We start from the raw sequence: 144,179 nt of genomic DNA, 5'->3' as shown, positions 1-144,179 counted from the left end.
ATAGACGACCTTGTCGGAGGCCTGAACAGGAAACGGGTGACTGCAGCCGTTTTTCTGGATGTGGCCAAGGCCTTTGACAAAGTTTGGCATAGCGGGCTGCTTTATAAGCTAGCGCGATCGACGATCCCGTACCGCTATGTCAGACTGATGCGGTCATATCTGCTAGACCGACATTTTGTCGTGCGCGTAGGGGAAACGATTTCCTCTACCAGAGAAATAGCCGCTGGGGTTCCCCAAGGAGCAGTACTTTCCCCGTTCTTGTACACCTTGTACGTGAACGATATGCCGCTGTCGGAAGGGGTCAAAACGGCCCTTTACGCAGACGACACGGCATATTTCTACGAATCCGCAAATGTGGATTACGCGGTCCGGAGGCTCCAAAGGCAGCTGGACTTAGTGGAACCGTGGCTCGACATGTGGAGAATCAGGGTCAACGGTGAAAAATCGGTGGCCGTGATGTTCACATGCAAGACACGAAAACCGACCAGAGAGCTGGAAATCTCAGGGGAGAAAATCCCTTTTGAGAAAACAGTTAAGTACCTGGGGGTGGTGTTGGACAGGCGGCTTACCTTCGGCGAACATGTAAATTATGCGACCCGGAGGGCTAAGGCCGCCAGAGCCTCGCTATACCCAGTGCTGAACAGTGCCAGCCCGTACCCACTGGCAACTAAGCTCCTCATTTTTCGGCTATACGTACTGCCGATTCTAACATATGCTTACCCGGCATGGGGGGCAGTGTTGAGCTCCTCGCTTCAAAAGAAGATCGAGGCCGTCCAAAACATCGCGTTGCGGACGATCTTTGGAGCTCCGTGGTTCGTCAGGAACGCCACTCTCCGATCTGATGCGAGATTTCAATCCGTGTCCGAGGTGGGGGTGGCGCAGGCGCGCAGACTGTTCGGGAGAGCGGCTGTGTCCGAACACAGTCATCTTCGGGACATCTGCCGAGAGGACCCAACTCCGACAGTTGTAAGGAAGCGGCCTCACGCCGTACTGGACGAACCACCGTGATGGTGCGGTGCGGTAGCCGAAAATCGACAAACCAGGCTTAGGGGCCTCCATATCGCATGAGCCATAAACGGAATAGTGCGTCAGACGCGTTTCCGGGGTCGCGAGTGAAAAGTTTTCGCGAGTTATATAGTTTGAAGACGTCAAACACGGTAAGTCGCGCATAAAACAAAAACGCGGTCTAAATTTAAAAAAAAACTTACAGTAAGACAAATTATCCCAGCAATTGCGACTCCTCCGGAAAAGGGGACGCATTGCTCCCTCCTTATAGCTAGTGCCCCGTTGTGGCGTATTCCTGCTAGCCTATTAAAGAGTTAGCACCGAAAGGACTTCAGTGGACGGTCTGAAGGGGAATTACGTCGGGAGGACAGGCTTTATAAGCCTAGCCTTCCGCGGTCGGCCCATGAAATGGGTTCGATAACGCTGGTTTAACAACGGATTGGAATGCAATTAAATCCGTCTTAAATTCACTAAAATAATAATAGACAAAACTTGAAAAATTAGATCCGAGATTAAAAAAATAACCCTTTTAAAAACAAGCCCGATTAGAATGATCCAGCAGCAAGGGACTCTGTCCAGGTTCTGCGATAAAGTAGGGAGTAATAGACTCCTGCCAACTTTGCATTCCATTCCATTCCATGAAAAATGGATAAAACTGAAGTTAAGCTGTTAAAAAGTGCTTTGTAAAACATCACTGTTTGGGTTAAACCTTAAAATGAATTAATCCCAACAGACATAAAATAAGATTTAAATTTTACTTTAAACAATTTTTCACATTTTTTCCAGTAAAAAATGTGTTGCTATGCACACACATCCCAGCTTGTTGCTGCAAAACCCCATGATATATTAATTTCTAAATGCTTCCACATATGCTGTATTCAACAGCTCTGGCTCCCAGTGATTACGTCCTCTTCCCAAGCCTGAAGAAATGACTCGGTCGAAGAAGAATCACTTCAAATGATGAGGCAAAAATTGAGACAACCGCTTATTTTACAGAATTGGACAAATTGCACTATACTGATGATATTAAAAAATCAGGAAGCTGTTGATCTAAATCAATCGATTACAAGTAATGTAGTACCAACTTAGTTGAAAAATAAAATAGAAATTTCTGAAAAATCTGTGTTTTCTTTATTAGAACTTTGTGTCAAAAAAGAAATAAAAACTTAAAAATCAGAAAATATAAACCCTAACAACCACAAAACTTGAATAACACATACGTCACTGCCAATAGGATTTCAATTCCAGGGTTTATGATTTCTAAGTTTCTGTTTCTTCTTGTTTTTGTTTTTTGATGTTATTGTAATTGTAAAATTATGTACAGACTGATGATATGAGGATCCTGCGAAAATCAACTTTTGGTACTGGTTTTTAGGTTTTTCTGTTACTGTGTTTGGTAGTTAATTTGTTGTTTGAGGTTAATTAGCACAGTGGTCAGAATGTTGACGAATTATTTGAATTTTCAGAAGATTTTATATATTATATATATTTTGCTGAAATTAATCATTCCAAGATTCATATTAATCCTCTGTACTGTTAAATTATATTTAAATTCTATTAAATAAACCAGCTAGTACAGAATATTGAGATAAGACATATCTTACTTTAATTTTTCATGAAAGTATGTGGGAACCCACATCCTCAGTCATGACTGAAATAATTCTGTTATTGCATAATAAAAACTTAAAATAAAAATACTACAATAATGAAATTTGCAATTAATTTTCACAAGTGGTGCTATCAGTTTGATAGTTGATCAAATTGAAATTTTGTTTGTATTTATATACATATTTTTCTAATACATTTAATTTTACGTCATCTTTACTAATTTCTAATATTTCTAAATTTGTGTTAATATCAGGTATAGAACGTTTATGGTTTATTAGATGGTCTACCATATTAGATAAGCATAATTTATTATTTCTGTAACATTCAAGAAATCTAGTTTTAAAGGATCAATTTGTTTTTCCTATATAAACACCACCACAATCATTACATTTAATTTTATAAATTCCTAACAGATTATTAGGTGTGTATGCTGATTTAAATAATTCTTTATTGTAAGTTTTAATAATGTTTTTAATGATATTAATAGTATGTAAATACTTTATGTATATTTCAATTAGGTTATCCTTTTAATTACTAGCAAATTGAAATATAACTAAAATTGAAGTATACCTAATAATATAACAATTCATAAAAATCTGACATGGACACTACATGACTTCCTTGTACGCCTATTAAATTATAAATACACATTTTTGCTGTATTTCATTTAAACTAATTTCATTTGAGAGTAAGATAAGATCCTTCAATTCTTTAATAAAATGGACAGTTACACCACAATTACTGAAATATTAGTTTAGTAACATCAAATATTTATACAATTATTAATTCAACAACCTTAGATGAAATATTAAGATAAAGTCTCTTTATTACTCATATTACTATATCAGTATTATTCCTATAGTCATGAGTTGTTGATTAACAAAAGTTAAAATACCAACATACAACATATTAACATTCTCTTTTTTGTTAACATTTTCTTCACATATGATAACATGAAGAAATATATCTAAAAAAGAACGACAAGAAGATGAACATGAAAAGGAAGAAAATGTTAAGAACATGGGAAGAATAAAAAAAATTAAGAGAAGATGATAAATATAGAAGAAAAAAACAATTAAGAGAAGATGATAAATATAAAGAAGAAAATATTAAGATTAAGGAAAGAATAAAAAGATTAAGAGAGGATGAATATAAAGAGAAATTTTGAAAACTACAGAACATGTACACAAATTACAATCAGAAGAATTACATTAAACCAAAGAGCGATTCAATGATTGGCAACAAAAAACAAACAAAATGATGACAACTCTGACTTAGAGAGAATATTATCTGACAATATCAGAGGGGTAATGAACTAAAAGATACGGATTTTTTGCAATTTATTAAAGATCGGGCATGTATGCCTCAATGTTTATGTTGTTCTTGTGAGGGTCTATTTTTCAGTCACTCTGTAGTTACCTTTAACGTAGATAAAATTAAACAGAAATTCCAGAAAAATTAAATAAAATTAAACTAGAAAATCCAAAAATAATACGATTCTAAATTATAATTTTCAATTAATATTAAATAATCAGATGTTTCACCAAATCTATTACATATACACATATGTAATAATGACTATTAAATTACCTATATACATTTTTAAAAGTACATAAAATTTTATTTCACTAATAACTTCTGATCTTTTTTCATATTTTTTTTTATTATTATTATTTATAGCAAAACTTTTTTTACAATCACGGGTTAATAATTATTAATAAATCAATATATTTAAATGAAAAAAAAAATTTTTTGTGAGCAACTTGTACTGGGAACACAGGAAAGTACAAAATTGTTCAAAAAATAATGCATAGTTTTTTAAGAATTTAATACAAAAACAATAGAACAATATTTTAATTAAATTCTTTCAAAATTTAAAGTAAAGTACAATAATGAAGTACAGCATTTTTTAAAAAGGTATGCAAAAATTATGACTTCCAAAAGTTTTATATGTATAATTGTATTTAAGTCTGTAGTTTTCTTTAGATTGTTGTTAAATTTCTTTAAAAAAATAAATTAAAATTGCAAAAACAATACTTCAGTGTTTTTGAAATTTTCTATAATTTGCCATTTTCCGTAATTCGTCACCACCCAATACTGGGCATAATAAATAATATAAGCTTGGGATGCCCATCATTGTATTACATAGCAAATTATCAATGAAACGATTATAAAATATAATGTAATATAATGAATGAAGGGCACGCCCCCCCCCCCACACTTTTATTTTTCATGATATAAAATGTAAAGGAATTTTGTTAATAAATTCATTCAATATGCATTATTATAATTAAATGATCTGAGAGATGTAATAAATAAATATTCAAATAAAAGTACATATATTACCATGAATAAAAGACAGATTTATGGATCATGATTATCAATATAAAATGTTATTTAAATTTAATCAAAGAGTTTATTACAAACATTTATTCCTGATCTAATATGGAAGTGAAATTATTTTTCTTTTTTCAGTGCATCTTTAATATATGAAATTTTTTTTTAAATAATTTATTTTCAATAATTTCCAAATAGTGAAATTTCGGTATTTATTATTTTTTTAAGAACTTTTTCATTAGTTAAATAAAAGAATATTTAATTTTTTTTTTTATACTTTTTAGATTCAATTAAACTAAAAAAAATTACAACCACAATTAAACAAGTGTTATTACTATGAAACTTCGCGGACACAATTTCAAGAAAATATGTTAATTTTGTTAATTTATCACTTTTAAACATATTGTATAAATGGTGTAACTCCACACAACTGTATTCAATCATATAACGATGGCTTTCTTCTGAAATATAATGATTTAACAAAATGAATAACCGATTCACACACATTTGTGCGTAGATCTAAGAGCAGTGATTCACTGACACTAGTTGACAGCTGTTCATACATAACCCATCTTCACATTACAGGATACTCATTTTCTTGCGTATCAGAAAGCTCTGCTGACTGGCAATCATGTAAAAGTCTTTCATATGCATGCGTAAATGTTTGTATTTCCATTATTGTAAACAACAAAATTTTACATAAAAATATATTTTTTATGGAATTTATAATCACAATGCATTGTCGTCGACAAAAAGAATGTGTGCAAAATTTTAGCCTTCTACCTCATCTTGAAGTACATTAAATATTCCTGACAAAATTCTGACAATCCTGCCATGTGACAAAGTGCACAGAGCAAGTTAAATAAAAGTATATAAAAAAAACATTAAGTTTTTCCAAATTATTACAATTCTAAAAAAATACAAGGTGTCCGGGCTGAAGGTATCCAATGTAACGGCTTATATAAAGAGAACCAGTTTATATAATTTAATAATTTTTTTTTTGCAAAAAAGTCAACAAGTTTTAATGTATGTTAGTCAAGTTCAATTTGTGCACCTTTTGTAGCTAAACAGTAATCTAACTCTTGCCAGATGTTTAGACGCATCTACGTTATTAGACCAACAGCTTCAACAATTCACCATTTTAAATCGTCCAAATCTCGAACTTTTATTAATTACACACAACTCCCATAAATCTCCACCTGAAAACTTCAATGGTGTGATATCTGGAGATCTAGGTGGCCATGCAGTTGGATCTCATCATCCAACACCATACGCAGGCAAAGTGATTTTCAAGAACATGGTAATATTACATGAAAATGTGGTGAAGCACTATCTTGTTGGAAACTAAAGCCTGCAGGAATTTGAGGAACAGCAAAGTTCTCAAGCATGTCAAGAGAAAAAAAAAACCATGACACAATTTTTTGCAATCCTAACCAGTTATTGACTTTCAGGGTCCCTTTCATTTCTGATTATTGTATAGGAGTTTTCAGTAATCCAAATTCAACAATTGTCTCCATTAACTTTTTCACACATATGAAAGGTTGCTTCATCACCAAATAACAATGTATCAAAATAATTGGGATTGTTTTCAACAAAGTACACTAACCCTGCTGCAAACTGATATTGTAAGCAGTCATCATTGGGTTAAATGTGATAAAGGCGTTTTAACTTGTATGCTGTATTGTAAACTGAAACACTTATGAAAAATGTCGTGAACAGTGGAAGGAATTTGCCATTCATAACTAGCCTGCCTAATTGACTTTTCAGGACTGGTAGTGCATCACATACACGATCCACAGTCTCATCACAAACTGAAACTTCTGGGTGATTTTCAGTTTGTGAAAACAAGCTTCTAGACTGAGAAACCAAGCCATATCCAACTGAGAATTAGGTTTGGATGTAGGAGAACCAATATTCCTTTCAATTCATACATGCCCTTGAATATGCGTAACAGATTGAAACTTCACCAGATTGAAACCAAAACATGCACTGAACCTTCTCTTATGGGTCAACATCTCTACTGACTACAACTGCATCGTGAGCCGGCTAGCCTGTGCATGCATACTCTGCTTTTAAGAGTATACAGAACAAATTTTGCAGAAAATCCCTGTCTATAGAGCCTACGTTTAATAGATTATGACAACTGGTTTTCTAAATACTTTACTTTACTTTTGATAGGCCAATACTTTTGGATATCTTTAGCCAGGAAACCCTGTACAATAAAATTAATTTTTAAATTGTAGTTTTCCATCAACCACTATATGAATTTTTGGACTTATATATTGTTGAGAGTTTTTAACTACCATTTGATGTTTACTATAAACAAATTTCTCCGGTGTAAAATTTTAGAAAAATTAATAATTTGCGTCTACATAAAATTAAATCCACAACTGGCAAAACCACAAACGAATTACAAGAGTAAGTTATCACTGTATATAATGAACAATGTCTTTTTAGAGACCAATCACATCTTTTAGTGTAACTTAACTGAATTTATGAGTTAGGTGTAGAAAAGAAATACATGAAGATGACACTAAAAAGATGTCAAGCATGAGACACTAGACCGGCATAGCCGTTATTAATAGTAATCAACTAGTGTTAGGCGAACCAGGCATAATACAATTCTAACTGAAGTAACACACAAACATCAAATCCGTAAAAAAGGAATTAAAATTACCATAAGAAAGATTTAAACACATACCTGTTGATAATATGCTTCATATACTGAATACTGGCTCCCAGCCACCTAAAACAAAGAAATAGAAAAAAAAATTTTAATGTAAAATGTTAATGAGAAAACAAAGAGTTATTTAAAATTAGGTGTTTTTTTTTAAAAACTATGTAATTTATTTTAAATTTTTGTGCACCTATTACAGAGGGTTCCATTCAAAACACAACTCACCAATCAACCTTCTATAATATTTGAATTGACTGCCCAACTCCCCTACGTTTTACAAGAATGGATGCATCTAACAAATGAACATCGCACTGACGCAGCAGACTGCTGCTGATAGCCATAACAAACTGATCATAACACTCAGTGCATTGTTAGAGAGAAGATGGTGTTTTCACATTACAAATGTGTTTTATTCTCAAGTTGTACTTTAGCAAACGATCACTGGTTGCAGTGCAAGAATATTTTTGCCTTAAGTACTGTGATAAACCAGCATCTAACAAGACATCAGTTTTGAGATTAGTGGCTAAATTTGGAGAGGCGGTTCTGTTAATAACAAGGAACAAAAAAGATCAATGACAGTATTGAATGCAGGCACAGTCACTGAAATCAAAGACCAATTAACTGCCTCGCCAAAAAAAATCAAGACGCTTATCAGCTGAGATTAATTTACAAAAATCAATCGTTCTTCAGATGAAAAAAAAAATAAGCTTACAACCATATCGAATTCAAACAGTTCCATCAGCTTCTTAACTACAATAATGTCATTGTCGTCCGTTCGTGTATGAGGATATTCATGTTACAGACTCAATTTTTCTCACAGACAAGGTGTGGTTTCATTTGGACAGCTACATAAACAGCCATAATAGTAGGATTTGTAGCCATAACAGGTAGAATATTGAAAATCCCTACATGGATTTGATGCAAGTATGGAGTGTGATATCACAAAAAAATTATTCGTCCTCTTTTCTTTGAGTACACCATTTCTGCAGTACGATATCAGAATATCTTATTGCAATTCATTGCACTCTTGGAAGAGGAAGATCGATACTAGTGGTTCCAATATGACAGTGCAACATTACATATGCACATTCAACTTCTGATTTTGTTAATGAATTCTTTGGTGAACATGTTATTGGGCATTGCTTACAGCCACCAAGATCTCCAAATTTGACTGAACCAAATTTTTTTGGGGTTACCTCAAAGAAAAGAGCATACAGTAACAAACTATGAATACTTGAAAAATTGAAATCAATATCAAACAAGTTGTTTTAAATATTAACTAACTAACCTGAAACAGTTGCAAGAAACACAGTGCAAAGGGTGGAAGCATGTTTTCATGAAGATGGGATGATGGCCACTTTCAGCATTTAAGAATTTAAAGAGCATTTAACAGTTTATTAGAATTTAAAGTATTGGAAAGTTTGGAAATAAAATTTTTAATTTAGTTACTTTTAAATGCCTTTTTTATTTAAATATACCTACTGACATAGATGGATTGCATTTTACATGCGACACTGTATAAGCAACTTTTTCAAAAAATCTCAATTGACATGAGGAAACAGCAAAATACCTCTTTGCACACTATTATAAAGATATTAATGCCTTTAGTCAATGAAACTGATTATTTTTAACAGAATAAGTGCCTTCACAGATGTTTATCCTCATCCTTTCTTGGTAGTTCCTTATTTTTAATGTCTTATTAGCTATTTAATAAACTAAATCTTCTTCCTGCTCAATTTAATTTGTTTTCTTCGCTCTATTTCCCCCTCTTAATTATTTTTGGCTAGCAGTTATATTTCACTAACTTTTATCTTTCCAATTATATTTTCTTTCTGGTGTAATTTTAATAAGGTAGGTTTGAGACTGACATATAAAGTAGTGAGAACGAAAGTACAGATGTAGGATTATTTACAGCCACATTCATCAGTCACTGGGATAGATCAGTAAGAGTATGAATCATAGTGTTGCTTGTGTGTAGTTTTTTGTAAAAAGTAAATAAATTGCGATACAAAGACAATTTAGACAGGATTTTAATAACCATAGTGCAAAGAGCCGCAATTCAATTCTTCTATAGAAAAATAGATGTCGTTCTTCTACAAGTTTTGGATGAAAAACCTCCCAGAAGACCATAGAGTGCACAAACTCCTCAAAACACAGTTCATGTGCATCAATCAGTACATCAGAATCCTAGACGCTCCATTAGAAAATAAGTTCAGTCCATTACATTATCAGAACCTACTGTTTGGCATATGCAGCAAGATTTAAAACTTCACTCATACAAAAATAGCAACCACACAAGAATTGAGTAACCACGATATGAATAATTACTTAGATTTTTGTATAAAGTGTTTCGGATTGAAAAACATGATTCCAGATAATTCTATATTTTTCATGAGAAATGAAGCTCATTTTTATGTTAATGGGGATATGAATAAAAAAAATTATCCACACTGGGTTACAAACAACTCCTCTAGCAAATCCATCAAAACTGCCCTCATCCAAGGTCAAAGTATATGTGTTATTTAGAATAAGCATTTAGATTAGCATTTGTGATAAGCATTTTGAATTAAGGTTCATATTTTTTTGGAGATAATAGTGGATCAGTAATAACTGTTCAACGGACTATTACTGTGAAATGTTCAGTTATTTACAATAAAAATTTGAGGAAAAGGTGAACTATCAATAGCTACAGTTCCAACAAGATGGTGCCATGAGCAATACTGGTCAACAGAACTTGTTTATTCTATGTAACCTGTTTCTGGTCATCTTATCTCCTGTTTTGCCAACATGTTATGACCACCTTGTTCCCGGATTTCTCAACCAATGACTTTTCTATGGTGAATAAAAAAAAAAATTAAAGTTTTTTTCACTAGACCTCACATGAAAAATGAACTGAAAGAGAAAATCTTCCATGAAATTAACTGTATCACACTAGATATTCTTCATGTTTTAACAATTCTGGATTGATGTGGAAGGAGGACATCTGCAGCAAACAACTTTTAAATCATAGGTAACTACATCAATCAAATTCACTCTTTTAAATCAAGTACATATTTAATATTAATACCTTTTTTTAAATAAACAAATCAATTTCTTGGGGTATTTTTTCTGGCCCCTACCAGGTGCACCCCAGATGGCAGATAATGGAAGGGGAATGCAGGGTAGGTGGGAAATAAAATATCACCTGTGGACCATAACAGAACCTAAAATAAAGTCGCATCTGTTTCTGAATCGAACAGAGGATGGTCTCCCATGTTAGGAGCGGCTGTACTTCATACTCTAGGACTAACAACCTTAGTTTTATCTCTAAAAAGAATTCATTTCTTTTCTAGAATCTAATTTAATATCTTGAGCACGATGAAAAACTTCTTTGAATAGGAATAACTCCTAGGAATAACTCTGTAGAGGAATCCTCCACCACAAGAAGTGATGCAGTTCAATTGGACCTAGAATTCTGGAGCCAAATCAACATGCAACAGAGAAAACTCAGTCTCTTGGAAACCCTTCTAAGATCATAACAAAAAAAGGAAATTACTTTGGAATCATAAACATAAACACACTTTTGAAAGTCAGAGAATTAAAACAGCTTACAGATATCTTAAATCAACAAAATATAAAAATTTTACCATTACAAGAAAGTAGATTTACAAACGAAAACATTTATAAACAGTTAACTATAAAATTTTTTTGAGAAAAACATGGTAACAAGGTTATGAATGAAAAACTGACCTATTTTGGGAACAGCTTTTGTTGTAAATAAGAATATTTTTAACTCGATAATCGATTTTCACCCACCATCTGAAAGGTTGTCTTTTTTAACTTTAAAATGTGTAAATAAATATTATACCTTAATTAAATGACCATGCTCCAATTAAAAATGGTAATAAAAAAGACAAAGAAATTTTGGGGAGCAAATGAAAAAGCAAGTTCCAGAAATTCCATACAAAAATGTTAAAATCTTACTGGGGGATTTTAATGCTGAAGTAGGTAAAGAAAAGGCTTATAAAAAAGTAGTTCGAGATTATCCTGCACAAATAGAATAAATAAAAATGGGGAAAGGCTAATTATTTATTTAAAGCTTGCAATTTAAAACTAATGTCTAATTACTTTATAAAAACTTCCCAGGAAACAAGTCATGGAAGTCCCCTAATCAACTCTTAGATAAATATCAAATAGATCACATAGCAATTTCAGAAGCAAATGTGAAAGAAATTGTAAATGTAAAGGTTAGAAAAGGTTGTAATTTAGAAACAGATCGTTGTCTATCCAAAACTCAAATAAAACCTCAAAATAAGAAGAAAATGTTTAAAAACAAGATTCTTAAAATTGACACAGAAAAATTAAAATCAAACAAAAAAATTCTTCAAAATAAATTATCCAGTTTAAAGTTAGAAAATCAGGATGCTTTCGAAGAAAATGTTCCAAAAATTGCTAAGGAAGTAGGCTAAAAAGGAATACTTAACATGCATGGTGAAATGGAGAATGTTATTAAGTGATACACATACATTTATTTTATTTTAATTAAAATCAATTAATCAGTTAACTTTTACATTACTATCCAGGTAAAATTCCCCCGGATAATAATTTTTATTGACAAAACTGAAAATTATAACTGCATAGAAAAAGTGGTATTCCACAAAAAAGAAAGTAAATTATGACATGTTTAAGAACGCTAAGAAAAAACAACTAAGTTTTAGCAACTAAGTTGCTAAAGGATCATGGAAGAAGATTGAACTAAATGAAATAAAGAGAATTTTTATAAAGAAAAGTACAAGAAATTTTTATAGAACTTTTAAAAATAACCTAAAGAATTATCAGCCTCCAAGTTTACAAAAGAACAGACAAATGGACTAGCGGTGAACAACAGCAAAGACTGTGAAATCTTAGCTAATCATTTTAAAAACTACTCAACTGTGAAGAACCAAAAGAAAAATTTACAAAAAGTGGGCCCATCAAAAAAATTCTCTGATTCAATCCCAAACTGGAAAATTCCAGGGAGGTTTCAGAAAGGGATGGTCTTGTTCAGAGCATTTTTAGTTTAAAAACATTTTTATTTTTTATTATTGAAGATAATTGCAAAAGGGGTAAAAAAAAAGTATCACTTTTGTAGATTTTAAGAAGGCTTATGATTCAATAAACAGAAGAGCTTTCTTCAACATATTGAGGAATTTGACAGTAAAACATTGAAGGATTAAGACATTAAAACATTGAATTTAGTAAAAGAAACCCTTACAACAGACACTTTCTCAAAAATAGAATTGCAAAGTATCTAAGCTCTGAACTTTTTAAAATCCAAACAGGTGTGAGGCTAGGTGATGGATGGTCTATCAGACTTACTGTTTGATATAGTTCTGAAAATAACAATTACAAAATGGAACAAATGGAAATATTAAAGTTAGAAAATGTGAAAGTGGGAAGTAAGGGTAAGAATTTCAAAATCCTGTTTAGCCTTTGCAGATGAACTGGCAATTTTGTCCCCGGATATTAAAACTGCAGAAATTCAAGTTAATCTTATAAAAATTTTAGCTGAAAAAACACAGGTTTACATTTTTTTACAAAAAACTAAATTTATTACAAATATTAAAAATGTTCCAAAGACTTTAAAAACTTGAATATAAAAATTAATAAACTGAATAAATTTAAATATCTAGGTGAAATAATTAAACCCAATGTTTTAGATAAAGAATCAAATAAATTTAAGAGCTAGTAAAATGGATCTTGCCTATCATTTAACAAAGCATTCATACAATAAAAAATTAATTTTCAGAAAAACAAAATTTAGGCATTGCAATAGTTATTTGACCACATTTTGTATGCGAGTGTTTATGAATGAATAAGGTAGGTGAAATTGAAGGGCTAAAGAAGAAAGAGGGAAATATTTTTAAAAAATGTTAGGGTCGGTTATAACTGCATAAAAAAGTGAAAGATTAGAAAAAAATTGCTAGAATAAATAATTAGAATTGAAAATAAAACTGACTAAAAGAATTTTTTATTTTGTTTATAATCAAAAAACTAAAAACATCTAGTTTAAACAATTTTTAAACGTTATCAAGAGAACTATATATCGGAAGAAATAATCTTAAATAGAAATAAATTTAGAAAAAAAATTATTTTATAAAACAAGGGTTTCCAGGAAAAATAAAAAAAAAGAAATATGACAACAGAGAAGGAGTGAAGAGAGAAAATGAAACATGAAAAACCAATAAAGAAATATTAGAAAAGAAACAAAGTAAAAAAAGAAATGATTAAAATATTTATTGAGGTTCTGGCAACCAATTTAAGAAGAAAGAAAGACATCTAATTTTGTAATGTATCATTATTCTAACTGATCCTGTGTAGAGATTTGTTTATAATTTGATAAGATTGTATTATATTTTCATACAAAAATGAAGCAAATTTTCATTATTTGAATCTGTATCATTACTACACATTATATATGAACTCATTTAACCAAATTTTCAGAATCATGGATCATTTTTCAATAAAAAATTATTTTTTTTATTCCTTACTCAGGATAAAGATAAGAAACATTAGGTAAAATATTACTTAATAAATAAGTAAATAAATTGCACTTTTTTGAACGCATAAGTTTTTTTTAAATACAGTGATTATTTAAAAAAAACATCAACAGACAAGACAAATAATGCTGGAAAAAATGCATCTTAGAATTTTTATTCTTATTAATTTCAAACAGGAAATGGGAATCAATTTTTTTCTGAGAAACTGACTTATAATTCACTGGCCAAGAATGAAATTTAGTGAAAAATTTCAAGTAATGAAAATTAAACAAGGGAAATTGAATTTTTATACTGCTTTCATAAAAAACTTTCTTAAAATCAGTTGTTTCTCTAATTTAATTAATTAATTTAATCAATGGGGACATAAGTTTAGTAAAAAATTTCATGGACATCAAGTTAAAGCAAACAAAATTTGTCACATATTTAAAATTTGAATTGGGGGGGGGGCGTGGGGGTGATTTCCCTAACAGGTAACAGAAACATATTGGTGGCTCTGGAACCCCAGGTAACTCACCTTATACAAAATTTTATTCAATGGAAGCGAGACATTTCCATAAAAAATAAACTAAATTTGGCAGTAAATAGATGACAGTGGACATTGTAGTAAGAAATTTTTTTAATTATTGCAAAACCATCCCATCACTACCACAGCATCAAACAAATTACAGAGAAAAAAATTCCTAGGGTTCATTCCAAAATATGTAAAAGATATAGTTATTAAATAAGTAGCTTATTTAAACACATAATAATTAAAACTGTCTAAAATTTTAAACAGTTCTATATAAACATAAAACTAATCTTTAATTAAAATATATCAATCATATGAAACATACAAAAGTTTCATTATGAGATTACAAAACACAGCTTGAAATTAATACTTCAGTTGATAAATATCTGTATTCACCAGAACAATTTAAATAAAATGAGAATATAATCAAGGAAATATTGTTTTAGGTTTCAGCTCTTGAATAATTAAAAAATAATAACAGATAACCAGTCTCAATGAAATGTCAGCTTACAATACAATGAACAAATAATTAAGCTAACAAATAGTGTCTTCAAAGAATGGATGTAATTTATGGATTAAAACAAATGAATACTGTATAATAATTTATTAATGACAAGGAAATTTAAAAAGAATTTAATTATATGGATTCAAAATATTTCTGATAAAAAATTACATCATCTACAATTTTAAATAGTTGTATATTTTGATTAAAAATATGCATTATTTTTAAATTTCCCAGGCTGTATAAGTCCAATTGTCACAAGTCTTTTTTTGTTGTGTTGGTACACTTGCCCCTAACATATGTTTACATTGGTTTGATGCTTAGTTTTGGCTGTCAAAAAGGTTATGCGTACTTTGGTATGGTAGGCAATTTTTAACTTGTGAAAAAATGCAACAAAAAATTTGCATTAAATGTTTCTTTAAGAATGGAATAAAGAGCAGCACTGCATTGGAAATGTTGAATGTTGCTTTTGATGATTCTTCTATGAAAAAAAAACATACAAGTGTAAAAATGTTTCCAAGAAGGCTGTGAAGACATTGAAGATGATGAACACCTGGACGTCCCAGCACATCAACATCTAATTACATCGAAAAAGTGACGAAAATGATTATCGACAATCACAAACTATTATCACAGAGTAAGGATTACTACCTGTAAGTTCTACACCATCTCTCTCTTTTCCTGTTTAGCCTCTGGTAACTACCGTTTAGATAATACTTCAGAGGATGATATGTATGAGTGTAAATGAAGTGTAGTCTTGTACATTCTCAGTTCGACTATTCCTGAGATGTGTGGTTAATTGAAACCCAACCACCAAAGAACACCGGTATCCATGATCTAGTATTCAAATCCGTGTAAAACTAACTGGCTTTACTAGGACTTGAACACTGGAACTCTCGGCTTCCAAATCAGCTGATTTGGGAAGATGCGTTGTTCATCACTAGACCAACCCGGTGGATAAGTTCTATACCATCTGCATGAACCAATCTGAAGAAAATGCCTGGCTTTGTGGGGAAAAACTTTACAGCAATTGCACCACGATAATGCACCTACTCACACTTCACTGCTTGTTCGTGAATTTCTGGCCAAAAACAACACCATTATAATACCTCAGCCTCCATATTCCCTGGACATGGCCCGCTGACTTATTCTCCTGGCCCCCCAGCACCTACAACTTTTGCATAAAAACTTTTCATAGATAAATTATTGTCTCTTATGCAAAATCTTCATAAGAAGGGATTTATTAAAGGAAAAGCCACCTTCAACTCTGGCATTTCCATGTGAAAAAATAGGCCTAGTTTTACTATTTCCCACAGGTCCACATATTTGGGATTTTTTGCTAAAATAGAAGAAAAATATTTATCCAACTACCTCTATCTCTCAATTCTTTATTGTCTTCATCTTCAACATCTGGTGAAAATAGTTTGAATTCTACTCAGAGCTCCTTTAACATCCATGCATAACAAAGAATATTATTTCTTAGCTTTTTCAACTACAATTTCAGTAAATTTATTAGCTTCATATAATGTAGCCAATAAACAGTTCATTTTGTGAACCAATTTCAGGCGCACAACAGGATCCAATGTGATAGACCCCTCACTACTTTATATTTTAAAGGACTTTAAAAAAAGTCAACAAGCTTTGAGATGAGTTTAAAGTTTGGACTCTATGGAATCTCAATTCATCACCTTCTGATGTTTTTATTTCTTTCAGATATTTAGTAGTTTGAAAGTATCGATTTTCTTTAATTGACATAAATTTTCTAAGTCAGTAAGATCAACTTCAAAGAAATGTTTGCAGTAGCTGTGTTATTTGATTTAATTGTAAGGCTAAGAATCATTTTTAGAAGATCATTAAGTTGTGAAAATAAATAAGGAATAAGAAGATCTGGGCTCTGAAACTGCCTTCCTTAGGGTTCACAATCAGATGTAATCAATTTGTAAAATGCCAATATACAATTTAGGAATTTGTCTCTACAATGCTCAACAACAATGGTGTTTGGCTTAGATTGAAGTTTTTTTGATTTTTCAATAAATTTCTTTACGTCATCCAAAATTAGCAAGCCTCGTTCAAAGTTTCACATAACCATCTGGTCGTGCAGAATTTAAAGGAAATTTATTTTTTCCTGTGACTGAAGTAAATTCAGCACAAACTGGGCTATCCTTAACAATTAGTAAAGATTTAAAGTATTAGTAAAGATTAGTAAAGTATTAATATTCCATTTGACAAATTGTCTTAATTCCTGTTTTCATGGCCTCATTTACAACACGTAAACTTAAAACACCATTTCAAATTAAAACATTTTCACCAAATGCTTTCCTTTTCTTTGCCTTTCCTCAAAGGCATTCCTCTATCACCTGATAACTGAACATTTTTAAAAATCTTAAATTAAATTCACATTTGGTCCATCCATAGATATTTGTAATATTTAGTTTTTATCTAGAGGGAAGATACCTTCTATGAAACCACTGGGAAGATATTGAGCAGTGGACTTTCTCAATAATATACAGTTATAACACCTTGTTTGTACTTAATGTTTCTGTATCAAAAAATCACACAAATAAGTCCATTCGACCCCTCTGTAAATTTTATTTAATGCTTCATCAAAAACAAAGCATAATTAAACACATAATTAAAAGAGCACAGCTGATTTTAAAGAATGCCACAAAGTATGGTGCAAAGTCATGATTGATTGCATAAGAGCATTTAGTCCAAGCTGGAATTTTGACACTACAAAACTATCAGGAAACATAATTTTAAAAGTTGCATAAATATTTTCACATTAACTTAAAAATAACTTAACTGAACATAACTTATTAACTGAGAAATCACATAATCTCTGCTTTAGAAACATTGCCTGTATAACAGAAAGAAGTAATTGTATTGTCATTTTGCATAAATGAAGTCGAGGATTCAAATGTATCATTTGTTGCCGAAATGATCAGAAGACCAGGCAAAGAACACACAGATGTATCACAACCACCATTCTCGCAACTATTGATCTACGTTTTAGTCTGCTGAGTTGGAGTAACACTGGGAAATAAAAATGTTTTCAGCCCATATTGGTCAGTCCAAAATGTATTTTTACACACATCACAAAACGCACGATACACATCTCTACCTTTCTCAACCAACTGAATTCTGGGTATAAGTGGTTAGATAACTACTGGTCATTAAAGAGCATTTTTAGATGCCATTTAAAAGCAATTAATTTCCTAAAATATAAAAAAATTCATAGTGGTTTGAGAGAAATTCCAAGAAAACAGTTACTAACCTTAAAAGTTTTCAAAGGTAACTTTTTGTTCAATTTCACCAGTGAAAAAACTAACTATAATTTGGAATATTCCTCCCTCAACATAAAAAAAAATAATTAGGGAATGTAAGTATAAAACACGACATGTTAATGGCTGCTTAATACATATAGTTGCAATGTGCTGGGCGAAGGGGTTGTCACTTCCTGGTGCCAAAAAAGTATATCAAATATATTTTGGCATTACTTAAAAAAATAATTTATAAATAAAATTACTAAACTTAATTACGTAACAAAAACGCAATTCTGTCTGATTCAGAATCTAACCTTTACATTTTGTGATCACCATACTTTAGATGATTTATCAAATTAATAAAATAAATATTGTTAGGATATACTGATCTGTTAAATTTTTTTGTTATTTTTTCTTCACTAATCCCCTTATCATTAAATAGCAATAGCAATACATCCCACAGCACAACATTCATCCAGGCTATATGACTAAAAGCAATGTTCACTATTTCAAATAAAGGAAAAAATGTATAAATCACTTATTTTTATGATGTCAGAAGTAAAACTAATAAATATTATTTGTTCTTCAACCAAATTTGAAAAACTAGTTTGAGTCAAACTCAGTTTGACTCAAATTTAAATTATTTTTTTTATATACATTCAATCCTTGAGCTGCATTTAGATGTGCATTAATTAATGTTTATCATTTTATTTAATTATAGACCAGCTATTTAGTAGATAATTTGGTGCATCTTTTTTTTTTAGTAATTTTTTAACTGATCACCTACACATTATATTTTTAATAGAAATTTTGTTTCATCATGTCTATGTAGATAGAGCCTCAAACTACATTGATCTTTATTTCTTTCGAATAGCCTCAGTGGATGACACTACCTTTTTTTTTTTTGTAAACAGATGACATCACTGCCTGAAATTCCAAAGAAACTGATGAATACAACCAGTTATTAGTGATCAATTTCATAAACAAAAATCCAATAGAAGAAAGCTCTTGTACAGATGATTTAAATTACATTCATGTGCATTTTAAACATAATATTCGACTCTCTTCATTGAATGTTACCAATTTGGTAAGTTCATTTAAATATTTTCTTTCTGTAACAATTAAAAAAACTTATGTCCGCAGTAACACATGTACAACCATGTGATCAATGAAAATTGAACAAATCCCCTTTTTATTCCTACGTGCTATGATTTTGAGGTCCTTATGTTTCGCTATCACTCTATAACTAAGTTGCATCTAGCTACCTATATTTAATATCTGACACAAGGGGTGACTGAAATATAATGCTCAGTTGCTCGTAACTCACAAATGAAAAGAAATAAATGAAACAAATATGGCATAAATGCACATTTTGTTTTCTACAGAAACTTATATTACTTTTCCACATAGTCATAGTTTACAACTACACACTGATCCCAACAGTGAACCAGTTTTCTCATTCCGTCAATGAAGAAGCTGGTGTGTTTCCTTGAGCCACAATCTCAAAGAATCCTTCAGTTCATCATCCGTTGAAATGATATGCTTAGTTCCACTTTTAATTGTAGAAACGAGTGAAAATTGCAGGATCCTAAATCTGGTAAGTATGGAGGGTGTGGGTGTGGCACACAATGTGTGGCCAAGTATTACAGTGTAGCAAAATTATTGGCTATGTGTACTGTCGAACAAGACACATATCTCCTGAAGTTTTTTGATGTCTCTTATATATCGCACAGAATTTACAGCTGAACTGGCTTCCAGATTAGCTGTTCCACTCAAAAACCAAGAAAATTAATTAAAACTTAAGATAAATTAATAATATTTTCCCTCACATTATAGAGAGCCTTACAGAGAAAATCAGCAAAGCAGTCTCTTTAGACAACTTCTCTGCAGCCCTTATCAGAAACAAGAAGCAAAGTTTTCTTGTTGTGTTTCTTATAAAACCAGACTGTTTTCATACAGGCAGTATTTTCTATATGATTATCCACATTTTAAGTGATAATAAACTTCAGAAAAGTATAATAAAATAACCTTTAAAAAAAAAAAATAATAAAACAAATTAACAAGAAAAGAAGTTGAAAAATAATATTTTTTCAATTCTTTACATCAGACCTTCTGGGCTTTGTAAGTTAGTTATAATTGTTACTTATTTGGCACAAATTTCAAAACAGATAAAAATTTGAATAAAGATTATTATAGTACTTATTATTTTTTACGGATTTTATTTTAATTTAGATTCTTTTTTTATCTTTATTTAAATAAATTTAAGAAATGTGAATTAATATAAACATAAAAAATTAACAAATAATTTATTAAATAAAAAATAATAAAAAAACTATATTTATAACATTTATAATATATTATATATAAGCTAAATAATTAATTAAAAAAAGGTTAATAAAACAAAGAGTGTATTAAAAAAATTATTCACAATAATAATAAAAAATCTAGTGGATTGAAAACTAATCAAAAATATAAGAAGAAAAATAATCTGCTTCAATTATATTAAACAGAAGAAAATTTCCATAACAAATTGGTAATATAATCAGTACATAGTGGGAGATGCAATAATTTTGTCTTGCATATTTTTTTTTAATTTTGTCTTGCATTACCCATCTACCAAGTCTGTAAATAAAGTAGTGAGATTGGTACAGAAAAACTTTTTATTTACGATCCAATTTTGCATCACCTTTGAAATCATTCCATGGGAAGCCACGTGACACTTCAAACGGTTTTCCCACTCTTCATAGCATTGTTGAAACTCAGAAACCAGAATATCCTTCACATGGTCAGTTACATTTTTTAAAATGTTTTCTACTGTTCCAAAATGGTGTCCTTTGGGGTGATTTTTAAAGTAGGGAACAGGAAAAAGTCGCAGGGACTCAAGTCATATGAATAAAGTGGTTAAGGAACTACAGGAATGTTTTTCTTTGCCAAAAACAAATTAATTGAAAATGCAGAGTGACAAGGTGCATTGTCATGATGCAGCATCCAGTTGTCTTTGATGGATGATCTGACACGGAAAACTCTTTTCCAGTCTTTCAAGAATTTATCAGTAAACATATTGATTTACAGTCTGTTCTGCAAGTGAAAACTCCTTATGGACAATGCCATTACTATAAAAAAAAATGAAATTTGCATGGTTTTGATTTCTGATTTGTTCATTTTTGCTTTTTTGAGACATGATGAGTTTTTTAAATGAGCCACTCCTTGTTCTGACGTTTTGTTTCAATTTGCCTGAAAAGTTCATGGCACACTTCCAACATGTTGTTTTTCTGTTCAACAGTGAGGTTTTTTGGGATCAATTTTGCACAAACATTTTTCAAAATTTGATGGACTGTGATATGGTTCAAACTCAATTGTTCTGCAATCATTCTGACAGTTATCAAGTCTCTGAATCGCTCAACATTGTCGTCACTTTTTAACGTTAACAGTCTTTCAGAGCATGGATCATCCGCAACTGATTCCTGGCCATCTGAAAATGCTTTAAACCACCTAAAAAGTTGGGCTCATGAGACAGTGTCTTCTCCATATGCCCTTTTCAATTTTGAAAAAGTTTCAGTAGCATTCTCACAGAGTTTAACACGAAACTTGATGCACAGCTTTGCTCATAGTTAGTATCACTCATTTTTATAACGCATAACAAAAACTCGATTTACAAAAGGTTTGATTAAGTGTCACATGGCAACAATAGACCAAAACTATAAATCAGCTGTTCATATAACCATAGTAACTTTACAGTGTTGCCACTTTGGCTGCCAAAAAAAAATAGTCTCATTTTTTATTTACAGACCTCATATGTCAGTAGGTATATATTTAAATAAAAAAGGTATTTATAAGTTATTAAATATTTTGTTTTCAAATGTTCCAATATCTTAAATTCCAGAATAAATGCTGTGGAAATGGCCGCCATATTTATGAAAACACGCTTCCACCCTAATCACTGTGTTTCTTGCAACTGTTTTCAGAGTTTGTGGGTTGATATTTAAGACAGCTTGTTTGATATTGACCTTCAGTGGTTCAAGTATTTGTGGTTTGTTGCTGCAGACGTTTTTTCTTTGAGGTAAGCTCAAAGAAAAAAATCTGATAGTCAAATCTGGAGATCTTGGTGGCCATAAGCCACAACCAATAATGCGATCACCAAAGAATTCCTTAACCAAAATTAGAAGTTGAATGTACATAGTGTGATGTACTATCATGTTGGAACCAGCAGTATCAATCTTCCTCTTCCAAGAGTGAAATGAATGACAATAAAATATTCAGATATCATCTGCAGCAATAGTGTCGTCAAAGAAAAGAGGAAAATAATTTTTTTGTATCACACACCATATCCCCACCTTCTGCGGGTCCAATTGTTTTTCATGATATGCATGGGGATTTTCAACACTCCAAATCCCCAAATCCTATTGTTATGGCTGTTTACATAGTCATCCAAATGAAATCATACCTTGTCTGTGAAAAAAATTGAATCCATAACATGAATACCTTCACACACAAATCGAAGACAATGACATTATTGTAGTTGTTTTTCTTCTCCAAATTTAGTCACTACCTCAAAACTGATGTCTTGTTAGGTGCTGGTTTATCACAGTACTTACGGTAAAAAGAGTTTTGCACTGCAACCAGTGATCGTCTGCTAAAGTACGACTCAAAAAGCATAAAAACAAGTTTGTCTTGTGAAAACACCATCTTCTCTCCAACAATACACTGAGCATTATGATCACTTTGTTATGGTTATCAGGAGCAGTCTATAGCGTCAGCACGATGTTCACTTGTTAGACAAGTCCATTCCAATAAAATGTAGGGGAGTTGGGCAGTCAATTCAAATATTATAGAAGGCTAATTGGTGCATTACGTTTTAAATGTGACACCCTGTAGAAACTCCATTTTATATCAATGAATTAATCCAAAACATAACTACAGTAGCAAACCAACTAATTAACAATTATTATCATTATTGAGACTGTTATCATTATATATTTATATATTTCCAGTTATTATGTAAACATTAGTCCAAGGTAAGAGGCATTTGAAAATAAAGAAAAAAAATTCAACACACCAGAGCAAGACTACAATAAATAGCATACATTAGAAAAGAATCCCAAACTTAATTAACATGAGAAGCAAAATCAAAAATGTATAGTGAAAAACAAATCAATCTGCTCAATCATCAACCTTTTCACAAAGAAATATTGAAAAGAAAATTCAGGGAGCATTACCACATAAAATTCAATTCTTTCCATCCTCAGAATAAAAACAATACCCAGAATTTTAATAAAAGGAAAAATTACTCTACAATTAAAAAAAAAATAGCGTAAAAGAGATAAGATCAGTAATAAGTCACTTTAGCTATTGATCACCCTTTGTCATCCCTACATATATATGTATGTACATAGGACAGAAAAATTAATTAAGAGTTTACTACAGATGGCTAAAGGTCTGAAGTAATGATACATTTACAAAACATACAACCAAATTAAGGAGTTTTATGACAAAAACCTTTTCCATGATATTTATAAACATTAGTAAGGAGTTTTATGACAAAAACCTATTCCATGATATTTATAAACACTAGTGACAACTAAATTAACACGTAAAAAAAATAAGTTGTCGGTTTTCATCACTAAATTCACAAATTTCAATCGGTTATTTTGGCACCATTTTATGACACTCTTCATTCACATAAATTCCTATGGAACATTGTTCTTCCATTGTTTTATATGAAATTACTTGAAAATAATGTAAATTTAAATGATTTAATTATTTGTAAATATATTATTAAGTAAAATTTATTTAACAAACACTTCCAAATACAGGGCAAAATTTGAGACACTCTGTAAAGATGTAAACAGGTCACTGACTAATGTCAGACTGACCAGTCTGTAACTGCAAAGCTAAATGTTGCAACATGAATTTTCCTGATGACTGGAAATGACTTCAAGCACCTGTTACAACATGAATACTGCAGTTGAATTGCTCAAACAAGTCTATTTCAACTACAATAATAAGTATAAAAATATTGAAGTGCCAAGAAGACAAGAAACCCCCTTGGAGCACTTATTTAGCGAGTCAAAACGGTATCGCTTTTAACAGGTTTTTCATGATTTTTGACAGATAACTTTTTTATTAGTACAATGCAAAACTTGTTATTAGTACCATAACAAATATGACCGCCACAAGTAAAGTGCTTAAATAATTTTTTTTTAAAATAGTTTTAAGGTCCTGAGACATTAGGAAACAAGAGGGTAAGTTAATTTTTTTTTTAATTAGTCAAGCAACCACCCTTGGATCACTTCAACTGGACTAACTGAAAATAGAATAACAAACTTAACTATAAAACCAAAAAAATTAAATAAGAAGATAAATAAATCATTCATTCATAAATACATATGTATTTGTTAATCCATTATCTTACTGCAGCATACAGTTTTCAAGTCTATTTATTTCATGTATATTAATTACCTCAATCTCCTCACTCTTGCTCATTCCTCTTTTACTCTTTTTATACCATTCTGTGTTATCTCCTTTCAGTTTCTTTAACATGAAAGCGAATTAAAAGAAAACAAACAAAAATAAAAATATGGTACGTCATTTTGCAACAAACATTTCCATTATATTTTGAAGTAATAGAATAAATCTGAAAAGCTTCAGAATGAAAAGGTTGATGAATTCTCCATGTTTGAATCTCACATATATATTAATCCATCACTCTAGCAAAACACTAATCAACTGTTGTTCCACGAAACAACTTACTTGCCTGATCCGATATAGTAGGTTTATTTTTTCAAATTAAAATGAACTTTAAAAAAGTTCAAGAAAATAATATAGAAAAGAAATTTAGCAACAGAAATGCAAAAATCCTAAAGAAAGAGCGCTGCATAAGTGTTCCAAAGAATGAACAAAACATTGCTAGCATTTTACATTAGATGAAATAGGTAAAAAGCTTCTGTGGTAAGTTCAACATTTTTTCTTTAAAAGTCATTTATTAAAAGGAAAAATTTACGGTTGACAATTAAATAAATGATTTAATTTTTTTTTTTTTTTTATTTATGTGCATGATGTTAATAATGAATGGTGTGCACATTAAATCAATTTGAATATAATATATAAATCTGTTCCATTGGCTGCTAATTCTTAATTTAACCACAACATATAATTTTGGAGCAAGTTTACTTTTTCTCATTAATAATTAATTCTGTGTTAGAATAGGTTTTCTTTTATGGGCACATTTGCCTTTCACTTGAGGGAAAAAACCAGTTTCTTAAAATTATTTTTAAATAGCATTCATTGTCCCTAGTCCAACACCTCACTAGAAGCTATAATGGCATGTCATATTGGTAAGCTCAGAGAGAGAAACAATTTTCAAAAGTTCTTGGAGCTATGTCCATCGTTATATATTCAAAACACACAGAACAAAATATACGAAAATATGATTTTGTAATAAAAAATGAAATAAACTTTCACAAAACTCTATTTATACCATGAAAATTGCTAAATAACCAAAAAACAATATCCTCACATTACACAAAACAAGTTAAAGAATGAATGTGGTGAAGCAGTGTACCCAAAACATAGAAATAAACAAAATAATTCACTGTGTTTGGATTAATTTAAACATTCCTGAGTGCTCCTTATTTCATGGTAGGAAGGTATTTTTAAAATATATCAACTACTCAAGTGTCATGGAATACTAGGCTGCTGTATGGAATGCTTATTGTAGTAATTCTATATATTAAATTGAAAGAATCCAAAATAAATTTCTAGGAAACACTTTTCACAGGAGGATTTTCCAAATACTGATAAAAGATATCTTTATCTCATATCCAAAAAAATTACAATGAAATTGTAAACCGCACGGTAAGAGTCTTGCAAACATAATTTCTTCCGCTCAAAAAACAAAAATTTCTATAATATAAATAAAATTGTTTTTAACAAAATGATTCTGATATCAGAAAAGGTAAGACACTACATCTCTATTATCAAAATCTGTCATTAATTTAGAATTTTGTTTTAAAAAAAAATACCTGTTAAATATATGTAGTAGACAGTCGATATACAATAACAGATAATAAACAATGTTTAAGCATTTCATATAAGAAAAAAATAGAAACATTTGTTACAAAACTCTAACCAGTCTGATTTCATTTATTAAACAATGAATAATCATAAGAACTGTATAATTTCTATAAATGTTATATGTATTACATACAAATGAAATTGGGTTGTTAAGAGTTTTGTAACAAATCTTTCTATTTTTTGCTTATTATATGGAACACTTAAATATTGTTTATTATCTATTGTTGTATATCTACTGTCTGCTACATAAATTTAACAGGTATTTTTTTAAACATAATTCTAAATTAATAACAGATTTTGATAGTAGAAATGTAGTCTTCTTACCTTTATTGATATTAGTATCATATTTAGTTAAACAGTTTTATTTATATTACAGAAATTTTTGTTTTTGGAGAGGGAAGAAATTATATCTGTGAGACTCTTACGATTTAGAATTCATTGCAATTTTTTTTAATATCACTGCATTTTGTTAGATTCTTTTATTTTTTTAAAGGATTACTGACTGTTATCTTAAGGATTTATTATTAAAATTTATCGCCTTTCTAAAATAAATATACATTTTTTATTTCTCGGCCAATTTTTTTTGTTGATAGTGATATCATTCACTTCATACCATATTTTTCCCTTTTTAAGAATACTATAACGACCTTCACGAATAAAAAATCCATGATGTAATATTGCACTTATTACTTTGTAAGTGTAACCCTCAAATTTTATTGTATCCATCAAAACACTTTTTACATTCTTATTAAATGAACGTTTTTTTTATTTCTCCATCAATTAGTTCAAATAGTTCTAATTGTAGAATAAAAATTTTACCAATCAAATTTATTTCTTTTTTATGTAACAAATCTTTGTTACCATATCTGCAACACTTTCCTACTGTACATGTTTGTGTGTTTTATTAGCAGGTATAATCTCTTGTAAACTAACAATTTTATTTTTTTTAATGAAGTGATAAGAATTAAAAAAATTGTTTCATCTACAGTACTTATAGTTATATAAGAGCATTTGCTAATAAAACAAGCTGTAGTATATTTTCTTTTCAATTTTATTATTTCAAGTACATTATCAAGTTTTTGTATGCTTCCTAGCAATCAAGTACAGCTACCTAGCGGCGGAATTCATAAATCCACCTTTTTGAGGAAAAGTGACATATCCCACGGTTGATCAAATGGAACAAAAAACCATTGTCTAATGAAATTTGAGGTATTTTTTGAAAATATTCTTTATTACAAATCTAAGTGAACTGAAATATAATGTTTTCAAGCTTATTTTTCCCCCCATTTTCATTTCACTTTTAGGTTAGGTCATGTTTAAAACTGTCTAAACATAGTTCATTGACTTCGCTATGCCTTCCAAATTCTGCGGACTCTTACCGGCAAAGTTCTAATGAACTTCATGATTACTTCTTTCAACATTAGATGTGATGTAATATTTTTGTACACAGATTTCTTTGTATACTTAAGAATTCATTAGAATAAATGTACTTTCACTTCAGGGAAATCTGTTTTTATGTTCCTATGATACTAGTTTTTAGTTCCTAGAAATACTTTTTTTAAATTATTATTTATATTTTTTTTTGTCAATTACTTTTTTTCTTAACCATATTATTGACCTTCTTTATAAGTTGTAATGATGTAATTATCTACATAAATAAAAATGTAAATGTTGATTTGTTCAAAATCTTAAATCTCTGAAAGTTCTTCACAAACTGCTTTGAAATTTTGACACAACGTTGCATTCGAATATATGCATGTTTTTATATACCTTCTATTTATATAGCTAAGATGTCACATTTGTGGCAGGTAAAAACATTTTTTTTTTTAAACAGCGTTATCTGTTGGACATAAATGCAACACACACTGTACTAAATAATTACAACTCCATTTCTATGTTTCTGATACGTCTGTCCACTACAAACTAAAAAACTACTAGACCGAATTACACATGGGGAAAAAGAGAAAAATCAAAAAGGTAAAAGGGAAGAAACTAAAAAGGAAAGAAGGAGAAAAATGTAAAAAAGAAAAAAGAGGAAAACAGGGAAAAGTAAATGCAAAAAGGAGAGGAGAAAAAAGAGAAGGAGAAAGGGAAATAAGGGAAAGAAGGAAATAGGAAAGGGGACAAGGGAATATAGTAAAATGAAAGTGTGAACAGAAGTGAAAGGGGGGACAGTGAAAGTGGGAGAGAAAAAGGGAAGAGGGAAAGGTTAAATTTTGTGAAGTTTCGTAATGTTCAATTTGATAATTTTTTATCAAACTTTCAAACATGTTCATTTAATCTATATATATATATATTTATTTATATAACCTCAAATCTAGCAATAGCGAAGCACTGCCTGGTCTGCTAGTTTTTTTATAATGATGTAATCATCCCCTTCATCTAGTCTCCAAATTTATGTATGAATCAAACCTTCCTTTTCTCCTTTTGTCAAACAATGGCTAATTACTTTGACTAAAATAGGGGTTAGCAGTCTACAATCACCTTAACAAAATACAGATTCAATAAAAAAGACAACTGTTCAAAATTTAAAAAAAGGTTTTGACTACTAATAGCCCCACGTCTGATACTGGTACTATCTTAAGAGAACATAAACATCAATTTTGATATTGGTATATCAATAACTCATGATTAAATGTTTTATACTACATAAGCCTTAATCTCAATGAATAATAAAAAAATAGATCAAAATTATTGACAATAATAAAGTAATCATTCAAAATACAATTCTCTGATGATAAAACTTGGCTAATATTATTTATTTAAAAAACATTTTGAACAATAAAAAGATAAATGGACACAATAAAATAATAAAATTACAAAAAAAAGAAAAAACAATCTAGCAGGAAACGGGAAGCACAGTTGATTAAAATACTGAAATATGATGCGTGTGAATATATAGAACTATATACAGTATACCACAAACAAATATATACATAAAATATTCACACTACATAATCCAATTAAGATATAGCCTCCTCTAATTATAGAAAAATTTATTTCATTTGAAGATAACATTGCAATTATGTAAAAAAAAAATAACTCAACTGCGGTAGTTAATAACAATGACAGCTACAAAAACGTAATATAATTAATGACAACAGCCTATAATGATTCAATCACATTTATATTATGTAGACAAAATTATATGTTCAATTTTTTCATTAATGGTTCATTTATAAATAATTAGTCTATTTAATTTTTTAAATAAAGAATGATTAAATTATGCTTTTCTCGTCTAATGATTCAGCTATTTGTGGACAATCACTTCCATTATACTAACACAAAACTTACACAAGAATTTATTAAAGTTTACATTTAAGCAAACAATAGTAATATTTTAATAAGAAACACTTATTTAAATATATGCATCAATAAAAAAATAAATATTAAAATAACGTTACATTACTATAAATCATAAAATAATTTAACTATATTTAATGCTTTAAAACTTATGTTCACACGTGTGTGTGTGTGTGTGTGCGCGCGCACACACACACACACACACACATAGAAACTTAAACGTTTTTGGTCAACAGGTTTTGAGACTAGGCAAAAAGTGTTTAGAAACAATATTGAAAAAAATTAATAAATAAAATTAATATTGAAACAAAATTAATAATTTTTACTTTTAATAAGCAATCTCTTTAAATACTTGTTAACTGATACTGTTCTGAAACTTCCATAGCAGTAAAACGTTGATTACATTTTTAAAACATACCAGGCAATAAATGCAATATATTATTTTGTAGATGTCTTCTCTCCTTTTTACACAAAACTTTATTCACCTTTTTAGAATAAACCAAATTAAATCAAAATATTACATTATTTATTCCTAAGTAAAAAATTCTAATTTTCAGTTATTTTATTAATACCTATTTATTTATACATAATACAAACATGCATCTATTCATACATAATTAATTACATACATATATTTTTTTGCAATCAATCTGTGTCATTTTCATGATTAAAATCATGGACAACACTTTATAAGTTGTACATACATGTACAGGAACCAAACAGCAACAGTAGCAATTGAAGAACATAAGAAAGAAGCCATAATAAGAAAGGGAGTCCGACAAGGATGTTCCCTATCTCCGTTACTTTTTAATCTTTACATGGAACTAGCAGTTAATGATGTTAAAGAACAATTTAGATTCGGAGTAACAGTACAAGGTGAAAAGATAAAGATGCTACGATTTGCTGATGATATAGTAATTCTAGCCGAGAATAAAAAGGATTTAGAAGAAACAATGAACGGCATAGATGAAGTCCTACGCAAGAACTATCGCATGAAAATAAACAAGAACAAAACAAAAGTAATGAAATGTAGAAGAAATAACAAAGATGGACCACTGAATGTGAAAATAGGAGGAGAAAAGATTATGGAGGTAGAAGAATTTTGTTATTTGGGAAGTAGAATTACTAAAGATGGACGAAGCAGGAGCGATATAAAATGCCGAATAGCACAAGCTAAACGAGCCTTCAGTAAGAAATATAAGTTGTTTACATCAAAAATTAATTTAAATGTCAGGAAAAGATTTTTGAAAGTGTATGTTTTGAGTGTCGCTTTATATGGAAGTGAAACTTGGACAATCGGAGTATCTGAGAAGAAAAGGTTAGAAGCTTTTGAAATGTGGTGCTATAGGAGAATTTTAAAAATCAGATGGGTGGATAAAGTGACAAATGAAGAGGTATTGCGGCAAATAGATGAAGAAAGAAGCATTTGGAAAAATATACTTAAAAGAAGAGACAGACTTATAGGCCACATACTAAGGCATCCTGGAATAGTCGCTTTAATTTTGGAAGGACAGGTAGAAGGGAAAAATTGTGTAGGCAGGCCACGTTTGGAATATGTAAAACAAATTGTTAGGGATGTAGGATGTAGAGGGTATACTGAAATGAAACGACTAGCACTAGATAGGGAATCTTGGAGCTGCATCAAACCAGTCAAATGACTGAAGACAAAAAAAAAAAAACATACATCGGTCCGAGCTGTCATACAGTTGGTTACTTTTTTTTTCACTTAGAATAATATCAGTATTTTTTTAATCTTTTCCATCTTTGCAGCTTTGATAATGAAATCAGTTATAAAATATTAATACTTTTAACAAAACAATTTATCATTTTCCCTTCTTGATTTGTATAATTTATTTCTTTATTCTGCTAAAACAAGTTTTCATTAAATTTAACCTAAAAGAACATATATTAAAATTGATTTTGATAAAGGAAAGATATTCATTCATATTTCTGCTAATACTGATCTGTGTGGTTTTTTACTACTGATAACTTAGAATTCACTAAAAGAAAAGAAACACCAACTGAGAAAAGAACAATCTAAAATGTACTCTAACATTTAGAATAGAGTTAACAGTGTTACAATAATTATTAATATTTAGTTTAAAATTCTAATGAATGTTGTAGTAAAAAATGTTACTACATTTTATGTATTAAAGGGGAGATTAAGACATTTTGGTACACAATCGACATTCAAATTAAAAAAGAATGGACGGTATTAACTAACTAATGGAAACTAAACTATATTAATGGTATAACTATATAACTAATGAACGGTAATAAAACTACTGGTTAGCTCAAATATTTTATGGTATAAACATTAATGGTCTTTAAATGAGCTTGCACAGACAAAAACTGACAGTAGTATAATAAGATCATAACTTTTAGAAAGTTGTAACAGTTAAATAAATATTTATTAGCCTTAGTTCTCTGACGTACTACTATGTTTTCAGTAAAATGATTAAAAAGTGTCACTAACCAAAATTTTTCTCTCATCTTTTATCCCTTTTATAGTTTTCAGTTGGAACATAATGATGCATTATTCTGCTATTTTAAATAATAGCTTTGGGAGTGCATTATCAGTTGTTATATCTATACTTTGTTTTTTACCCTTCTGCTGGCATCTGGTTGTATCTACTACACACCTGGTTAATTGTTACATCAGTTGCTCAAATATTTTGTTGGTGAAGGTTGTACTTCAAGAATATTTACTATGTTATTTTGGTTGTACTGCTGTGCTGTTTATTCATAATAATAAAAAACTGAAAAAGTTTTTGCTCATTTTTTATTATCGAAATTTTACAAATTTTGTTTCAGATTAAATTCAGACCCAATTTTTAAATACTCCCATAAAAAAAAAAATGCAGTCTTGCCAGTAAATTTTAACTGATAAAATTTCAGCAGTTATCTGTGTTCATAATTTTAATGCTATTAAAGACATTTAAAAAATTATTTCTATTTATTTATTTTTTTAATCCACTGACAACTTGATGAGAACAATAAAAATGACTTGTTCACTTGCTTATCGCAGAATCTAACAAATCCACAATCGCAGGAAATGGGTGATTTTGCAAGTTCAACTCAATTTAGATCCTTAGTAACAGATATGAAACTTCAAAAAATTTAATCCCTAAAGATAATAATTTTTAAGTGTGAAGATTACTGACTTAATAACTGTCTTTAACTACTTTGTTGTTTTTATCAAACATGTTATTTGAAATTCATTATCTGTAAGAATGATGTCTTGAAACATAAAGTGCAATCTTAATATGAGAAAATTAAAGTTATCCACAAGTTAGAGAAATGTATTATAAAAACAGTTAACTTGTTTTGTTAAGAAGTAAACAAAATTTCAATTTAACTACTAGTTCAATACTATGTATTAAATGAAAACCAGCAAAAAATATTGAAAGTTTCTAACAATGTTTGCAGTTTCAAGAAGATAAAATAAATTGGAATTTTAATCAATTCATAAAGCTGTTCTTTTGGGACAAAAAGGTAATATCTTTCCAATAAATGAACAGTCACAGAGAAGAAAATCTAAATTCTTTCTCACAGGTTGAATTTAAAAATTGTAAAAATTCTAATGGTCCCTTGAAAAATTACTAACAACCTAAATTTTAAATTGTTACCTTTAACTACCAGGTGTGTAAATATTAAACCAGAATTTTTGTATAGAAAATACAAATTTATTGTACGAAAATGATGAAAAATATTTTATTTGAAATATTGTCCATCACTAGCTATACATTTTTCCCATTTCTCTGGCAATTTATGAATGCCACACCAAAAAAACTGTTGCTCTTTGAGGCGAACCAGTCATCGAGCCATTTTCGTATATTTTGATAAGAAGTGAAACACTGCTCAGCAAGTGCGTGTCCCATTGATGCAAACAAATAGCAGTCGGATGGCGCCAAGTCTGGTGAGTAAGCTGCATATGAAAGTATTTCCCAACTGAACGCCTCAATCGTTTTCTTGACCGGTTTTGCTGTGTGATGGTGCATTAACATGAAGAAAAATCAATTTGTGTTGCCTTTTTTGATATTCTGCTCATTTTTCACGCAATGCTTGATTCAAATCAAAACATTTGTCGTTGGTAGCATTCAGTATTAGCAGTTTCGTCAGCAGGATCATTAGCAGGATTATTAGCAGGATCCTTCTGATCCCACCAAACACAGAGCATTGTCTTATTTCCATAGCGAATTTGTCTTGATATCGATGTCAATGGTTCACCTGGAGTTACCCATGATCTTATATCCACTTTTCATCACCTGTCATAATTCGATGGAGAAATGACTTTCTTTTGTACCTGGCGAGCAGCATTTTGCAAGTGGTTTTTCGGTTTTCTTGCTGTCTTCCATTCAGTTCACGTGGAACCCATTTTCCCATCTTCTGGATCTTTCCCATGGTTCTCAAACGTATGGAGACAACTTCTCGTGTTACATTTAATTGATCCACAAGTTGTTGCATTTGAGCATCATCCTCACCCAACAACGCTTCCAATTCGCTGTCTTCAAACTTTTTCGAAGGTCTTCCACGTTCTTAGTTTCTTACATCAAAATCACCATTTTTTAATTTTTTAAACCACTTAAACCACTGTGACTTACCAAGAGCATGCTCACCATAAGCTTTAACAAGCATTCGATGAGATTCTGTAACAGTTTTCTTTAAATGGTAGTAGAAAATTAATGCTGTCTGCAAATCATAGTTTGTAGGTACATAACTCAACATATTCAAAGTTAATTGAAACTATGCTGTTGTACGAAACTTGTATTGTTGTGAGTTGAAACTCTTTGTCAGCTCTCAAAGAAAGAAAATGGCGCCAATGATGCGGTTTGGTGGTAACTACATTGAGACAGCTCAGGTCATCTATGGGCAAATTCCGGTTTCATATTTTCACACCTGGTAAATGCAGTGTTTCAAAAATGTAAAATAAAATTTTATTTATTGAGCTTTCTCTGCGACTTAAGTTTTTATACTGACAAAAACTGAAGTCCTCTCACATGGAGATTTAACTGAATATATCTATTAAAACAATTCTCTTATTAGATTAATAAAAATTTCCAATTTTTTTTTTAATTTCATTCAGCACCTTTGTCAATGATGGTATAATTGTAGCTAACTCCTTTCAACATACTATACTCCCCAAATATTATGTCATTCACAGAGTAATGTGTATATTACACAATATTCAAAATTAATACTAACTAAAAAATAAAAATTCATGCTAATTGCAGAATTTCAAAACATTTTTTATTGATAAATTTACCTCTAATATTAAAACCCTGATTAATTATAAGCGATTCCAAGCCAATTTTAACAAATGAGAGGCATCAACAAATACAAAAATTCTCACTTATTCTCATCAGGATGAAAAAAAAACAATCTTTTTCAAAAGTAATATTTAACAAAGACTGTAATTTCACATTTCCAGAACCCATGCCACTATTGATGAAACCCACATTATAATTTATCAACAATTTCAATCAAAATTAGGCTACTTCTGCTTGTTAAAGAGTCCTTGAATCATAACATTTTGACAAGATTTATGAAGAGGACCTACTTTTTATTGTTCTTTATTGTCTATATTTATTTTATTAGAAATTCAAATCTTATCAAAGGTTAAAACACTCAAGACATCCAAATTATTTAACTGTGATGGTTTAATTTTCATTAAAAGTAAAATATTTTAAAATGATAAAATGTAAATAAGATGCTTAAGTGCAAAGGGCTGACAAGGCTGGTAATGGGTAACTGTTACTTCTTACATTAGCTCTTGGATAATACTTCTTAAAGAGATTACTACTGTAACTATATCTTCTGATGAAAAATGAATATTTTTCTTGGGATTCATTAACAATTTTAATCGGCCTTGAGTAAAAATTCACTTTATTTTTTGTTAAGACTGGCTGAAATCTCCTCACTTTTTAGGGATTTTTCTTTTAATAAAAAGTTCATACTTATTTTTTTAATTCTTCAAACTGTATATTCAAATCATGATTTTCATTTGTGTATTTTTAACCTCTATTTTAACTTGATGATTTCAATTCGGTTCGTTTCATCAGAATTGTTGTTTAATTCAACTAAATGATTGACTTCAAGCTGAGGAATGATTGGCCAACTCTTTCTTATTTCATCAGCATTTTATAGGCCTATAATATTCTAAAATGATAAGAACTTCAATGCGATGATTTCTTTGTAGTATCTGTTCTGTTTTTTCAGTCTGAAGACAGGCTGTTTTACAACAGCTGAGAAGGCAAAACATTTGGCAGTATTACACTCTTTTAAGTTTATTTCAGAAGCTCATGTTGAAACTGAAAAAACTCAATAGTCAAAATGAATGGATTATATTGTACGAGTTTTTAAATTAAACTTGTCACTTTGCCAGCAAGTAATATTCCATTTTTTTACAAAATTTTCCTCTTTTAGAAAGCTAGAGTGGCTTTATAGAAAGACCTTTGATATTTTAGAGTAGTTTTTACAACCAGAAACAGCACAATGTATATTTTAATTTTTAAATGGGCTTAATTTTACAAACACTCTAAAAATTAAGAACCCTTAATTAAAATTTAACCACTCATTTCATCACAAAACATTTCAAAATTTATCAAAAAAATATTCCCAGCACTTTTAAATAAATGTAAGCTGCAACTACACAGGGTTATCCTATCCTTTAGTGTAGCAACACACAAACTTCTGCTTTGCTTCATGTAGCTTCAACTTTGAGTGGCTTCATGTACATAAACAGCCCAATTTACAACTTATGTCTGACACATCACAATCCTTCCAACATATAAAAATGTAAAAACTAATGCAATAGTAATTGTCATGAGAAACTGACAGTTAAGATTTAGGTCAATGATATTAGTTATCAACACATACAATGTCAATGTTGTGTAGATACAATTATCAGGAAAGGATACAATTATCATATACCGTGTCTTTAAATTTGATGGTTATACAATAGTAAGAATATCTAACAGTTTGAAAATTATATTAAAGATGTAAAGTACGGTAAATATTAATAATCGGCACACCATTAAAGCATTTTGGCCTTTTATATGGTAATTTTTTATGCAACAAGTTATGATAGGTTACACTTGATTATTTTTCTAAATATTCCAGACAACTTGTTCAAATTCACTACACTTTTTCTTCCATATGTTTCAAAAATCCACCATAAAAATAGGTTTATATAAAAAGTTTGACTAGTGAGGTTAAAGCATTCACAAAAAAATAACTTCTGTAAGTTCCTAACTACATTGACTTCAGAAAAATGAAAAAAAAATCATTTATGATTGTTAGTTTTATACATCTTAAGATATCAAGTACAAATACATGTATGTTGTACGTCTAGGGACTAGTTTGTAGAAGAAAAAGAAAATACAATTTCATGTAAAAACAATAACATGGCAAATTGAAACTTAAATCTATTAATCTCAAATGCAGCAGAAATGCTTGCTTGATGTGTTAAACATGTAAATAGTACAATAAACAACAACATGACATAATACAACATACAGAATCTCTCATAAAATTTGTACAAAAGGTCAATTATTTAAAAACTGATTATATTACTTCCATTTTCATATTAAACTGATATTTTTTATAAAGCTACATCAAAATAAGATTTCAGTAACAGTACTGTTACTATTACAATAACATTTCTTAATGACTTATTAAAATGTTGTTCCAAAGAAAATTCCTTTAGCTTAAAAATAATTTCAAAACATGTCCTTATAAAACTGGACATAAATATTAATTTAATAATATTTTTAGTTATGCTGAAAAAATAATTTTCTATAAAACACGTAATATTGTATACTGTTGGAAAACTACCAAATGAGTATTAGCATGCTTAAAATTAAATGACAAGCAAGTTTTATTAAATAAATATCCAATTCTCATATAATACTCTGAAACTTCACCAAGTAATAAATATAACCATAACAAAACTGACTACTCCATACCAGACTTAAATGCAACTATTTTATCATTCATAATATAATAAATAATTCAAAGTAAAAAAAAAAAAAAAAAACAATATAAAAAACCCAAATTCAATAAAATCATACTGAACAAATATTGTTATGGTAAACAGAAAACAGGAAATGTGATGCTATTTTTAACTTTAAAAAATCTTAAAATTGAATAGTTTTAACTTAAAAACCTCCTGAAGAGCTTCTTTAGTAGCCTACAAGATGAAATTCTTAAAATACACATTTACAGTAAAACAGGAATTTTAAAATTAAGTTTTCACCAAAAGTACCAAAAACTTAAACCTCATTAAAAAAATATGTTATTAAAAAATAATTAGATACGCTTAACAAATGGCTTTATATACTTATTACTAGTTATCTATATATTTATTACTACTTTAATTCAAAATGTGATAATATAGTCTTTCACATAGTAAATGCACTCTGCAAATAAAAATTAAATTACCAAACAAGCATTTACAGTACGACCAACTTATATAAAAAAAACAATAACAATAACTTGTATGCATTACACAACAAAAACCAACCCTTTTTCAATGCTCCACTAACATTAAAATCAGTAGCTAAACACAATCTTAAATCAATTATTGTTTCTTCTGAAGTAATTTTTATTTATTTTTTTTAATATGCATCTAACTGGAAAATGTAAAGCCCATGACTGGTATAAAAAGATAAAAAAACATATAATGTTGTCACAAGTGTGTAACATTATATAATGATGTAATATGGGGATGTAAAGTTATGTCACAACTTTTAGTTTCAATTTGTACACAATCCTTCATACATTATGAAATTAAAAAAAAAGCTAATTTTCCAATGTTTTTGCAACCTGGTGACTTTCTCTAATAAATACACACAAAATTGGAAGTAGCTGATGAAATTAACTTGATAAAAACTTAACTAATATACCATTAAATATATTAGTCTTCAACAGCCACACAACTATATTATAGTCTAATAAAAAAATTCAAAAAATTATGTAAATAGAGATGTGGGAAAATTGATTGGAAATTTGGTACTTAACTGTACCAAAATGTAAATTAAAATATTTTAAGTCTTCTCAAAATTGGAATTTTTATTAAGGAAAAAACCAAATATCCGGGAAAAAGCAAATAAAGAAACCAGACAGAATTACAAAATAAAATAGGGTAAGCTGTAATAAATACACAACACTGAAACACAAGAGAGTAACCTTATTTAACCTCACCAGTAGTAGCAGATACCAGACAGCAACAAATAAGCACTAGATTACTTAAAACAACAAAATTTGTTAAAACTTAAGACAGTGTAAACTGTTGAAAAATATTTGGTGCTTATTTAAACAACTGTGCTACAAGTCATCAAATTTTTTAAGCTAAGAAAACCAACCTAACATCTACACCATTTCAATCTATATTCATTTAATTTAAGCCACAAATTATGTCATCCACACAAATTACTCCAAAACTTTTGGCACATTTGTAATGATTTTAATGTGAACTTATACAGTCATAGCACAAAAGTTAATATACCACCCCAATACATTAAAAATAATATGTAAAACTAAATGTAAATTTATACCAAGCCCACCAACATGACTAAATATAAATTATACTTTGTCCCCAATGAAGTAATACCTTTTTTCTGTTAAACCTCTGGAACCACCTTTTGGTATTACTTCAGAGGATGAATGAGTATATGTATGAATATAAATTAAGGGTAGTCTTCTAGTGTCAGGTCAACCATTCCTGAGATATGTGGTTAACTGAAACTCAACCACCAAAAAACAACAGTATCCACAATCTAGTATTCATATAAAATTAACTGCCTTTACTAGAATTAATAAAATAATACCTACATTTTTGTAACTTTCAAAATCAGACCATGAGTTATGTATGTGCCCATGATACCAACGTTTTCGTATTTAGTCATACTAATGTTAGAATCATTCTGCATGCATTACCCAAAAGATTTAAATATAAATGTTATATCACCAACTAAACAATCCTAAATATAAAATAGCACACTTTCAAAATAAACCTTTTTCGTAAATATACGGCCCTACAACTCCATACACTGATAAAAGTATGGTTTAATGAAAATAAGATTAAGCAATGAAACAGTAAAACCATGTAGGTTGTTCATAAAATGTCATTTATTAATTACAACGCTGACGAAATTGTTTAATATAACTTTGTAAAATTCTATTACACAGTTACAAGTAACATTTTAAAGTCAAACCTAATAAATTTTATGGCAAATATCAAATATCGATATGTCTATCACGACAGATGCGAAATCACACGATAGAGCATTGTATCGGTCCGTATAATATTACTAACCTTTTAACAGATGATAAGACTACTTAATTTTCATACATAAAATGAAAAAAATAACGAACTTGAAAGAAGGTAAGGCCTAAACTTCACCGACCAATGACCTTTCAAAAAATTATTACACTTCAACAACCAGGTACAGGAAATTGAATATACAACTTAAGGATATTTTGACACCTTCCTTGTACGTAAAAAAATAAAATAATGATAATAAAAAATGTTCATCAAGAAATGTTTTTCATGTTACCTGTGTCGGCGATGGCAGAGCGGCCATGTTCCCTTCAGTACTATTTAGATAAAACTATTGGTTCATAGTTCCAAGCAACCATAACAGAAGCGCCAATCAGAATTTTGATCAATAAAACTTCATGTTCAAATTGTTCGTTCTCTGAACATCCAAAAGGTGACAGCACGCAACAAATATTCCTAAATCATGAGATTAAAAAATTGAAAATAATTTATGATACCGTCGCCTATACTTCAGCATTTAGGCATCATTATTTAATATCCAAGTAATAAATTATTATAATTATTTCGATCCACAATGAAATTAATAATAATTCAGTCATTCAAACACTTATATAAATAATGAATAATAAATAATTAATGTTTATTTTTCAGGGCCATGAAAATACTCATGAGATTCTTGTGAGTTGCAGTTTCATTACTAGCATTTTTTTGCATCTGGTATTCACCATTCAGTTAAAACGATTCACAAAACTCGTACATTCTCTGATTAATTGCCAAGCCACACCCCGGTGCGCGAGTACGAATTCGCAAAATAATAAACTTTTCCTATATAATTATTGTGAAGCACTGTTGATTCTAATGCTAAACTAATTCTAAGTATAGGTGTAACTTATTTTATTTTTATAATGTCAACGCATGATAATTATTTATTTTTTTCTTTTTTCAGGAAGCTTACATTTTTTATACATCTTACTTTTATTACAAATTAATGAAAAATATTGCCACTAATTCCAATAATATTCTATTTTTGACGTGAAACGGTCTTTCGAAACAGACGGGTACCAAAACAGAAATTTTTAGCTTTACAAAAAGGTCTGTCATCCTGCCTTAATAACTACCTAACTATTAGTCTAAGAGACGTAAATGTAGTGTCATTTTATAACTTACATGGTCAGCTCGCCGATATGACTTTGAGTTTGCGTCACTGGCAAGTGAGTTGGTGGGTATGGGGCACGCGCAATTCAGCCAAAACTGCGCTCTCATTCATTTTTATTCAGTGTAATTCACGGCTTCAACCTGATAGCGCGGTTATTCGTGTGTTTGTTTTATAGTTTGTCGAGATTGATCGATTTAAGTAATAATAAGTGTATTTTGGCCAATATTTATGAGTAAAAAATTAAAGTAAATATGGAAAAAAAGTATAAAAATTCAATATGTCAGCCTCAGCCCGCGCAAAAGCCAGCCGGAAATATAAATTACGCATATTGTTGGAAAGCGGAGATTATGGGCCACACACAGGTACCCCAATGTTCGGTGTCGAGCCAACGAGACTGTTTCGGAAGCGTCGCAAAGCTGGCACGGCACGAGCACCTCTACTGCTGCTGGACCCAAACTAATGGACATAACGAGTGAAAATAACACCCATACATTTGTCGAAGACATCCCTGGGCTAATGAATATTAATATCAGTCGAATTGATATGATGCAGAACCATTGACTTGCAGCGGGCAAACAGTTCAAAGCGGTATTTGAAAACAATCCGTTTGGTCTATCTTGCAGCGTTTTGTGATCGACTTTGGTTCGTCAGAGATTTAAAGCAGATGAAGGCTCGCAACATTCCTCTTCTTCAAACTAAATTCCCCGGAAAAAATGTAGCGGCATTTCGTTTATGTAATACCTGTAGCAAGTCGATAGATGCCAATAAAATCTAGAAGCTGTCGCGCTCAAACAGATTTCGATATCTCGCGAAGCTTGACGGCCTGCCATCGCTTGACCCGATCAGTGTTCGGTTGATTTCGCCGCGGTTACCCTTTATGCAAATTCATCATCTACGCTACGAAGGTAATTAGTGTCTTTTTTTTTGTTAAAATTAAATTTAGAACATAGTCAATGTCTCGTTTTTATGTCAATCCAATACACTAAAAATGACTCGCTGACATACAGACCGACCAATTTATCTGTAGAGTTGGCCAAATGAAGGAAGTAAAATTTTCCATTGGGGACTTTCAGTTTTGTTCAAAAATTACGATGGTGGCTGTCCCATTTAACTCTACAGACAAGGTGGTCAGTCTGTAACTCAGAGAAAGGGGAACTTCATCCAAGATCTGTAACGTTTCACGTTAAACCAACGACCGTGCACCCCAACACAGCTCCACTCTATTTTTTATTTGGTACTGGCTAGCAAATGTTATAAAATTCACCTAAAACAAAACTATACTACTTTCAAACTGCTCAATCAAAGATAAATAACGTAGCCTTAAAATCCTATGACATGTACATACAGCAAAATATAAAAAAAAAGTCTAGTTAATGCTGCTTATGAATTAAGTTATGATCTGCAGCTAGTTTTTTAAATTATTTTTATTCATAGATACGCAGCATCATAAAAGAGATTTACATTTCTCCCAGAGGAATGGATTTTCCCTTATACATTCTATCAATTTCTCCATAAGTTGTTTAACCAATAAAGATAAAAGTTATATATGCATTAACTAAAACAACAAAAACAACTTTGCTACAGTTTTTTCACCTGCCTTTTTATAAAATGTTGCTCAAGTTCTCTGCCAAATGTCATATGATAAAATAGAAGTTTTCACATATCATCAGCTTTCTTGAGTCAGAAGCTGTCAGTAGTTTTATCACCTTATTAGTGTGCTAAGTGAATTGTATAGTAAATTGTTATATTTGTGCATTAATTAGAATCCAACAATGGTGCCCTGGAAACAATATCAAGGAGACATTAATCTTAAATATAACTTGTCCAATAGATCTCAAATTTTATATGGAAAGGCATGTGTTGATGGTATGTACAACTTCAGACTAATGCAACTGTAAAATTGAAAACTAGAAAGCATTTTAAAAAAAACATTTTCAAAAAAATTAAGTAAGCTCTAAAATTAGATAACCATTTTGATTTAAACAGTCATCATCAATAGATAATGTGGATTTAGTATATAAAAAATTAATCAGTTAATGTGAATGAATAATTAATCAATAAATGTGCAAAACTTATGAAATATTAAAAAATAAATATTTCTATCTATATAGAATAACGTGGGATTTACATTTTTGATCAATAGTTTTTTAATTTTATTCTGGTATAAATACTTGTTTTATAAGCATTGTTTGTTAAAAAAAATAAATACTAACTCCTTAGTGTCTAACTGCCTTTACTAGGATTTGAGCCTTAGAACTTTTGACTTTGAAATCAGTCAATTTGCAATGATGAGTTTAACCTCTAGATCAATCTGGAGGGTTACACCTTTTTACCTGCTTTATTTTAACTCAGAATGATTTTTTACTTGCTTTATTTTAACTATATTTTTTTTCATGTTTGTCCTCAAATCTTGCATTCTTAATTTAACATACTTCCTGACATTGCCAATTGATGAAATTTTGCAGTTACGAAGGTCGGGTGACAATACAATATTCCACCACTACTTTTGTAAACATCCCCTCATATGAGGGTAAATTAAGAGTGCGGGTGTAAAAAATTGCAAAACCTTCAAAACGGCTTTTCGAGGTTTTAAATCCAAATTAACCTACTAATTAAACTCATGCAATATATGATAACTTGATTAATGTATGACTAAAAAGTATAAAGCACGTTTTTAAAAATCTTTGTAATACTATTCACAGTACTAGGACTCCCTTCATCAGTACATATATTCAGTTTTTTAAGCAAATCCTAGCACTTTAAAAAAGCCTCAGAAAGCAATTTTATTATTAAAATGCATGTAGCAGTCACAAATATAGTATTTGTCTTATAAAATCCAACAAATTCCTAAAAAAGATATAAACATCCTACTTTTTCCATAACTTAAAATCATCTCATCAAACATGAACTATTTGTCAATATCTCTTAATGTCACCTATCTCCTTATGTACAACAAGCATCATCTACACCTGACTATTTCTCATTACAATAATTATTTAATTGTTTCAATGCCCTCCTGATACAATCATTATATTTATCTCATTACACATTTCTACATCTAGAATATTCAATTTTTTCTTTCAATAAATTTTTTTAATCTCAAATTTGCTTTATCTATCCTTCCTAGCTAATCTCATAGAGTATAGCAAGAAATATTGAAAAATTTAAGCACGTCAGTGGATATCCCTTCTGCACCTACAATATATTCTAAGATAATAATAATTTTTCTTTTTTTTTTGTATCAAGTATGTTATAACCTGTAAATTAGCATTATTTATTTGCTTCATTTGTGAACTTATTTCTTAACGTTAAATTTATATTTTTAAACTTAATGGTGTCATACCATTCAGTTACTGTAGATGTACAATGACTTCAAAAATAGATCTAATTCTTAAATTCTCTGTCTCAGTAGCTGAACACATTTCACATAACTGTGACATGATTTAAGAAACCTTTATTCTACAACTTATATATTTACATTACTTATTGCATAAAATAGTAATGCTACCACATTTTAATTATTATTCTGAGCTCACAAATATAAAAAAGAAGGAAATTTTGATTAACTAAAGGTGACAATCTTGTTGCAGTATAAGGGAATATAACTAATTTCATCATTCATTCTGAGTTAAGGAAAAACATCGAATACTTCCAGCATTCATTCATTCAAAAAGTACCAAGGGGTTCTTCAAATGTACCTTCATGGATAATAAGTTTATATACATTTATTTTTCTTTCCCATAATACAGCAGAAATAAAAGCAGAAACATAAACCATCTACAGATCAAATTTTTATGGTTAGAAAGATGTGGAATAATTACTTATTTTTATCTTTTTCATATCAGTAAATAGATAAAACATCTGTTTCCTTCCAATTATGGTAACCTTCCAACTATAGTGATACCAATCCTACCATCGGCAATAATGAGGGAAATAAAATTATATCAAAACAGACTTCTTTCATAAATCAAATTTATTTCTACTCTTGGTCAATATTTTCTCATGTTCTATTGATGACATACAATATCAATGATTATGTCCTAAAATGCTATAAGAAAAGTTTAATATTTCTCAATGCTGATCTCTGACCATGATGTAGTCAACTTCTTTAAAAAATAAAAACAAAAAAAAACTGAAAAAGGCTTGGTGTAAATAAGTAAAACACATGTTTACTAGAAAATATAGATAAATAAAATCACAAAATTTTTAGAACTTTTGCACTTGATTACGTTTATACACTGCTTCAAATCAACAAGTGAAAATTACATCAACTCATTCAAAAGATTATTTACTCTACTTTAATTTTGAATTCCATATGGCAGGTGTTATCATATTAATAATAAAGCAGCAAAATTCTCCACATGAGCAAAATAATGTTAATGCTCCCTTAAAAAATTTGAAATAATAGACTTAATGAACAGAAATATCTAAAGTATTCTTAAGATTTGTATACATTTGAACATTCTGAGTGATAATGATTTTCCAAGATGGTACATGATACATTCCACTGCAGTTATGATTTATCAACCATTAGACCACACAACTTTAAAAATTATATTAAATTTCCATGGTTGGACAAAACCTGTATACCTCTCTTACAAACTTTGCACTCAAGATTGGGTATTTCTATATGGACCTTCCTTTTGTGTTCACTCATTCTAACATAGTAGTGGCTTCAACAATCTTCTTCAGGAAAATATAACAATGGAATTGGAATGACAGACAAAACCTACCTCTTATGGCCAGTTTCTCATCAACTAAGATGCTTACCTTCACATCTTGCTCCTTTGCTATTGTGGTATACTAACAGGAGCATGTAATAAGCACTCTGCAATGTGCTCCCCACAAATTTAGACCTACATCCCCAATGAAATCCAATATCTGGCTGCATATAGGACCAAGCTATCACAGACATTTCTTGTACACCGTTTACTGATTATGCAAAGATAAGTTCTGTTCTTTATCAGCGCTCCTCTTCAACTGGTATATCACAATGGTTCTATTCATTGCAACCTGCCTAGCATATTACTAACTCGCTAGGTTGGTCTAGTGATAAAATTGTTGTTGATCAGCTAATTCTGAAGTCGAGAGTTCTCGGATTCAAATCTTAATGAAGGTAGATGACTTTACTTGGATACTGGTGTTCTTGATAATGTGTTGGCCTGAGTCTATACACGACTACACCTCATGAACAAGGATGTGGCTCTCTATGGGTCCCAAATCCAGAAAGCTACATGGAAGATCTGGGAATTTCCAAATATTCATTTGGGAATAAAAATAATAAGCATAATTACTAGACAGAAATTTATAAAATAACTGTGTGGTGGGTTGTTAATTACAGCTTCCCTGTATTTAATGATGGAATTTCGATTAAACTTTAATTTTACTTTCCCAACTATAGTGATAAATGCTACTATAGTAATAATGGGAAAATATATAGATGGATAAATCATTTTTTTAAATTTGTTTGTTTTTATGATGAGTGTCTAAAGGAGACACTTAAAAATTATTATACAATTTGTCACAGACTCTGACTATGGCTTGGAACACTTCAGAAACCTTAAGAGTGAGAAAAATTCAATTTTAATGCAAGTAAAGAAACACTCAACGCTATCAAATATCAACAAAAGATATTTGTAGTCAATAACTTCTACCTTGGACAAGGCATAAATAATCCAGTTCATACTCCTCCTTGATAAAATCATACTAGTCTTCATTTTGTATAATCTCCTTATCAATATGTTCCTAGAGCGTTTCAATCGACTTCTTTTTAAAAAAAACTGGAAAGAGGCTGTTTGGCCATAATTGCTGACCTGTCTCACTTTTGTAAGTATGTTGGGTAGACATCATAAGATGTTAGATATCTTCCAGCAATCTGGAAAACTGTCCCGTATTGAATCATTGCTGATACAGTAAATCAAGTGATGCCTAAGTTTCACAACAAGTCTACGATAAGCTGGTCAATCCTTCTTGGAAACCACCTAGACTAGTTCATTAAGTCTACTTGCCTCTCTATCATGTAAAGAATGCCTCATGTTGAATCAACATAGTTTGCCCACTGTAATGACTCAATCCAAGAGATAATTGATATTTCTAAATAAAAATTCTTATCACCCAACATCCAATGCTGGACAAGACGAATTTGATTCTTAGTTGTTATAATAATACTGTGCTGCCTATAGCTCTCTTGTGTTTGTCTGTTGGGTCTTTCTAACTCTTTTTCATTGTAGTTTAATAAATTCCTATCAGGCACTGCTAACTCAGAAGGTATTCTATCCTGGCTTCATCATTACAAAACAAATCTGGTACAACTTCCTACTGGTAACCATTGTTGACAGCACATAAAAATAAGAGAACAAAGCAATTTTCACTTCCACAATTTTTTTAAAAGATGAGCCTGCATGGCAGTTTCAGACTGTGTTTGGGGTAGGTACTTCAATATCAGAGGTCTAAACAGTCCTTCAGAGAATCAAGAGGCAAACAAAACTGAAGGCGAGAGAAATTTAAGCTGCCATACTCTGCTAAATAGGACCCCTGCATTTGGTAATTTCCAAATATTATGAATGTGATAGTACATTTTACTATGCAGTTCTACAAAGTGATAAGCATTCTGCAACATTTAGCATTATTAAAATGCTCATTAGTTCATTTTTAAAATGCTCACTATCTTAATTAAAGTAAATGAAGTACATATGCGCAATCGATTTGAAAAAATTCTTATACATGTACTGATTACTTTAAAACAATCTTATCCAGTTTTAACAAATATACATGAAAAATAAAGATAATAAAAAAATTGTAATTTTTCAATACTTAACAAAATATAGTAAGTAAAATGTTAAAACTAATAGTATCCTTCAGAAAAAGTGCTTCACTGGAATTGTAAAGATTGTAACACAACACAGTTAGAGGTTTGCTAACAGAGTAGTGGATCTGGAATACATTTCTATCCACATTGTTCATTTTAAATTTCACTTTTTGTTTTTACAACCCATAGGTAACTTTTATATTGCTAATAAATAAAAAAATTACAGTTATATCAATAAAAAGTAAATTTAATTTACATAGGGAAAATTGGTAATAAATATAAAGAATTCTATCATTAAAAATACACAGGAGATTCATTCAATTAACAAACTTACAATAGCACATAGTAGTGGAATAGAAAGAATTTCAATATTTCTGTCATTTAATTAAAAGTAGAAATGAAGATTACTTAAAATTTCATTTTTAAAAGCAAAACCTACAAGAAAAATGTAGTAGTGACATGTTCCATGATATTTAAGAATAAAGTTCACACAATGTAGTTGTCTGGTACAACTGGATATACTAAACGTTTAGACAGAAATAAACTACTTAGATTAATAGGATAAAAAATATTTTAAAATTGTAATAGTACATGCACTGTGTTTCGCTACATTGTGGAATCACAAAATTTCTTTGACTTAAAACATCAAAACAAAAGATTACATGATTTTGATGTTCACAAGATAAAGGATTTTCTTATAAACAACACTACAGCACAATGGAAATTCATTTTGATTGGCTCAAGACAAGCACTTGTCAAAGTATTGTTGTTGTTTTTAAATGCGAGTTAAAAATAAATTTGAGTCATTTTCCTCAACAGATTCAATATTGTTATCATCTAACGATTGATTAATTTATCCAGATTTAATCAATTTTCTTTCAAGTAAAGACTGCTCATATACTGCTGTCAAAACAATTACAACACTGGTGTTTGCATAATTTTCTGCACTTCAGAGAGTACAACATGTTTAAACAGTGATACTTACTTGAAAATTATAACAGGGTTTTGATAACCACAACAAATATAATGCAATACTTTCTAACTTTAGATGACATTAAACATAAATAATAAATAATTTCTGTTATGATTGAGTATCTTTTGCATACATTATTAATTTATTGTTTGTTTTCTTCAACCTGTTTTTCAGTTACTGCCAGGTCTGGGTGTGTGTATAGGAGGCAAATACAATTATTATTACTGGCTTGTCAAAGTTGCAGATGTAATGCAATGTAAATGTTCTGGTAAACATGTAGTCTGAAACAGACTCAAGTCGACCACTCCTCATACATGTGGTTAATTGAAACATTGGTGTAATATTAATAACTGTTTGGCCACATTTAAGGTTAATACTGACACAACTAGTGTCAATATTGTTAATGTTTACAAGTAAAACCCAGAGCGATTTCATGTAATTATTTTAGTTACAAATTAACAAATGTTTTCCAGAAAAAAATATATAAAATTTAAGATTTAGTAAACAATCCACTAATAAATCCTTTGTTTATAAAACAAATTTTTAATCATACATTATAATCTTTTAAATTATTTTAGATAACTTTTACTAAATTCTGTGTAATGGACCAGAGATTTATGAGGTAGGTTTATTATAAAAAACACTGGGTAGTGGTGTAGTGTTCTTGAAACAATCAGTGATCACATTTATGAAAATGCTTGATTGTATGGGTACATGTTTGTAGACGTACATAAAAGGGTATTATTTCTTTAATAAAAAAAAAAAATTGCTCTACAAATAGCATTTTTGCCCTTCATCCATCCATAAGGTTGTGCCTGAAAAAACAATATAATTTATTTAAAAAAGGAAATGAGAAGCTCTGTATGAATATCTTTTTAAGATTTTATGTCTGACGTATTTTTAAAAATATACTATGCATCTCAATTAAGCTTTCTGGGAAGGGGCATATGAAACTAATTAATCTGCTGTCAACAGTGCAGAAAAATGTGATTAGGGTAATGACTAGGAAATCCATAATCTTACAATCTCTAAATATGTTTTGAGAAGATATTTATATATTTTCAGAGTTTTTCATTTTTTTTCAATTTATGAAAGGGTAATTTTGATCTAGCAGTTAAAATTAAAGTTAAACCTAAGAAACTTTGGGAAAACTGTCTTACCCCTCCCAAATAAGGAGTATTTTAAACATTCATTCAAGTACACTGGTTTTGTGAAGTGATCATACAAAATAAATCTTAAGTTATGAAAAGAAAGGATCTATTTGAAAAAAATATTTTCAATTAATGAACTGGTGAATTGCAAAATATTTTTGTAAGGTTTATTTTTTTATATAATATATTTGCCCGAATCATTGAATTGTAATGATACTTTTTTATAAAGATATCTGTTACAATTATAATCATTATTATAAGAGTATATAAGTTGGATAGCGAAAGAGGACTTCCACATATGTTTCCAGTAATGAAAGAGTTGCTAGGTTAAATATGTGGAGCTGCAGGAGGGCTACTTTAAAGAAGACTAAAGTTGAAAGACAAGTAAGCTACTATTTTTTCTGTGGCCTATGGTCAGATACTTCCTGAATAGGTCTGATTAAAAGGCCAACAATAAATTATTATATTGTATAAACATAAGTTGTATGGTTTTATTGAAAATAGATTATTATATTCACTGAAAAATAAATGATTTTTCTTCTTCTTTACAAGTATAAGGCATAAGCCTCTTACAAAATCCTTATATAAAAACTGGTCCTTCCATAGTTTTCTCAACTGTCCCAAAGTATTAATCAATCAGACTGGGAATTTTTACCAGATCCATACGTTGTACTGCATATGACTATACAATTTGTCCCTATATTCCTCAATTCTGTATTTCAGAGTTGGAGATAAAGTTAACTTCTGATGTCTAAATTCCATCTTCTGTCTAATTTGGTGTAACCAGTCGGTGACCTTAGGAGCTTCATCTCAGCCCTGTAATCATTGTTTATAGTTTGTCACCCATATCTAACTGGGATAGTTTCTACATATACCATCTAACTGGGATAGTCTATAATATACATTGGCAATGGCAATCTAATAACAGTTATGAAAAATGCAAACAAATTATTTCCAATAATTTTTACAATAGTTTTCTGTTGGTTGCTAAATCTTCATTCAGTGTATCATGTTATGCTAGTTCTGTTGAAAACATAACCAATCTTATTTGTATCCTCAAAAAGCATTTAAATTTGAATGACAAAACTTACAATAGTGTAGTAGTTAATCCTTGCAAGTATGTGTGTGATTTTTTTTTTAAAGCCTCATAATATCAGTTGTTGCTAGACAGCCATTAAGTGTTTATGTAACATGTGGTTATCAGAATTTTACTTTATGTGTAATAACCTTACTTTACTTTATGTGAAACTGTATTTTTTTTGTTATCACAAGTTGTGCATCAGGAATATGCATCAGAAGATGAAACTGTCAACAAACAGTATTATCAGGAGGTTATCTGTGGTTTGGTCCAAGAGACTGAATATGTGGGAGTGATTTAACTAGCAGTTGCATCACAAGATGGCCCTACCCAGACATCCTTTACGTCTATCAATGATTCTTTTAGCCAAGTATAGAATTCCTCAGACAAACTATGCTTCTTATTCTCCGACGTGGCTATTCTTGTGTTTCTAATTGTTCTCAAAACTTGAAAATGGTGCCAAAATGATCTTAACCTTAAAGTGGAAGACAACAACAAGTAAGCTATTTTTTCTGTGGCCTACGGTCGGATACTTTTTGAATAGAACAGGCTAATAACAAATCATTTATTGATATAGTCAAATTTATATGTTTAATATGATTATATGACCAATAAATTTTTCCCCAGCTGTAGGATGAAGAAAATGTTTTGTATGTTGTTATTATTTACTAACAATAAAATCTTATAAACTGATTTAAAAACATAAATAATTTAATAAATAATAATGATAACAAATACACAATGATCAACAAATTATTTTAAAATAAACAATATAAGAAACAATGAAAATATGAATAATACAATAAAAAAGCTATAAACATTCAACAGTAATAACAGCAGCCAATAAATACAATAAATACTAAAGCACTAACACATTAAATTAATATAAAAAAGCAGTCTGTTTTATATTATTCTAAGTCTCTTAAATTAATAGTAGAGTGTTCAAATTCAGTACTTCTACTAGCTCCTGATGAATCAAGGATATAGACTTGTAAAAATTCTCCATTGGAATAATTTTCAATAAAATTTGTTTCTTCTGATATACTACTATACAAGTCTGAACTACTAGCTAGGTCATCCTAAAAAAAAAAATATATATATATATATTTATATACCCATAAATGTAAAAATTAATTAAAAAACCCTAAAATAATTTGAAAATATCTTACTTCATTTCAGAAAGAACATACTTAATGTAGAAAAAAATTCAAAGCCCATTAATCATTTTACGCAAGGGCTAACTGGAAAATAACTCATGTTTATATGTATGTATTTTTTTATACATACAGAGTGTTTCAGAAAGTTTCTGCCATATTTTATACTATTCCTCTCACTGAAATAATGAAAAAGTTATAAAATGCAAGTTTGGAAATGCTTGATTTTGAGTTATGGCTAGTGACATATTTTGTCCAGATATTTACTCTAAACATCAAATAATATTGAACTTTGCAATCTTGCATTATGCATTAAAAATGGTTCCCAGAACTTTATTTCTAGGTTGTTTCCAAGAAAATTGCAAAAAAAATGATATTAGAAAGCATGCATTTTTAAGTTTAGCATAAATTTACTTTATTAAATTGCCAATAATCAAATAAAACTTCAAGATAAAACTTGTAGATAATTTATTTAAAAAATATATATATTTAATTGAATAAACAAAAAGTAACATTCCTTAAAATCCATTTTTATTGAAAAACAAAACAACAATTTTGAAAATCTTGCAATAAAAATGCTGAGTTAAAATGTCTTAAAATAATTTTATAATGAAACCAAATAATAATTCAAATTATTTAATAGCCTACCAGGCTGGTCTAGTAATTAACTTGTCACAAATCAGTTGTTAAACAGCTGAATTTTGAAGTCGAAGGTTCAAATCCTAGTAAAAGTTAGTTGCTTTTATATGGAATTGAAACTAGTCAATGGATAATGGTACTTTGGTGTTTGGGGATTCAATTATCCACAAGTCTCAGGAATGGTTGGCCCGAGTCTGTTCAAGACTACACTTCATTTACATGTCATACATATCATTTTTCACTGAACCATGGGAGGTGGGTTGCTTATTGTTCACTTGTTGAAAGACTGCAACATACACAAATTAGGAAAGAAAGAAAGAAGAAATTATTTAATATACTACTGACAATGAGATGGACATTTTGAGGAGCTAATATAATAAGCTAGTATTACATTAACTTAATGCACAGTATGCTACCTTTTAAATAGGAGTCAATCACGTTTCAGCAAGTCGATTTTACAGTCAGTCTCCGATCATAATCATATTCTTTCAGGTGTAGATGCTTAACATTTCATGACATAATGTTCTCCATATTCTAACATGTGGAATTTGCAAACATGAAGGATACTCTTCCATGTAATTCTTAAAGTCTATGCTTAGGCAATATTAGTTCATGACTAATATTCCTGTTTTAAATTAACTAAGTTCTAAAGAGGAATTATCCTCTTTCTTTTGGTTTTCTATGAATATTTGTAAATATCTGTCTATCAGGAATAATATGGTTAGGAAATCATTGATTATATTCTTCAAGAGCTTCTCTGACATTACCTTTTGTAATATCCACAAATAAAATGTATAGCTGAGTATTCCTTGTTTGTGAATTTAAACAGCATTTTTTGTGTTACTGTTACAAATCACTATCAGTAATTTAAGAATATAAAAAAATAATATTGTATGAATGACAACTAGTGCATCAAAATCACTAATAAAAAAGCATTCTTTTCCTTTACCTTTATATTGAAATTTAATCTAATTGAAATGATTTCAATAAAACAATGTTTAAAACATTAATGTATATAGTTTGAAATGGACCATAAACCACTAATACTGTGTAGATACTCTAGTGGCTAAACTATGAATTAGATGACAAATAAAATGTTAAATAAAATAAATAACAAAATAATTTACTCATGAGTGCAAGATTTTCAGAATTTTTGGTTGAAAATTGGTTTTATATAAAAATGGATTTTAAATACTTTATTTAATTTTTATTGAATTTAATTATATTAGTTTTCTCAGAGTTAGATTCACTATATATCTTGAGGTTTTATTTGGTTATTACCAAATTAACAGTAAATTTTCAACAATTTTATAGGAGAATACTACAAATACAGTTCTGGGACCCATATTTTTTTTTTACAATTTTTCATGTAAAAATACTGCATATACAACTAATAATTTTGTCAAGTTTTAGAATCATCTGATCTGTAGAGCATAATTCTGGACTAATATTCTCAGCCATTAACTTGAAAAAAAGGCGTTTCCAGACCTAACTATTTTTTTAATTTTTTCATTACTTTGATGAGATAAATACATACTTTGATAAGAAGCAGAAATTTCCTGAAATATATATACATACACTTAAAACTTCAACTTTTATAGAAAACCTGGCTTTCTATGTAGTCTACAGCTAATAAGTCACTTGTAGTGTTCAATAATAAATTTTGAATTTAATTGTTATAAAAAATTCTTCTATCTGTAATCTGAGCCAACCTTCCTTACTGGATAGCAGTTTGTTGTCATTATCAAATCATCAGTGCAACCCATTTCTTCATATTTTCAGAGATGGTAATGACTCGGTGCCAAATCTGAATTAGGTTTTAAGGCAGATGGATGAATACTTACCACATGAAACTGTTTCAGCAAACTTCAAGTACACTTAACATTATGCAGGCAGGTACATACTGTTTTGCAAGAAAATAATAGTAAAACTTGAAATGCCATAATGTTGTTTTTAATGATCCTAACATTTTTTTTATATCTTACAGCACACTTCATATTAATTGTGGCAACCAGTCCATGAAATCAACTTCTCTTGCCTCTCTGTTCCAAGTGTTAGCAACATGATTTTCCTGGCAAAAAGACTTGCTGATCATTATTTTTGTTAGTAAGCAAGTGAGAGTGAGTGACCATATTCCTTTGACTAATTTTGTTTCTATGTTTGATTTGAAACATTGTCTCACTGTTTATAATAATTCTACCTAAGAATTACCTTCAACATAATGCTCAAGAAAGGTTAACACTGATCTCTATCTAGTGGATCTTGTGTTGTGAAAGAAGTTCACTGGGATAAAACGTATGATAGTCTAGCATTATTATGATCACTGAGGAACTGAACAAGAGATCTAAAGAAACAAATCAGAAAGCTTGATGGTCATTTCTTTCTTTACTGTGGACACACAAGTATCCATCGCTAAACATTTTATATTACTATCTCACACCTAACTGTGTGACATACTTTCCCAATATATTTCACACAATCAATGATGGATTTCAACCATTATATTGTTTCTGGCTAACAGGAATCTTATTCAGCATTGTTTGCAGCTGACAGGATTCCCAATTATAGCACTAATTTTAAATGGTTACTATTAAATAAGTAACAGCAATGTACATCTCTTTCTACCAGTGATAGATTTGTACTTAGCTCCACTGAACTGCTACTCTAAGATGACTTTGTTATTCTTACATCTTGCACGTTAACACTTTTTTTTGGTTAATTTCCAGGTAGCCTTTTAATATTACATTGATAAAAATGGATTATTGTTCTCAATAACGTGCTGTTTTAAATAAGCAACTATTGTCTCGGGGAAGATTGTAAAGTTTTACACAGAAGTGATTCCCCCCTTAATGGGTTGGCTTGGCTTCCTTTTCTCTTCCCTTTTGCCTATCCTTCATCCCTCTTTTCTTAGATGTGTGACATGAGAACTGTGGAAGTTGTTGCTCAGGTTCCATTTTGTGAAACTATGCTTGCAACTTTAATTTGCTTCCAGGGCACTCTCTTTATTGTTTCTTAGTGAAGATGAGGACTCAATGTATGGCACTAAACAGTGACTCATATTTCATATAAGGGGCCATTAATCAGAATCTTACCAATAAAATATTTAAGCAAGGTAAAGTGGTCTGAGAACTATAATAAATCCAAACATGCTTGTCTAATGTCGAGTCAAAATAGAAGTTTATCCTTTATTTCTTTTTATTTAAATAACAGATAAATATTTATTATCCACTGTAATAAGTGGATAATTGCCTTGAAGTAAGACTGTCTTTGTATTATGAAGTATAATAATTTTTTTTTATAAAGATAAAAAAATGTAGTTTTCCTATTATCAATAGTTGTAAATATTTTAAAATTAAATACTTGAGAATTTTTCTTTAATTAATCTTTTTCTCTAAATGAGATATTATCAAGTAGAAACTGTTCTCAATCTTTATCAAAAACATAGAGAGCAAATTAAACATTTTAAAATTAACTTTTATTTACATAGTTCACAATATTGTCAGAGCAGGTGTCAGTAATTAAATTTTATGATTCCTTAAGACAAACAACCTTGCTCAGAATTAAATTAGTGCTAATTTTTATAAATTTTTACTGTTTTAATAAATAACTATAAACACAATATATAAATAAGAAAATAAGTAAGGTCATAAAATGATGTTCAACTTTTTCACTGTGGGAATGGCTAAATTTTAAGTGCTTAGAAATATAGGTAAAGTTCAATAACATCTTTGCCAACTATCTTATATTCTTAGGAAAATTCCAGTGGTGACATATTTTGCAGTTTGCCATTTATTAAGTAATATACTTGTCAAAATAAGACACCTTATTTGAAACATGTATACATTTAAAGAGAAGCAGGTACACATCATACAACATTTGATATACAAGGATCGTTCAATAAGTCCTTAGAAAATCCAAGAGATGGCGCTTGTAATATAGAAAATGGTTTGCTTTTAGTAAGCGTCATTTGTAGCTAGAGTGCAGTTAAAGTTTCAGCTATATCCATCATGTGATTTCATTGTCATTGTTGATTGAAGCAACAAGCTATTGTTTATTTAGAAAATGGAAAAAAGTGAGTTTTGAGTAGTGATTACACACACAAAATTAAAAGGCTTAACACCGAAAGGTATCAAAGCTGAGTTGGATGAAGTTCATGGCATATCTGCTCCTGTGTTTGCAACTTTTTACAACTGGGCAAATGAGTTTAAATGTGGCCGTATATACACAAAAGATGAACATCGTTTGGGATGTCCAGTGGAAGTGACCACCCCAAAATGATTGACAAAATTCACGATATGGTTTTGAGTGATCGACAAATCAAAGTGCATGACATAGTTGAGGTCACAGGCACATCGCAAGATAGTGTTTTCAATTTTGCACGAAAAAATAAAAATTTTTGGCAAGATGTGTGCCACGTTTGCTCTCAATGGAGAATAAATGCAATCGTGTGGTTGACTCTGAGATTAATTTGGCGTTTTTCCGTTGTAATCCTGACGAGTTTCTGCATTGATACATAACTGTGGACAAAACATGGATACACTACTACACTCCAGAGATAAAGGAACAGTTAAACAGTGGGTTTTTGAAGGCAAATGGGCTCTGAAGAAGATGAAGACTGTGAAATTGGCCAACAAGGTGATGGCCACGGTTTTTTGGGATACATGCACTATCATCTACACTGATTACTTGGAAAAAGGACAAACAATAACTGGAGAGTATTATGTGTCATTATTGCACCGATTGAGAAAAGAAATCAAGAAAAAATGTGCTCATTTGAAAAAGAAAAAGATCCTCTTCCATCAAGACAATGCACAACAAGCACACCTACGCTATTTCAATGGCCAAAATTATGGAATTAAAGTTTGAATTATTACAACATCCACCACATTCACTGGATTTGGCCCCCAGTGATTTTTTCCCCAAACTTGAAAAAATGGCTCGGTGGACAACGGTTCACAATGAACGAGGAGGTCATCGTCCAAAACAGATGCTTATTTTGAGGACCTTCCAAAATCCTACTTTTTGAATGGCTTAAAAAGATTGGAGAAATGCTTGGAAAAGTGTGTAGAGTTAAAAGGAGATTATGTTGAAAAGTAAAAAAAATCTACACAAAATAATTTGTTTTTCTATCTTTTTCTACGGACTTATTGAACGACCCTTGTAACATCTCATAATTTTAAACTCTAATATGAAACATCAAATTGTAATAATTATAATAAAAAAAAAAAACTGACAGAAAATATTAATTTAATACCTGAAACATAAGGCCTCTAGTTAAGTTTTCTTGACTACCACCTAGAAGTCCAGCAGTTAGAACTACATCTGATGTGACTTGCATAGAATTATTTTCTTTCATTGGGCTTTCTAGCGGAATTAATCCTCTCTTTCGTCCAGTAACTGATGACTTCTTATTTAAATTTTTACGTAGATCTCTTTCAGCAACAGCATCTTGATATGTTAAACCTGTACGAGCTGAACCAATATCCTACAGAAAATGCAGAAATGTATCATTCGACAATTTAACTACCTATACGGTTTATTTGTGATCTGTGACTATTTGAGGAAAATAATGTTTCACTTAGTCAATACTCAATACTATGTTTCTAAAAAAAAACAAATTGAAATATTTTTCGATTCTAACACTGATGTCAGAAACTTCTAAATTAAAAAAAACTCATCAATTTTAAAATCTCAAAAGACAGCGTACAATGTAATGCTGAATCATATGATGTGTTATAACAGACTAACTTTAGAAGCCAGTAAGTATAAGCTGTTTACTAATGCTAATCATCTAATTCGAAACAATATTTGGTTCTTTGACTTTTAAAATTGAACACTGACTTTAACATGTTTAGAATAAGCTGAATGATAAAATTAAAAGCGTAAAACATAAAAAAAAGGTAAGCATATCAAAGATCATGAAAATTTACAGGTACAAAGGTCAAAGGGTAATAAGCAGGAAAATGCTATTAATTAATAACAAAAGTTTTATTAATAGTTTTAGGTTAAAGGGGTCTTTTAAGCCTTTAGAAAACCAGCAGCTTGAAAAACATTAATAATGTTGAACTTATTTGTACAGTTAAAGAGATCTGCCAAATCACGACTGAGTTTTTATAACTTAATATGAACTATATTGTAGTTCATTTAATTCTTAGACAAGTTAGGCATGAGATATTTCAGTCACAGTTGTGCTAAAATTATTTTCAGATAATCAAAGTTACTAAATTTTGGCTGTTTATTACTGCTTCAAATACAATGAAAATTTTATAACTTTTTAAAATTATAATAATTTGTAATGAATTATAAATTTACAGGTATGACACTGATTAAGTTTTTTCTCTAATGTCTTTGCAATGAAAACATCTCCAGTACACAAACAGTTATAACAGATTATTCAAACAAAAAAATATTTTGGGATGTTGGGAAGATAAAAGGGCAATGTGATGAAGAATTTATTTGTTATTTTTAAGGATGATTAAAAAATGTTTCGACCAATGAAAACTGTATAAGGAGAATTGTAATAAATTGAAGCCAGTTCTACTACTTTGAATTTTAAAATAAACTTGAAGCAGTTCAAACTACTTTGAACTTCCAAATATAATCCAAATATAATTTGGATTTATTTTTACCATAAACTGCATTACAGCAGCAATACTAAAACTGTTACGCATCTCATATCCCAATCAATTAATTATTTAAAAAATATAATCATTCTTCTTATTCACAGTTGTCACTGAATATCTTAAAATATAAAGAGCTTGAGAAATGTGAATGATATACCATCAGGGGAAAAAAGACAGCTTTCCTAAGATAATATCTGTATCATGACATCATAAGACATAGTAAATTGAACTTATAAAGTGCATTACATGTAAAGAAAATTAAGATGCAGGCAATACCTAACATTGAAGAAATTATAAAATGTAATGGAAGTACAGAATCAAACAGAGTTAAATGTAATATAAATTAATTTAATCTGAAATCTTGAACATTTTTCATCAATTGTAATAGAGATGAAAAGGTAAAAATGAGTTATAAAGGTAGAGAAAAAAGATAAACAAAGAACTCTATCACTGTCTTAGTTAATTATAAGTAAATCAGCCAAATTAGACATCTGACTATTAAAAGTATTACTTGCTTTTAATGCAATAATCTGACCATTACAACTTTGAACTACATCCTTCCACAATCTCCAATGTACAGTGTAGTATAGCAGTCTCTATGTACTCTTCCTTACTTGCACATTCATTCAAAAGCTGTAATCATCTTTGTTTTTTCTCCAGTCAATAAACATATCCTGACAACTGCAGTCTTTTATCAGTAATATGAATCCTTTTATATAGATTTTTCAACTCTAGGATATTTTGCGACTATCATTTATTTATTCTTATGTTGGATTTATATTAAACACATCATAATCTTGTTAGCATATTTTTCTCTAAAAGTAAAATAAAGTATTGGTAGTGGTATTAACAACAGTATCAAACAGAATATGATCAGGTACATTTAATAATTTTAGTTGGTCATGAATGACTTGTACTTCAAGACTCATAGAAGTTCGAGGTACTTATAGAAGTTTGTTCTAACTTGACTTCTCAACCACCTGCACTCCTTACAGAAATAAAATATTTCCACATATTTTCTTTCTCCCCCTCCCACATTTTACACAACTTCATATACAAGTCATTTCTATTCTGCTTTCCTTCTGGTTCAAAATAGTATTCAAGGTTTCTCTTTGTTTATTAGCAGTCCTGTTTGTCTACTTTTTCAATCAATTCTTGTTTGATAAATCTCCCATTTTTACAATCAGTTCTCTATTAGCAGTACATCCTTGGCAACAGCAGTTATCATATAATATTTTATTACCTGACCTTTTACATTCTTTAGCTATGCATAGAAAATTTAACTATAAATTAATAGAAAGAGAGGGTCAATCTCCTTGTTGGACAATGCTTCTTGTTTAAAAAATGCTTCTATTCTTTCCCACTGCAAAATTAAAAATCTACTGCATGTAATCATCAGCATACACCCCAAATTCCTACAATGATTCTACAAATGAGTTTAATGAATAAAATATGGTGTGAAAATAATGTAAGAATCAATATTATCAAATTGGCCTTTCATGTTAACATCTAAATGTGACCACAATTACTGATAAGATGTTATGTGTTATTTCATATTTTGTGGGTGTTATAAGTGGTCAAACTGCACAGAGTACAGAAAACCTTTACTAAAGATTACGATTTAAAAATATAATTTACTTACTTTCAGTAATCTTATTTTATTCATTTTCTTCTTTAGTTCATTGTACTTTAACAATAATGTTCTCTCATTCTATTTTGTAACTGCTTCTTTCACGGATCTGTTTTGTTTTTTCTTAAAATAAGAAAATTTATTTTTGAAATCTCTCAGTAACAGATGATTTTAAAATTCAGTTTACTTCACAGATATTTTTTCAATGCAAAGATTTGACTGATACTGGAATGATTGCAGTCACATCTAAATCACAAAATTAATCGGTGGTTTTAAGTACTTCAATATTTCTTAAAAAAATAAGAAACAAAAAAACACCTTACAAGATGATGGTTGTCACAATGTAAATTGAAAACATTTCCCCAGGAAAAACACAAATCTGATTATAATAACTCAACAGTACCATAAAAAAGGGCACCAGTACAGTTGCTTCTCAATTACTTCCTGTATTCTGTGTAAAATTAATAAAGTATCACTAGCAAATCACGCGATATAATAAGTAATATTCAAATAAAATGAATTACACCATAGAACATACAATCTTGTGTCAGATTAATCTGGAGAAGCGCCAGTGTATTTTAGTATAACTAATGTGTTAAAACATAAAAAAATATAATAATGCAGCAAGCAGCATACAACAAAATATAATTAAATTTTTATTATTTAGTCATGTGCTAGAAAATGTAACTTTTTAAAATAATTTACTAAAAAATTATGTCAGATGAAAAATGGGAGCAAGTTGTTTTTTAAATTATATTTACTTTCAGTCACTACAGTAGATCTCAATGATCATTTTGTATTGAATTTATCAAGTTGTACTATATAAAGAAATTGAGTACCTAAATTGTAATTCACATAAAGTATAAAATAGAATTGTCAATCATGAAAGGTTTATTAGCTGGTGCAAAAAATAATCTTATAATATTGTCAATATTATAAACGCTGTTTCCAGGGATACTGGATATCAATAACTGATGACTTGTTTGATTTTTTAATATTTTTCTTTATGGTTTGAGGGGTGGAAAAAAAATTAATTTTTTTTTTAAAAACTAATATAAGAATTAATATTTACAGCATATCTAAAAAGATGAAATTCTTTACAATAGCAATAGAACAATCACAGTGATAAACATTAGGACTAAATATGAAATAATGAAATATCAGAACTATAGTCAGTGAGAGACAGAATAGAAGTGGTGGATGATATCAGGAATGGAGGGAGGCAGTCACAATGTCAATGTGTTAATATGATGCTAATACTCTACTTTCCATGGTATCTCCCCTACGCCTCTTGTCTGAGAAAGATAGTTGCCGCAATTTTTAAACAAAAAATTATATGTGTTATATGTACATCATTCAAACCTTACGGAATCTCGTATGTATGAGTTCAAAGAGAACAATTACAAACAAAGGAGAGCGGCTTGATCCTAAAATGTTTGTCTCCTTCGTTATGTGCTGAAGTACTGGCTGCATTCACCATAGAAAAGTAATTTTGAGTCATATTAGATTTTTTTCCATTTTACAAAAAAAAAATTAATGAGAACTTATTTATTCAAATTTGATGAACTTTATAAAGATAGTGAGCTTATTTTATCACAATTCTGCAGAGATTTAATCATCAAACACTGTATTTTGAATTCAAATTATATAAAAAAGGAATAGAATCTTCAAATGCTGAGAATGACTTCCTGGTCTTAAATTTCTTATCCATTAATAAATACACCATAGCATAACAAGTTTTGTACCGGTATTTTTTTAATAAAAATCTTATTATACAAATACTGTTCTGATCAAGGAGTAATATATATACTATATTTGTAACAAATAATGCATGTAATACTTACAGACTGAGCAGCTATTACAGTAGTTAAACTATTCAGAGGTATACCATTAGAAACACTTTTTGATGAATTATTCTGAATATTTTCTGAAAATTCAACTTGACTTATTGATGACTGAGTATTTAGAACAGATAATCCTAGAAATAGAAACAAATTTTTGCATTATGAAATATGATAAACAATATGTAATTACAGAAATATTCTTTTAAACACATAACTCAAAAGGGCTTAAAAAAAATCAATATCATAATTTAAAAAACAAAAAACCTCAAAATTAATAAAAATATCACAGTAAATACTGTACACACACACACACGAATATTAAATTAAATGTAAAATTTAAATTTATTTTTCTCTTGACTGGATAGAATTAAATATAACAAGGCATATTTTACCTAAAAATATTATCTTTATTAATCTCTTGGGTTAACCAATCAACTACACAAACTTAGAAATTATTTTCACTACGTTTGACTTCTCTAAGCTTCCTCAGGTGACACAACACACTTTTTCATGCTAAGAAATTAACTGATCTACTCATCCTAGCTAACAATATTTTGTCCCCACCCTTAGTGTAATCCCCATACTCACACGGCTCATCTTATCTTTAGATAATTATATGTATCTCTTTATATAACCTAATTGCTATTTCCTGTGTATTGAAACCTTTACAATGCACATATTTTTCTCGAAAATTACAAACATTAAACATTATTTTCTTTAAAACTAAATTTATAATATAAATATATGAAATTTTTAAAAATTAAATTAACAAATATGTTGCTTAATCCGGCTATGTATAGCTGGATTAACCCTAGAATTTTTAGGTAAATATTTGCATAGATAATTTGTATTTTAAATTTAAAAATTGATTATATGAACAACCCTGGTTTAGTGACGGGGTCACCAATTGCAGCCTGCTTAGCAAACCTAACTATGTAATATTTAGAAAATAAAGTATTATAAAATATAAACAAAATGGTATATACTTGTTGTATACAACTATAAGTAAATAAGTTGTATGGTATACAACTTCTTCAGGCAGATACCTAACTTTCCTATTAACACAACCAATAAATATCACATAAAAAATCAGTAGTCAAGAATCTTGCAAAAAAAGTAAAAAAATTTACAATCCCTGAAGATAGACCAGAATATATATTAAAAAAAAGCAAAAGATCTATTATAAATAATAATTATCTGGAAAATATCATAAATAAAATATTTAAAAGTACAATTTATAAACATTGTAATAATATATCAGCCAAACATCAATAAAAATAATAAGAGTTAGAATTATGTTGCATTACCATATGTCGCATATCTGTTTGAAAAGATTAAAAAATTGCTACAAAAGGATTTCGCAATACCTAAATTTATAACAAATTTGTATATCAAAATAACAACAATCTGAATGGTATGTTTTCTAAATTAAAATCGCCGATTGAAAAAATCAACATTCCAGCTGTGTATATTGGACAAAAGTCTCAATACCTTAAAAAAAGAACAGAACCCCATAAATATAGAAAAAAAAGCAAGTGACAGCCCTCACAAAACATACAATAGAATATAAACACTTGTTTAATTTCAACAGCACCAAAATATTAGTCAAAGAACAAAATACACATCAAAGGGCCACTCTAGAAATGATATATATCAAGAAAGTACTAATGCTGTCAACAATAAAATGGGCATAGCCGGATTAAGCAACATATATGTTAATTTAATATTTTTAAATTCATAAATAAATTTAGTTTCAAGGAAAATAATGTTTAATGTTTGTAATTTTTGAGAAAAATATGTGCATTGTAAAGGTTTCAATACACAGGAAATAGCAATCAGGTTATATAAAGATACATGTAATTATCTGAAGATAAGATGAGTCATGTATGAGTAGGTGGATTTTTTATAATAAGGGTGGGGACAAAATATTGTTATCTAGGATAGGTAGATTAGTTAATTTCTTAGTATACAACAGAATTCAGTATGATGTATATATGAATGTGTATTGTCACCTGAGGAAACTTAAAAAATTCTAAGTGAAACGTAGTGAAAATAATTTATAAATTTGTATAGTTGAATGCTTAACCCAACAGATTAATAAAGATAATATTTTTAAGTAAAATACGTATTGCTGTTATACACATATGTATATATAAAGTACATACTAATTATTTATCTCTGAGAAAGGGTCAGGAAAAATCATTAAAAAAATTATAATAGTCTAATAGTTTTAGATTATAATAATTCAAGCAAAGAATGATAACAATTGCATATAATGATATGTAAAACCCACTGCCACTACTGTTGAATGATATTTTATATGTTTTACCACAAAGTCTAACATGTTGAATATAGTTAAATTATCAAACATTTTGTAGATCTAGATTGAATAATATCAGTGGATTAATATAAAATTAAAGAAAGGTTAGAGAAGCATGCAACTTGTGTGTAAAGAGATATGACTTCCACTCATTCTCAAAAACCTATTTCATGTAACTGGGTTGGTTTTTTCATGAGGACTATTCTACCTCTCAGATGGTTCTGGTGGGCTTTTACCTTTTTTTATGCAGAAGATATATTTTTATAAGTAATGAAAAAAAGTATTTTCTTTCAACAATAACTAATATTTTTTATAATTTTTCAACGTTTAATGTATATTTTATGCAGTTATTAATAAAATAAAGTTAACTGTTTTTAAAAAAAATTGAAATTGTTAATTTTATGCACTATTTTTTTATTTTTATTTTATTAAGCCTTTCATGGGGCAGTTTTATAGAAAAAAAATGTTTTTTTTTTTTTATTTAAAAAACTAACTGGGACCCTATTGAAAACATCATTACTAGAAGCAGTTTCAAGAAATGACAAGCAATGCAGGATATACTTTAGGTGAGTTAACACTTTTTAATGTTATGGAGGTAAATAATTTTTTTTTTAATATATTGCTTAATGTGTACAATTAACTAGTAACAAAAATCAACCACAAAAACACCAAAGCTTAATGAAAACTTATCAATTTATATATATATATATATATAAAAAAAAAATTTCTAATCCATAGATGGATCTGATAGATTTATCAGCAGTTAAGACTATACTTTTAAGTATATTTCATCGTAGAAATCTTTTTACAATGAGAGGTTAATATTATTAATAAATCAATATATTTAAATTTAAAAAAAAAAAAGTTAAGGAAAGAAAAGAGGTGAAGTCTGATTCTAACTGATGTGCCTTCCCCTAAGATCCAAATCTTTCATTAATTAAAATTTTATTTGGCTATAACTCTGGAACCAATGAAAACAAATACCACTTATGATATATCGTTGAAAATCTCTCAAAGCGCTTATTACAAAATGAATATCCTTAATTGTGGAAAGAAATGAAAATCACAGGGTGTCAATTTGATAAATGTGGAGGGTGTGGAATTGATTCAAATTTCAATATCACAGAGTTTTGGTGGTCACACATAATGTGTGTTTCCAACAATTATCAGGTAGATAGATTTATCTGCTCCATCATAGATTATAGATCATAACATACATCTCTTAAGGCATTTTACCATTTCTATGTGTCGCATAGAATTTACAATCAATCCAGCTTCCAGGTAGTCAGACAAATGTATGAGTCTGGAATCCCAGAACACAGCATGTGTCAAGAAAAACGTTTTTGTTATTTTGAATTTTTTTGAATATGGTGAAGTACTGCGCCAGTAATCCACATGGTGCCGTTTTTCTTCTGGGTCGTAATGATATATCCAGATTTTATCTCCTATCACAATAATCAAAAGTAAGTTATCTTCCTTATCAAGATAACTGTTTCAGAACCTGTTGAAACATTTCTTTCATTGTTGTTTGTTCTTTTCTGTGAGTTTGCCTGGCACCCACCACAAACAGATTTTACAGCAGCCCAGTCATGTAAAATGTGTCCAACTTGTTGTTATGATAAGAATATCTGGGTGGCATTGTGCTGTGTGATGCAACTCATTCTGAATTGATTTATCTACCTCCTTTTGGTGCTTCTCATCAGTCACAGAAAGTGGTGATCACTGCAAAGTTAATCCCCAATATTTCTGCTGTTAAAAATTCAATCACTGCATGTTGTTTTAGATGCACTGACATAGCAGGTGTACTTGACCTCATAGCAATGGGAATTGACAGAAACTTCTTCTGTTACATTCCACGGTGGATACATTTCAGTTACCCCTTGCAACAAACGTAATGAATGGATTGTCTAATACAGTATTTTAGTAACTGATGATGAATCCACAGATATAAAAATTTCTTTTCATAAAAAAATGGTAATTTCCATTGAACTTGTAAATTTGGAGTGTTCATGGATGGTTTTGGTTGGATATATAAGGCGCAGTTTAAAAGTATGGGCTGGAAACTAATAAAATGAGAATAGTTGAAAAAATGAAAAATTTATTAATGGTTTCAAATATATACTTACTTTATTTTTCTACATAATAATCATTTCATTCCAAACACTTCTGATATCATGAAACAAGCTTCTTCAAACCCACTGCATAAAACTCTGCCACTGGGATTGTAGCCACATAAGCATCAAGATTTTCAACTCTTCACTTTCCTTGAATTACTAAAATGTAATCCAGTTTCTGAAGCGTAGGAAAAGATGATAATTATTGGGCATCAAAACTACAAGAGGGATAATAAAAAATCTCCCTTCCCTTTGTCCACATACAGCAGCATGCTGCTGTGTGTGTGTGGACATACATTGTCATGAAGAAGAACAATTTCATTTTCAGCATTCCCTGTCACTGGTTTTAGATGGCACAATGCAGTTTGGAAAGTGTTTCACAATAGCTCTGTGATGTGATGGATGTTCCATAAAATCAATCAAAAGCACACTCTTTTGGTCTTAAAATACACTTGCCATGATCTTCCTTTGAGAGTAGGCTTGTTTGAATTTTTTTGGTCTAGGTGAACTGAAATGACGCCACTGCATGGACTGTTGTTTCATCTAAGCATTAACATGCAATATCCACATTTTGTCACTAAGTGATGATATGAGGAAAAAATTTGTCTCCCTCGTGGTTAAAATGTAGAGAAAAGAACATGCAGATATCATTCTGTGATTTTTGTAAGCAATTGTCAAGTCAACATTATTCTGTCGGTCAAGATTCTCAACAATACGTGGAAATTTAAAAAAAAGATTTCTAATTGTAATTACATGCCCAACAGACCACTTAAACCTACTGTGGATGTGCAAACCAATCAGTATTGTCAATCGCTATTTATAACTCATTAGCCCTTACTTTTGAATCACACCTTGTATATATATAATATATATATATATATATATATTCTTTTCTAGACTCAATCCTTTTGAGAATTTTAATTTGGAAAAGGATCTAACAATTTAAAATTTTATGTACAGTATAGTTGTTTTAATTTCAATTTTAATGTTTAATTTGGTATGAGTGATTTGAAAAATTATATAGAGCAGCAGATAATGCAAGGGACTTACAAAAGTGCTCTTGCTTGAATTATGGAATTAGGTAGATGTCATCCATTTATTTTATTTTATTAATTCTGTACCTAGGTTGTTTGGATAAATATAATTTGTACAGTGCAGAGGAATATGATTCTCAAGACAATCACATAACTTTGGCTAGCTAGTATACATGGATTTCTATTTTGTTTTTATTATTGAATTTAATTTTATTAAATGGCTTCATATTTTTATATATATGCAATTTTTTATTTTAATTTAAAATTTTTAGTTTTATTTCTGTTTTGATTTTAATTGAAAAGGATCTTTTAACAATTTTAAATCTTTGTACAATATGGGATTTTAATTTCAATTTTAATGTATAATTTGGTACGAGTGATTTGAAAAATTATATACAGCAATTGATGATGCGAGAAACTCCGAAAGCGCTCTTGCTTGAATTATGGAATAAGGCATGTGTCATCCTATTTTAGTTTATTTTATTAATTCTGTACTTAGGTTGATCAAATTAAAATAATATACCAGGTGTGTAAATGTGTAAATATAAAACCAGAATTTGGTCATAGATGGCCCTAGCTGTCAATGTAGTTACTGTCAAGCTGCATCATTGGTGCCATTTTCTTTTTTTTGACAGCTGACAAACATTTTTGACTCACAACAATATATGTTTCATTCAACAGCATAGTTTTAATTAGTTGAACATATAGGTTTCGTAATGAACAAGAAGATAGGGAAGAGAGTAGAGTATTTCAAAAGGCATAGCGATAGAATCATTGTAACAAGGATAAAATCAAAACCACCCCCCTCTATGAATCATGAGACCTTGCCATTGGTGAGGGGACTTGAGTGCTCAGAGATACAGAATAGCTGTACCAAAGGTGCAACCATATCGGAGAGGTATCAGTTGAGAGCCAGACTAAGGAATAATTCCTGAAAGAGGGCAGCAGCTCTTTCAGTAGTTGTTAGGGGCGTGAGTTAGGACGACTTAAACGGCCATATCAACATCACTCAGTCCTCTGAGTATTGCGCAGATGAAAGCAATGGAAAACTACAGCTGCTTTTTTTCCAAGAAAATGTAGCTCTCTGAATTTTCATATAGCAATGATGGAGGCGCCTTCCTTGGTAAAATATTCCGGAGGTAAACTAGTCCCCTGTTTGGATCTCCGGGTGGGGACTACTAAAGAAGGGGTCACCAGAAAATTAAAAAATAACATTCTACGAGTCGGAGCGTGGAATGTTAGAAATTTAAAACAGGTTGGTAGGTTAGAAAATTTATAAAGGAAAATGGATGAGATAAATGTGGATGTAGTAGGAATTAGTGAGGTTCGGTAGAAAGAGGAAGGCGACTTTTGGTCAGGTGATTTTAAAATAATTAACTCAGCTTCAAATAATGGGCAGGCAGGAGTAGGTTTTGTAGCGAACAAGAAGATAGGGAAGAGAGTAGAGTATTTCAAAATGCATAGCGATAGAATCATTATAATAAGGATGAAATCAAAACCTAAACCGACAACAATTGTTAACGTCTATATGCCTACAAGCGCCCATGATGTTGATGAAGTAGAGTGTGTATATGAAGAAATTGATGAAGCAATTAAATAGGTAAAAGAAGATGAAACTTTAATAATAGTTCGAGATTGGAATGCAAGCATTGGAAAAGGCAACGAAGGAAATATAGTGGGTGAATACGGGCTAGGCAAAAGGAATGAAAGAAGGGACCGACTTATAGAGATTTGCACGAAGTATAATTTAGTAATTGCAAACACCCAATTTAAAAATCATAATAGAAGAATATACACTTGGAAAAAGCCAGGCGATACTGCAAGGTATCAGATAGTAGACAAGGTATCAAGGTTAAGCAAAGATTTAGTGCAAGCAGCAATTTAGTGATAATGAAATGTAGATTGGGGTTTAAAAACCTGAAGAAAAGGTGTCAGATGAATCGGTGGAATTTGCTTGAGGAAGAGGAGGTAAAGAAGATTTTTGAGGAGGGCATCGCAAGAGGTCTGAGTAAAAAAGATAAGGTACAAAATGTAGAAGAAGAATGGGAGAATGTTAAAAAGGAAATTCTTAAATCAGCAGAAGCGAACTTAGGCGGAACAAAGAGAACTGGTAGAAAACCTTCGGTTTCAGACGATATATTGCAGCTGATGGATGAACGTAGAAAATATAAGAATGCTAGTGATGAAGAAAGTAAACCGAACTATCGACAATTAAGAAATACTATAAACAGGAAGTGCAAACTAGCGAAAGAAAACTGGATTAAAGAAAAGTGTTCAGAAGTGGAAAGAGATATGAACATTGGTAAAATAGACGGAGCATACAGGAAAGTTAAGGAAAATTTTGGGGTACATAAATTAAAATCTATTAATGTGATAAACAAAGATGGTACACCAATTTATAATACGAAAAATAAAGTTGATAGGTGGGTGGAATATACTGAAGAGTTATTTGGAGGAAATGATTTATAAAATAGTGTTATACAGGAAGAAGTGGAAGTTGAAGAGGATGAAATGGGAGAAACAATACTAGACCTGCATTTAAGAGAGCATTAAAAGATTTTTAAGTGGCAGAAAGGCTCCTGGAATAGACGGAACACCTGTAGAATTACTGTGCAGTGCAGGTGAGGAAGCGATTCATAGATTATACAAACTGGTGTGTAATATTTATGAAAAAGGGGAAGTTCGGTCAGACTTCAAAAAAAGTGTTATAGTCATGATACCAAAGAAAGCAGGGGCAGATAAATGTGAAGAATACAGAACAATTAGTTTAACTAGTCATGCATCAAAAATCTTAACTAGAATTCTATAGAGAAGAACTGAGAGGAGAGTGGAAGTGTTAGAAGAAGACCAATTTGGTTTCAGGAAAAGTATAGGGACAAGGGAAGCAATTTTAGGCCTCAAATTAATAGTAGAAGGAAGATTAAGGAAAAACAAACCAACATACTTGGCATTTATAGACCTAGAGAAGGCATTCGATAACGTAGACTGGAATAAAATGTTCAGCATTTTAAAAGATTTAGGGTTCAAGTATAGAGATAGATGAGCAATTGCTATCATTTACAGGAACCAAACAGCAACAGTAATAATTTAAGAACATAAGAAAGAAACCGTAAAAAGAAAGGAGAGTCCAACAAGGATGCTCCCTATCCCCGTTACTTTTTAATCTTTACATGGAACTAGCAGTTAATGATGTTAAAGAACAATTTAGATTCGGAGTAACAGTACAAGGTGAACAGATAAAGATGCTACGAGTTGCTGATGATATAGTAATTCTAGCTGAGAGTAAAAAGGATTTAGAAGAAACAATGAATGGCATGGATGAAGTCCTACACAAGAACTAATGCACCATAACACTCAACAAAACTGGTCAAGGAAACGACTGAGGCTTTCAGTTTGGAAATACTTTTGCATGCGGCTTACTCACCAGACTTGGCTTCATCTGACTACTATTTATTTGCATTGTTGGACACGCACTTGCTGAGCAGTGCTTCACTTCTTATGAAAATGTACGAAAATGGCTCGACGATTGGTTTGCCTCAAAAGAGCAACAGTATTTTTGGCATGGCATTCATAAATTGTCAGAGAGATAGGAAAAATGTCTAGCTAGCAATGACAATATTTCGAATAAATATTTTTTATCATTTTCATACAATAAACATGTATTTTCTACATGAACATTCTGGTTTCATATTTACATACGTGAAACCAATTTCTGGTTTGCAGAACTCTGGAGAACAAAAATTATTAAAGATTTTATTTTGGTTCATTGCGTTGTCTTATTAAACGTAATCATAAAAAGTAATAACTGTTCATTATAAAATACATACCTGTGGAAGATGTACTGATAGTGTAACTTGTAGAGCCGATTATCACCTGTAATTTGGTAGACTTGACAGCTGATTTTCTTTACTCCCCATTTTCCTTAGTAAGCCAGCATACAATCTTGTCTATGATTATGATATCATTTTTAATGCCAAATTACAGGTGATAATCAGTTCTACAAGTTACACTATCGGTACATCTTCCACAGGTATGTATTTTATACTGAAGTTATTACTTTAGTTGATTAAGTTTAATAAGACAACGCAATGTAGCCCAAATAAAATCTTTATTAATTTTGGTTCTCCAGAGTTCTGCAAACCAGAAATTGATTTTTATTCATTTTGATATTATCCTACCCTAATAAATGGTATTTGTATATGTGTCTGTCTATGTGTGCGTCTCCCTTAGCTTAGCACCGAAATGTACTGATCACTAATGGAAAATCCCGATTCATTAGTATATCTCGTGGTGGTCAGGTGTATAATTGTTATATTATTATTATCAATATACCATCATATATATGAGATATGTACATTAATAATATATTTTTTACCACTCTTATTTTTTACTCGCTCTTGGACTACGTATGTGAGATGGACTACATTAGTAAGTGAAAAAAATTCCTCTTGGAACTTATGAAACCTCATTTACATTCACATTTTCTTGGTGTAAGCTTGGATCTAAAATTCGCACATGTTTGAAATAGATAACTTTACCATAACGTAGGGGGTCTACCTACTATAACAACCAACTGGAGCTAAATGTAACATGCTATTATTTTTATAAACAAGTGAGATATATATTAGGGTATACAGTTGTTACTAAAAATTCTGTACAGTAACAACTCAAGTTTTGGGAAATTTTAATACTTTTTAAGTGGATCTGAATTTTCAGATGAAAAATGCAAATATCTCAAAAACAGTCAGTCCTAGCGCTCAGAAAATGTTTTTCAACCTTCCCCAACAATACTCCATCTGCTATCAGTGGTACCTGCCAAAATGATAACATTTTCAAGTACCCGGGACGCATTGGTGGGGTGCGACGGGGTGCCACTGTAATATCTCGGCAACCACTCATCTGATTTCCATGATTCAAACGATGTGTGTATCAGCAGGTTGAGCACTATCTGTTTAATCCATTGCATATACTCTTGAATGAACAGATCTTGGTTATCCGGAAATTAATTGTTTAGCCCTATGATTTGACTGCACTCACCAACTGTAAAATGTACCAATTCGATCTTTTGCTAAATATGCTCAAACCTGTGCACTAGCACAGTTGTAAAGTATAAACTTATGAAGACTAAAAAGTACAAAATAAAAAATATATAAAAAAAAACTTTTTAAAAACCATTCTTATATTAAATGCACTAAAAGAAAAAAAAATTTTAAAACATCACTCTTATATTAAACGCACTAAAATCTAAACAATAATTTTAGGACGGTATCTCAGAAAGGATTTGACAACAAGCTTTGATGATGATACGTATGTGAAAGTCATAGCTTCAAATTAAAAATTTGTTTTTTTTGCCAATTTTTTCATATGCATGATGAATGACCTAAAGAGTGGAGTGCAAACATGCATAAGAAAACAATTGGCAAAAACATCAAATTTTTAATTCGGAGCTGTGACTTTCACATAATGTTACATATCACCATCAAAGCTTGTTGTCAAATCCATTCTGAGATACCATCCTAAAATTATTTTTTACCTTTTTGTATGTTTAATTTAAGAGTGGTGTTTTAAAAAATCTTATTAGATTTTTTTTATTTATTTATGTGATTGTTTTTCTTCATAAAATAATGAACTATAACAAATAAGTAGGCATCGGAATGTACCGATCACTAGCGCAAAATCCTGATTTGTTAGTATAAATTTCTAATTTAACTTTTATTATATCAATTTTCATCAATAAAAAAAAAAATATTTTTACACAAGAGGTAATAAATTTTGGACACCTAATAATCCCAGTCCGAGATGCCGCCCGCCAGGGCAGCCTGCCTGGAGGGCCTAGCTGTGAAGGTGTGCCATAGGCACGCCCTGCAGCTAGTTATATTAATTGCAGGTTAGTTTTCCAATAGATTATGTAATCACAATCTTTCTAATTAAATTATTTTTTTTTAAGTGCTAGTATAAGCAATTCAGAGTCTTTAAACTGAACATGCCTCTCAGATATTGGTAAATTATCTCACAGTTGACAATGCTTCCAAAAAACAAGATATAGAATAAATATAACTGGAGTGAAGCAGCAGACACAGTAGTAATTATCAATAAATCAGCAAATCACTAAGTCAGCTGAATAATAATTTTAATTAATACTATCCTTTAAATGTAAAATTTAGAAAAATAATTACACAATTTACCTGTCATATCAGTTGTAATGAATTCTGGTAAACTAACCACAACACCATCAGGACTGAGGCTAGTTAAGCTTAAACCTGGAGTAAATTGAAAAATGACTCTTTAGTAATGGTTTATAAAACTTAAATCTACACAAAACAATAGTTAAACTCTCCACAAATAACAGCAGCAGCAGTTTACTTTCCTATTCTCCAAGACTTAAAGAATAGATAAATTACACAATTTATTAATTTTCTCACAAATTTATTAATTTCTTGATATTAGTTTTTAATAATTTTTTAAAAGAATTATTTAAAAGAACTGTATCCTTAAAACTTATTTTTAACAAACAATTACAGTATACAAAAAAAATACATGAAAGGAAAAATATATAAAGTAAAAAGTATATTACTAAAATATAATTCAACAAACTCCTGTAAGTACACTATTGTCATAAGTAAAAAACCTGCACTTATAAGAGTTGTCTAATGAACCACTGGACGTTAAAAAAATAAATGCATATAATACATTAAGACTTGTTCTTTCCTGCACAGTGTTGACTTTGTTTATTTAAAGAAAACCTGCTGAAGTTACAAAAAGTTATGGATAAAAAGTACTCCTATTTTGTACCTCTTTTCATGATTATGATGTTTTAATACTTTCTAATTTTGTTAAGGGAGTAAATAAAAAAATGAAATTTAAGTGCACTTAAAGATAAGACATTTGTTTATCTGTTAATATTTAAACATTTTTTTCCAATAACAGAGAAGAGTTTACAGTGGTGGCTATTTTTGGAAATTGCTACTTTGACTCTTATTAATAATAGGAATTATTTTTCCACTAAATTATTTAACTTGTTTTATATAATATCTATTTTTTTTTCATTACTTCAGTTAACATTAGTTTGAAAAAAGTATGTGAAGAAAACAATCTCCATTAAAATAAAAAAAAAAAAAACAAATCTTGGCTGCTTGTTGGAAAAAGTACACTCACTTCACAAAGCTCACAGAATTAAGTTCAGATACAGTTCCTGTACATTCAATAGAACTACTGAGTATGGTTATCAACCTTACCGTTATCGACCTTACTCTTTTCAAATAATGGCCAAGATATCCAGTAATTTTAATAGAAATTTTTCTTTCATTCACAATTCTTTTACCAATATGTTGTCAAATAAAATAATGAAACTACAAAAAAAAAATTTTTCTCTCTACAGAGAACTAAAATAGCAATTCTTTAAGAAAAGTGACTCACAATATTAATTTATCTGAAAATTAAAAAAAAAAAAATATTAAATGACAATAAAGTCTATCGTTAAATATACTCAAACATTCATTTTATTTATAAATCTCTTACTGAAATTTGGAATGAAAATAATTATGTCACAAGAAAATCAAAAGAACAGGTCATTATATTAACATATATCTTTCCATGAAGTTGTTCTTAAATTATACCTCATGAAAGGAAAGCCGTTTCTTTCATGACACATACTACTGTATTATATGCATACAGTTCTATTTTTTAAATATAAAAACATTTTAAAATTAAATGAAAAATAGTTAGAAACACTAAATTAAATATAATGCTTTTAAGAGATATTCTCATCTTCAGTATAAACAACTACAAACATATATTCTTCTTCTTCTTTGGTTAGCAACCCACAGGTTGGTTTGTAGCAGTTCTCCAGAGTTCTCAATCTAGTGCTAGTCCTTTAACTTGATTATGCAAACTGACAACCAAAATCTTGAATCATTTGACCAGTATATTCCAGCCGAGGTCTTCCTCTACAGTTCATATCCTCCACAGAACCCTCCAACAAGCAGTCGAGCCTAAACACATGTCCAATCAAGTTATTTCTTCTTTTCCTCATATGATCAATCAAACATTATTGTAGTTCTTTAATTTTTCTCAAGACCTCTCCGTTGCTTACTTTCTCTGTCTCTGATATTGTCAACATTCTTCAGTAACACCAAGGCTTCAAGCCTCCTTTCTGTCTGCCCAGGTGTCCAAAACTCACTTCCATAATAGAATGCTCTACACATACATACTGTTTCCTTAATTTCAGGTTAATATTTTTTGATGTGAAAAATTTTCCTTTCATACTGAAAACTTCTTTTGCTTGGTTTACCTTACTTATTACATCCTTCGTGCTATGGCCACTTGTAATTTTGCAAACCACGTAAGTAAAATCCATAACACTTCCTATATGTCTTTCACTTAACATTACATGAGGCACACTTATCTATAAACACAAATTAAAAACATAATTATACTGAAATCTAAAATATCAACAAGATTGGCTTTGTAACTTCAAAGTTATAGTGAAAGTTCCTTCTCTGTTATGTTGATAACAGAATCAATCATCTGAATATAAATGACAGGACATTATGAATACTGATGAAGTCAATCTTTATTTATATTTTTAAATTTTCATACTGATGTTTTTATGTGTTTATAATATTTGTGCAGTGGATGAGAATATTTCATAAAAGCATTACAATTTGCAAAGTGTTCTCCCATCTTTTTGACTAAACTTGGTGATTTAATAATTGCTATAATACATAATATGCTATCCAGTGAGGAGTTTATCATCCCACATCTGGTATGTGGCGGACAGGGGAATGCCCAACAGATTTATTTCTGTTGCAGGTGGTATTTATTTCTCACTTACCCTGCGTGGACGCAGGGTAAGTGAGAAATAAACCTGCATAAATACCACTGTAATAAATACCACCTGCAGACCAAAGCGGTGCCTCAAATTGTTTCTGTTTTTATAAATCTCTTACTGAAATTTGGAATAAAAATAATTGTCACACGAAAATTTTTGTGCCCCTTGACTTGCAACAAGGGGCAAAGAGGACAGCATTTGTTCACCAAAAGTGTGGCTAGAAATTTCTCCTTGATGCTAACAACCTCAAGATGTATCCTTACAGAATTTGTTTCTCTAACCCAATAAAAAATCAATAAGAATGTGCACTTTGTAAGAGATTTTATCCCAGGGTGTAGTCAGTTTCCAATTTCCAAGGAAATGAAAAGTAGGCATTTGGATTCTGGGATCTACAACAATGTGCCAAGGATGAGTTAGAGCATTCTGATACTTGCATTACATAAAAACTTTAAGGATCCTTAAAGGAAAATCAGGAGAAACACAGAATAAAAAAAAACAAGCAGCCAAAGTAGCATTAAAAATATCCTTTGAAAAGTGACAGTTCTTGACAATTATTGGTGTTTCACTTCAATACCTCAAGATCAATAATAAAACCATATCCAAAATGGATTGCTTTAAATATCTTGGAAAACAGATATCAAACACCACAAAAGAAAAAATAGTGAGAGAAACTAGAATATAAAAACTGCAAAGAACATTTCACATTACAAGAAACACATATAACAAGAAATCTTTATCATGGAACACAAAGCTGAGACATTATCAAACAGTAGTTAGACCTGAAATACTTAACACAGCTGAAACACTTAAAACTAATCAGAACTGGAAATTTTGAAAAATTAGATACGATCAAAAGAAGTTTTAGGAAAATACTAGGACCTAAAAATAACAGTGAATCAGAATTCAAATTACAACCTAATAAAGAGCTATATTTAAAAGTTGAGAAACTAACAGATGTTGAGAGGAAAAGATTACAATTCTGTGGCAAATAGAATTGTAATTCTATGTCCCACAGGGTGAAAACAAATTAACTAAACAGATTTTTGACTTGCTAAGACATTACAAATCCAAGTCCATGAATTTTTGGGAAATAGAAAAAGACATGAAAAAATTAGAATCAACATAGGCACAATAAATGACAGGACACTTTTTAGATGTAATTCAGAAAGCAGATTTTCAGGAAAGGCAAAAATCAACCAGTGGAAAGAAGTGGACCTAGAAGAAAAGGAAAACAGATATAAACAGTACTATATACTACACTTCAGTACAGTGATCTGTAATGTTTAATTAATTTCTAATATAAATAATACTGTTAAATCAATCAAAATTCCACCATTTTTTTTTACGCGTCACAAATTGGAATTTTCAATCTTAGACCACCTTTAGAATTGGTGAGCCTGTCGCTCAAGAGGATCAGTATAAAATAACAAAGAAATACAAATGATCAAGACGATCAGCACAAGAAATACAAAGAGAAAAAAGCCAATTACCTGACATAGATGACACATCATTTTTAAAATGTAATCCTTCTAGTGAAATTAAGTTTTCATCACCATTAATCAGTTCTATAGAGTCCAGCACATTCAAGTCTTTTACTTCTGAAATAAAAAATAACATAATGGAAAAGTATTGTAATGTCGAATATAATTTTAGGGTTAAAATTAATTTAAAGTGGATCTAGGATACAACAAAACATGAAACAGAAGATGAAATCATTCTAATTTTTTACTCTTATGAATATGCAGGATTATGTATACATAGTCCTGCTATATACGAGGTCTAAATAAAGGTCTCTAAATAAAGTAATGAGACTAGTTTTTTCTGGCAACTAAAGTGGCAACACTGTAAAGTTACTAGTAAACATATGGTTATATGAACAGCTGATTTATATTAGATATTAATATTTTTGGTCTATTGTTGCCAAGTAAGACCTAAACAAACTTTTTGTGAAACGAGTTTTTGTTGTGCGCTATAAAATTGAGTGATACTAATTACGAGCAATGTTGTTTAATCAAGTTTTGTGTTAAACTCAGTGAGAATGCTACTGAAACTTTTTCAAAATTGAAAAGGGCATATGGAGATGACGCTCTCTCGTGAGCCCAAGTTTTTAGGTGGTTTAAAGCATTTTCAGATGGCCAGGAATCAGTTGCTGACGATCCACGCTCTGAAAGACTGTTCACAACAAAAAGTGACAACAATGTTGAGTGAATAAGAGACTTGATACGGTATGACTGGCAATTAACTGTCAGAATGATTGCAAAACAATTGAATTTGAACCATACTACAGTCCATCAAATTTTGAACGAATTGGACATAAAAAAAGTTTGTGCAAAATTGGTCCAAAAAACCTCACTGTTGGAATAGAAAAACAACAGGGTGGAAGTGTGCCACGATCTTCTAGGACGAATTGAAACTGATCCTATTTTCTAAAAAATGTTATTACTGGTGATGAATCTTGGATATTTAAGTATGATCCAGAAAGAGAGCAAGGGATGGCACACTTCAATCAAACTCACCATGTCCCAAAAAAGCAAATCAAAACCATGCTAATTTGATTTTTGGATAGAAATGGCATTGTTCATAAGGAATTTTTACCTACAGGACTGACTGTAAATAAAATTTTTACAGAGAAATTCTTGAAACTGAAGAAAAGAGCTGCCTGCGTGAGACCAGTCATCAAAGACAACTGGATGCTGCATCATGACAACGAACCTTGTCACACTGCACTCTCAATTAATGAGTTTTTGACAAAGAAAAACATAGTTTTTGGCAAAACATACTATAGTCCTCAACTACCTTATTCACCTGGCCTGAGTCTCTGCAACTTTTTCCTGTTCCCGACTTTAAAAAACACCTCAAAGGACACAATTTTCGAACAGCAGAAAACATAAAAAAAAATTAACCGACCATCTGAAGGATATTCCAGTTTCTGAGTTCCTAAGAGTGGGAAAACCATTTGAAGCGTTGCCTGGCTTCCCAAGGGAACTATTTTGAAGGTTATATAAGAGTCCATGTAAACCAATGGATAATAATCAATCCATAATTGGATTGTAAATAAAAAGTTTTTCTGAACTAGTCACATTACTTTATTTACAGACCTCATACATGCACTAAAATATGCACTTATCTATAAATTGCGAACTTTCCAAAATGGATTTCTAAATAATACATTGTTGGGACATCATTTGTGTAATATATTACATACAAAGTTTTACGAAATAATTTCATTTCAAATAAATAAAAGTTTATTTTTATTTAAATTTAAAACATATCTTTAATAGATTCTCTAGGATTACATTTTCAGATTTTTTGTACACTTCTTGTAGTTGAATATTAAAACCAAATGATGATACATTTAAATTCGCATTTTAGAAGAATGGAGGAACTGGCTTCAAACACAGGGATCTCAATTTTCAGTTAGACAACAGAACCCCTGGGCAGTTCTATAAGCAGTCGCACATCCAAATCCCAATCAAAAAACATCAGCCCTGTTGGCTAGATGGTGCCAACATATCATCGCAGATGAAGCCAGGATATTGGCAGACACAATTCCCATGCTATCACTATTAAGATGGAAAGATGAAAAATAGTGAAAGGGAGAGAGTAGAAGAGAGGATTATCAATCTATAGAGAGAGACTGTTTCTAATGAGTAGTTTACTGTTTCACCTAGGATCAAATTTTATGGAAATCAATCAACATTTACTTGAACATTACAACACACTATTACACATAGTTCAAATTAATTTTGAATTTGGATATGGGGGTTTCCCCATATCCAAACACCAGTTTTGGTGCTGTAGTAATATATTAGAATATGTGTTGTTATGCAACACTTACCCAGTTTGTAATGAATCATTTTTTAAATTACTTGAACGTATTCCAAAATAGTAAATGTGCATCACAAAATTGAAAAATTGATTTAGATAGGAAATAAATGGAAAAAACCTAATGTATATATGAATCGGAGAATGATGTACCGTGGTTATAAAACTTTAGGTTAGTGCCACACATTTTATAAATTAATTATTATTTATGCATGATCCACCAGCTGCATTTTATGTTCAAAGAAAAAAAGTTATGATAAAGGTGACAAACTTTTTGTGGCAAACATCAAATTTTTATCAGACATGGAAGTATCAGACACTGGAGAAAGGTCTTAAAATTATACAAATTTTGAAGATAGACATAAAATGAAAGCTAGAGAATATAATTTTTAAAAGAATCAAATATTTTTTAAACTGAATATTTTATACATAAAATTATGGAAAGTATATGTACACACAGGAAATGAGGAATTAATATTTAAAGTGATTTTATAGTCAAACACGTATTTTTACTTTACCTATATTTATATTTTTGTGAAATGTTTGTATATGAGAAGTAATTTCATCCTTTGATGAGAAAAAATGTCTACAGCCTCCCAATGGACAGCTAATTTTTTTTGAATCCAGTAGAGTTGATATGCCAGATCCTTTTTTTAAATTGGCACTGGAATCCATATTTTCAATTTCTTTTTTCCTGTGTTTCTTTATATGAACATATAAACTTGATTTGGCAGTGAATTGCTGATTGCAGCCTGAAATATAATAAAAAAAAAAAAAAAACATAAATCACCTGCAGATTTCAACAGATCAAAACATCTTTCATTGTATCAGACAATGTTTCTATTTCAAAAAAATACTGAAAAAAATTGAATATTAATTCATTTGAAAAATTAACTAAACTCAAAAAATGTTAAATTAATAAAAATGTTTTTTATAGTAAAAAAGAGGTTGAAAAATAATTTTTAAGTAATTATATATTTTAAATCTGAATTACAATTATGTCTGAAAAGTTAACAAATGATACAACAGAACAAAGATAAATTAATAATAGCAGATTTATAATAGTGTTAACCTCTACTTACACGATACATGTAAATCTATATACCCTTTGTTAATACTGACTGTAATCCCAAGGTAAAATCCCTAATTTTGGTTTAAAAAACCCATCATGCAACCTTTTTCTTATTTATTTTTATTTCATATTTTTAAGTCACATAAGCTAACTACTACTCTCCACTTTTATACTCTAGTTTCTCAGAATCTTTTTCAGTAACACGAGATTAATATAGTTAAACATTTTAGATCATTTATGTATTTAAAGAAAGCCAATATATCTTTTAATAATGGACCTATTATACATATCTGAAGCCTCAATAATAATTACGTAATTTCATATTATTATTAAACTCCTATTTGAGTATAATGTATATTGAGATCCAATTGTATAATTTAGTAGGAATTTTCTGTTCTATGCTTACTTACTTATCAATTTACATACTTATTGCTAGTCAATTATCATAAAAATAACTTACAAAAATTATTTAACAGTATGAGCATATACTTTTAAAATGGCCCATCTAACTCAGTTATATAGATATGATGCTTCAATATCTTGATATAAAATGTTTTCAGTCACTCTGTGGCCAATTTCAAAGATCATCGCTGTTATTCTTACCCTGGTTCAGCTGATCCAATTTTTGATAGGTTTTTTAAAATTAAGCAGACAAATTCAGAATGAAAAGTGTGCTGATTTTTCTATGTTCATTTAGCTCACCATTATATGTTTACATATTTATCATTTTCAAGAGTATATAGATTGGTCCTTTTTATGTATGTGTAAAGAGAATATTGAGGTTGTTGTCAGAATTAGTGGATTTGTGTCATATGAGGATGGCTGGCAAATGCTAACTCTGTTGGGCTATAAACAGCTTTTAATTTTTCATTGTATCGATGTTTAAAGCTGGTTCACATTTAACTGATGAAGAAAATTGTGCAACTGGAACAGTTAATTTACACATTCCAGAGGCACTATATTTAGTGATTTTCTTCTGTATTCTGAGTAACAATAGTGAAATTATTTTTTTTTTATTTAACATTTTATCCAGATATTTTTTAGATTTGAGCTATTTTCTCATTCCTTTTTTTATTTAAAGGTGTGTTAATGTGTATGTTAAAATACCTTTTTGTGTGTGCTAGGTATTATGTAATACTGAATTTTATGAGGTCTTCAGATGGCATGGATATGTTGAGTAGTCTGTAGAGCACACTTCTAATAAAGCAGACAGCTAATTTATGATTAGGTGGGTTTGAGGTGTTGTGAATAAGACTGTCTGTCATGTTGCTGATTTTCTGTATTTTTTTTTTGTGATTGTGAGTCAGAAAATTAACTTTTTTGTTACTCATAATCTGTAAAGTTAAATTTGTTTATGTTATAAATTAAGTTAATTTGTTTTGTTCATGTTATAAAAATAACATTATTATTATTATTATTATTATCTTATTCTGTCATTTATTATATGATATAATAAAAATGGTGTCAATATTATTGAAAAAATTATTCAATACAAAAAGACATCACTGATTTGTTTTTCATCTAACCCCACGATCCTTACTGTTTATGACTGGTTATGCCAAATTTGAGTAGAAACTGTGTCTCATATTACATCATCCACAACCACTGCACTTAGACTAATTCAACTGATAGTTAGATTATTACAGATCAATCAATTTTAAAAACTATTTTACAGCAATTTGATATTACTCATGTTAAACACTGCCAATAAGGAGATCTAGCAAAATTAAATTTTTGTAAATATCTATTGAACTTTCAACAAACAAATTTTAACAAAGTTCTAAAACACTTGCATATATGAATGAAAAATTAGGCTTCACTCCATCAGTTAAGATGATAAAAAATAAATTATCCAGTTGTTGGTTTGTAACATTCATAGGATATCTTTACAAAATCTTGAAGGTCATCTCATTTTACTGATGTGCACTTAAAAAGCAAATACACATAGTAAAATATATTACAGAAATATTCAGAAAACAAAATGAAACAAAGATGTTCTTCAATTTTGGAAATTAAACATTATGACAATAAATTACTAAAAATCAAACATAAAAAAATTATATGAAAAAAGCAGCATAAGGAAAGATATATTGTAATAACGTATTACCAGCGATAGGACAAACAAATCCCTTGGTTAAAAAATGTTTTAATGTGTGATCCTTCAAATGTTCAGAGCGCAGAAAAGCTTTACAACATAAATTACAAACAAATCTGCGTTCTTGCGTATGTTTGGCTTGATGACGATGCAGTTTACTTGATGTAGTAAAAGCCCACTCACAACCCTGAAAAAATATAGAAACATTAAATAATTTTTTTTCCATATATCTATTACAAAATTTTTTATGAACAATAAATTCTGAGCTAATGTTAAAAATCTTAATTATACACCAATCTATTATTGGATGTCAACAGTTACATAGTAAGTAAGATACAAAGGAAAACTTTGATGGATGCCTAAACCTTATCAAAATAAACTCAATTGTATATTTTCAAACATTACACTAATTCATCTCTAGAAAATAATAACCTCTTTCATACATGAAAACAAAAAGTATGATCACTTATTTACCCATGAAAAAGTGGATATAATGCAAGTTCCATATCATTTAAGAAACTGTTACAGAAAACTGTGAACATTTAACTATTATTTTTTTTAATGTGTATTATGTTTTGGAATAACATTTTAAACTCCTTCTGTATATTTTCTTAAGCTATAACACCAGTGATAGGGATGTTAAATATAACATAAGGTAATTATAAACATTGAACATTTACTTGATAATTTTGTACAATTCACTTAATCATAAAATAGTTGTAATGATTGTAATAAAAAAGAGTGCATAAATTTTCAACCTGTAAATGTGAATATGATGTATAGGTAAAATCATTAAATGCAAATTTTCTACAAATTCAAACTGAAAATAAATTATTTACCTTCCTGCAAATGTTCCACTGCAAGCAAATCACAAATTAATCATTTCAACTGTTCATTTTTCTTGCACATTACAAAAGTTAAGTGGAAAGAAGCTATATACAAATAAATAAAATTTTTTTTTTTTTTTAAATAGGGATTTTAGTAACTGTTAAGAAAAAGAACAAATTTAATGTACTTCAATTATGATAATTTAAGCATAAAAAATAAAATATTAAACATTCTATCACACATGACCTAGCACTACTTTTTCCCTACTCCGTGAAATCATTCATTTTTGATAAAAAAAATCATCATCTGGGTAGATAACACACAAACTATCCATACAAATTGTGTTAATGTGTGCTTCATATGTTATTGAAAAAGTAACTATTAACTTTATCATAATACCCTTCTTGACACAAGATAAAAGATTATTTTGAACTACTATGAAAATACATCATTCAGACAGTAAGTAAATATCCAGCGTGAACAATAATCACAAAATCACGTGAAGAATAAACAAACACAAAAATTCATTAGAAATGTGTATCGGTTTACTCCTTATAAAAATTGTCTACCTTAAAAGAAGCAATTAATAACGGACCTTTTTGGTTTACATTATTTACTTTATTTAACCTACTTTGTCCCAATTTTTAACTATTATTCTAGATATTTATCTCATTCAGTTTTAATATCTTTAATAAAGAAAAAAATAATAACTGCATGTTATTAGTTATAGAAAGTTTTTGGCAAATATTATAAATAATAATAAAAATATTTAAAATAAATTGAATTACAATAATGACAATATGGAACTATTATTGATAATAATGAAATGCAAATAATAAAGATGATCATAATTTACAAACGATGACTGTTTGTTTTTTTCTTTCTTTGCTTGCTTGTTTGTTTATTTATTCATCATGTGAGAGTATAGCTTAGAAAATTTCCAAAAAAAAAATTTTTAATTCCTGTTAAATTTATGTAAAAGATCTGAACCACATTACTCCTTTTAATATTTGCTATTCTTAAATTGCAAGTAGATAAATAAAATATGGTAAAAAAAAAAATAATAATTATTATTTCTATTACTAATTATTACTAATTTTCAGAAATTTTTTTTATACATTAATTAAAAATATTACCTCATAATTGCATTTATAAGGTTTAACACCAGTATGGCTTCGAAGATGTGCTTTAAGTCTACAAGGTTTATCAAACATCTTAAAACAATATTCACAACGCAAATCTTCTATACTGTGCAAATGGGTTCTGCTATGAGATTGAAGGGCACTTGGACTATAATATCGCTTCTCACAACCAATATAATCACATCTATATGAGAAAAAATAAAACAGAAAATAATAAAATTTACTAAATTAAAAAACATGAGTACCTAGTAAAAAATTCAATCATTTTAATTCCAATCTGTTATACCAAGGTGGATCTGTTAGTTCTTGCTATGCAGACAGGGCTTAGAATAAACAGATCTACAACAATTCTGGCATACTTTTTGTAATGCAAATACCTTAGAAAAGTGAAGTACAGAATAACATTAATTATGCTGTTCCAAGAAATAGAATGATAATAATCTGCTTAATAAGATAATGTAATACAAAAAGAATAATGGGTTATCTTTTTTAATTCTCATTGCAATAGATGGGATGCAAAAGGTAATAAAATAGGAATTAAAAATGTAATACAGATTAAAACAGAAAAGAGATACTGGATGTAATTAGCTGAAAAAAGTCTGGTAGGGGAGAGCTGCAGTATGCAGTTTAGCGGGGAGAAAAGTAGACTTGTGCAACAGGAAGAAGGAAGACATAGGAAAGGATTAATGATAAATTTACAAAAGAAGTTTTAGAGGGAGTTCCAGGTTTTACATTTCTGGAGATGGTAGGGTCGTAAAAGTATCAGTGGTAGGAAGTAGAAGGTATACAAATAATTAGTGAGGACTCAATACATTGTTGAAAAGATGTAATAAAATAATATAATATTAATTTAGAACAGGAACAATGATAATGATTATGATTGCTCATTACACCAAATCAATAAACAGATGTTTTTGGATTCCTACATAATCTTTCACTTGTCCACAGATACTGGTAGTCTATTACAGAGCTATGAACTGAACCAAAAACTTTCAATAAATCAAGATGAAAATTAACTTCAAACATTTCCTAGTCTTAAAAGTTTTTATCTTGTATGTTAACAGAATGTTAATCTAATAAAAGTAAAACCCAAACTTGTGTTTTAGAATTAATTCAACTAATAAATTCAGTGCAGATCTGATTTAAACTAGCAACTTTCTGAGGCAGCATATTAAACTGATTGTACGTCTAATGTAAAATAAATCATAATAGGAAGTTCTAAGCACACAACTCTCTTTAACATTCATTGCTTTTCTTTTAATTTAAGAAGAATAGTCTCTCCTAATTTCAATGAAAGAGTAAAAAGTTCAAATCAAATAGCATTGATTTTTGGCCATGGTGAATTGCTCGGTTAGGTAGCAAACCGCCTAATATAAGAGCTCTCAGAAAGCATCCTGGCATTTGTTAAAAGTATGAGTAACATGTAAATGAGGTGTTGTCTTGTACTGACTCAGGCTGACCATTCCTGAAATGTGTGGTTAATCTCAACATTTACAAAAACATTTTTCTTCCAGCACAACTATAAGTTTATGAAAATGCTAAATAGATTTTCACCAAACTGTGTATTATTGTTGCTTTTGGATACATAATAAAACAAATTGTATTAGTTATTCCATAACTGCAAAAAGTGGATTCTTTGCAATCTCCTTGTTACACTTTTTTTGGATATGAAAATAATAATAGTAATTCCTAACAAACATTCATAATCTTTTGAACTAATTTTGAACTGCAGTTCCATCTCAATTTAGAAATACAGTTTACTTTCTTTCTGTAGTAAAAACAGAAAAAAAAGGTTTTTTGTTTACTATAAAACTGACTGGTGATTATTTTTACAATTAAAATAAGGAAACCAATAAAACAACAGTTCCATGTTAAGTATGTTCAAAAAAGGTAACCAAACTTTTGAACTGCATTCTAATTGAGAATTTTAATGACCCACGGTCAGTACTAGTATGTGAAGCAGAAGGTTATATGCTATGTCCATATTTATTATGTAACACTCATGCTGTGTGACATTTACGTAAGGTGTGAGTGTTTAATGATTTTGATTTTACAATGAGTAATTTGCACAAACAACATTAAATTTCATGTGACATTCGGAAAAACATTTACCAAAACAATTTGATAAAACAAGCTTACAGCAATGATGGATTGTTTTAAGTCATATAGAATGTAAAGAGTTACTTAAAAGAATTATAAATAGACAAAATCAGTTTATGATGAGCAGTCAGGAAAAATCATAAATATTGAGAGCAGACTCATGTCAGCCTCACTCATGTCATTTAAGTCAATTAACTTCATCATTGTTTCATGTTGTCAGGAACTGTTAAGATTGCGAGTATATAGGTATGATTGTAAAACTATTTCAATTTTCAGAAAGGGTTGGGAAAAATTTTCTAACTGTGTGTCATGATCATGCTGACAGTAAAACGGTCATCGCTACAAATATATGCTTGAAAATTGAACTCCATACCAACATTACTATCTTGAAGTTTTACAATGACTAGAGGTAATGTCAGTAGGAAGAGATCCATATTTTGTGAAATAAGACTTGGTTGCTCCATCATGATGATGCAAATCCACATATTCAGGGTTAAGAGTTTTGTCCAGAAAGTGGAATGACTGTCCTTTCACAGCCTTTGTACTCTACCAAACTCACCCTCTTTTTTGTTTCTTTAAAGTCAACAATTTAAATCAGAGATTAAAAGAAAAATGAGACTGAAGGCAATTCCCATCCAAAACATTTTATAACCACTCTCTGGGGCGTAGATACCACTAGATAAGTGTATCATTAACGAAAGAGAACACTTTCAGGGGTGTGAGAGACCAATAGGTTCCAAGTAAGCCTTTAATATTTTTATAACAAAAGCTTATTACTTTTTTTAATATATTTCATATAATGAATTTTGTTATTTTGAAAAATAACAAGCCTGACCTAGTTACCACATCACCAAAGAGATGAGCACGAGTATATGTTTAACATGTCATGACAGCAATCTTTATTGTGGTGATCTGATTTCTCTTCCCTTTTCTCTTGAAATGGAACTTTCTAAATGTTCAGCTAACATAAAAAGTAGGACTTTTTAACTAGAAAAATATTCAGAAAAAATTTTCAGCATTTCAGTAAATTTTGAAATATGATCGATAAAATTTTTAATTACCATACCAAAACTAGTTCAGAGTATCATTTTAAGTATCATTTTAACTTCTATAAAATTATAATGTAACCAGTTTCCTACAGTTTTAAGGAAAATGTTTAAATTTGAGGTAATGTATTACAAATATTTCTATAGAGTTGAAGTCATATGTGTAATACAGAATGAATAAATGGATGTTTGTAGAACGCCTAAGGTACAAGAGGCATTATTCAAGGTTTCTTTCTCTAAAAATTATGATATTCATTATGGAGTCACTCCCTGAGAGAACACAGGAAAAGGTGTTACTTGGAGGGCTGAACATCACCCATATTTTGGTTACAAGCTGATTTCAATAGTAACAGTACACATCTGACCCAAGCAATGAGAAATCAGTTCATTCCTCATCTTTCCTAAAAAGCTTTGTAAAGATTTGATGTTATCAGACATGACTTGCTACTCCAGTCCAATGACCTACAACTATTGCAGTTGTGGAGCACAATATAAAATTGTTCAAAGAATTGAGAAAAAATTTAAGCTAAACTGCATCATATTACTATTATCTACAATAAAAATCTAGCTCAAAAGGCTAATAGAATGCAAACTCAAAACTGCCTTCACTCAAAAAGAATTGTCAGACTATCAGACTGTGTACTAATAATCAGATACAAATATAATCAAGTTGTACCTACTGATTATAACATAACATGAGAAAATAATAATCAAGGCATAAAATTATTCCTTTCATAGCATATAAGGATGGTCTGAAAAATTCTTGGCTTATCCATAGATTGCAACATTAGTCGCATGATTTTTTCCCCGCATATTAGTACAACTGTTAGAAGTTGTGAAATTGCAATTAGAAGTTGAACTGTTGTGAAACTGTAAATCATTCCATCTAACAGTTGGCTGCAGGCAGCCGTCTGAATCAATTGCGGTACGTGTGTTATTGGAAATTGAGAACATCAAGTATTGTGCAGTGATAAAATTCTTTATGAAAGAAGGTTGATGCTAACTGAAATTCATTAAAAAAATCGTAAATGTGTATATGGTGACTCTTCTCCTTCAATTTCCACTGTGAAGAAATAGGCGGCCAAGTTTAAATTTTGCCATGAACATATCCAAGATGATCCATGTGAAGAATGTCTGAAAACTTTTACCATACCAGAAATCATAGAAAAAATGCCCAATATGACTTTGGAAGATTTGTAAATGCAAAGGTGAATGAGATTGCTGAGACTGTAGGGATTTCAAAAGAACATGTTGATTACAATTTATAAGAAGAATTAAACATGAAAAAGGTGGATGCTGTGTGTGCTCACGGCAGATCAACAACGCATTTGCATGACACTTTGCAAACAACACTATGTACATTTTATGAAAAACAAGAAAGATATTTTGTGTGGATATATGACAATAAATGAAACATGAATTCACCATTACATACCAAAATCAAAACAATCCATGCAGTAGACAGAAGCCAGTTCTTCAACTCTGAAAAAGGCAAAGACAGTGCCATTGGCAGAAAAGGTCATGGCATTGATTTTTTGGGATATGAAAGGAATTCTGTTAATTGACTATCTTGAGAAAAGTAAAACAATATCCGGGGAATACTATTCTAACCTTCTAATGAAAGTGGACACAAAAATTTGTGAAAAGAGTCCCAAAACTGAAAGTTTTCTTCGCTTGTCAGTGTTTTTCATCAAATTAACAAGCAATTGTGACTGTACAAGGGTACTGGGCATGGGATACCATGCAGCCGTGAGGTGTAGCAGCATCTTGACGATGGTTTATGAGGTGAATGTCATGCGGGACTCTGTAATGTAGCCGAGTGGGAGTAGGAGGTCTATCTGCCTCTCCCTGGTGGACCAGACCGGAGTCCATAAATTTAACCTAAGTCTAGGGTTTGAACTAAAGTTGAGTTCACTAAGAGAACTAGGACTAAATTTCGTTGTTGTAATCAACATGTTTGGTGGTGTTACGTTTATTTGCCTCGAATTACGAGACATTTACAAAATTGACTCATAATAAGTAGAATTAGGCGCAGTTTCCTTATGGAACATCACTAGGCGGGTGCTTCCCCTACGGGGTTGGGATGTTCTCAATTCAATATATTTATTCTGAGCACTTATTGCATCATCCTTTGCCTAGCCTTATCTCTCTCACTCATCGCCACCTCACACTCCCAATCATACAACTCTCATCACTTCTTCATGCTGTCCTCACTTTCCTGATGCCACCCTTTCCAAAATTCCCTTTATATTCCTCCACTGACTTTCCACACTTACCTCTTCCACTGAGTCTCTCAACACTTTGGCAAGTTCCACAATATACCTCTCATGGTAACTGTTTCTATCCTCAACCTTCAACCTACCTACACCCCATTTGCATCTCTACATCCCACTTTCTTTACGTAAAATGGCCAGACTTGATCTAATCATAGCTTTAACCAAAAAGTGGTCAGAGTCGCACGACTATCTAAAATCCCTGATGCAAGTCTAGTTGTGACTAAGACATGGTCAATCTGATTGACCATATGCAATCCCAGGGCTTTCTATGTTCCTAAGTATGTACTCTTATGACAGAATCCTCTTTACTCTTAATTACGATTTTATTACTTTCTGCAAATTGTACCAACATGAAGTAATTATTATTTGACTCCTCATGCAGAGAATACCGACTCACAAGAACCCACTAGAACTTCCTGACCACTCTCTTACCATCTTAGCACTCAAGTCCCCCAGTATCACCACCATGTCAACCTTCTGAACCCTGTTCACCTTCTCAGGAGCATACACACACATTATAGCAGCATTTCTAAATTTCTTCCTCGTCCGCCTTCAAGACCATTGGTCAATTTTCACTTGGTACTCTAGGCTGTAGCACCCTACAACAGGGTGCTACAATCTGGAGCCAGATTTACCCTGGTTTTTTTAACGAGGTTGATACTCCTCCTGCTCATCCTTCCACAACATGTGCATGACGACAGCCTACGCGGGCCCTTGTCATGCAGGTACTTCACAGCACTTCCAAAGGAACACTACAGAGAAGAGATAATGGCGCTAGAACACTGCTGGATGAAATGTATTATTAAAGGAAATTATGTTGAAAAATAAAATTTTTTTGAAAACAATAACTCTCATTTTCATTATCAAGCTGAAAAATCTTCAGGCTGTCCTCGCAACAATACTAATTAAAAAATTTTATATAATGTGTCAAACATATCACTAAAATGAAAATGAGTCATTATTTCTTACACATATGGTGCATGTTCAGTGCCATGTTCCTTCAAATGAGATTCCATATTACGACGAGTCTGAAAAGCTTGTTCACAGCCAGGAACTGGACACAATAAATCTGCAGGTCGTTCATGTAACTTCAGATGAGTATGCAGATTGTACACAGTAGTGAATGATCGATTACAAGATTCAGCTGGACACTGAAATATAGATTAATAAATCAGTAATTTTAAATAAATATATTTTAACTGAAATTCATAGAATAAAACAACAAAGCACAATAATGTTTAAAAATTTACTTTCATTTTTTCAACATTCTTTCAAATTGGTAGTGAAATACAGTCACTGCTTAAACAAAATTAACCTACAGCTAACTGTTCACAAAGTATTTTTGCTTTTATTATTGTTAGGTAAAGTTAACAAAAATAAAATGACACACAGCTCGTATTTGCCAAAAGAAATTGGACTTTAATTAGAGAAAAAACAACTTAACCTTTTCTTAAATCATAACCTTAAAAAATTAAATGAAATTATGAAATAAACATAACTTAATTCTATACAGAATTTATACAAGGAATATCAGCTGAAATTAACATATCAAATTATAATATTAAATGAGATATCATTTTTCATGATAAATGAGATATTAAATTATCATTTTTCAAATAATAATTTTGAAAATCTACAATTAACAAAGTCTGAAAACGAAAGAATAAAAACCACCCTTTGTTACAAGTATATACTTATAACATCAATAAACATAGTGTAACTGGAAAACTGTAGCATTACTGACATATTTTGTAATAATGAAAAATTAGCAATGAACAAATGTCATTAACTTAGAAAAATAAACTACAACAATTCCAGTATAAAAAAGAGTTAATTACAATAATCAAATTGAAATAAGTAATCATATAAATAGAATTCATTAGTAAGTAAGCTTTCTTGAAAATATGAAATACATGAAATACAAAGAAGTCCAAAATCATAACTTCACATCAGGAGTTACTTTCTTTAGATTAATTTAAATAGAGTAATATAAATTCAGTTCATGAATAGATAAGAATTAATCTCTGCGACTAACAAATTACATTAAATTAAATGAAAGAGTTAATTACAATATAAACAAGTTGTAATAAGTAATCTTATAAAAAGAGTTCATTTAGTAAGCAAGCTTTCTTGAAAATACTTAAGCTTCTTAGCCATCCTCATGTTAATGACTTCCTTTTTCTAATTTGTAAAATAATATAATATCTTGATTGAGCAAATCAATATTTAACATTGATTAGAATTATTAACAACAGCAATAATGTAACACATTAAAAATTATGTAACATAAAATATAAATAAACTGTCTCAGTAAAATTGTTATTTTCCAAATGAAATCAGAAGTTTGTGCAGTTACAAGGGTCAATGGAATACAATAAAAAACATTCTTGAAAGCTGCTAAAATGCATATAAAATGTTATTAACCAACACATTAATGTTTGTGACATACATATTTTTATAATTCTGAAGTAGTATTCAATTACAAGTAGATTTGATAACGATAGTTGGCATTAATAACACATAAAATGTGCTACACATGAAAAATGATAACATAACCTTTAACTAAGCCACCTTGCGTGACTATACTTGAATGAAGCAATGTTCTATAAGTCAATCTTGAATTTCAAATACATAAAGTACAATTAGTTGAATATTTCACTGATTTTACTGATAACATAACTGTTTAATATAATAAATGAACTTATATAATAATTTGAACTTGCCTTAATCACACATAATATTTGCCAAAGATGAACTCGTGAATGAAAGTACACATGAATACATACAATTAATCCTAGGCGTAGTCTGCAATGGCGTATCAAAAATACAGAGGTGAAATGTTATTGAGAAACTGAGAAATATAGAGCGTCTCAGATTTGTAGTAACGAGATTGGAGAGATTCTGCATCGATAAACTTGGCTGGATTGTAGAGAGAGAGAGAGAGAGAGAGATATTATTCTCTCTCTCTCTTTTATAATATAAAAAGGTACAACATACATTATTTACAGCACTACAGAGACTAACATTCATTTCTGTTCATATAATTGCATTTGGTCATATTAAAAAAAATATTTGTGTACAGTGGGATGTCAATTTTCCAGATGCCCATCTAACAGGACCACTTATATTCGGACTTGGGAATTAAAAAAAATCTAAAATATTTCAACCGGATATGCATTTTTATCAATATTAGTTTTTACTGTTTTAATTGACCATTTGCAATTCACATAGCGCAAAACATATGCAAATTACAAAATTAACTTCCAAAAAGATTGAAGGAAACAGATTAATTGGTCAAACATAAAATATGTTGTAATGATTTGCATCAAAGGCCATCACACGAAAATGATCAAGAATGTTAGCCTATTGCTGTAGACTGGTTGAAGCTACAAAAAGAATGAGACTCTACACAGATTCTTTGTTTAAAGTGATTACATGATTTTGCAACTCATAAATGAAGATCAAGATTAAAGCAAGTACATATTACAATTTGTTTAAAAAAGAAATAGTTTTAATGGTGTTTTGATTTTTAAGAAATGATCTTTTTTTATAACACTTTTATATATAACATTATGTTAACTATTTTTATAAAACAATACAATAGTAAATTTTAATTGCTTTCAGATTATTTTTATAAATTCTGATTCTGCTATTAGAAAATTTTTACTAATTGGATTTTTATTATTATGATACTATATTTGTTTTATTTATTAAATTGAAGTTTGTTCTGAATATCTTTTTAATTTTACTGAAATACATTGTTTTTTTATATTTTCATTTTTTTCTTACGTATAATATCCATTAATCATAAGAATGATAGGTCCAGTACATATGACTTTAATTTTGGCTTTGCAAACATCAATTCAGATATTGGTGTACCAGTGTATTTAGAAAGTCAGTAATGTTAATTTTTTTAAAAATAAATCTTCATACAATCTTGAAAATAAATAGATTATTAAAAAATAAAAACCAGTATTACCTTGAATTTTTTTTTCCGGAGATGTGTTTCTTTGTGTCTTTTCAGTCTGAAATTTGTGTAGAAAGACCACTCACAACCAGAAAAATTGCACTGTAAAAATAACACAATTTCATTAACGAATATTACATTCCCATTCAATTAAGTAGTAGAAATAAATGAACATTAACAAATTCTTTAACCACCAAGATAAATTTATTACTGATGTAAGTAAGCATTCAATTTTGAACTCCTTTAAAAAATACATCAACTCCCTCTATTAAAGGTTTAAATATGATGAAAACTAAACAAACAGGAAGTGAAATTCACCAAAATGAAGAAATAAAAATTGCATACACTATATTATACACTATATATTGCATACACTATTATGTAATCTGTCATTACATAATTTTTTAATAAAATATTTAATCTCCTCAAGCATGATGAGAAATTTAATATGTACACTAAAGGTAAAAATTAATTAATTACAAGGGTCATTCAATAATTAAACAGACAAACATTTTTAGCGAAATAAATGCTTAATTCTGGCAATTGAAACTTTTGTTAACTGTTAGTTGGCAACCTTTCTGTTCAGACTCATGTATTCATTTCCTCTTTATTTATTGTAATCAAATATATTAACTATATAATCTTCTTTATGTAAATGTATTATGGATTTGTTTACTATTTAACTGGCCTAATTGCCAACTGATAATTATTTATAATTCTTAAAATGTATTACTGTAATATTATTCTAATTCTAGTTTTTATATCCAACACCAACACTACACAAACAGAAACATTATAACAATTAATTACATATAAAGACATGTAAACAACATTCATAAAGATTAAAGGATATAATTGTAATATTGCTAAAGATTGTTTTATTTATTTATTAAAAGATGAACCAGCGACATATGTTGAATTAGTATACCAAGATAGTTTGGTGGTTCAACACTTGCAAAGAGTGTTAGCTGTTTGATTAATATTTACATAAACATAATCTCTAAGTCTCACTTATGATGGCGTATACGCTCGAATAAAATACTTTTGAAGAACAAGAGTTCTGTGATCTGATTCTTACTTTCAGAAAATATACAACCAGCAGAAATATTCTTTCAAATGAACAAACAATATGGCAGTAGTTACATGATCTGGACGAGTTTTTACACATGGGTGGAAAAGGTTAATAGTGGCTGCAAAAGCGTAACTGATGAGCACAGTTCCAGGCGTCCGGTAACAGAGTCAACCTCGGCGTTAGATTTTTGTACTGATTCACTTATCCAAGAAGACTGACAACTTACAGTTGAACAAATTGCTAAAAATGTCAAGTAAGTGTTGGCACATCCTGATCCCATAGGGGAAGACACCCTCCAACCAACCCCTCTGTACCTAGCCCTGATGAGCTTTACTGGACGTCATCTTCTAAACCTCAGTATATGACATTTCTGTTGCCTCAGTCTAGGATGCCACTGATGCGAATGCAACAAGCGACATTCCCATTGGTGTAACTATTATTAAAAATAACAAAATGCATCCAGTCTAAAACAAGACTGACAAATATAGTCATCGAAGGAACTGTATAAGCTACCTACCTGAAAGGTAAAGTGAATTCACGTGCCACACAAATGCAGAAAAACAGTAAAACAAAAACACAAAAATAAAACTAATAACAAAATAACCAAAACGATATAACACTAACAAGAATTCGTAATAAAACAAAGTATGCAGGAACAAAACCAAGCAGGCACCCTACATTCCCTCCGCAATTCATTCCCTAGCCAAATAGTGCAGAAATCCTCCAACCACTGATCATTCAGCCTGGTCCTTCCAGTTTTGACTGATGAGAAGCATTGCTCCGACAGTATCCAGTCGACAAATTATTGTGGTGCGCTCCAGATCATATTTGGTGCACTCATACAACACATGGAACGCATCGCCCTGTACCCTACACTGTGCACAGACCTGCATCCAGCAAGCTGAACCTAGCCAGTCTACTCCTGAAGACCCCATGATCGGTAAGAAACTGAGTTACATATCTGTTAGGGGGAAACCCATGAGGACCCCACAAGATTCTAATGTCTGGGAAGAGATAGTGTGTATGTCGCCCATCAAAAACAGACATCCCATGTTGCCTGCCATATAGCATAATGACTTTAGGAAGACTTTAGAAAACTAGAGTTGACTTTAGGAAGTCAACTCACCCAACTTCTAGCAACATACCGCTCCTATGTCTAAAGAACTAGAATATCAACTGTTTTCACTCTCACAATCATAAAAACCCCTTCCTGTGAAACCGTCCAGTAACTACCTGTTACCATCAACAGTAATAGTTATTGGGCCTTCAATAATATACAGTAGATTCCGGATAGTCAGACCACTTCGAGATCGAGGTTAAACAGCCCTACTAAGTGATATTAACAAAAGATAAGGAGCTATGCACAAATACGGCATACGAGTGTATTTTAATTATTAGACTCGAAATTAGCAATTTACTATTCTGAATTTTACTTCTAATATTAAGATTACATGAACAATATTATAAATTACAACATAATAAAAATTTAATACTTTACTGTACAATGCATGTCTAATAAAATAAATACATTATTTACTATCCTTTTATATTGCATAGCTACATATAAAAACAGGACTTTTACATTTAAAAATAACTACTGTTCTGATACAATGCATTACTGAATAGTTCTGTAATCTTATATAATTAAAAAAAAAAAAACAAAATAAACAAAATGATTAATAAACAAAACAGCGGTACAAAATACAGTAATGATTGCTATTTATGAACAGTAAAATAAAAAATATTTTAATGTCTCTTACTTGTTTAAACTTCTTTTATTTTGTCGTTTCCTTTTAATACTTGACAATCTACAAATTTTGCACAGATTTGTAGTTCTTCTAGCAGGCTTCTTTCACTGCCTTCTTGTATAAAATACTGCTGAAATCTGTCAATGAATTTTTTTGCATCTTGTGTAGATACGTGTCTGACATCAGGTTCGTCTTCTTCAATCTCGTCCAGTTGTTGAGTACCAGTAATGTTTTTAATTGTTTCTTCATCACCGGTTTCATTCTCATGATAGCATTATATTTTTTATCTGTATTTGAAAACTCTTCAAAATTTTAAACCTGGTGCTGCAAAAAAATGTAATTATTGTCATCAGCATTGATTGTTTCAGTATCATTGACTTTTAAATCACTTTTGGCAAAGCAATTTCTGATAGTGCTACTTTTCACTTCATCCCAACTATCAGCTACGAACTGAATTGCTTGCAATAAATTTACATGTAAACTAACATCTTTAGCCATAGCCGAGGAAGTCAATGTATTCACGTAGACTTACATTTTTAGCTGTAACTGAGAAAGTCAATTTGTATTTCCTTCAATTTCCATGAAATTTGTATTTTATGTAAAATGTAACTTATTAGTTTACTTGTGTAGATAGATTTTAAAATTTTTATTATTTCCATGTCAAGCGGTTGGATTAAACTCGTATTCAGCGACAGAATTTGAATGTTTTGTAATCTATATTAGGATGCACAGCACAGTTATAAATATACAGGCAAATCTTAATGATTTTTTTCTATAATCCATTGTGTCCCAAGCACTCAAGCAATCATGAAAAATTAGACTTGTCGTTCACGCTTTTTTATTTAAATAGTAGTGCACAGGTAAACTCCCCATTCTAAAGAACACCATGGTTTACATGCTTTACCAATAGCAAGAAGTCTTAATTTGCCACTACCATACATATTCGTGCAACAAAGCAAAGTAATTTGATCCATTGGTTTTTTAAATCAGATAATGTGATGTGTTTATAACAGAGACCTGTGATTAAAAATAATTACAGAAAAATGATAACAGCACCATACCAATGAACAATAGACCCCAATGAAGATAATAAAAACATTTGCTTTGTCATAACTGCATGATGCCATCTATGTCGCCACACACTACTGTGCAGACCAGTGGTAGGAGTTACCTTCCTCAACACAACATTTAACTAAAGTCAAGTGATTTAAATCACTAATAAAATTGTGATATTTTAGAAGTAAAAGAAATAAACAAATGAGCAAATGGGCCTTATAAGCAGAATTTTGGACTGTTCAACCAGCGTAATTTTACACGAGTTATACCAATATGTTTCTGTTTTAACAAAAATGCCCTAATTAAATGGCTGCCGCGAATAACCGGATGTCCTATTAACCAGAATCCACTGTATCTCTATAACTACAGAATTTCATCCTATCCGCTCAAACTGACACAGCATACAACATAACTGCTTCACACATGCCCTTATACAGGATGCTTAAGGTTCTAAAATTGAGACCCCAATCTGGATTGACCACACGTTGGAGCCCAAAAAAGGTACTACAGACCTTTTCTGCAATGTGTTGAAGGTGCCTTTTGAATTTAAATTTCTTGTCAAGATACACCCTAAGGTACTTCTGAACTTGAGTGTACTTTATTTGATGGCCTGACATCAATACTTGAACTTGCTGACTCTCCCCCAAACAGCCTTTTAAGGAACATCATTGTGGTCTTCTCCGATCTGAAAGGTGTTGGCACAACTCATTCCATCAATCAAAACAAACCAAACTACCACAAGACTTGTTCAAGGTGGATTCCAGAGAGCTTACTGTTCATCAAAGAGCCAAGAGATTTCGCATTTTCACTGAACTCAAAAATTGTTTCAGTAACAAAGGTGATGCATTCTGGACAGGACTTCAACTTGTGATGTAACTTAGATACATCATTTTGAGCCGGATTCAAAGTGTCAAAGCATGCAAGAGAAACATCCTGAATCGCCTGTCCCTAAAATGCAACCATCGGCTAAGGTCATGTTAACCACCTTGTGGAGTGCCCATGATTTCATTTTCTGTGATTGCTTGGAGAAGCAATGCACTATCAACAGTCTATGCTACTTGGTCATGATTGAGAACAAAGTCAAGCCCACGTTGAAGAGGGGATGGCAGAGGAAAGGCAAGCTTCTTCTTCTAGACAACGCTCAACCTCATATGGCACAACTGACGCTGGAAACTATTGGTAAAGTGGGTTTGGGAGCTCCTACCTCATTCTCCATACAACCCTAACCTTGCCACTTCACTTTTATCTGTTTGGTTTAATGAAAGAAGCTTTGCGTGTATCAAGTTCAAAGACAAAGAAGAGGTAAAGGAAAAAAGGTATAAAACTTGCTTCAAGATCAAGGTAAAGAATTCTTCATTGAAGGGATAAGAAGACTCGTAAAAAGATGGGACAAGTGCAGAGAAGTTGGTGGGGATTATATGGAAAAACAGACAAAAAAACTGTATTTATTTAATAAACCATTTTTGCTGCACAGCTACTTGTCTGTTTAATTATTGAATGACCCTTGTACTATTCAATTATTACTCAATTTTGATTCCAAATTATTGAAGTTTACATATATAGATTTTTAAGGATCTAATAATTGATAATAAGTAAACTATACAAAATAAAAATAACTGCTAGCATTCAGATTTAGTTATCGCAACAAAATCTGAGAGTATGAATTACATTATAATATTAATATGAATTTACTGGATCGGAAAAGGCTTAATCTTCATCATAAACTGATCACAACATATTACTGCACCTTACTTATATCTTTATCATTAAAGAGCTACTCATTATCAGATTATCTCTTTATCTTAATATACAAAAAATGAATGCTATTTCTGGTATTAATTTTTAGTCTGTTACAAAAGAATAGACTAAAAAAGAAAAATACACTAAAAATAACAGGTTAAAAAAATATACATTTGAAAAATTAAACCAATGACCTTTTTTTTAATACAGCATTGGGGGTTTTTATTTATTTTTGTGTTGTTTGTAAATGTTAATGCAAAGAAACAAGTTTTTGATTTCATATGTACAAATTTTTTAAAACTGTTTTGTTTCTGTGACTTCAGATAAAAAAAGCAGTAGGCTGCCTTTCAATAAATGAAAGTATAATTTTATATAAACAACTAAATAAACAAAATTAAACTGTATTATTATTTTTAAGAATAACTATTATGATTTTATAACAAAATTAATTTATGAATATGTAACTGAGTTGAACATTTAGTAGTTCAATTAGACCTGAAGTTACAAAAAAAAAAAAATCAGGAAGGTTTTTTTAACGCTTAAAATTCCTGTAAAAGATATCACATTAAAAAAAAAAACAATTTCTACTAAAGTTTCTTTTGTCTAAATTTAAAACAATTATGAAAAAAAAATCATAATTACAACAAAAATGTATAACAATTTTGTGATATAAATTCCAAATTATTTATTGTAAGGTTACAATAACCAAAATAACATATTTTTAAAAACCTATTTGGTAGATTTCATAATTTTATATCAATAACAATGGGGAAAATAAACAATCAAAATTATTAAATAATTTGATTACCAATCTGCTAGCTGTGTGTCTCCCATCATTAAAAATTTAACATCCTATAAGTACAGAGATAATTATTAAGTACTTCTACATACACAGTCTATCTGAAAAGTTCCCGAACTAAATTAAATAAAAATACAGATTTAAAGATGAACGAATTTACTCACATCAGCCCTCTACATAAAACACTTCTAGTTATTCACTTGTTGCAGCATCAGTAGAGCCCATCAAACGCTGTGGAAAAATGACTTTGTGGGATCTTCTTCAACTGCTTGGTGCAAGCCCTTTGGATGGCCTGAATATCATAGAAAAAGCAGCCTTTCATCTTCAACTTGAGTTTCAGGAACAGAAAATAGTCTGTGGAGCCAAGTTGGGTGAATAGGGCCGGTGGGATAAGACGGTGATTTGATTTGTAGCATAATAATGTGTTAAAACTGTTGCCATATGTACTAGAGCATTGTTGTGCAAGAGAGTCCAACTGTCTGGATCCCAGTACTTGGGCCGGATTTGACAAATGTGACGCATCAGTCGTTTTATTACTTCCAAGTAGAATTTAGAATTCATGGTTTGACCAGTTGCGACAAATTCATGATGAATCTAGCCCTTTGGGTGGAAGAATGCAAACAACATCATTTTCACATTTGTTTTTTAGTCCCTGATTTTTGCTGTTCTTTGTGCTCCAGGATTCAACCAAACAGCGAACTGACACTTTGTTTGCAGATCATACATGAAACAACAGCTTTCATTCCCAGTTACAATTGTTTCCAAAAAATTTGGGTCACTATCAACAGTTTCAATAAAGTCTTGAGCACAAGAAAGACGCACCTGTTTTTGTTCATCAGTCAAGACGTGTGGAACAAAATGAGAGCACACCTTTTGGTGGTCCATTTTTTCTGTTAGAATTGTACATACAATTCTAGGGTAAGATGAGGTTGTTCGAGCAGGAGCACACGCACTTTCACAATGTTTTCGTTGTGAACAGCTATCGACGACCTCCTGCTTCATTTGTCATCATCCAACAACTCTCTATCATCTTTAAACCGCTTCTACTAGGTGTATGTTGTAATATGAGATGTGGATTCATCACCGAATGCTTTCTATATCATAGAGTAAGTTTCAATGAAAGATTTTTGAAGTTGAACATAAAATTTGATCGCACTTCTCCGTTCCATGTCAGAAGTTCGCTCAAGGTCACATGAACACAATGTACGCAGCTGAATATAACTCAAGACTGGAGTGACAAAACATGATGAAATTTTGTACACACACTCATAAGACATTGTACTACATAGTTTCTTGGTTTTCTGAGAGACTTGTATTACTTGTATTGACTACAGAAATTTAGTTCAGGAACTTTTTAGACCCATTGTGTAAACCAAAAGATTATAGACAATATATATTGACAAAACCAAATTACATTTATTTAACAATTTGACTGCAGTTGTAAGGCCAGAAAAATCATCTTGGTGTGGTTTTCTTCTTTTTTTTTCATTAAGTAGCCATTTCTATATGTTGTAATCAATAAAGTTTCTTTGAAATATGTTTTGGAAGTCAGAAAAAATGAAGCACAGTGTGTAGGATAGTTTCTATCAGGAAGTGATTTGAACCTTACGGCATATGCAACTCAGTATTGTAATTTGATGATCTTTGTTTAGGCTGTTTAATGAAAACTAATTTTGATGTGTATCAAATACACATGAAACAAATCAAAATTAAATTATATAAAATATTTAATATGTTCCATGAAATTTTACTAATTGTTAATAACTTATCAATATTAAAATGAATATTTCATTAAAAAACTTATTTAAAAAATGAGGTAATTTTAAATGAGTAATTACTTTTAGGAATTGATAACCTAGAAATGGAAAACTGTAACATGTACAATATTTGATTGTATTTAGCTATCTATTGCTACCTATTATGAATTAAGATAAAAAATTAAAAAACCACACATTTTTGGCATGTAATTTTCAATAACAATATGTTAAAAACTTAGATTGGATCTGATGGAAAATAAAACAAAAAAGTTAAAAATTTTATTTTGGTTAATTTGGAATAATTAAACAAAAATAAAGGAGAGAGAGGATTAAGGATAAGTTAAAATGCATTACAAAGCAAACAACCCTGAGAGGAAAAATCATAAAGCGTCCTTCAGGAAGTGAGTCCCATTCTCTCTGCAACAGGTTTGATCAAGGCAATTTTACTCATATGTGAACAGCACATTACTGATCAATGATTTTGTTTTGACCACTTTAAATATATGCTAAAAAATAAATTAGCTTTTCCTCCAAAAATCAGAGAAGCATGAACAGGTACTTAAGGGAAGAACATCTCATATCCTTGGGAATGTATGACGTAAAGATGTATCAAACTAAGCTACACACCTTTAACCCAATAATGATGAAGAGATAGTGACTTATAAAAAAGCAATTCCGACAGAAGTAATGTAAAATATACACGTATAAAAATATTGTCAATTAATAATAATATAAATCACACCTTAAAAGGACGCAGCTTGTAATGTGTAAGGATATGTATTTTAAGGCTTGATAGTTTGTTGAATATAGCATCACACTGTTCTATAGGGCAGAACCAAGCACGTTGTTGACCCTTAATCACTTCATAAGTATCCCACTGTTCATTGCTAATCCCTAAGGCTTTAAGAGCTTCTGTAATTGGTTCATCCTCTGAAAACAATTAAAATTATAAGACACACTATAAAAAATTTAAGACATTTGATTCAAAGTTATAACTGGCATATAAGGTAACACCACTGACACAGATCCATTTACAAATGACAAATTTCTAATTTTTATTCAGTTAACCACATACCTATAATTAAATTTATTTTTATATCCCAAGTAGTGCTGAATTCTTTAATTCAATTTCATAATTATCTATGTAATTTGGAAACATAACAATTCTTTTCCTTCATTTTTCACTTAGGTATAATTGATGTAAGTAGTTTTGATTTACTCACAATGTGATGAAAATGTATGTATTTTATGGTTCATGAATATAATAAAGAGATCTGCTATTTCCTCCATCCACAAGGAATCTCTACTTAAAAGCCTTGAAGAATTTAAAATAGATCCCAGAATAATAAACATTATAAAAGAAACATTAACAAATAAAAAATCAGAATTGAAATTCTTAGGGGAACTTGCAGAACCATTAAAAATTAAAAGTGGAGTAAGGCAAGGAGATGAACTGCTTCCTATTCTCTTTAATTGTGCCCTTGCAAAAGTTATAAGAGAATGCAAGAAAGAACTTAAAAAGTTAAACATAGACGAAAATATAAAAATGGGCACTACAGCTAAATTCATAAATACAAATATTCTGGCCTTTGCAGACAAAATTGCAATTTTTGCAAGAGATAGAGAGATGGATAAAATCATAGGATAAAAATTCAAAAAATAAGGCGAATGTGCAAGCAAAATTGATCTTCAAATTTCTTATGGAAAAATCAACTGGTTTTCCACAGACAAAGAGAACAGAACTGAAACTTAAATCCTTGAGGTCAACAAATAAGTAGAGTTCAAAAATTTAAATATTTAGGAGAAATCATAACACCAAATACAACTGAAAAGATGGGATGAAGAAGAGTACAACAAATAGAAACACCTACCATCTCACAAAGAACATTAACAATAAAAAATTCCTGTCATATAACTCCAAATTGAAACATTATAAAACTGCACTCCTATTGTATAAGGCAGAATGTCTGCAGTTTTTTTAGAACAAGAAATAGCAAAAGTAGTAAAAAGAATTTTAAGAAACACTTACAGACCAAAATGTGGAGATGGAATTTACAAGTTGAAAAGTGAAAATGAAATTTACAAATAAACAGAAAAAACAGGGGACTTAATCCAGGAAAGAAAATTACAATTTTATGGACATTTATGCAGAATGAACAACCAAAGATTGACAAAACAGATATTTAATTTCTACATAAACAGAGCTATAAAGACCAACTGGTTTAAAGAAATACAGAAACGGATCCAAAAATAATTTATTAAAACCAGAGGGATATTTTGGCTTGGCAAACAGATCTGGATTGGGCGATGTGTATTGTATCCTTTGTTTAGGACATTCTGCTTGAATGAGTAAAAGATTGAACAGTCCACGGAGAATTGAAAGAGCTAACTGTTCTGAAGCTCAAGAGTAGCAGAGTGTCAATATAGAGGATGTAAGGAGGCAGCCCCTCCACTGTGATAAGGTACTTGGGCCAATCCCACACATATCTGAATTCTAAAAAAGATTATGGAACTCTCTACTTTGCTTCAGCACAGGCATAAAAAATGAACACAAAGTAGACTAAAATTTTGCAAGTGGAATACAAGAATTTTAACATGGAATGTGAAAACTTGGAAAGTCAGGAGCTCTGAGAAAACCAGATTGAAGGAGGAGATGGGTTGCTGAGAGTTGGAAGGAGTATAATGCAAGAGGGCAGGGTTCTCTACGAACTGTAGTCTCAACCAGTAAGTAACTATGACGTTAGTTAATAACTATGTTGTTAGTTTACAAGTTAGTAAATGACTAGATAAAAATTTCAGATCATTATTGTCAGATTTTTCTGGAAGGAAATTCAGTTAACATATTAACTTACCTCATGAACCTTTTTCAGATTAATACAGATTGATTAAGTTGCATTATATAACAATTAAATATCCTACCAACATCTGCAAAAAAAATTACGATTTCCAAAAAGTGAAAACTTGTAAACTGATTTCACCAATAGAAATATTGACATAAATAATTTAGACAACTCAACTGTAAAACCACTTCTATTACTGAATAAGGAATTGATTCACTTGATGAAAAAAGATTTAGTCATAATTTATTTAAACAAAGTAAATATTTTGCAGAAAATTTTGCATTAAATTTACCCAGTTTTACAACTCTTTTTCACGTAATACCATTTCAATAGTTTAAAACAAAAGATTAAGAAAAAGAATTTGGTATTTAAATATATTTTAAAACATGAATCTTATGTGTTAAGATAAAAAAAATCTGACGAGACAGTTTCAATAAGGTGGCCATTAAAAAAAACTTATTTTTGATTCAGTAGAAAGGAAATTTTTAACACTGAATCATGTATTTTAACAAAACTATTTTAATGCATACAAATAAATATTTTATTCTGATCAGTACATAATGTATATTTTATATCTCATGCAAGAAATGGACACATATGCTACTCCTTGGATAAAATAATAAACTGACCAGGCATTTGCCTAGACAAATCAAGGAAACCAAGCTAAAACCCTTGATCAGTTCAGCATCATAAAATGCATGATTAATAATGAAATAAAAAATAGAAATGATCAAAATTCATATTAATTATTAAAAATATGAACAGAGAAGTAATATTAAAATAAGTAAAGATATATATTTAATAAGATACTAAAATTTAATTTTAGTATGACATAATTTTGTATTACATAATGTAAAATATGTAAATCAAGACTTCCCCATTTGAGAGTTGAGTAAATTTCCACAAAAACTCCAACACAAGAGAGAAACAAAAAAAGAACACAAGAAAACAAACTGGGAGTATTGACTGAAATGGTTAAGCTTCTTATGAAAGATTGCGACTTTTAGTTCCTTAAAAAAACATACACTAATAAGATAACCAGTAATACTGTTTTGTTATGTACTTTTCTTCATATAAAAGCTACTTTCACTATTAAATAAACATTAATTGACATGTTCACATGTTTTTATTATTTTTTCATTATGCAAAATGAAACTGCCATTTTTATTCTTCTCAGACACGTATCCCTCAAAAAGCAATTATTTGCTCTGAACTTCAAACAGAGTAGCAATTGTTTGCTACTCTCAAACTTCTCTAAAATATGATATACAATGGTTTCAATAACACCTCAGTATGCCAGGATAAAACACTTGACAGTTTTAGCACAATCCACTCCAAAATGGCTGACAGCAAAAGGGTTAACCAAGACCACCACAGACCTACATGTCAAAAAAATAAAATAAAAGCTAAAAGTTTAAAACTTTTAATTCTAAAACACCAAAATTTCACAATGCAGTTAATGACACATTTTTTTTTAATTTTTAAGTGCAAAATAGAATTATTTCCTTATACTTTAAGAAAACAATTTAAAATTTTCAATAATGAGATGATATTCCACAGGTTAACAGTAAACAAATATTGGGGAATGAAATAAAACTTTCCCAACTTTTAGTTTAGTTTTAATAGGCATTTTAGTATGCAATCTTAATGCCACTGCTAGAAACACCACTGAAGTTCAAATCATATCTGGTTCCATAAACAAGGATTATGAAGTCTCCTTAATCTATAACCAAACGAACTGGCTGTACAGAGAACATCATTACTCTAAAGAAAAAGCAGCACTGATAAGTGCCTTTGTGCCTCAGATCCATCATTTTTGTTCATAAGACTGTGTTGGAGTGTAGTGTAACAAGAAATTTACTTATCTTTCTGTTGAAGAAGCCTGTATTACATGTAGTGTCAACTCAGAAGAAAATTTTACCTTAAATCTTCACTAACAATTTAATAAAACAATTGACAGACAAAACAAAAACAGTAAAATCAGACTAATCCAATTTTAGAGTGAACTCTATATAATATCAATGTTAATAACTACAGACTAACTTTCTTAAATCAAATTTAGTTGCATCTTAAGTAGCCAAGTCAGAAGAGGATTTTACCCTACAGCTTCACCAATAATTTAATAAAATAATTTGGAAACAAAAAACAGTAAAATCAAACTAATTCAGTTTTAGAATGTTCTCTATATACTATCAATTTTAATAACTAGACTATTTTCTTACATGAAATTTAGTTACAGTCTTAAGTATATTGTTTATCATGTGCCAGGTAATTAACATACCTTTTCACCAAGTTAAAAATGTGAATTTTCTAAAGTCTTAGCATTCAGTAAAGTAACAGAAGATAATTACAACAATTTAAGAGTACATCATGATCATTAAAACAATATGTAAACATTAACAAAAGTACCATTTGTTGTAGTATCATCAGTTTTTTCATCCTCGGCAACAGCAACAGAAGATTCTTCCGAAGCTGTTTCCAAATTAGAAGCTGGAAAAGTATTAAAAAACATTCGTTTAATCATTTTAATACAAAAATAAATGTACAAATATGGATGAAAAACATTACTGAAATTTCTTGTAATATAATTTGTAATTACCAATACATTTCCTATTAAGAATAATTATAAAACCTTTTACAATGAAGATTGAAAGATAAGAAAACGCACATTTTTCTACGAGTGGAGTATAATTTTAACACCATGATCTGCTACTATTATAGCAGTTTTATGAGTAAATTAGATAAGCTCTAATATTTTTTCTATAAATTCATACGCCTACACATTTGTAAATACATATAAATATGCTAAAATATACAGGCATAAACGTATAGTAAAAGAATGATTAAAAAGTATTCTACTCAGGAAGAAATATTTATTTATAACTTGTTAAAAACCACTTTGATTTACAAAAAGAGACAAATAAATATGCATTTTCAACAGTATTTTATGATTTTTAATCTAGTAATGGACCAACAAAATACAACCAAAAGGATTACTGGTATACTGATCCTACTATATTGCATCTGCAACCTATTACATGGAAGCTATATACATATTACCTATCATCTATGTGCCAATCAGCTTTGAATGTTAAGAGGTGTATCTCTAATATAAATTGGGGAACCGATAGAGAAGAGGTCCTACTACACTAGCCAAAACATTAATCCAAACAAAGGAAATATTTATTCTACTGTAAGGAATTTTCATTCTATGGCAGACTGCTTGTTTGGTATTTCAGGTTACATTGCTAGTTAATATACATACAGAATTAGTGGTTTTTGTACTTTTATAATTCATTATCAATTAGCTTTTGATAACCTTGTGAGTTTGTGTTATAAGTTTGTTATTCATTTCTAGTTAATACAATGGATATAACCCCCACGAAAGTGATCAAAACTTGTTGCTCTGTTCCAACACATACAAATGACTCAAAGACAGATTGCCAGTGAGTGTAGTATGGGGGTTAGGTATTGTAAATGTTCTAAGATTCAAATCCTAGTAAAGGCAGTTACTTTTATACGGATTTGAATACCAGATTGCGGATACCGGTGTTCTTTGGCGTTGGGTTTCAATTAACCAAACATCTCAGGAATGGTTGACCTGAAACTGGAGAAGAACACTTCATTTACACTCATACACATCATCCTCTGAAGCAATCCTTACAGTGGTTCCAGAGGCTAAACAGGAGAAAAAAAAGGTAGGTAAATGAGACCGTGAAAAGGTTTAGGAAAACAGGCTCCGTCTCTCCAAAGAGAAAAGGAAAATGTAGACGGAAAAAGAGAATCATACCTACATCGGATCAATTACTAATAAGAAAAAGTAAAATTAATCCACGAATGTCAGCTGTTGATGTTAACAGGAACTTGAGAGCCAGTGAGACTAATGTTTATGATATGACAGTTCGTAGAAGACTGTTGTTGGCAGTGGGAAGGATTGCTTGGAAACCTAAAAAGAATCAGTTACTGACACAGGTTATGAAGACTTCAATGGACAAAGGAACATAAACACTGGACTATTGAGATGTGGAAAAAAGTTACTTTTTCAGATGAGATTCATTTATTTGACAAGGGGAAAGAGTAACCTACATTTGTAAGTCAGCAAATGAGAAGACTACTACACCAGCACACCTGCGACAAGCTCCGAAACATCCAGCCAAAAAGATGTTTTGGGGATGTTTTACATATGAAGGGCCAGGAGCACTTACGCCTGTTGATGGGATGATGAAATCGGACTAGTACATTAACATATGCCAAAGAAAAATAGTCCCACTTATGCAGAAGAACCCAGAACTCATTTTCCAACGGAGCTTGCACCATGTCACACGTCAAAGAAAGCAAAAGAATTCTTCAAAAACCAAAATATTTGAGTGCTCTCATGGCCAGGGAACTCCCGCAAACTGAATCCAATTGAAAATTTATGGGCCATACTAAAAAGAAGACTTAGAAAAATTAATGGTGGGACAAAAACTGACCTTGTATCACTGTGACAGTGGTACAGGATTGGTTTTGAGATGAAGAAATAAAAAATCATTGTTCTACCTAAATTTTCACCATTGTATGTCTCCAATACAGAGACAGTAATGTCCGAAATTGACTATGGATGCGTAGCGTATTTAACAGCCAGGAAATTTTATTTATAAAAGTTAGAACCTCTTCCCAGAAAAACTGAAAAATTTTATAGGGGAGAAGTCATTGTTAAGACCTCTTCCTGATGCATACCGAGAACATTTCACACAAATCCTTCTGGAAGCCTGTACTGTGAAACAGGCACAACACCGTTAGACATCTGGCGGAACAAGATAATACTAAAATACACGATGACAATTTTATCTCCTTAATCATCTGAACTGTGCAAATATGATATGACCAATGCTGAAAGAAGTTTATGATTGCTGCTGCACACTCATCCTGCATTCATGTTATTGAATTAAACTACAATATCAGAATGCCTTCTCAGTTAAGTATCTATCATTGTTGTTGAATTGTAATAAAACACATAGTCGACAAAAAGCAACAACTTATCACCAGAATACATAACTGAAAGCATAACCTTAACACAAACAATAACAGAACAAAATCATATTGCACACAACAAACACTACATTCAACCAGGCCTACTGATCAGGGTTCACTTATCTGTACACTTTAGCTTAAAAGATTTTACAACTCTCATTAGATCTAAGGTTCAAATTCTAGTAAAGGCAGTTACTTTTATATGGATTTGAGTACTAGATCATGGATATCGGTCTTCTTTGGTGGTTGTGTTTTAATTAACTACATATCTCAGGTATGGTCAACATGAAACTGTACAAGACTGCACTTCATTTACATTCATATAAATTATCCTCTGAAGCAATAACTTATGATGGTTCCAGAGGCTAAACAGAAAAAGAAATAATTTTACTACTCTTACACAAAAACTATAAGTTAAAATTTACATAAACATGACTGTGCTGAAGTAAAGGAATCGCAACACAATGTTACAATTTTTTTTTATAGTCATCTTTTCAGTATCTATAATTGTTTAACAATCAAAATGAACATCTGATGTACAATTTAAGTACATCAAAACTTTGATAAAAAATAAAACTTTTTTCAAAGTTTTATAGTAGTTTCTAGTTTCAAAATTTGTTCAATATCTGCTTAGCTCTTTATAAACAATTGTAATGAATATTTTTAACCTGTACTTTGTATAGCAACTTTTACATGAATCTTTATCATACTGGTGTGATTACAAACTTCTTTTTTTGTTTAGCCTCCAGCACCACCATAAGGTACTACTTCAGAGGATATGTATGAATGTAAATGAAGTGTGGTCTTGCATAGTCTCAGGTCGACCATTCCTGAGATGTGTGGTTAATTGAAACCCAACCACCAAAGAACACTGGTATCCATGATCTATAAATACATATAAAAGTAGTGATTACAAACTTAGTTCAACAATTCACTACTTCAATACTAGAAATACAGTTTAATGTTGACTTAACTAAATATAAATTACATAAAGGCTTACGATACTTTTTTTTGTAAAACATATGTCTTTTTTCCATAAATTGAGAAATGTTCTGAATTTGGCAATGGTTTACTTAATAGTTCACAAAGTAGTAATTAAATTCATGCATCATACTTTTATTAAAATACAACGCTGCAGTTATATAACCCTATCAAACATTTTAATTTTTTCCATTTAAGTAATCAATCACCAATTACAAGTGTTTTTGCCCCCCCACCAAAAAAAAAAATTAGACAACAAACTATAACATTGTATGCTTCAAAGAAAAAATGGAAAGTTGTTATTTATTTTAAGATTTTACATAGCATTGAAAATCATTATTTATAAATTGCAGATAAAATAAGACATCTAAATAAGTACATTAAAAAAAATCTTGAATCACTTAACATGAATAAGCTGTTTAATATTAACTGAACTAAAAGCTGTACAGTCTATATAAGACTAAAAAAATATATATGATCAAAATTTGACATATTTATAGTTAACAACTAAATTAAAAATATAAATCCAGCAAATATAATTTCAAAATAAAATCAATCAAACCGAATTTACTTTAGTAAATAAAAGAATAAATTCACAAATTTTAACTATATTATTTTCTCAAATGAATGAAAATAAAAAAAATATTTTTAAATAATGATACTGTAAGGATTACTAATAACTGCTGAAAAATAGTTACCACTTTTAACCCTACTGTTGGCAATTTCTGACAAGAGTAAATTGTATTTTTTTACCAAACCTTCATCCAACAATATTATGACAGAAAAATTATATTACTACTACATAAAGAAAAATTGGCACTTATGTACCTTATGTGGTAACAGTTTGAAAAAAATGTTATCTAAAAATTATCAATTCTAGACCTATTTTACATGCTGATTATGAATATGTTATACTTTTAATATTTGTTTTTTTATACATGGTAATTCATTTAACAATAACCCAAAAATTTACTGCTTATAGTTACAGATATAAATTAACCAAATTTAACCTACGCTCACTAACCCTGACTAATCAACAGTAATGTTTTTATTATTTAAATGATAAATAATTGCAATAATTACTGAATTTATTTAAATATTCAAAACATTACTCAATATTCAAGTCTCATTTCATTCACAAATCAATAAAATCAATTTATTTTTTTTTTTAATAAATTTATTCTTTTCAAACTGCGGTACCACGTAAAGTGCAGAAGAGCTGAAAAATAAACGTTTCAACTATATAAAAGATTAACATAATATTACAAGCATTTTATTACCTGATTTTTGGAGTTGAATATTTTGCTTCTCATTAACATTAGAATCAAATCTTAATAATAAATTAGAATTAGTTGCTTTTAAAAGTTCGCTCGATTTCCCTTTGTATAATTCTTCACCTTTTTCAGTTTTTATAACAATTTCAGTCACATCTTCTAATTTGTTAGTAGAAATTGCTACTACAGTTTTTGTTGCTGCTTTATCTAGATTATGTGATGCAGTACTAGATAACAAAGAATTATTTTTATTTGTCTGTAATGCATCATCTATAAAATGTGACTTCAACCTGTCTTCAGTCAACATGAGGTGAATTTCTTCACTGTTTTCAAATCCACTATCACAAAGAGATTCAGTATTGTACTCAGTCCGGTGCACAGATTCAACATCATTATTTATTACAGAACTTTCAATTTCTGAAAATACTTCTACACTACGTTGATCTGGCAATGCATTCTTGGCAAGAAACGAATACGCATCCTTCTTTAAAATTTTTCCAGAAAGAATGCATTTTTTTGGGACCTTAATAAAAGGTAATGCACTTTTAAAAACCTTAAGCTTCACGTTTTTGTCATTACAAAGTACTTTACTAGAGTTTTCTGAAATAATTAATTCGTTAGATGGTTTATCACTTTGTTTCGCAACAGAAATTGTACTAGAAAGATTTTCTGGTTTTGAGATTTCCTTCTGTGGTATAGAATACTGAAATACAGATTCATTCATCAAAGATTCCGAAGTTGTTTTAATAAGTTGATCGTCAGTATGTAAACAGGTAAGTTCATCTAATAAAGTAGAACTTAGATGATCGTTTTGAGACTGCGAAGATAAACTATTTGAAACAACAGCAAACGAAGGATCTATTTGGACCGTACTATCTAAATCACCTCCAACACCAACAGGTTCTTCACTGGATGAGGTTAATTCCGAGGTAGTCACAACAGCTTCATTACAATCAATTCTCATGCACTCAAGATCCGTACTTGACACTGAATCTGTTCGTTGTCTTATCCATTCAAAAACACCAGAAACATCGCACTGAAATAAATTGCTTTCATCAAAATTCTGTAGTAAACTTAAGCCTAAATTTCCAGTACTTGTCCCGCCATTGTTAGAATATTCTGCATTCAAACCCATAATTAAAGGAATGTTGTCAGACGACAGATTGCACTTATATTTACTATTCGTGTTATTTTCACCTTCAAGTTCCCCGCTACTCAGTTCCAAAACACAACCATCTCCGTTATCAGACATTTGAACCCCTAATTTAGTTCGGGGTTTACAGGCGAAACCGTGAAATGCACAGAAGATACTGAACTATAAACAAACTATCGATATGTATGTTTTGAGCTCCCAAATAATCGACTCCTAAGCATTTACTTTTTTCACTGTCCAAAAAATATTCTCTTCTTAAAAGATTAAAATAAACCGATATTATTAATCTATATTGACAATGAACTTTTCTTTCCCTTAGAGTTTTGTTTGTTTTTACATATTACTGTATATTACACTTACACTACCGATTTAAAATATAACTTTAACAATAGTAAATTACAACTATGCTAATAAATTTAAAATGCATGAAATAATTGTATGACTGATCAGAAGAGCCGTAAAAGCAGTTGAAGCGAAATCATAAAATTAATTTAAACAAAATTTTGTTTAGAAATCTAGTAACACAATAGTTCACTCAAATTGTCTTGACTATCGATTGTCATTCACTTAACGCGCACTATACAAAAGTTGTAGTTTAAATTATTTTACAAAAAAGTATGTCGAATGTGTTCAGTTGATCACCATTTGTTCTTTCCTTTTTGTGATAAATAGTAAGAAAAAAATAATATCAATGATAAATAATGAAGAAATATGATTTCTCAGAATTTGTAAAATTTTATCAAAAAGGTTTTTATAAATGTTCGTGTTATAATATTAAATACTGTAAAAATTCAGGGCATAAAAAATATCTAATAATAAATTGCTTTAAAAAGTGGCATTCCATCCCTCACAAAACTGAAAAATAAAATAAAACCAATTAGATTCATTCATCCTTTCATCTATGGAGAAATGTAAATCTACAGCAGACTAAGTACTTTCTTATAAATGTAATACATTTTGGAGTACTTCCAGTTCATATTTTTATTCCATATCTACTATATTTGTTTGGCATATAATTTTAAATCTGCAAGCATTTCAGAAATTTGATGTACTTATTTATGGTCATGAATTTGTAGCAATTATAATGAATAAATCTTATGGAATTAACGAAATCTTCAAATGATTCTTTGATGAAGCAGAACTAATACAGGTTTGTCCCCCATTGATTCTCATTGCTGATATCAACAGATCTTAGAACTTGAAATTCTTAGATGAGAAATTCAAATCTATTTATTCCCACACAAGGAGAAAAATTCACTTTGATGAACAGGTCCCGTAATTCATCAGACTTCCAAAAATAAACTAATTTCAATTTGATTTATGAATATTTCTTTGCTACAGATCAGGTTACCAATTTAATTAGAACAATTAGGCAAAGTTGAAACGAATATATATAACAAATATACAATATACAGAATTATTCAGGAGCAAAGTGAAATAATTTATTAACTTTTTCTACAGCTTGAAAAATGAAAAAAATTCATACAAACATATGTCCAAAAACTCTTTGGTATTGTGTTACAGCCAGTGAAAAATTTCACCTGGATTTCAAATTCTTCCCTAGTGAAATGGGGTAATACTAAACTGTTTAAGGTGTTATATATAAGTAGGGAATTTGATGGTTTATGTTTTTAACCTGAAAATCAGTTCTCAGAACTGCATCTCCCACAGCTTTCATGATATCCAACATAAAACAAAAAAATTTAATGACTAAAACCACTGCTTAAAACATGTTGTTTTTTTTTTTAGGTTAGAAGTACAATAACTTTATTAAATAATTAACAAATGTGTAAATTTTATTATCAAAACTTGTAGAGAATTTAATGGTGACAAAATTGCTATAATAAAGTATATGAATAAAAAAGAAGAAAAAACTTTTATAATCGAAAAAAAAACAGAACGAAATTTAACAGAAAAATGTTATGAATTTATAAAAAATTTAAAACTACTATTTTTAATACAGTAAATTTAGACCTTTGAAAATTAAACTATTTTTAATTTACTTAAAAAAACTCACTACACTATTAATCTATAATAAACGTTCGAAAATTCCCCAGGACATCTATGCATTTATTACATCAATTTTCTCAGAATTAAATTCTCTACATGTTTTGATAATAAAATCTACGGATTTATTGGTCATTTATCAAATTTGTTTTACTTCTAACATAAAAAAATACGTTTTCGTCATCAAATTTTTTTGCTTTACGTAGGATATCATGAAAACAACAAGAGATACATACAGTTCTGGGAATTGTTTTATTCGACTTTTTTAAGTAAAAATCTTAAGAAAACATTAAGTTCATCCCTATATAACGCCTTAAAGATTTCAGTATGATCTTATTTTACAGGGGTAACTGAAATTCGGGTGAAATTTTTCGGTAGCCATAACTCGATAACAAAGCGTTTTCGGACATATGTATAATTTTTTCCTTATTTCATGCTCTGTAATCAATTCCCAAATTATTTCTCTTTTCTCCTGAATCATTCTGTATAAAATATATACAGAATGTATTACGAAGTTCTCCCGGGACCTTCATAACCTGAAAATAATAAAAAAAATTCTAAGTATATACATATCTCCTAAAATGCTTCGTTTGCGATTTACTGCTAGTGAAAGATTTTGTTGGGATTTCATCTACCCCAATGAAATGAGGTCATACTGAAATTTTTAGGGCTTATTAAGGGGCAGAATTAGTGACTTCTTATGGTCTTTGATATGAAAAGTCGAATAAAATAAGACCCTGAACAGTATCTGCTGTATTTTTTGAGAAATCTGGGGGTGAAAAACAATAAATTGGAGTAAAATACGCTGGTTTTTATGTTTGACGTACAGTAACTACATCAAACATAAATGTTATTAATGGGTAACAAATTCATAAAACTTAAAAAATAAACTTGTAGAGAATTTAATTCTGAACAAAATGGTGAGATAAGTTGAACAACAAAGAAAAGTTAATCAAATTTGAATTTTATTTAAAAAATGTACATTACTATATTTGTTAGAAAAGTAGTTATTTAATGCAAACAAAAACAAAATTTTTTTTGGTGAAGTGAAAAATTTGTAAAAACAAAAGTTACTTTTAAACATTTTTTTAAATAATATGAAAATTACACAATTGTAAAATAAAAATTACTTAGACAATAATCTTTTTTATTAGAAAAGAAATAAATAAATTACTTGATAAATTATTGTTTCAAAGTTAAAAATAAAATAACAACAGCTGGTCAACAATTCGCAATACTGTACTAGTGTTTAAATCAGTCTGTAAGGTACATTTAGTATATCAGGTATTGTAACCGTGCTGTCATTAGGGAAGGTTTTCTGTGAATTTTAGTTTGAACACCATATTAAACAGAAGAATATGCCGATATGATATTCATTTTGGGTGTGTGTAATAGTAATGCAGCTGCTGCTGCAGTAGAATATGAAATACGTTTTCCGAATCGCAAGATTCCATTTCCCAAAAAAATTAGTGCATCTTTTTGTAATCTTCGGGCAACAAGTTCACTACCTAGTACTCGCACCAGCTATGAACGACCGGTCCAGCACGCTGCTGTTATTGATGAAATTAACATTGCAGTCCTGGCATCAGTACACGACATCTTTGGGCACTTATTCGATGGTTTGGGCACTTGAACCAAGCCTTATCCTTATCTTAAACTGTCAGTTCAACATCTACAACCAAGTGACGGTCCAACAAGACAAATTTCACTCAAGATGACATCAACAACGTATGCAATGAGCATAAATGGGCAGAAGTAAATTCTCATGAAACTGTTGAAGGCAATGCTCAACACCGATTTAGCGTCAATGTATGATGCGGCCTTCACAATCAGCTGTTTGGGCCATATTATCTGGCCACTAAATGCTTAGGTCTACGTGCACTTTCAAGAAAAATTCCCTTAGCTGCTTGAAGATGTTCCTTTGATGCAAAGTATAATTCCAACATGATGTCGCACCTCCCCACTTCTCTTGTGACATTTCCACTCACTTAAATCATCATTTCTCTGAGAAATGAATCTTATCACGAAGGTCCACATTCCTACTCAACAAGATCGCTTGATCTAACAGCTTTAGATTTTTGCGTCTGGAGATGGATGAAAAATATTATATACAAAACAAAAATAAATTCTCATGAGGAATTAATTGTCCACATTATGGAAGCAGCTGAGCAACTAAAGGACAGCCCTAAAGAAACTAAAATGAGCAACAAAAGTTGTACAGAGGCGTGCAAAAGAAATATGTTGAAAATGGTGGGCTCATATTTGAACATTAATTATAAACTGATGTGTATAATGACTTTGGTCTAGTGTACTGTTTTTAAATAAAATTCAATTTTTCTAACTTTTCTTGCTTTTAACTTTTTCTAACTAATTTGCCCCTAATTAATGTTCTAAAAATTTCAGTACAACCTTATTTCACTGAGGTAGCTGAAATCCAAGCAAAATCTTTCACTGGTTGTAGATTGCAAACAATGCATTTTGCATTTTAGGACATTTGTTTATATGTACTTTTTCCATATATATATATATATATATATATATATATATATAATTCTGTTTTATTTATTCAATTGATTTCTCACCTTGAAATTTGGAATGAATACACAATTTCACAGAAAGCACCTTTCACCAAATATTTGAACCTTTATACACATTTTTATATTCAATGATAGATGATTGTAAATTATAATTATAGAGTTTCAATACCCCTTACCACACAGTCATATACGAATTATCTCTCAAAATATGGCTGTATATTGTAGGGTATCCATGATTGTTATCTACTGGTTCAATAACACTTTCTTGATAAAAATGAAACTTTTATCTATAAATCTTAATGTAGATAAATGGAAGCTTTGTTGAATGTTCTTTTCTGAGAGCTCTGTTTGATAATTTTAATAGATCTTTCTACTTGTTCTGAGTTAACACAAATTTCTTTTCCATAGCTCATAGCTTTTTCTCTACAAAAATATCCAAAATATACCAAATAAATTATTGTTGTTCAATATACTTAAATTATAGAGAATGAAACATACATAGCTTAATTTCCTGACTAGCTGAGGAATAAGGAATGAGCAATTAAAATATTCATCAATTTGCAGTCTAGTAATTTTGCATCTTCATTCATCTTTAAGAAAATACAAATTAATGACTACTGATACAAATCACTGCCAATATCTAGTCTAAAGTTCATTTATTAATTTCTTTGAAGATGTTAGGGCACATAATACCCAGGTTTATTGAAACCAGCCTTTTCATCCTGATTTTAATAACATATTCATATAAACCTGTTAACAAGTAAAGCTTGTGTGATCAATTAGCAATCAGTTGTTATGCTCTAGTCCATGACTTTCAGCAAAGATAATAATTTAAAATTTATACTTTTTGTGACAAGGTAAAAGAGCTTAGTAATTTAAAAAATGGTTTTCTCATTGTATATTACTTGGTTAAGTGATGACAAAAGAACAGTGCTCTATTTTGTCACTATACTTTTTATTTTCATCATTCTAATTTTCCTATTTCCAATTTGTAGATTAATCCTAGTACTAAAATTAATATTGTAACTGATGATGAGCCACTCTAACGTGTTTATTAACTTTTTTGAAAAAAACTGGTATAATTATTGAAACTTTGATTTCAAAGATTAAGAAAATTTACAACTTAGAATAAAGGTGTTGAAAATGATTTTCATATTTGTAATAATTTTCAAAATCCACATTCAAATTAGTCTTTATTAAATTTTTAATATCGACAAGAGTAATATGAATTGAAAAACTAAAATAACTGATTTTGTTGAATATGTGTTTCATAGTAGTTATTAATAGATGGCCTGCAACGACATTTGCAATTAACTGAACTAATAATGAAATTGGTTGGATAGTGTAACCTGTTTTCCAATTAAAATAATTATTGGTGTGATTAATATTGCTGTTCCTTTTGGAACTAGATGTTTAAATATTTCATTTGTAAAAACTGTTCATGTACATACGAGGGTGTTTGATAAGTCCATAGGAAATCAAGAGATGTTGTTGATTATTAATATCAACAACATCTCTTGATCTTCTTTATATATTGTTGAGAACATATTGGATTCTTAGTTTTCTGCATTTCTGTTAGGAGCATATACCAAATTTCAGTCAGATACATTGATAATTCTGTTGTTAGCATTCATTTGAGTCTATCAAGAATTGTGATTTGTGAAGAATGAATGAAAGAATTTTGTGCGGTGATCAAATATTACTTCTTGAAAGGCAAAACTGCACAGGAACTAAAGCTAAGCTAGATAAATAATATTGTGAGTCAGTTACATCATTTAGAACAGTTTACACGTGGTTTGATCATTTTTGGAGTGCTCAATGAGCGAGCACAAACAATATTGAATATCTTGAACGGCCTGTTGAGGTTAAATCCGTAGAGAATATTGAAAATTCATGATAAGGTGATAAAGATAAAAGATTGAAAGCATGTGTGATAGTGAAAACAATAACAAATGAACTGGTGCATCATATTTTACAAAAATATTTACTATGCGAAAACTGACTGCTGCATTTACTCATGATTGGTCAAAAGTGTGAACAAGTAACCATTTATAAGCAAGATGTTTGCAGTTATTTCAAATTGAGAGGAATTTTTGCACTGTTTCATTATATCTGATAAAATTTTGGTAAAAATTAGGATTCTAACTATTATATGTTTATGATGTAAATTTAATTTACTTTCAAGAAAAGATTAAAATGATAACTGGGCAATATTATGCCAAATTATCATTTTCTGAATCATCTAAATTAGAAAATAAAAAAGACCATATTTCACTCACTCTTCTGCTATTGTGACAGCAAAATTGAGAGAATTACACAACAAATCTTTTTCTGCTTCTACAACTACTTATAAAACTTTGCATCATCAGGCTACTACCTGTTTCCAAGTATGAAAAAGTGCCTTACAGGAAGGAGATTTAAATGAAATGAAGAAGTTATTGCAGAAACACCTGCCTATTTTGAATAACTGACTAAATCATACTTTAAGAGTTGGGATCAAAAAACTTGAACATCACTACAGTTGAAAGTTGATTACGTTGAAGAATAAAAAAGATTTTTCCCCAAAAATTGTGTTTTCTTCATTTTTGCATGAACTTAACTAACATCCCTCATATAGAAATTAAAAGACATGTTAGCAATGCAGATGATACTATGATAGTTAAATGATCTGTTCTATTACATCTGCCTTTTATCAAAACAGGTTTCACTTGTTCTTTTGTTCTGGGTTTCACATTATTGGTGATATCAAGAAACACATTTTTTTACACAGAAATTTGTTAAACTGGTTTTTTTTTCATTAAGAGCATTTCATATTTACTCAAGTTTGGTTTAAGAGACAATTACTTTCATTTAGTTACTTAATTTTTTTTTTAAATTGCTATTGGGTTTATGAATTTATTCATTAAATAAATATATTTTGATATTTACTCTTTCTGTTGAAACTGATATAAATCTTTATCTATTCCTCAAATTTCTGAATATTGTCAAAAGGAAAATCCTGGTTTGTTGATTATTTTAAATTGATTTAATCATCCTGTTAATGCATTTATTTTTACTCCTAATAATGGAATTTCTAATGAGCAGATCACATTGGATGATGAAACAACTATTTGTTGTTGACTAAGGAATGGTACTGTTATTCAATTATCTATTTTAGATAATTGAATTAAGATTTATTTTCTAGTTGAATGAAAATTCTAACTTTTTATAGTGAGAATTCATTTGATCAGTAATTATTGATGTTCAATTGTCATAATAGTAATTGATGTGATTAATAGTCTAATAATTTTTTTGTTATGTGTAGTATTTCAGTTAATGGAATTGTAGTAAAGATAAGAGTAACTGCTGTAATTGTGGTTCAGATTGTTTTTGTAATTTCTCTTTTTGTTGATATTTTGTCAATTTATAACCTTTTTTTTTGTTATAAATATTATCAGAATTGACAAAATTATTGCAATCAATAAAAGGATTATCCTTTCCAAAAGTATTAAAGAATTTATGAAGTGCTTTTGAGGTCTGAGATTCAGTGATTGGAAAATCCTGATATTCACCTCTCCATGGTAGAGAGAAGGCAATGATTGTATGTATTAACAATTGTTAGTGTATACAAGTGCTAATGATTGAAGGGACAGAATTAGTCTCCGTGTAAGAAGTTCCCTCCATATCAAGTACCAATGACCTCCTCAGAGGGTGGATGAGCAGTGGTGGGTACAGGGCACTTGATTGGCCTGGGGGTGGGAAACTGCTCCCAAAAGCAGAGAAACTTTTTAAGAAAGACAATGGTATTCGAATACAGAAAGCAACAGAAAACCACTGTATTAAAGATCCTAGTGATAATTTATCCATTACGCATTACGTTTTATGCAATGCAGCTTAGCTTTATGCTAATACTGCCTTCTTCTCTGGTAATGTTCTGTACTTAAAATAACTTCTCATTCGGATCTCTAATAGAAGGAACAAAAGAAGATGAAGGACTAATCTCATATAGGAGCTCGAAATGTCAATAATTTATTACACTGTGGAAGTTAGAGAATCTTAAGGGGGAAATAAAAATAAATAAAATGGATATATTAGGACTGAGTGAAGTAAGGTGGGAAGGCCAGGGTGAAATGAAGAGTGGAGAGTTTACCATATTCTACTTGGAAGAAAAAAATGGAGTGACAATAATTATGAGGAATGAAGTAGCAAAAAAGGGTGCGAAAGTATGCTAAAAAAATTATAGATTAATATCATTTAGGATTCGGATGTTACCAAAGGAATATACTATAGTAAAGTGTACATGACAAAATTTAAACATACTATAACAAAACATAAACTACAAACACAAATTATAAAGAAGATACTGAAGAGACATATGAGAGTATTGAAGATGTAACGGAATCAGAAAAGGACTGCTGTAAAGTACTGATGAAAGACTGGAATCCTGCAGTCAGAGAAGGTGAAGAAGGAAGTGTGATGGGAAATTTAGTTTAGGGGTAAGAAATGGAAGGGGGAACAGATTAGTAGAATTTTGCCAAGAGAAAAAATTATTTCTTTGTTCAAAAACCATGAAAGAAGGAGATATACGTGTGTATACTCCTGGGACAAAGCATGCTATCAGACCATATTTTAGTAGATGAAAGGTATAAGAATGCAGTTACGAAAGCCAACGGATTACCAGGTGCAGATGTCAGTAGTGATCATATGTTACTTATAAAGCAAATGAGAATAGCTTGAAAGAAGGTAGAGAAAGCAAAGGTAGTTAAGAAATGGAACTTAGAAAAGTTAAAGACATTGGATGAAGAAACAGTGGGGAAAAACCAGCTAATTAAGTTAAAGAAAGCAAGGTCTCCCATGTACAAAGAGGAGAACTTAATGAGAAAAAAAATGCCACAGCAGAGGAAAGTGTAGGCTGTCATGAGGGAGCACTAAAAAAAAATAAACTTAAATTAATGCTCTACTGTGCAAAGATTTTGTTAACATTTTATATTTGAAATACATATACATTTAAACATATATATTTAAACCTTCGATTCTGTGAGCTTTAAACTATTTTAATTTGTTTACTTTTTTAGAAAAAAATGTAGTTGATAGTCTAGATTTTTTTTTCATACAGCTACTGTTGTTAACAAAACTGAAAAAAAAAACATTTTGACAAGAAATGATTGAAGCATCTTATTCATGAAATTTATTTTTTCAATTAAAATAAAAATAAACAGACATAAAAGATTATTAAACTTCCTTTTCTAGTCATGGATAAAGAATGAAACATGCTGAGGGTCCTAATATTTGAAATTCTAAGCAATGTTTTTACTGTACACATAATATTCTTTATATTAAGGACTCCACTTTCTGTAGTTCCAGATGCATATTATTGGTATAGCTGGAAGAAACAGTAAACTATCATCATTTGAAGTCAAAGTCTTTTTTACGTCTTAAAAAAAGTCAAAGTCTTTTTTACGTCTAAGTCAAAGTCAAGTCTTTTCATACATAATACATGCATTCCATTTTTAAGATCATATAAACATTGATTTGTTGCAATTAATTCTTTTTAAATATGATTGATTAATTTGGAATTTAAACGTTTTGTAAAAAAATAGCGCAAGAAATAAATGATGTGTCTTGCTCCTCATTTGATGAGCTAAAATGTAATATAATATTAACAGGCCAAAAAACTTTTAATATTTCACAACCACAAATTAATAAATCTTTTCATGATCATCAGGTATAATAGTGACTGGTGACAGATACCTTATGCTACCTCTGTCTCAAGCCTTCTCATCTGTCCCCTCGTAGTTTCCAATCTTCACCTCGTCTATTAATCTCATCTTTCTTCTTCTTCCCTTCTTCTACCAAATCTGCCATTGCAGTTGTCAAGATTCCACTTCCTCTAACCGGTTTACTTTTATTTTGTGTACTTCCTATATAAATACTCTTTCTTCTTTAATCCTATTCATTACTTCCTCATTCCTCACTTTATTTGTCTATCTTATTTTTTCCATCCTTCTCCATATTCACATTTCAAAGCCTCAAGTCCAGTTCCTCTCCCTCTTCCTTATTGTCCATGCTTTACTCTTATAAAATAAAACATTCCACACAAGCAGTTTTCTTTCCTTTTTCTGTTTAGCCTCTGAAACCACCTTAAGGTATTACTTCTGAGGATGATATTTATGAGTGTAGTCTTGAACAGTCTCAGGTCAACCATTCTTGAGATGTGTGGTTAATTGAAACCAACCACCAAATAACAATGGTATCCATGATCTAGTATTCAAATCCGTATAAAAGTAACCGCCTTTACTAGAATTTGAACCTTAGAACTCTTGACTTCGAAATCAGCTTATTTGCAATGACAGTTAACCACTAGACCAACTCAGTGGGTTCACACAAGCATTTGGCTAACCTCTTCTTAACTCTAAGTCCATACTATACAGTTCTTCTCTCTTCATACTGAAGGCTTCCTTTACAATCGCTATCCTTCCTTTTATTTCCATTGCATCCTTCCAGTCTTCTGTCAGCATAATGCCCAAATATTTGTAATTCTTTATTTTTTCTATTCTTCCTTCATCTGACCTTAACATTAATTCCTCTTTGTTGTTTAATTTGTAATGGAAGTAAATATAAGAAAAACTGAATGTAAGAGCATTGCATTGCAAATTAAACAATTTGTTAAGGAGGGAACACAAAAGCTAAGGAAAGGTGGTTGAAGGAAGAATCCAATGATGTTGAGGATCTAGAAAAGAAATTTACTTTTACATTAATTTTACAGAATTAAATTCTCTACAAGTTTTTTTACTAAATCTTCTACATTTATTAATCATTTTACAAAGCTATTGTACTACAAACCTAAAAAAACTTGTTTTTCTCAACACCGAATTTTGTTTTATGTTGGCTATCTTAGAAACTACTGAAATTACTGTTCTGAGACCTATTTTATCCTAATTCTCAGCTCAAGTTACATGAGAAACCATGAATTTTACTCCTAAATTTGGATGCCAAAAATTACAGATGGGCCTTTTTATTAGAACTGAAATTCGAGCAAAATCTTTCACTAGTCTTAACTCGATATCAAAGCGTTTCCAGACCTATGTTTATATGGAGGACTTTTTTCATTATTTTCACCAGTAGTTTCTCCTGAAAGTTTCTCTTTTTCTATGGAGTATTCTGTATATATAAAATAAAAATATATATAATAAAAAATTAACTGGAGTAGATTAACTTCCTGCGATGGGAGAATGGTCTTAGGACTTTGTGAAAACAATGACACCTATCCACAGAAAACAGGTATTGTAAAATGTACAGAACAGAGAATAATCAATTTAATAACCCATACTGCTAAAATATTATTAAGATTCCTAAAATGGAGGTAGGTAAGAATAATGGAAGAGAATGCAAGAGAGGAATAATTTGACTTCAGGAAAGGGAAAGATTGTAGAGATGCTATCAGGTTACTAACGATGGGTGGGTAGAGATATTTAGAGAGGAAAAAGAATGGTGTGTTTTATAGATTAAGAAAAGAAATTTGTGAGAGGGAAATGGGAGAAAATGATGGCGATTCTTAAAGAGAAAAAAGTAGAATGGAAAGACATAAGGCTAATTAAAGAATTATACAAGACAAACAGAAGCACTGTAAGTAAATAAGAATATGACTGACTGGGTGGGTCTAGGTCAAGGTGTTAGACAAGGATGCTGCCTATCACCTATACAGTTAAAAATTTACATTGAAGATATGATAAGGCTATATTAGAAGAATGAATAAGTGTAGGAGGACAGGAAATAAGATGCAAATGTTGGCTGATGATGTGATAACTAGCTGATGGCACACTCACATGCACTATAAAGATTGTTAACAGCCCTGAAGGGAGGAATGAAATAAATATAAAAAAAAACTAAATGAGAGAAATGGATTGATTAATTCAATTTTTCCACATTCATTTACTGCATCATCAAAGGAAGTAAGAAGCATATTGTTTTGGTGAAAGTTTTTTGACATCAGAACTTATTTTCATATGGTATGTGATCTTCCTGGGTCTTTCTTTCCATGTGTTCATTGGTAGTCATCCACTATCCATTTTTTGTGAATGTTCTACCATCTGTCATAATAATGAGTTAAAATCTCAAATGTGCTTGTAATCTGACGTTCATTACAAATATCCTCATTTTTAATCCTGTAATATCCTTATGAAGTTCGGCAATTTCTATCTGTTGTTCCTGCGTTCTGATCATAATTCATGTTTCACTGTCATATAGTAGTAAAGTATAGCCATCATTTTATACAATTCTAAGTGAATCTGTCATGATGCTTGACTTCCTGGAGTCTTTAACTATTCTACAGATATTGAATTCACTTATGCTTTTAAATAAATCTAATCAAATCTTTTTTAATAAAACTATAACTTTTGTTTTTTCTGCCAACGGCTTTTAAATTGTATGTAACACAAAAATTTTGGAATTGATGAAACAATCTCTGCAATTCATCTTCTAAATAACCAACCAAGTCAACTGCACACACTGTACGGTTCAAGGACAAGTCATTTCAAGGAAAACTTTTAATTTACACTCATTTTAATCTAAATTAAAATACATGAGAGGACTTTTTTGAAGTAAGATAACAATTTATAAATGAGTTTAATTAATAATAGCATAATTACATAATCATTAGTGTTTATTTAGCTGGTTTCATAAAATTGTTGATACTCTAGTTGCTTATTCATAGATGAAATGAATTTTGATCTTTTTCATACAGCAAAATCATTAATGAATTTTCAATACTGTTATACATTAGTTTGTTATCATAGATAATTCCTTTATATAGATTTATTGTAAAATAACATTTGGTTTTAAAGGCTAACCTTAATGTAATTTTTTACAATTGTAAAGTTTATAAATGTAATAATCAGTATTAATTTTTAAATAATCAAGTGTATTTCATTTTAATTCCTGTTCTGTTAGATGAGTTCCTTTAGACTAGGATGAGAAATAAATGTAAATATAATGTAAAAAAAAATTATTTTATTATTTTATTTTATCATACTTTTTGTTAATGTGAGCCAGTCAGGTAGACAACCTCATGTTCATACCTTAAGTATGTTAGTTAAATTATAGATCTATTTTTATTTCAATTACTTATATAAATATCCTTTTTTAATTATGTTAGTGTTTCATTTTATTTTTTTTTTCTAAAGAAAAAAAATTATTTTTATTTGTAATTCTTTTACATTTAAAGAATAATAAGCTGCATTTTTATGTTTTTTTTAACTAACAAACTGTTAAATAAAAAGTACTTGTTACCTCAGCGTATTTCTTCAGTACCTGAAAACTGCTGTCTGTTGATTTATTGTCATCGTTTCACAATATCTTTAATAATATTTTCACACAAACTGTACCCTTCCCATGCTTTTTTTCTTCATTAACATGTTGAATACAATTTTCCAAGCATCTGCACCTGTTCTACTAACAAGTATCAATCAATTTTTTACATCACTTAACTAAAATATTGTTATTATTCCCAATGTAGCCTTTGATTTGTGCCCATATCAATTCTGTCAGATTAAAATTGCATTGGTATGGAGGAAGATGCAATACAACACAACCTTTTCATTTTGAAATTTCATCTGCTTGATACTGAAGATATCTTTGTTTAACTGATTTTACTATTTTTAAAAGTTCTGCTTTTAATACAAGATTGATTCTTGATTATATTGTGATTTTCTTTGATTTTAACCATTTGATAATTTCTGATATTTGGGATGAAGCATTTGGAATTTTTTCAGTTTTCAGGGAATGGTATGGCACATTATCCATTACTATGATGGTTCCTTCAACAACAATTTTTTTTAAATGCCACCAATCATTTCATTGTAATACTCTTGGAAAGATCTGGATTTAAATACCAATTTTCACTTCCTACATGCATAACTATTAATCGTTTACATTTTCCAACAGGAGTTTTTACCCCAGTTGACAAACCTTTCATAAAAGTATCTTTTGCACTTACTTTTGCTTGAGATAATGTCTAGCATTATCTCAAGTTTCATCTAGATAATAAATTACCTTACCCTCTTCACAAAATTACTTAATTTCTCTTAAATAATCTGTATGCCATAAAATAACAACTTTGTATTCAATTAATAAAGAATTATTTTTTCTGGACACGTAATGAAAATTTATTGATTTTAAAACGCAATGTAATGTACTTTTAGAAAAATTTGGCAGTTCAGAATCTGAATTCAAGGCAATTAATATTTTGTTCAAGTTAGGAAGGTTGTTGTTGCAATAAAACAAATTAATTTTTTCTGATAGGATTTAGTAAAATCGTCCAACTTTTCAATCGTTTTCACATGATTTTGAGTGTTTTTAGGGCTAATATGTTAACCATCAATTTTATGTTTCTTTATTATATTAAAAATTCTTCTTTTGCCAACACCTGTTGCACTAATTGCACCCTCAGCAATGTCTCTGACTACAGTTTATCTTCTTTTGAGATGATATATATAGAGCAAAAGATGAAAATAAAAGCTTGCTAGCACAAGGCAAGTAGCCGCTGTGCAGGGAATTTATTACACTTTTCTCATAACATTAGGCTCATTCAGAAACCGAATATTCTGCAATGAAGTATGTTTATCTATTTTCATAAATAGCAAAAATTCTTCTCACAATTAAAATTTATTATTTTGCATATATTATTTATTTTGTATAATTTCAGACAATAATTTCTTCAAAAATATTTAGCATACTAATAAATATTTAAATAATAGCATATTAATAAACAGAATCATCTAATAATAGGGTTGTACCCTACAAATTATATAATTTATTAATAGCTTAGTGATTGTATAAGTATTCATAGAATAGCTAGGTAATTTTTTTCACATTGTTGACTAATATTCAATATTAATGTTTACTTTTCATTTTCAATAAACAAATTTAGTTCAATTCCTGGCGTGTCCCAGTATGAATGGCATAGTTGTTTTCTTCTGAATGTATGGCATGTTGGTTAATGTTTTGTGTCTATTAATGAATTCGTATATATTTTGCGTTTTTGTTAGTGAATTTTTTATTTGCAATGGCAGAATTTAAATCCACAGTTAAGAATAAAAAACTCAAATAAAAATAAAAAAGAAAGAAGCTATAAATTTAGGAAAATTAAACGTCAGACATTTAATACGTATCCACAGATGTGAAGAATGAACTACAGCAACTTACGAGATTTCAAGATCACAAGTTCAAAAACTCCAAAAAGAAATCCAGGATCTTCTTAGATCAAAATTTCAGTCGTACTCACTCATCATATTAAAAGATATAAACAACTTTCAAAACCAGTTAGTGGATTACACAATTTTGATTAAGGCACTGTAAGAACACTTCATGAGTTTCATGCAAAACATAATGAAATGCCTACATTAAATATTCCAGAACACACTAACAGCAGCCATCCTGAAACAGTCAGGGTGTATAAGAGTTAACTGGTATATAACTGATAATAATATGAAACTTTTGATTGAAAAAGAGACATCTGGTGACAAAGGATAAAATATTTAAGAAAAATGACTGACTGCAGAAAATAAAATTCTTTGATTGTTTATTTGTACAAATTGTATATTTTAATGTCCTATTTGATGACCAAATCGTGGTCGGCAGTGGAGGAGTAAAAGTGCCGATTAATAAAGGTTATCAATTAATCATAGTCTATGCTGGAGGAGAAATGGAGTACATCTGAATGTGATAACTTGGAAAATGAGTTTAAAAAGCAGTGACTATTACAACAGCAACAATTTTAAAAATTGGGCATCTGAAAAATTAATTCCTGGTCTTTCCCCTTAGTCAGTGATTGTTATTGATAATGTGCCATACCACCATTCATGTCTAGAGAAGTCTTTGAATTCAAATGATAGGAATAGTGGCATAAATAATTGGTTAGGAAAGAACAGTAATCCGTTTAATAAAGTATTGCTAAAACTCATTTGTATATCATAATTAAATAAATTGAAATTAAAAATAAAGTACTATTTTCATGAACTATTAAAAAAACATGGGCATAAGGTTTCTACGACTTCCACCTTACCATCCTGATTTAAATACAACTGGGATGGTATGGTCAGCTCTCAAAAGATATGTTGGTAGCAATAACACAACATTCTTAATGTCAGATATTAAAAAATTAGCTGAGGAAAGAATTAATGAAATGAATAAGGATGATTGGAAATCAGATTGCGAACATGTAAAAGAAGCTGAAACTGAGTATAAGAAGTTGAAACCGCTAATTGACAAAATTAATAACTTTATCTTACATCTAGATGATGATAGTGATGACTGTTTCAGTGAAGAAAGAGAACTTACACAAGAACTGGATGTAGTCAAAATTTCAAATATTAATAATAATAAAAATAGTACAATCAACAATGAAGAAAACACAAAAAAATTGAAAATTCTAATATTGTATAATAACAATTGTAGTTAAGATTTTTAAAATTTAAAATTACATCTAAATTAAAATTCTTGTTTTTGTAATCTTTATTTATTGAATTATTATATTACAATGAATTTATAATTAATAAAACATGAAAACAGTAATAAATTAAAAGTGAATAAATAAAAGTACAATGACTATTATTGTTGTCCTATTAGATGAGTGTAAATGGTTTCAGGTTTGATAGTAATACAGTCTTCACATTCTCCAACACAAGCTTTTATTTTTATTGTACATACTATATGTTGCTGATTTTTTTTTGAGCTACTCAAGGGTTTTCTTGGTTTATTTTTCACAAAAGAATCATTCTTTTTAAAACCCAATTGACATAAAAGCACAGCGTAAATTAAAATTAATGAAAATAACACTGATTAAAATTGAACTATAAGACTGTATCGTACCATACAGAGTAACATGATAATATAATTGTACACTGAAATACTTTCTTTCACTAAAATGAATAATGGTATGAAGCATCACAAACGATGTTACCATTATTAAACATATGTAACAAAAACTCAAAAAAACTTTTAATTACTTATCATTGGCATGTCATGGTGCCAGAAAAGTGTTATTAGCTAGTAAAGACAGTACGTTATTATATGCATAAAGCAATATTGCACTTGCATAAGGGAGTGACAAAATGACAGCTTTCTATTGAGATATTACACATACATCCTGAATTCACACTTATATCTGCTGCACAGTTTGGGAGACAAGGATTAGTACAATTTTATTACAACGTATTTAAATTGCATATAGATTTTATAGTAAGTGATTATTCATCATTTAATTTTTTTATTTACCTAACCACCAACCACTCCTATTAGTAGCATTACTTGTTATCCTTAAATAAATATAAAAAAACAATACACATGAGTTTATAGTCTCTTAACACATCTATACGTGTGAGAAGGCTGTAGACATAAATATTTTGGTGTTAGCATTTTAGGTAGAGTAAAATGTAAATATTATTTGCATGCCGACAGATATGGAAATGAGCACTTCTTAACACATGCATAAACGTTAGATTAAAATATCTCTCAAATTTGCACATGCTTTGCTCTCTACAGGTCATTTTTTTTAAATTGATGCTTCTTCCTCTAAGGACAGATTATCAAACAAATTTGGAAGCATAAAATCAAAATTTCACTGAACATATGTGTTTTTATGGGCACTTCAATGAAGCGAATGTCCATGCCTCTGTTTATTTTTTAGTCAAGAAAATAATTACTTTTAATCTGATTCATCAAGGCAGCTCTTATGTACAATTATTAACTATCAAGAATACAAAATTATTTTTTTAAAGAGAGATCTAAAATGATGAGTCCCTTGGCTTCCTAAATATTATTTTTAAATGTGTACTATGCATCTTATTAAACAAAACTAAACTTATAAGGAAGGCCAGTTCTTCACACTATAATACTAAATTGTAAAAGAGTTGTACCAATGAATAATAGATAGGTAAACAATTTATATGACAGGCAAAGGTAAGCATTTCCTAATTAAGAATGAAAACATAAGTAATAACAACATTTTCACCAAATAGTTATAAGAAAGTCCTATTTGTAATTCTCATCTATATAACACCAAATATTCAATTATTGCACTATATTATTTAGGTGAACACCAATTACAGGCAAAAGCTAAACAATTATTATAAATTATAATAACGTTTTAAGAGACTATTCATTCGCTGCCCAGCTATGATGATTTTATTTATATTCATTGTTAATTTACTGAAATCAAGCTATTTCTTTACTAAAAAAAAAAAGTTTGTCCACTAAAATTCTAAAAATTTTAAGAAGCTTATATGATGGGATGAATACCAGTATTTGGGTAAATTTTTAAAATGGATGATGCAAGGCTGCTAAAAGTTTTGGTAATGGAAATAGTTAAAAATAAAATATCTTGGTGCAAATTGTAGGTAATCATGGCGTTATTAATGGATCTGAACATAGATTTTGGGTTGAGCACATAATTGCCAAATAATATTAGAGTATGTGCATTCCAAATGAAAAATGGTGCTTATTTCACACGCAAATAACACAGTATATGAGACAAAGTTCTTGGCCTGACAAGTGTGATCAAATGACTATAATATTTGTCAAATATGGTCCCTTAGATGGTTGCTGTGAAGTTTCAGATGCATGCATTTGGATATTTATTTGTGGCAACTGAGAAAAACAAACAAGTTTTGACATTTTCTGAAAAATTAAAGTTTGAGCTGTTTTAAAAAGTTTAACCCCCAGTGTATAATAAAAAATACGTAGATTCACTTTTAAAGCATTCTTCCCCTTCATTTTCGATGAAGGGGAATCTATTTTACTGGGTTACTGAATTTAATGTGGTCATATATTCATTCAAGATGTGAATGCTCAGAACACGAAAAACTGCTAACTGATGAAATTGTTATAAAAAACCACAATGTATTAAATGATCATGATTGAAAGTAAGAGGTTGCAAACATCTCGATAGACAATGTCCACTATATTTTAAGTATGAAAAAGCTTTCCACTTGATGGGTTTCACGTTTGTTAACAATTGACCAAAAATGGATTTGATTGAATACTTCTCAAGGGTGTCCAGACTTATTTAAACATGATTTTGCTAAGTGTTTTGATGTTTTATAACAATAGATGAAACATGGATTCGCCATTACACGCCAGAGGCCGAACAGTGGGTGAGAGCAGATGAAAGTGTGTCATAAAAGTTCAATCTACTATAGTTTTTTTTTGTGTGGTGCTGGATTAACTGAATAGTGTGCTCTATTAAAACAACATCCTATCAAACCAGAAAAGAACGTGCTCTTTCACCATGATAATGCGTCTGGACATGTCTCGGGTTGTTGCTGCAAAACTTCATGACTATTTTACGAAGTGCTTCTACATGTGCCGTATTTGATTTCCAATGATTACTTCCCCTACCTCTTCCCAAACTGAAGAAATAACTCTCAGGACGAAGAATCACCTCAAATGATAACAAAGCTGAATCAACCAATTATTCTGCAGAGTTGGACAAATCGCTGGTCTAAATGTAAGGAATTGTAAGGCGACTATGATTAAAATCATTAAAACATTTTTTAAAATTCTTGTCTTTTGTGTCAGTCCAAGAACTTTCCAAATGTCCCTCGTAAACTTATGAATCTGAATTTAAGTGAAGTAAACTATGCGAATGCACCGACTTCTTGGAAATTTGATGTACAGCAAGATGTGGCTTTGTGGATGTTAATTACAAGCTGCAGGTGAGAAACAGTAATCTTAACTTTGTAAAAAATAAATCCTTTGTACTTTATGTATGAACTTATGAGTTAGGAAGGATGAATTTATAGATTTTTAATGGAAAAGTTTGGCATGGGCTGGCATTCTTTAGTAGAACTCTGTCGATATATAAATGGACCATTGTCCAGGGGTTTAATTATTTTGATGTGAAGTTTGTCTAATGTTAACATTTATTAAAAGTTGTAAGATATTATGTAAAGTATGTTTGTATACAGATTTTAATTTATTGTCTCTCATAGATAAATCTTTTAGAAATAAAATAAATCACATATTTTTATTGTGTATTTAATTAGTTTAACACATAATGTGTTTAAGTATTTTATTTTATTTGTAATATAGTACTACGAAGTACTGCAAATATTGTTATTATGAAAGAAATCTTTGGTTATTATTTATATTACAGAAAAAGAGCAGTTGTAAATTGTTGTTGTGCACTTGCTATAAGAATACTTGCAAAATATAAAGGGTTAAAATGTATTAGTACCATCATTCATACACTGGTATTAGTTAAATTAATAGTAAGGTAAATAAAGCTAACTTTCCAGACATGGTTATATTAAATTTTTTAAACTGTGTAAAAATTAAAGCATACGTAAAAAAAACTTTTTTACCTGGCGTTGAAGTGTTTCTATCATAAATGTATATTATAACTTGTACTCCCTCTATGCATCATGAGACCTTGCCGATGGTGAGAGGGTTTGAGTGCTCGGTGATACAGAGTAGCTGGACCAAAGGTGCAACCATATCGGACAGGTATCTGTTGAGAAGTCAAAGGAATGATTCCTGAAAGAGAGCAGCAGCTCTTTCAGTAGTTGTTAAGGGTGCAGGTCAGGAGGACTTGTCAACATCACTAAATCTTCTGAGTACTGTGCAACTGAAAGCATTGGAAAACAGCTGCTTTTTTCCAAGAAAATGTAACTCTTTGTAATAACTAAGATGTAGGCGCCTTCCTTGGTAAATATTCTGGAGGTAAACTAGTCCCCAATTCAGATCTCCGGGTGGAGATTACTAAGGGGTCACTAGAAAATTAAAAAGAGAGAGAGAGAGAGACAGAGAGAGGGAGTGACAGAGAGAGAGGGAGAGACAGAGAGAGAGAGAGAGACAGAGACAGAGACAGAGCGAGAGACAAAGACAGAGAGAGAGAGAGAGAGAGAGATAAAAATATTTATTTTTATCGGTTCCAGAGTTATAGCCAAATAAAATTTTAATTAATGAAATATTTAGATCTACAAGGGGAAGGAACTTATGTTCGAAACAGACTTCAAAAAAAAAAAAATTAATAAAATAAAATTTGATGTACTTTTCATTTAAAAAAAAATGCGTATATGTAATTTAATAGGCGTACAAGGAAGTCATGTGGTGTCCACATCAGATTTGTTTATAGTATTTCCAGCCGATTTGTTTCATTTTCCAAATATCGCGTTTTTTACTAACACTATTTTTCCATCGTTCCAAATTTGAACGCTTAAAACTCGATAACGAAGGCGTTAACAGAAAAACGGCGTTCACCGTTGTTTTTTTCGTAAAAGTTTAAACCGAAATCACGTATCGTACGTCAACCTTCCTATTTAAAAAATTATGTTTGATTTATACGGCGGAAAAAATTAAAAACCCACCGTAATGCAGATTTTTTTAAGTTTGGTGAACCCCATTTCTTTCTACGCCCGTAGACGCTTTTTTTCGAATTATAATATATTTGCACTTTTTTTTTACGAAGGATTCGGCGATTATATTTCTTCTTCGCTTCCGTCACCCCAATTTAGCGAATATACTAGCTGCAGAGGTGTGCCTGTGGCACGCCCTCCGCAGCTAGGCCCTGCGGACCGGTAATCGCTAGCGCACAGATTTGAGCGTGTTTAGCGAAAGATCGGATCTGTACGTTTTACGTCGGGTGAGTGTAATCAAAACGCAGGGCTAAACGAATTAATTTACGGATGACCGAGATCCGGTCGATCAAGAGCGTACCCGATGAGTTAAACGGTTAGCGCTCGACCTGCCGATAGTTATGCCGTTTGAATCGTAAAAATCGGACCAGCGGTTGCCGAGATATTATGGTGGCACCCCCTCCGATTTCCGAACGGCGCTTGAAAATATTATCGTCTGACGAGAACCGCCGGGAGCGGATGGGGTTGCGTCGAGTGGGGGTGAGAAAATTTTTCAGAGCGCTAGGACCGACCGTTTTCGAGATATTTGCGATTTTCTTCCAAAATTTCGGATCCTGTTAAAAAGTACTAAATTTTTCCCAAGCTACGATATATATGTATATGTGCAATATATTGATATATATATAATAATATAAACAATAAATGTTTGTAAAAATAAAAACAATTGTAAAAATTAAAATATCTTTTTAAAAGAATTCAACGAAAAAAAATTAAAAAAGATATTTAAATAAAGAAGGAAACAGTTACGCGGTATTTAAATATTAAATCAACTTTAAGAGAGATTTAATTTTTAAATGGATTATGACGTTGTAGAAATAGCAGGTATTTAAAAATTCAATGTCCTCACCTGTCATATCGATTTGTCCTTCAACGAAAATATTTAAAATTTAAAGAGCTCTTTAATTCGATTAATCGAAAAATTAGATTTCCAGAGAGATTTAATTTATAAATGGATTATGAAATAGAAATAGCAGGAATTTAAAAATTAAAAGTCCTCACCTGTCGATAAGAAAACATTTAAACGCGGTTATTTAAAATTTAAAGAGCTCTTTTATACGATTAAACAAAAAGTCTACTTTCAAATAATATTAATTTTTATATATATTTTTAATAGGGATGAATACGTATGTGTATACAGGTTGTTTCTAAAATACTGGGCTGGCAATAATTTTTCGGATTCTATTTGTAAAACTAAACGAAAAATATCCTTAGGAATGGCAATTTCTCCTTCGTTTTGTCATCAGCCTCTGAAACTGTCATCAGACAAAATGATAGAGAGAGACAGACAGAGAGAGAGAGACAGAGAAAGAGCGAGAGAGACAGAGAGAAAGAGCGAGAGAGAGACAGAGATTCGAGCGTGGCTTGATATGGAAGTGAAACTTGGACGATCGGAGTACCTGAGAAGAAAAGATTAGAAGCTTTTGAAATGTGGTGGGTGCTATAGGAGAATGTAAAAAATCAAAAGGGTGGATAAAGTGACAAATGAAGAGGTGTTGTGGCAAATTGATGAAAAAAGAAGCACTTGGAAAAATACAGTTATAAGAAGACAAACTTATAGGCCACATATTAAGACATCCTGGAATAGTCGCTTTAATATTGCAGGTACAGGTAGAAGGGAAAAATTGTGAAGGTACGCAACGTTTGGAATATATAAAACAAATTGTTAGGGATGAAGGATATAGGGGGTATACTGAAATGAAACAACTGGCACTAGATAAGGGATCTTGGAGGGCTGCATCAAACCAGTCAAATGACTGAAGACAAAAAAAAAGCATCATTTATTTCACACTGAACAATAGCAAGTTGTTTAGTAACACCATCAAGTACTTAGTTTAATGTTCCATGTCTGTAACATACCAGTTTCCTTTTTATCCAGCATTACCATTCTGTATTTCACTACTGATACATTTAACATAGTAAAATAGAAAAAAAAAAAAAAATGTATTTATCAATTAGGTATTTATAATAAAATCACGATACAAAAAACACAATTTATTATCATGTAACACCACTTTTAGATCTCAAAACAATACATTTACCACTTCAAATTCATTTTTAGGGCTAACTTTCAAGCAAGACATTCCCAATCTTACTTGATTACCTTTATATGTTGTTGACCTATTCATTACCCACAAAAAATGATTTCATTCCATTGTAGTCAATCATTTTTCCTAATAAGTCTATCATGGAACTTATTATTCTTGAAGATGACATTGTCCTTTTTTAGTGACTTTCAATTCATACAAGTTGCTACAAACATTACAGTTACAGCAAACAATATACATAAACTTTTTTTAGTCTTCGTAGCTTGTTAACTTTACAATTAAAAAAAATTTTCTCAAATGGGAATTTAATAGTATGAGTAGGTGTAATAACTGCAATAAAGTTTGTAGTAATATGTATTCTATAGTTTAGTCAGTGAACAGTAACATTCTCAGATTAAATGAATAATTTTTATTTTCCCATTTTTAAGATGCTTGGCTACACAAGGAGTAATTTACAACTAAGAGTCTCATCACTGTACTGTGCGGAGTTGCAAATAAATCTCACCAGGTTTTACATCTTCATTCATGAGAAATTTCATTACAATGTGCTGTTCCAAATAACCATTCACTACATTGGATACCATGTTCTTTACAATTGACTACTGTTGTTTAATGTTGCTTCACGCCATGCAGTAATAGCTGACACATGTACCTTATGTGTATAACCAATGCACAGGAATCTCCATTTACAATAAAATTATGTAGTTGTTTTCAAATTGTGTGCTTGGTAAATCTAATCTTGGAAACCTAAACAGTGTTTATGATTTACAACCACTGTACAGCAAAAAAAGGTATTTCTAAGTAAAGATAATTAAATTTTATCAAAAACTGTACCTAGTGATTGCTGTTGAGTACAGTATTGATTTGTTGAATTGAAGTGATCTCAGGAGCTCAATGTAAAAGGCAGATACAAAAAAATAACAGATTTGTATAGAAAAAAAAATTAAAATGCACAAGAGGCAGTGACCTGTTACAGAAGACAGAGACAGTTGAGTTAAACCAAGCTAGTCCAATAGTTCAACCCACCGGGTTGGTCTAGTGGTGAACGCGTCTTCTCAAATCAGCAGATTTGGAAGTCGAGAGTTCCAGCGTACAAGTCCTAGTAAAGCCAGCTATTTTTACACGGACTTGAATACTAGATCGTGGATACCGGTGTTCTTTGGTGGTTGGGTTTCAATTAACCACACATCTCAGGTACGGTCGAACTGAGAATGTACAAGACTACACTTCATTCACACTCATACATATCATCCTCATTCATCCTCTGAAGTATTATCTAAACGGTAGTTACCAGAGGCTAAACAGGAAAAAGAAAGAAAAGTCCAATAGTTCAACCTTAGTCGAGAGTTCTAAGGTTCAAATTCTAGTAAAGGAGTTTACTTTTAAATGGATTTGAATACTAAGTCGTGGATACCATAATTCTTTGGTGGCTAGGTTTCAATTAACCACACATTTCAGGAATGGTTAACTTGAGACTGTACAAGACTACTACACTTCATTTACATTTATACATATTGTCCTTTTTCATCCTCTGAAGTAATACCTTACGTTGGTTCTGAAGCCTAAACAGAAAAAGAAGCTTGTCAGGCAAATATGTCCACCTGGGTACCAAAAAGTGATTTTGTCATGCTGGGGGCAGGCTGGTAGTTCTGTCCCTCTAGTAGCATAATTTAAGCAATGATGTGAGCAGTTGTTGGAGGTTTCTTGAAGGCCCTCGAAGCACCTATTGAGTGGTTCACAGACAAGTGATCCTGAGACTTAATGAGTTTAAGGCAATGTTCTCTACTTTAATGGAGGATTTAAGACGCTTGCCTCTAAGCCAACTGAAATCAAAGCCGTTATAGTTAGATGCTTCTAACAAAAACTGGGACAAAAACTGCCGTTTTTGACCCAGTATCAGCACCTGAGCCTATTAGGGTAGAGTGGAAACACCACACCAAGGTGCTTAAAAGGCAAGTGGTAGGCCAGTTTAATCCCAAACCCACCGGGTTGGTCTAGTGGTTAACACGTCTTCCCAATTCAGCTGATTTGGAAGGCAAGAGTTACAGCGTTCAAGTCCTAGTAAAGCCAGTTATTTTTACATGGATTTGAATACTAGATCGTGGATACCAGTGTTCTTTGGTGGTTGGGTTTCAATTAACCACACATCACAGGAATGGTCAAACTGAGATTGTACAAGACTACACTTCATTTACACTCATACATATCATCCTCTGAAGAATTATCTAAACGGTAGTTACCGGAGGCTAAACAGGTAAAAAAAGAAGTTTAACCCAAAAAAAAGCCAGAGGTCATCTTCCTAAAGGATAGAAGTTACATAAAAACAATTAAAGAGGAATTTCAGACTGCCCTTTGGAGCAAGAGATCAAATTCGAGAATTAGGAACATAAAGGATACTAGGTCTGGTTGTCATATCTGATGACAAAGAGACAGTTAGAGCAATTTCAGAATAAGTAAAACGTTGGAGGTCAAGGTGATCCAGAAACATAAAAGACGTCATTGTCTATAGATTGTCGCTTATCTGAGGTTGTTTCTCATACAGGAGCAAAATACTGGCTTGGATGAGGTGACATTCAAATCTGGGTGCAGTTTTTTGTTTAAAACTGGTAAACAAGATGTCCAAGGGTGTCATGGTCTATCCAAAGCTGGGCCTAGCCTGTTTAAAGTTTGTTGCTGAGAGTACGTTGTCAATGGATTTCCCCATTGCCATGGAGTCAAAGTACATTGATTTTCAGAGATGTAGATTTGGTCATAGAGAAAAATTCTTTCAATATGCTTCACTCTGTGTGCAATGTGGTGATGAGAGTCACAAGTGTGAAGAGTGTACTAAAACGTCTGAGGCTCCTACTGATATAAATTGCAAGCACTCAGACTTTGAGAGCTGAGATATATTTTAATTCATTGCATGGTTAAGTTTGGACAGATAAATTTTCAATGTACTTACATTGCTCAGATCGAGTTAGGTGAAACTGTTAAAAGAAGATCCCTTGATATAAAATTCTTCTGCAAAATTTGTATGTGGTATGGACTAATCTGTCAAATTTAATTGTTGGCAAAAATTTTATAAAGTAACAGTATGTTCACAGCTCTGTTTAAGACGAGATTGGGTTGTGTCTTTTTGGGGCAAATTTCTGATACTCATGATGTTGCTGTTAAACTTGTTACTAATGGTCTTGATTTCTGTGCTGTTGGTTTGTACTTTCAGTATAGATATCCCACCGAGGAATATTTAGAGAAATTGGATAGAATTCTTGGTCTTCTTGGTAACTGTCCTATAGCACTAGATGCTGATGTAAATGCTAAGTTGCTTCTTTGGCATAGTGGTCACAGCTGACAGAGGTGAGTTAGATGAAGGCTTTCTTGTGCAATAAGGATTACAGGTATGTTTTCCATGAGTTACCAACATATGCTGGAATGGTAGATGGAATTAATATCGATATTATTGTTGGTAGGAATATGTCTGGTCTGTTGATGACTGTTCATTGATCATTGATTAATTATCTTTTGAGTTGGTTAGGTAGTTGCAAGACAGTTACAGATGCAATTTTCCGGTTCAACAGGGCTGTTTTCTGCACAGGAAGTGGACTAGCCTAAATTTGTTAATATTCATTCTGCTACACTCATGTCTTAGACCGAAATCTGGATGATATTCAACTGGAAGACCTGGCAGAAAGATTTTCTCTGGCTTTCATCAATACTGCTGAGAATTCAATTCCCAGTAGTTTAGATCAAGAGATAATTGCTCCTTGGTGGACTAGAGTTGTCTTTGTTGAAACAGTCTGTGAACAGCCTAAGAAGAGCTGTTCGGTGGGAGAGTGATCCTGAACAGCAAGCAGTTTTGGTAGATAACTACTGAAGGCAGAGGTCTGAATATTTTTATTTAGTCAGGACATCAAAAAGGGATTCTTGGCATTACTGTATAAATACATGTATTGTATTTTATCCAATGTAGTTAATTCTAAATTAATAAGTTTTTTACATCTTTTCTAATTTTTATAACCCAGCATATGTAACATGATTATATGCAATTCTGCATGAATTTAAACATAGTCTTTCTCTAACAACAGTCTTTTCTAGAAAAATAATTACAGTGGAATAATACGATACTGTGGAAAATTTAATAAAAAATTTTACTAAAATATATTGATGAAAATATCATCTAAAAAAATAATGGTTTTAATGTTTACATACTTGTGTAAATAAATTTATGTGCACATATTCAAAAGCATTAAGATGCAAAAAAACCATTCTTCATACAATAAATAGAGAGAACTGTCTATACAGATGTATGTCTGTATCTGTCACCGAATTTATTCTTTATCATGATAAGTGAGTTTTGTTAGTCTTGAATCATCATCATCACTTATTGGATTTTGCTTTTTAAAAATAATTTTAACTGAAGTTTTGTGATGGAACCCTTTCCCAACATGAATAACCTACATTTCATACGTTTAGATGATCATATAGTAGTCATAAATAAATACAGAGTAATTAGAATAAATCCTTAATACATAAAAAGTTAGTGAAATATTTAATCCGCATTTATAGTGAAATATATATTGAGTTTATTATATTGTATTTTTTTTTAATTTTATTTTATTACAGTCTACATACATTTTTAATTTAGAATTACTTCTCTTAGCTTGCATCTAGGTTTATAACAATCATGTAATTAAAAGTTAGTATTATTAAACATAAAAGTCAGAACAGCTGTTATTTGACATTATTGTTACTATTAATTAAAATTGACACAATAAACTGATCAAAATAGGAAATAAATAAATTGGCCTATCTCTCTTCAGTAAGGTAAGTTTATTAAAAAAGACATTGATATTTTGAATAAAAGTATTTTTGCTTTGAATACAAAAAAATATTTATTTTAGTAGATTAGCGTTGTTTTAAAAGAGTTCCATGTAGTACGATAAGGTACACGTATAAATTTGTAATTTATTTTCTAAATTAATTTTATTATTTATTAATACTGTT

At 30.3% G+C, this 144,179-nt stretch overlaps 2 protein-coding genes across 4 annotated transcripts in view; both read right to left on the bottom strand.

The window, feature by feature from the left end:
* Eps-15 (Epidermal growth factor receptor pathway substrate 15) overlaps nucleotides 1-40,471 on the bottom strand; it is a 190,279-nt gene extending 149,808 nt beyond the window's left edge. For 2 of the 3 annotated variants that reach the window (XM_075360150.1, XM_075360151.1), the window contains exons 1-2: nucleotides 40,354-40,470; nucleotides 7,652-7,696 (exon numbers count right to left, since the gene is read on the bottom strand). In XM_075360150.1, the coding sequence (XP_075216265.1) occupies nucleotides 7,652-7,696; nucleotides 40,354-40,380 (72 nt within the window). In that variant the 5' untranslated portion in view covers nucleotides 40,381-40,470. Of the gene's footprint in view, nucleotides 1-7,651; nucleotides 7,697-40,353 lie in introns of all 3 variants that reach the window. The other variant, XM_075360152.1, reaches the window with a different exon arrangement.
* An 11,460-nt stretch (nucleotides 40,472-51,931) lies between these two features.
* LOC142321774 (uncharacterized) lies at nucleotides 51,932-115,366 on the bottom strand. The gene is made up of 13 exons (XM_075360149.1): nucleotides 114,068-115,366; nucleotides 109,203-109,283; nucleotides 104,696-104,883; nucleotides 95,794-95,883; nucleotides 92,784-92,965; nucleotides 86,387-86,576; nucleotides 84,435-84,609; nucleotides 81,774-82,007; nucleotides 78,921-79,028; nucleotides 74,786-74,860; nucleotides 63,133-63,266; nucleotides 58,290-58,520; nucleotides 51,932-52,321 (listed from the first exon to the last, which is right to left on the bottom strand). Exons 1-13 carry the CDS (start codon nucleotides 115,311-115,313, stop codon nucleotides 52,151-52,153), a joined length of 3,105 nt encoding a protein of 1,034 aa, XP_075216264.1. The 5' UTR covers nucleotides 115,314-115,366; the 3' UTR covers nucleotides 51,932-52,150.
* Nucleotides 115,367-144,179: the final 28,813 nt, after the last annotated feature.

The sequence above is a fragment of the Lycorma delicatula genome, chromosome 3, assembly GCF_047948215.1.
Source record: "Lycorma delicatula isolate Av1 chromosome 3, ASM4794821v1, whole genome shotgun sequence".
Lineage (NCBI taxonomy): Eukaryota > Metazoa > Arthropoda > Insecta > Hemiptera > Fulgoridae > Lycorma > Lycorma delicatula.
The sequence above is the reverse complement of the archived record's forward strand: the minus strand, read 5'-3'. Positions and strand labels throughout refer to the sequence as shown.

Excerpts from the sequence above, each read along its gene's own strand:
- LOC142321774 (XM_075360149.1), bottom strand. The coding sequence starts at position 115,313 with ATGTCTGATAACGGAGATGGTTGTGTTTTGGAACTGAGTAGCGGGGAA. Across the intron at positions 109,284-114,067 it reads TATTCAACTCCAAAAATCAG|CTTCTAATTTGGAAACAGCT; the intron begins GTAATAAAATGC and ends ATACTTTTCCAG. Across the intron at positions 58,521-63,132 it reads CTGTAATAGCTGCTCAGTCT|GATATTGGTTCAGCTCGTAC; the intron begins GTAAGTATTACA and ends CATTTTCTGTAG.